This window comes from Phoenix dactylifera, unplaced genomic scaffold (genome assembly GCF_009389715.1).
Source record: "Phoenix dactylifera cultivar Barhee BC4 unplaced genomic scaffold, palm_55x_up_171113_PBpolish2nd_filt_p 000243F, whole genome shotgun sequence".
NCBI classification, from domain to species: domain Eukaryota; kingdom Viridiplantae; phylum Streptophyta; class Magnoliopsida; order Arecales; family Arecaceae; genus Phoenix; species Phoenix dactylifera.
The window spans coordinates 337,262-460,516 of record NW_024067740.1 but is presented as its reverse complement, the minus strand read 5'-3'; the positions used below and the strand labels follow the sequence as shown (position 1 = coordinate 460,516).

The window sequence follows — 123,255 nt, the reverse complement described above, 5'->3', positions numbered from 1 at the left end:
TATAAATATAAGTATAATACCTATATATTTTAGGTACATAATATTTTTCAAGTATAAATTATATTTATATCAATTATATATCATCGATTCTTAGTATTGATAATTATAAGGTACTCCACTATCTATCATTTATATTCACTTATCATTAAAAAAATAGATAATATATTAGTTTTTTTATAACAAATATTTATTAATGAGAGATCATTTAAACACAATACTTATCTATTTAGATAGAGTAATATTTATTAAATTGATAGAGTAATATCCATTTAGATAAACACAATACTTATCTATTTTAGTTAGATAATATTTAGATGTATAATCGGCTCTTTAAGTTATCTGTCAAATAGTATGATCGGTTCTTTAAGTTAGTATTTAGCTTCTTAGGTAGGCCGTATTCGTAATCGACCTATACTTATGACCTTTTGAAACTTAGCCTTTATCTAGAATAACCATTCGGATGGTTCGACCAAATCTTTTGGGGCATGGCTTGACCTGTCTTCCGTGGCATCTCAAAATAGTTTAACTAGCCTACTATATTTTGACAACCGGATTTGGTTTCATGCCACCATCCTAGCCGATCCTTGTGTTCTTAAAATGCGATGCATACAATCTTATCCAACATACGACACTCGCCTGGTAGTTTTCGTAATTGTCTTATTAGACCAATCTCGAACCTTTGATCACCTTTTTGTTATCGAGGCAAGATTTTCGTTATTACTCAGTTTCTAGTATCACAAGGCCCTCGTTATTACCTTGTTTCTAGTATCGCCATGCGGCCGTCATCCATCCGATCTTTCAGCTTCCATTATGAGTTAGGGTACAGTGTAAACAACTTGCCATAGAAAATAAGGATGATTTGGATATTAAACAATTGACAATGTAGTAGCACAACCATTTCATATTGTACATATTTTGGTATATATGGTAAAGAGAAGAACAATAGTATCGATGCTAAGCAATCAACAATTTAGCAACGATTTTAGCTCTCCATAGGAATAATTTTACATGCTAAGCTAGATCAAGGTCATCTATGACTAAATAATCTCTCAATCAATAACAAGAATTTTAAGGACATGGATGAAAATATATAGTTGTCAATTCTAGCAATTTGCAGCATTTTCATGAGAATAGTGCAATGAAAACTTAATGGAAGCTAATGGAAAGCAAACAACCACCTTTTTTTCTTTTTTCTTTTTGCAACCAAACATATGGGTTCGGATGGGTTACTCCTTACGATAGGAATTTGGAAGAGCGCGCCCAGTCCCAACCCCTCAAGTAGAGAGAGAGAGGGGGCTTCCAGTGGAGCCGAACTGGGGAGGACATAATAATAATAATAATAATAAGAAGAAAAAGTTAGCGAAAGGGCGATGCCGGAGCGAAACCCTCGAAATCCGATGGCAATGGAGATGGAAACGCTCAGATCCTTCAGGATGGATCGCCAGTCCCCCGAGGTCGCCAAGCTCCGCGCGGCCGTCTCCCGGAAGCTCTTCGACTTCCTCGGCAACTACTCCGACGACGTCCTCGCGGTACTAATCTATAATATCCCGACCCCATGCCTCTGCCTTCACATCGTTTCCGATCTTCTTCTCTATCAGATTTATGCGGCTCTTGGCTTTTCTCTTTTTTTCCCTTCTCCCTGCTCGTCCTTTTCTCTTGGCGTGGAACTACTATTAGGGATTGCGTATTTTCTCTTGGGGTTGAGCTATTGTTAGGTGACTGCGTTTTTGCTCTTGGTGTCGAACTACTATCAGGGATTGCGTGCTTACTGATTGATTTGTTTCTGCTCGTTCGTTCGAAATATACGGTAAATCTATCCTTGCGTCTGATACACCGTATGCTCTTGTTCTCGGAACACTGGTTCTGGGGAATGAAATCAGCCGCGCGGAATATATGGTTGCTCATGCGGGAAGTCTATGTTGTCATCTTGGGTGAATTATACTCGAACATTCAATTCGTTACTTTGTTGGGGTTTCTTGCAGCGTCGGCTTTGGGTAGAAGCGATGGCGGAGCCAGGATTTTACCGGAGGGGGACGCGAACAGGGAAATTATTATCAAAGGGTACAAATAAGCTCAAACAATACGTGCGAAAAAAATATAATGCCAAAAATCCTACCATTTGAAAAATATAATTTTGCACAATTTTTTTAGCGTGTTCAGCCAGATCTTTTTATTATCTTTAAACACAAAGGTAGAGGAGAAAACCTCTTTGGCCGGAGTTACGAAATCTGCAATGGTTTATTGACTCTCTGGTATACATTTACAAATGGAGGCTTGACCTTATTGGGAAAGTCTTTCCAATCTGGCAATCTGGTGTCTAGGTGTATTTGGATGTATTTAGTCATCATCTGGGAATTCCAGAGACTGCATAATCTCGGGAGAGATTAAACAACATTATAATTATATAGCATATTGCATGATTGCTGACATATGTTTTTTTTTTCCTTCAAGGAATACGTTGTAGTGCTTGTTTGCAATGGGAAAAATCAGAATCAGGCACGGGATGACCTGGAGGCATTTCTTGGGGATGAGAGTGCAAAATTTGTGGCATGGTATCTTGATTTTTGACCTCCTCATTATCCATTTGTGAATTTATTTCTATGTAAGACGTGCTTATTGTTGCTTAGTCTATGGATTTATGATTTTACTTAGGCTCTGGGATTATCTCTCTGAGGAAATAAGCATTTCAAGATTACCTCTTGACTCTTCAAACCTTAAAGCCGAGGGGACAAGTATGCAAGACAATTTTTTTGACAGGGAGCAGAAACCTAGCAGGCTACTTGATCATCAGATTATTGACATTCAGCTGGTAACAATTTCCTTTCAAATTTCTCTTAGCATACAAATAATGTTTGAGCTGTTTATGATATAGGAGGTTTTAATATATTTTGCAGTCTAAGGATGGCTTGTATGAATCGCCAAACTTCTCTACAAACTCTACAAACACCAATAAAGTTTCAGAGAGCCTCCAACGATGGCATCCAAGTGACGCCCCTTCAATTGAAGTAGATGCTGAGAGATCACTGGCACAGACACATGAAGTTCACCAGAAGTTTATTCCAACTGACACTAACTCCAGTGGATCCATTAAGCATATGTTATCTAGCCTACGATATGAGAGTCAGCATCAGAAGGTTGATAGGCTAAGCCATCTGTCTTAGATTTGATTATCATGCAAATTTCTAAAAAAGGCTGCAGTATCTAACTTCATCATTGCATATGGTAGAACAGATAACCAAAAGTAATTCCAGTGCATTACCTTGTCGACCTTTGCCCATGCCAAAGACAGAAGCAGTTGCAAGGAAGTCACAATCAACTATTATAGGCAAGCATTTCTTTTTCCCAGTGCTAGGATTAACTACTGAAGGCACCTGCATTCTTGCATATTAAATATCATGCTCGTAGGTTCTCCTATAATGGCACTTTAGTTGTGTTTGATCCGCAACTTCAGGGTTGCTGTAGTCCTCATCATCTCTTATTGGCCCTTGTATGATGCTATATTCTTCACAATTACTTTATCATGAATGTCCAAAAGTCCGTGTTCTTCTATTTGAGTGTTACAGAATTGTTTTTTTTTTTCCTTTTTTTTTTACATGCAGAAGATGCTGAATCTAGGCCCCTGTCCATGAAAAATACTTCTGCAAGAAGGCTGCCTTCAAAAGTCATGGAAGTTGAAGAGCATCAAAATACTCAGCCACGTGGTAGTGTCTGGGATAGATTAGGGAAGCCATGTGAAGAAGGTGATCTTTTAAGGGAAAAGACAAACTGTCATGGAGAAGAGCCTCAAAATATTAGAGCAATTGAGCCAGATGCAACATTAAGTTCTGCTCTAACTGGTAGGTTGGCTGCGCTTGATGAAGTTTGTGACAGGACCATCTCCAGCCACCATTCCGACAGGTACGGTAAACAGGAGCGGAATTCCCATACATTGGTCACTCCTGATCATGGGGATAAATCCAAACGCAAAAGACAATATGGTCAGATTGATTCTGGGAACGGTTCTGCATCTTTTTCTGGGTGCAAGGAGAATCATCTCCAGGATAAAGAAGCATTTCCCAAGTTGCAAAGATCATTACCTGTTAAACATAACGGTTTGCAAAGCTTAAATGAATCTACAACTGAAGCTAAAGGTTCAACTATGATGTTTTCTGAGCCAGCATGCCATTCAGCAGAATCTTCAAGGCTGGAGCCTCATCTAGAGTTCAATACAGTGTCTCAATCTCAGTTGGACAAAAGGGCTTTAGTAACCACTCCTATGCAGAATCTGGTTCCAGCTAACAATCCAGCACCAACCCAATCTGAATCCCCCAGCAATGCACATGGAAATGGCAACAGTAGGCCTATGGAAAATGTTAGAAATTCATTGATGTATGCTAGAACTATTCAAATTTTCCAACAAGTACCATTTTGATCTCTTTTAAATCCCTCATGTAGGAAATGTTGAATGTGAAGTTAAAACTGCGCCAAGTTGAGATGGATATGGTTAAGCTCCGTTCGAAGCAGGTGGAGATGAACAATGGAAAACTCAATGCATCATCAGGTTTTGAACTGCAATTTTAAGTATCTTATTTCTTTGAATTATGCATCAGTGTCCTCTGTCCTACTCAAAGATGTTTCTTTCCAATCAGAAGTGTGTATGGTCTGTGTGATTTAATAATAATGGTTGTTTTTCAGTTGAAAATGTTTAAATTTGGATATCATGTACTTCTTGCCAAATTATTGGGAGACAACTTTCATCCGGGGTTACTTGATATTTTTTCATGCACTCAAATCCTTCCCTCAGGTCCAGCCTTTATCTTCACCATGGCCTCTTGTATTTATTGAAGATAAAATTATTGTCTTAATTGATTCTCCACCGTTGTATCAGCTATTATGGTTATTCCTGAGCTTCCTTTGATGTGTTTACATTTATCTTTAACTTCATACTTGTCAATACACCTATTTCAGTTTTCTCATTTCTGCTACACTTGCATGTTATCTACCTCTACCTTCCATTGCCCAAAATACTGTTTGACACAATTTTTCCTGTCTCACTACTGTCCTTCACTTATGACTTTAGATCATTGCATGTAATGCATGTAATTATCACACAGCACTTTAGAAACAATAGTCTACGTCATCCTAGTAATCCATTGTTCTATCAGCATGCACAATGTGTGATACATGTTAGAACAATATTTCTTTGTTAAAGTCCAAAACTTAATCTTCAAAACTAACACATTAACTCTGTGTAGAACTGCATCTTACTTGATGTAGTTGAATTTCATGATTCATATGCATAATTATATCTGCAGACGTATACCCATTTCCTACAAGTTCCTTGCAATTTGGAGAATTTGGCTCCTGTTGCCAGAGTTAATCAAATTACACAATTACCCTGTAAACTAGCAGTCAATCATATGTGGCAGCAGCATTAAATCACAGATGTCTGATTAATTTCTTTTTCCAATGTTACATATTCATGATTGGCCTGATTTTCTTGAGATGTAAAGATGTATAATTTATACGTGAGGAAAATGGCGCGGAAGGTGTTTGCCTTTGCCCTTTGTCAGCTCCTGCTTAATTTACTAGTAATTATCTTATTGTATATAAAATTTTTATTTGGTCTGTTTTGTTTGAGATGGAATTACCTGTAAGGGCTTGTCTGGAAGACTGATAAGTTATTTCTGAAATAGATTCATATATAGTGAAAAGTGAGAAAAGGGGTAATAATTGAAAGAGAAAAATGTTGAGTCCATTGGGAAGTCCCCGTATTGTGCAATCCCCAAAAAATAGGATACTACATTCCTTCTGGAAGGTGAATAGCGTGGTACTAGTTCATGTGAATCAAATTCCCATATTGGTAAAACTCTCTCAATCGTCCTCCCTCCATCCATGACACTCCCCATAATCCCAATTTTTCAGCCGTATATGGACCTATTCCATAGATAAGCTATTCAAGATCCAAATAGGGCCTAACTGCATCCATTCAAATTGTGTATCCAAGCAAGTATTGCTATTTTTGAGAAGTGGATTGGAGTTTGATTTTTTTTCTCAAGGTATATGTATCCTTAGGATTTTATCATGCTTTTCGATTTGATCACAGAGTTTGCTCATGTAATGCTGTGATGTCCTTCATATGTCATTTATTAGATGGGAGTTTTGCCAATTTGTTTTCCCTTTTTTGCAGGTGTTCAAAATAATCCAGAGGAGGATATTGAGTCAAGGACTGTTCTTGTGACAAATGTATGGGCAGCAAGGCAATTAAAATTTTTACTTTGTTTCTCTTTTCTTTAAATATCTACAATTTATTTTTTTCGCATATGCAAAGTTGCAAACATTCTCAATAATACTTTAGCTGATATTCATGGGCTAAGATACAAATAAGTGGTTCATGTTTCTTTAGCCTTGGTACAGAAAGGAAAACCCAATGCTTCATTTGAAAACTTTGAGATAGCAGATTGTTAATGAGGTTTGACTTCTTGGAAAATAGATAATATGCTATAGGTTTTAAGGAATATTAGATTTGCGATTTGGATGGGGTAGCATTCATTTTAATAGGCATTCCATTTTGAGTTCGTACATAGTGATTACCCTTTACAAGGAAGTGAGTAATGAGAATTTTAGGATAAAAGTTAGAAGTTATAAAAAATGGCATGAAGAGATACCTGAATTTATGATTTCATATTGCTTACTATCATGGTCTGTCATACCGCCCCGTACCGTACGGTACCGCCAGAAAACTGGTACGAAACATACCTTTAAGTCGGTACAAGCCCGTACCGAGGTGTACTGACTTATACTGAGTGTATCGAGGTGCGTACCAATCCGTATCGAAGCGTACCGCGATGAAAATTAAAAAAAAATAGTTGGAAAGATTTTTTTAGCATAGAGGTGTACTGTACTGTACCTATCGAACCGATACGGTATCCGATACTAAGATTGCAGACCTTGCTTACTATGATATGTATATTTGATTCAGTCTCAACTGTACTATAGTATATTTGTTGTACTTCCATATGCAGCTGTGACTTCATATTGAATCAGCAATTTTGTGCATTTTAAATAATTTTATGCTATTATAGCATATCCGAAATACTAGAATACATTGGATATGCATTGGCTTGCTCTACATACGAGTGTTTTCAGGGGCGATTATATGGCACAGTTTTTTAAAGAAGCAAAAGGAGGAATTAGGGATCAGAAATAGCATTTTCTAATGTTATTGGAATATGTTAAGAGGTTTAAATGAAACCTTTGTCATGGACGAAAAGCTAATGATTGATGTTTTTAGGCAAGTAGAAGGTATTTGGGTCTGCAATGTGATAAGTAAAAGCAATGGAGATCTAGATGGGTCTCACGTGGGAAATGGTGAAAATAGTTTTTTTTTTTGTAAGGTTCTTCCCTGAAATCATGGATTTGCTAAGGAGGATGAGCTGTTTATTCCATCTTATTTTCCATGAGCTTGAGATATTTGCAAGTCTTATACATTTATGATTGATTGATTGGAACTCGGAAGTAACATTTTCTGAAAAATCGTCCAAACTGCAATCATAATCTTGGCTTACTTCATGTTTCTCTACGAGAGAGTTACTGACACTTGGCATGTATAATGCATGTGAAAGGAAGATGGATGATTATGATCCGATCCAATGGATCTGTCTAGAGATTGATAGTTTGAATCTGATTTCATACCCATCAATGAAAAATGACAAAAATTTCGTAAGACTATGCTATACCTGGCCTTCCCTCCCAGGATCCTTTAATTCTATCAGAAAGTAATTACCATCGTTCAATGTTCTAATTATATGGTATGGTATATGGGTCTTATGTCATGCTTGCACGCCCTTCTACTTTATTTCCATTATTTCTTCATTCATGTTTCTATTAAATTTCAATCAGCCATTTCCTCTCTTTTCAACTTTGGGTGTCGATATTGCATTTTTTATTCTTTATTCTCACTCAGGTTGCAATGATGTTCTGAGACCAACTTTACCTTCTGTCTCGTTGCTGCCACAAGTAAGCTGGAAGTGGATATCTGATGCTGTTGTGACATTGTCTATGTTTCAGGTGCATTTTGCAGCATCAAGAGAAGCATTGTCATCATATTTCACAAAGTGTGGGGCAATTGTCAAAGTTGTCATGCTAACTGACACTATAACTGCTCAACCAAAAGGGTATCTGCCTTGCGGTTATTCTGTTTTTAAATATGTATTTGTGATTAATCTAATTGTATCTCTGCTAAATTGAGTCCCTTACAAAACGTGATTTTTCCTTGGCAGGGCGGCATACATTGTCTTTGCTGGCAAGGATTCAGTGGACAAGGCACTATCTTTGAGTGGGACTTCATTCTTCTCTCGGATACTTACGGTATGGAGAAACTATATAGTCTTTAAGAAGAGTTTCGTTGTCACAGGTCTTGAACTTTTTTGGGTCCTGCTACTTATCACAGAGACAGATGATAACTGCATTTAATTTAGCAGAATAGATTGAAACAAATGCTCAAAAAGTTGAGACTTGAATGTTAATGTCGAAATCTTCTTATTTTGCAGCATCCTGACCTTCAGTTTGGTTAGTTTGTTTGATCCCATCAATATGGGCTATTTATGAGTTCATGGAGTTTGTAAGATCAGCAGAAGCTGCATTACATGGAAAGTGTAGTAATACACCAGAACTAAGAAGCAATACATGGAGAGACTTTCTAGATTGGATATATTCACGATTATCTTTGTTAGGAAGACGTTATCACTGCAGACATGATGATTAATGCTTTATATCTCCCAAAACATGGTGCCTCAGAAAATTTCAAGCTGGCTCTTGGTGTTAAATCACAACTCATTTCTCATGACATCATTTCAATCTTTAAGAATTATCTTGAACAAAAAGGCCAGCACCTAATGGACTTCAATTGCATTATCAATGTGTCTTACAAATTGTTATGATACTAACTAATTTATGACTGGTATTTAAAAGTTTACTGCATCAAGAGCTTACCAATGGTTGTTTCTTATATTTCTGCGCCATTCTTTTCAGGTGATGCGAAAAGCAGACATGCCTCCCGGATTCTTGGTGCCAGCCCAGCCAGCTGGAAAGCATCTTCAACCATGGAACCCTCAGCTGCCCAAGAAGAGTCCCATCCAAAGACATTGTACGAGCTCCAATCTCCAATGGAGACGCGACCAGTCAGCAAGCAGGGAGAACTCCATACTTGCCACTACAATTGGATTGGGATCGTCCAACGTTGGCAAGTAATCCATCATCAGCTTTATCTGGAGCCCTTGCATAAAAAAAACATGTCAGTCCTATAGATTCAAATATGAGTTGACAGAGAGGATATTAGATTCATATAGTACGATTTTATGCAGCTTCAGTACCTCTATGATTGTAACAAATGGTCACAGCATTGCTGACACGAGAGGCATTCCAACACCATCCTATGCTGCCTCAATCCCCACATTATCTGGTTGCAGATCATGATCCCTGATCAGTTTCTTTTTTTCCCCCCTTCTGATCAAGATCGGAATTCTCTTGTGGAGAGTGGTGTAGATCTCTCCAGCCTCCTGATCCTAATTTGAACTCCACTAGACATTTTATTATCTGGATCTTATCTACTTCACTTGAGAATGCGCTGTCACTATATGTGGGGATTAGAGTAGACCGCCCAAATATTTAGGTCCCAGCCACGTCGAACTATGTTTTTTCTTTGCTTGACTGTGACGTAATTCATTTTCATAGTGTCTTGGATAGGTTCATGTAAATGTTCAAATGAACTACTGGAATATTCTCTCAGTTAAAATGAAGATGGCATGTTACTAGTGAAATGATCATTCATGGATGTTCTCATTTGTGGATGCGTAGGTCGTATGTCTTTTCTGTTTGGCAGTCCTATCAAATTACAGAGAACAATTATAGTGTGGGTGGTTTTAGTCATCTATCTGCTCGAAAATTTAATTGAGGAACTGGAGACAAATTTATTGATTTTGGTAAATACCATACAAATGTGTCAGGTTTTATTGACTTTTGTCCCTCCGCTCCTTCCGGTAATAGGAATTAATTAAACCTTTTTTTTTTCACGTCAGGTAGCTCAGTCCTCTCCTACAGATGTCTATTTGCTTCCCTTTTTGTTTGTTAAAATTTTCTCCTGGGCGCACCTGTGATGTTAATTTCCATTATAGGGACTGGTTCAGTGGGTCTGTGTTGGATTTATCGAGTCTGGTAGTCTGGTCTGCATCTGGTGTTCTCGGGGTCGCCCACTTGTGTGCGCTTGTATCATGGACCGGCTGCTACAAGCAAATGCTCCTTGGACCCATCTAATGCCGATTGGGCAATTGTGTTCAACCAGTTTTCAAAGTCATCAGTAATTTAATATTCAACCTGTCCTTGCACCAATCCCTGCCATATGGTAGGAGAAATTTTCTGGCAAGTGCTTCCCTCAGGATTTACTGAGTGACGACTGTTTGCAGAGAGTTCCATAAAAGGTGGGCATACGCATTTGGCTCTCCAAAACAGAGGAAGCTAAGAACCCTGCTTCGGCGCAAGTGTACCCAGGTGTTTTACAACCTCCTGATGACTCGTCTTAGCTTTACCGTCACAAACATTTTCCCACCGAACAAAGGAATGAAGAGATCTATTGGAGGACTGAATTAATCGAAAGACTTCTATGTGAGGACCGAGCATTTTCCTTTCTAGCCAAATTGCCCATGATCCATGTTCTTTGTTGGCCATCATATCAGCTGCTGCCTTAGCTCTAGATGGCCCAGTGAAATTCTAACAATCCAAGATCTCATCTAATAAGGTTAGCTGGAAATATCATTTACGTTCTTTGGTCTCATATAAGTATCCAAGATTTACTTAGTGTATAGCTGATGTGGAACTGAACACACACATGCATGGATCCTCATAGATTATAGGCTTATGGTTTGAATCTAGACCTTTTCTTTCCTTCTTTTTTTTTTTTTTTTTAAATGGCTGGATTATGGACAATCAAAAGAGCCTCCCGACTAGACTGCCAGCAAGAACAAATGTTGGCCATGAAAAAGTTCATTTTAAATGTAAATTTTCTAAAATAGATGCTTATCGTTCATTTGTGGAGGATAATTTTATGATCATTCGAATTTGGCTAGAGAAGACAGAGTTTTAGCTATGTACGTCTTCTTTCAAAAGCTATGTATGTCTTTTTTTTTGTTTTCTTTTTAAGCACGAAGAGTAATGGATCAGATTCGCGAGTATTCTAATGAGAGAAGACTTTTGATGGTCGGACTCATGCCTTATCGGGCATCTAATCCCATTTTTTTATTTTTTTATTCTGCAGTAGCAAGTGTTAGTAATGATATGGGTAAGAATGAAGCCTTATAGCATGAACATGGATATGCTTGATGAGAGTCACGCTATTAGCATTGTACGTGAGAGAAGCTTGCAAGATACAAAGCTGAGCTTGGATGGGGTCAGCAATAGCTTGGTCAAAAGTTATCAAGACACCTCAACGGTAGAGTCGTTTAACCTGTCTGGGTACAAAACTCTTTAACAAAACAACGTCATGAAAATATGGTTGCTGAGCTAAAAGTTTTGGTTGTTGCTTTTTATATCTCGTGAAAACAAATGATGATAAAATTTCCAAGTCAATCAAGCATGAAGCATGCCTTTTGGCACCACGATGCAGTAATTTGATGAAAGAATCCCCAGGCTAGGCATTCCATGAAAGGTGACGAAACGTACCTCTTGTAGAATGAGGTGACATCGGGTGAGATGAGATTTGACTTCATCCTTAGAAAAGCTTTTCATTAGTTGTTCATCCGTACGGTAGGTCCTCCTCCAGTTTCATTTCTGTGGCGATGGGTGTGATGTTTACGACTCGCAATGTATCAGGATTAAATGGGTGGATAGACCTCATTAGAAGAGGACTTTCTGTGCAAGTTATGGGTAACATAACATTATTCGAGGAATGATCTGATTCTTTAGTCTCAGGAATAACAATCCCCTCCAATTGTGTGCACAATTCCTCACCTTTTGCGGAAGAGAATTACATGGTATTTTTTTTTAATTTTTTATTCTTGATCTTTTCCGACAGAAGATGATGCTGTTGCCAAGCGCTGCAATATACTCTGATTTCTGTGGTATTTTAGTTTGCTCTGGAGAGAGAGAGGAAAGGAAAACTTTAAGCGTAATTTATACTAAACGATAGAATTAAGAACTCGACTTTCTTATTACCGGATCTTGGATTTCACCAAAAGAACTGTAGCCTCAGCTGTACTGATATGGAGTTGACCACTTAAATGTGAATTACAGTTGGTGCAACTTCAGCTGCATGCCGTTTCATCTGGAGTGGATCTTGAGCCACGAGAAATCAAGTAATCCAAGTGCCCTCCCAACTCCCGACTCCCAACTCCCAACTCCCAAAGGCTTGTCAGGCTCGGGAAAAATAATAATAATAAAAGAGGAAAAAAAAAGCGGGGGGCAAGATGCTTCCATGTTCGTTGCGCTGGCGAGGAGGATGGTTCCTGCTGTGGGTTCCGCACCAAACATCCCTGACGCCCACAGCTTGCTGGGGCAATCACGCGGTACCCGCGCGAAGTGGGTAGAGGCTTCTGCCCACAGCTAGGGGTGGCAATCGGGTCGGATCAGGCATAAACAGGTCGGGTCAGATACAGGTCGAGTCAAAATATTATAAATCTGAACTCGATCTGTTTATTAAACAGGTCAGGATTTATAACCTGAACCCGACCTGTTTAATAAACAGGTCACCTGACCGACCCGTTTAAGGAAAGGAAAGGATGGGGACCGGCTGCCCGGCTGGATGGGAGGGGAAGAGACGAGAGAAAGAGAGAGAGAGAGAGTCCGAGAGAGGAGGAGAGACCGAGACCGAGAGAGGAGGAGAGATCGAGATCCAGACCGAGAGAGGAGGAGAGACCGAGACCGAGAGAGGAGGAGAGATCGAGATCCAGACCGAGAGAGGAGGAGAGATCGGGATCGAGACCGAGAGGAGGAGAGATCGAGACCGAGAGAGAGAGGAGGGAGAGATCGAGACTGAGAGAGAGAGAGAGGAGAGAGATCGAGAGAGAGAGGCGGGAGGGTAAAGGAGAAAAAAAAATCACTGCTCATCTTCTTCTCCGATCGGCCTCCCTCGCCACGGCCGCGCCCGAGCCGCCTCCCCGCACCGCCCGCGGCCTCCGTCTTGCCGCGTCGCCGCCGGAGCTTCACCGATCGAACTCGAGATCTACCGCGAGGCATGCGACCGCCGCTGTGCTGTCGTTGCAGCGCTGCACCGAGCCGCTGATCGGAACTCGGGATTTCTTTCGTCAAGAGAGGAAGAGCCGGAGAGGTGGGAGGCCAGGAGGTTTCGACGACGAGAGGGAGAGAGCCGGGTCCATCATCCATGGAGGATTGGAGGTTTGGAGGGTTCGACGCGATGGAGGGAGAGATGAGGGACGGAAACGCGACAGAGAGATGGCCAGATGGGTTCGGCCTGACTACCTGTTCCTGACCCCGTGACCCGTCCCATCTCATTAAATCACGCTGGATTGTGGGCTAAGCAACCTGTGGGCTGTGGAGATAGGTAGTTATTGCTTTTCTTTGGGCCAAGACTTGGGCCACCTTGTCTGATCCAATCCGACCCATATATTAAACGGGTTAAACGGTTTAAACGGGTCAGACATCTAAAACCCGTATCCGACCCAATTAATAAACAGGTTAAACGGGTCGACCTGTTTAGGCCAAACCCAAACCTGTTTATGGCGGGTCGAACACGGGTCGGGTTGGCGGGTCGGGTCATATTTTGCCACCCCTACCCACAGCTACCGCTGCTATTTTTTTTTTAGAAAACCTAGAGGTAAGCTATCCACCAACCCAAAAAAAAGTCCAAAATCCAGAGGCCGAGCGGTGTAGAGGCGGACCACCAATGGATAGAGATGGAGGGGACTTCAAAGCCAAACATATATTTAGAAAGGCCAATGAGATTACAAATTAACTAGCCATTTACGCAGCTAGTCATTCTGATGGTACTTTATGGACTAGTAAGGAGGAGCTGTCTAGGACACTCTGTGATATTTTGTTCTCTAACTTCATTAGGTGTGTTCATACTCGTATGGTATGACTTACCCGCTTAAGCAAAAAAAAAAGTCCAAAAAAATTATCTGCTTTTTTTTTCCTCCATAAATAAAATAAAAAAGTTTTACGATGATAGTTTAAGAGAAGAAGCCTTCTCTTCATATGCTATCAAATGGAAGAGGAGACTCGAAGATCCCACAATTATGATTATTGGATATTTGGATAGATCCAAGATCATAGAAATACTTATCGCCGATGCACTTCTTTATGAAACCCGAAGAGCTCAAAAAATATGTGTTTTGTATAATCGGATACATCTATGAAAAATTTAATAGAGCAGCAGATTGGATTGCTTCATATGTTACATAATAATCTAATAAAATTTTATAGATTGATGCATCATTCATCTTATTTTTCACTCAATAATATTTTATTTTTAATATTAATTTTTTTTTTGACGTGCACATTAAATTAGAAAAAATTACTATGCTATCCACCACCACCTAAAAAAAAATAAAAATATAAACGGCTTTTCCTTTCTTTTTATTCCCCTTCTCACCTTCAAAAATCAAAAAGTACCGAATGACTTGATTTAATAATAATAAAAGAAAAGGGATCGATGCTGGCGTGCTTCTCACGCATACCGTCGATAGCTTTCTCGACCCATATCTGTAGTCTTCCCCCGGATGCAATCACCACCGTCGGTTTACGTCGTGGACCACGCCCCTATATCCTATAACACACTCCTTTTGGCCTTCACCGACCAAAACCGTAGAAGAAGACGCGAAAGCCATCGCCGAGGAGGGACCTACTACTCTTCTTCCTCTTGTTCTCCGTTCGCGTGGCGGCCTGCCTTGCGGAGACCTCCCGCTTCCTCTCGGTAGGTACATGCGTCCTCCTCCGCCGCCTCCTCCTTCTTCATTGATTCTGTCTCTCATGGATGCCATTCATTTTTTTTTTTTTGTTTCTTCTTCTTCTTCTTCTTCTTCTCACCTTCGTCTTCCTTTTGTTTCGCTTCTGGCGGGTGGATCTTTCCTTCCCGATCAGGAGACTGAGAGCAGCAGCGCACATATACCAGGCCTTGATCATCTCTTCCTCTCTGGGGAAAGAGAGAGACCTCCCGTGAGTGGTCTTTGGGTTCTCGTGTTCCCCTCTTCTTCTTCTCCTTTTTCCTTTTCCCACTAGCGTCTCGTCTCTTCAGCGCAAAAAAAGTCTTGCTTGGAAACAGCCAAGACTTGCTTGTATTTATTAATCAAAATCGCTATAGAAGTATTGCTATCCATCTCTTTATTCAAGATTTCTTAGGATATGGTGATTCTATTGCTAATATACATCGTGCTTTTCTTGCAATGCCATCCACAACCCTCCCACCCCCATAATTCAATGGTTTTACCTTCCGGGTCTCTTCTCCTGGTGACTCCTAATGTTTCTATTTTCTGACAAAGAAATGCTTTGCTTTTTTACTGATGGTCCAAATGCTATTTCCTCTGGTTCGATAGGAGTGGGCTTGTAGGGTTTTTCTCGGTCCGCTAACGCTTACCATTTTTTTTTAAAATTTTTTTCCCTAAAAGCTTTGGGACAAATTCTGTCGATCTTGCTGGTTGCTTAGCTGATGCCGTCAATCAGGCATATATCTGGTACTGAGCATCATGCGATGTAGCCATTCACAAAATTTGTTGGAGTGGATTAATACAATTATAATGAAAAACCTTGATTTTTACTGTTTTCCGTCAGATTTCAAAATTCTTCTCCTCCATGCAATTCAACTCTTTCCTCGCAGCTGGTTGTTGATGTGATATCAAAACGCTATCCTTCTTTCCATTCGGGATTGGCATCATTGGTTTTTCCATGTAAAGTTTGATAGATTATGGAATTACAGAAGTTTCAGCTGTTTCTAGGTCAGATCTTTATTACCCCTAAAAATTTTTTATAATTGACCGATGATTATGATCTGAGCTTGTAGAATACACACACACACACACACACACACACACAAAAACTATGCAGTGAAAATCTCGGGCAACTACTCTGCTGGTGCCCTAGACTGTTACAAGTGCGATTATATTCAGTTTATGGATATGCATTTGTCCCTTCTAATTCAAACATGTTTCTTTACCTGACCTGACTGTCTATTATTTAAAAAAAAAGTGGTTTTCAATCAATGAAATGCAAAGTTTACCTTCCGAGCTTCCTAAGAATAAATTATACAGAAGGTGTCTTTGCTTGTGGTTGGTCTAAGTTGGCTCCCTGCTACTTACTTAGGTTAGTTCGCTGGCAGTCAGATTAATTGCTGCCTTCCCTTTGCCGCCCACTGTACTTATGTAAGTCCCCCAGTTACATAAACTCTTAGATTACTCTCAAGATTTTCCCCTTCAAATTCATTGTTTTATATGAAAAACTCTTTTTTCAAGGAGAAAAAAAAATCTCGTATTTAGTATTTGATGTACTGAATCCTGAATTTTGTTGAATTTGTATTTCTGCGTGGTTTTAATATTCTCTCTCTTATTTCTATTCCATTGCCAACCTGCCCACAGTATGATTTTTTTCCTGCACTAAATTTGTCCTGCTGCTTAACTATGTATGACTTAAGTGCAAAGGCTATAGTAAAATCAATAAAAACTTGCTTATTTCATAGCTGTAGATGCAAGAGAAAACATTGAGTTTTTTCGATGTAGGGAAACTTGTTAGCGTGAAAGAATGTCTGGAGGCATAGCTCGTGGTCGTCTTGCTGAAGAACGCAAAGCATGGCGTAAGAATCACCCCCATGTGTGTAAACCCTCAGCTTGCCCCCCTACTTCACTCTTCTCTCCCACTCTATGTAACTATTTGACGGGTTAAATTTCTAATGTGCCTCTCCTGGCAGGGTTTTGTGGCAAAGCCGGAAACACTGCCAGATGGTTCTGTAAATCTGATGGTGTGGCATTGTACTATCCCTGGTAAGCTAGGGGTAAGTCTGACCTTTCATTCACCTATCTTTTGTTTACATACTACCTTTTTGCCTGGAAAAACTTTTAACCTGGGTCTTTTCATTCTAATATGCGTGTTTTGAATTTTCATGACCGCATGATGCTTCTTGCTTCCACCAATATTTCAATTTATTAAGCATATTCTCTTCATTTTTTTCTCTCTTTTGCTTATTATATTCTCTTTGCAGTGAATGGGTGCTTGCGTTTTTATCTAGGAACTGTCTGGTATCTTTCAGAATTTTTTTTAGTTTATCTAATGTGTGCTCCTGGTGCCCTTTGTTGTCTAAAGTGTAGGAAGATTCCATGATGACAAGTGCTTAGCATTTTTGTTGATTTATTCAAGTTCCTTTGTCAAGCCATCATCCATCCCTCATCTTAACTTGTTGTGGTGACCATATATATAAGTAACTCTAATTCATATTCATCATTTTTTTCATTTAAGGATGAAATATTAACAACGAACAAAAATTAACATACAAATCCCAAAAAAGAAAAAAAAAAACTATGGGAAATTTAGTGACCTAGGCCATGAAGCTCATAGCATTATTTTTTGATGTTCTATCATAATTAGTTCCTATATTTTGATCGCATGCAAAATAGCTTATGGCCATCGGTACACCCTTTCGAAGATTAGTTGTCTTGATTGTTTCTTTGTTTTGGTTAATTGAGTTAGCATAGTTCATCCTTTGATTGAGATTTTTAAGCATGCTTTGCCTATCTCCTATATTTTGCCTCTCTTGGTGTTTGACCATAGTAAGGTGCCTATAGATGACACATGCTTATATAGGCATGTATATTCCCAGTTTTGCCTCTCTTGTTTTTTGACCATAAGAAGATGCCTAGAGATGACTCATGTCTATAGGCATGTATTCTCCAATATAGCCTCTTTTGATTTTTGACTGTTTATTCCTATTCAGACTCACTTCTTGCCCTACCGATTTTCTGCTCTCTCTCTCTCCCTCTCCCTCCCTTCCTCCTTCTCCCTCCTTTTCAAAAGTATTGGGGTTGGCCACTAGCCATCTTGAAGGCTCATGTGGGAGTTTCATTGAGGGGTTTTGGAGGATAAAAGAAGTGTTATGTCATAGTACACGTTGGAATTATTCTACAAGAAGCGTTGGGTGGCCCAGGTGTGAAAATTTTGAAGTTTTCTTATGACTCTCATGGGTGAGTTGTGGTGAAAGTTCAGGTTGAGAGAGTTAATATTCACTAGCATTAGCCATGAATCTACTACTATTAGACACAAAGTTTAAGGTCTCATTTTAGTTGTTGGAAGTGTTTAAGAGAACAAGGCCATCGGACCTAGAATCAGGTTTGAGGAGGCAGATGGTAATGTATCTATTACATATGTGCTGCATGGCATGTGTCTGTATCTTTAAAAGTATGCTTCCTACCTATACAAGTATAGGAAAGGAATATTGTGATTATAAGGAGGGGGATCTGGAAGCATTTTGTGTTCGGAGGTAGAGAAGCTAGTGATACATTTCATTGTTGTGAATTACTTATATTTTGACTTCTCAAGAGGGGTGAGTGGGTGTAGTAGCAAGGATGGTTGGGGTTGTTTCAAACTTTTGATGGGAGCCTCTCTACTAAGTCTTGCTGAGGGTGAGCCTTGGCACAACGGTAAGGTTGCTTTATTTTAACTTGAGTGTCATTGGTTCAAAACATGGAAATAGCCTCTTCATATGTGGGGGTAAGGCTGATTACGTTTGATCCTCCCTAGATCCCATAGTGACGGGAGCCTTGTGCACTAAGTCTTCCTTCTTTGTTCTCAGTTAAGTCATGTTGTAAGTTGATCAATTTGCCCTCTGCTGTCTTGTTCTTGTTTTGATTCAATGTTGGGCTTTCTGCAAACAATTAAAATATTTAATTGTCAATCAGTTAGTCACCCACAGTAAGTTGCTTATAGATGAACATCATGAAATTGGGACAACATTTTTCGATTTGTTTTCATGTATTCCATCAGGCATGAATATCTCTATGTGACATCCTTTACATTCTTCTGTCATCTCATAATTTTCTAGGCTATCTGGTTGAAAAGAATGCCGATATTTATCAATTATCAGGTATCTCAAGAGGTCAGGCTGGCCTGCTTGGCTTGATGACCTGGTCTAAAAAAATCCTTTTGTGGGCTGATAATTCAGGCCATGGGCCAAGCTCAAGTCTTAGGATTTGAAGTCTGAAAGAGTTTAGGCCAGGTTTGGTTTTGGAATTTAACAATATTTTAGCTAGGCCAAATTCTGACACAACCCAATCCGACCGAGCCAACTCAGCCTAGTTTCAAGCTGATCTTGGGCCTGAGTATAGTGTTTTCAAAGTCAGACTAACTTTGAGCAGATCTTGTTCCTGGCTTTGCCTTGCTTGTTTGACATGCTTGTTGATTATAATAAGCTTCTTCGAATGTTTTCATTTGACACAAACAAAAGAATAAACAGACAGGCTCCGAAGGTTGAATTAATTGATGACGTATAAGGGGAAGGAGATCTGCTTATAGGGATATTGGTGCTAGGTGTTAGTGGGTCTGGTATTTGGTTGGCCTGTCCTATGCTACATATTGTTGTGAAAACATTGCTACTATTGCTTATTGGAGACTATGGATTTTTTTTTTTGTTTCTGCCCTCTAACGATATGTTTTTTTTTGTTGTTGTTGCTATGGATGTTTTTGGTTATGGTTTATCTCCTTCTGGTTAGATTTCTTGGGCTTCTTTGGGGCTATTCCCTTTTGGCCACCGTCTGTGACCTTGTATCTACCTCTCTTTCCCTTTGGAACTTTGGTTATGAATGGGTGCATTGACAGGAGGAAAAAATAATGAAACACCAGAATGATATCTAAGGAGGGGAATTGACAATTATTAATTGAACCAAATTGGATGCCAGATTAGATGTCAAGTTGTATTGAGAAAGCTGTAAGAGAATTTATTGAAGGATTTGTGTGTCTGTATGTTTTGCTAGAAAACTGAAGAAGAGAAAATAATTAAAGAAAGGAAAGAAAACAGAAAATTTCATTTTCTGTTCTAATGAGTCATTAGGATACCGATGGCCTTATCCACTTGTCTTTTCTTATTTTTACTTTGACTTGCTTCCTAGGTCAAGAATTCTTTTGCCTCTTGCTTTTGTTTGCATCCATATGGTTCCATCACTTCTTCACCTAATGAAGAAAACCAGTCTTCTTCTTGTTCTACTTCTTTTCCATCTTTTTTTGCATCTAATGTGATCATAGGATGCCTTTTCTTCCCTTTAATTGTCTTATGGATTTGAAGTAGTTCGTTACCTATCTTGGGCACTAAATCAGAAGCCTTTTCGTCTTTTCTTTGTTAGCGACTTGAATTTTAGTGGCATCAATTTGCTACTGTAACCAAGGATTCCTTGGAGAGTAAGAAGATGACGGCCCTGTTTGGTTGGCCGATTAATTTATCTGGTGATAAATGGCCACCGTGATAGAGGGAAGAGGAGAAGCAATTATAAAACAGGAATGTCTGTTGGATCAGGAGAAACCACTGCTCGCATAATCCCTGAATTTTCAGGATAACGTGTTTGCTTCAGAGGTGATTTATGCTGGCCCTAAAATTTAGGGATATGGAGAGCAAAGGGTTCCCTTGATCAACGAAGTTCTGTTTACTGCAGATTTTTTTCCTCATATTTTCCCACGGCGCACAAGTTATCACACTGATAACAGATGCATGCATCCAAACAGGGCCAACGTGCATATTTTGTACCTGACATTATAATTGCACATGAAAGAAAGATGCCTCCTGATGTTTTAAAGAATGTGGCAAATGCAAGGAACAAATGACTTTTTTAATAGAAAGGTTCCTGAAAGTTTTGATGTGTGCAGTAGAATACTTGGTTTTGAAGGTTGAAAACTTTACTCAGGATGCCTTGAATTATACCATCATCACATTAAGCTGGCATGCTAAAAGCTTTGGTGCTTGAGGGTTTGAAAGCATCGACATGGACAACTTAACCGTGCCCTAGTGTTATTGCCACTTCTGTTTTTCCCTTGGACGACAAAAACAGAATTTATTATTGGATATGAAAACTATAATCATAAACAAATGCCAAAATGCAATATTGACAAAAACAGAATTTATTATTGGATATGAAACCTATAATCATAAAAAATGCCAAAATGCAATATTTGCAGACTGACTGGGAGGGTGGCTACTTCCCTCTCACGCTCCACTTCAGCGAGGACTATCCGAGCAAACCTCCTAAGTGCAAGTTCCCCCAGGGCTTCTTCCACCCAAATGTGTACCCTTCAGGAACAGTCTGCCTATCAATCCTCAATGAGGACAGTGTGAGTATCCTGCCGTCAACTCCACCTACGGGTCATTATCGGTGTAAATCTTGAGCTCATATGAACATATTTGTCTTATATGCAGGGGTGGAGACCAGCTATCACTGTGAAACAGATTCTTGTCGGAATACAAGACTTGTTAGACCTGCCTAATCCAGCTGATCCTGCACAGACGGATGGCTATCACCTCTTCATTCAGGTTTGCTTCACTTTTGAAAACTCAGCTGCTCATTTTCAAGCATCTGGAGTCATTGGTTGCCATCTCTGCTGAAAATACCCACCAAGTTTATGAATTTGCAGGATCCTGCGGAGTACAAAAGACGGGTTCGTCAGCAGGCCAAGCAGTACCCACCTCTTGTGTAGCCTCACCAATTTGCTTGATGAATTCTCTTCACCTTCATCTGAATATTTCAACAAATGGACCCTTTTTATTGGTGTTGTTTAGTAGAATGTGAACTCTCGCTCTATATATAGGGCAATACCTATGTGGAAATGAACTATAAAATTGCATCTCTGCATTCACTGCTGATGATATCCATTTTTTTGTGGTTGTCGGGTTCTGGTATCACATTAAGTCGTTGCAAGCGGTCCGGCCGGTGCCTGCGTGATTAATTTGGTGTCTGAAGTGTGATAGAATTGGTTATGAAGGATGCATATTATTTTTTAAGTGAAACAAAAATGGCCTTGCATATTATTTTTACCAGCTAGTGCATGATCACTTGATCATAGGGGTCTGGAGTGCGAACACTTAAATTCTGTGAAGTGCTTTTCTCCGGCTCAGCTGTTAGAGACGGCTCTTCCAATTATCTGTGAGATTAATTGGTGTCTGAAACATGATAAGAGCTGTTTAGGAAGGAGATATATATTATTTTCAAGTGAAACAGAAATGGTCTTGTGAATACTAGCCATGACATGATTACTTGCCGGTCCCGATCTCCTGGGTCTGGAGCGATGGGACTTATTTTGTGGCTCTTAAAAAGTTTCCAGGGACAGCTGCTGGTTGAACCAATCCCCCTCCTGCCGCGCGGCAGTGGAAGTTTTCGTCTGCAGGAAATGGAAGAAGCCCCACGGCATTCGTTGCTCCTTTGTGGCTGGCTGGAATTGAGGGCAAAAGTTTCAGCGGGCCATTGGTGTGTAATATATTCACTATGGAGTGAGACCATCTGCTAATTCAACTATCCAGCAAGCATGCTTCATAAATAATTTTAGTCGAGTCTCTTCTGCCTGTCAAAATTTTCATTTATTTCTCCCCAGGATGGATCTTTAGAGTGCTGCAGCAGTTCATGGATCCCTGTTCTAGTTCTATATGCTTGAGGGTTATGCTTTTCACCCGTCTCAGATGATTCGCTCTCTAAACCTGGGAGGATGGTTCAGCAATCAGCATATAGGCCATTAAGCGGACGAGGATATGGTCGTACGAAACAGATCCTGTTCAAGTGCGCCATCAAGCATAGCAAAGGAAACAAGGGGAAAAAAATAGGGCATAAAAATTATGAATGAGGGCAATTTTATCCAACCAACCTGAGCAAGTTTTATATCGAAGATAGAAAACTTGAGCAGGTGTCGCATAACGAGCTATTCTTCTCTTTTTTTTTTTTGGGGGGGGGGGGGGGGGGGGGGGATAATATATTTCGAAGTACTCTCGGCAGCTCTCTTTCTTTTACTCGCATGTGTACCCCCTGCTTTGCCGACTCCCAACTCCCTCTGCACCACAAAATATTGAACCCAAGCAGAGGGCTGGAACCACCAGGGACCTCCACTTCACATTGTTTCTGTTTAACTACTTTTTCTGTCCAACATTTAGGCTTAAATCACAGCTTCTCATTCTCATAAATAGTTTCCTGCACACCTTTAACAGCAAATGGTTCGATTTTGACTATATATTTTTTTGATGCCTTATTTCAAGAACCATTTGGCGGACAAAACAGGACAGAAGCCTCCTAGTTTTTCATCCACTACGCTTTTTAAGCTAGCACAACACCCTAAGAATTTATTCTGACAAGAAAGGTTTTGCTCCATAATGCATTAAGAATTTGACACAATCTCTTTCTATGTCAAGTGCTTCTTGCATTCGATGCAATGCGACGGGCCACTGGCAATGTCATGATACCGAGTCAGGCAGACAACAAATCTGACAAACCAATACTTTAATGTATGCCTGTACAAAGAAAAATTATGGTTCACGTTTGGATGTAGATGGAATAAGCTATGGAACTTAATACAATACTAATACTCAACAAGGATGTTCAGACTATAACCCTTCTGAAAGAGCAAGCACCAAAAACCCATGACACAACAAATTTCTGTAATCCATCTACACTCAGAGCACCGTCGATGCAGGAGGTTTCATTTGTCAATTTCCAATCCTTAGTCTGTAGTCATCGGTTGAGATAAGCAACACCTGAAGCGTGCTTTTCGAACAGTCATCATGATCTCTGACCGTGCACTCTCGAGCATCCTAACGACCTCAGCAAAGGGCGGACGTTCATCAGGGTCGGCATCCCAGCAGCGGGTCATGATCTCACTAAGTGCAGGGTGGCAATCATGCGGTATGATTGGTCGTACACCTCTGTTGACAACAGCAAATGCTGCCTGCACAGCAGTCATATTCGGGAAGGGAAGCATGCCTGTTATAAGCTCCCAGAGCACAATGCCAAAGCTATAAACATCAACTTTCTGATTGTAAGGTCTGTGCTGGATCATCTCTCTGCAATCAAGAGGCAGGTGTGCTCAAACAGAGCAATTCAGCAGCAAATGTTGATGTAGAAACATTAAAAAAGAAAATAAAGAATGAAGACAAAATTGCAATAAAATTATAATTCAAAAACAAAAACCAACATTCGCCATGACTGCAACATATCTTAATTATCTCACATACAATTTTTGTCTCATACTTACTTGGCATTTTTTGAGTGAAATATTTACATAATAATTTAATTTAACAAAAAGACTATTTTGCATATTGCCCAATTATAATTGGATATATGTGCAACAAGCCTTCATAACATCGAAGTTAACAAAAATGCCTTTACATTATTTCAAACTACGAACATCGACATCAAATATAAGACCTGAATGCAATTTGATGTGGTTGCTACTGCTATTCCATAAATCAACTCGAGTATCCATGCAAGAAGACTTTGCAAGATCAAAAGTTACAGGAAAGGCAATCATATTCTTAATAAGACAACTTTTGAATTCAAATATATGATGGACATGCAATTTTGGCTAGGCCAGTACATCAATGGTCTATTACTAAGCAAATCACATAATAGAAGCACTAAACCGAGGTTCTATCAATCGGGACAGACTAGCGCCTCTAAAACATGTCCCAACCAGAAATAATGACAGGCTTAAGCCAGCACACTCTTAAGTTTAGTAAAATTTGTGATCTTTTTTATTTTTATTTTGCTATATTGTTGTTAACTTGTGGTTTGAAGATTTACATACCTCGTAAAGTGTCTCTTCTAGGATAAGTTACAAACGAAAACAACTGATACTTGGAAGAATCAAGAATGCGTCATGCAGTTAACCGATGTCAAGGTTTGTAAGAGGTATGCTTATTACTCTTAATCATTCATAAATATACTAGATACAGAATAAAGAAAAAGTTTCCTGGCATATGTTTTGGAAATCCATTATGTGCATGCTCAGAATACCAATTTGTATAATTCCATATACTAGCTTATAAAATTGATACACTAGAATATAGAGCAAGATAGCTAACTAGCATGACAGTCACTTATATAGCTCAGATATGATTAAGAACTAAATACTGCTAAATTATATTTTTTAAAAGAACCAGCAAGAAGAATTGCATTTTTGTGAAGACTGGAACTTGGGACATTTGTGGATCTGACATAACATGACAAGACATTCCATTTCAATGCATGCTAAGATGGAACAACGAATGGAAAGGATGACTATCAACAGTTGAACCACAGCAAAGGTTTGTGGACCTAGAACTTCAGATTTATATGCATCTGTTATAAACGAATGTCATCAGACACAAATATAACTATATTTGCAACATGCACAGTGATCAAGAAGTCTATTGCTGTCTATGCCCATGGAATGTCCTTGCAGGAATTTCTATTGTTGAAAAATCAGACACAGAAGAGACACAAGTAGAGGAAAAAGATATCCAGGTCAGGTTAAACTTAAGAACCTATATACTAGCAAACAAAATAACCATAAGTCTGAAAGTGGCAAGCATCTTCTTTCAAGAAATTGCAGAACAATCAAACAAAGGGTTATCCACAAACATCTCTAGTCAAGACGATTACTCTGCATACACAAACATAAAAGGGGCAACATGTATAAAGTTAGAAACCAGAAATTTAAATTACCCAATTTAAAAATGTATTCTGTAAAAAAACAAAGAAAAACAATGTAAACACTACTCTAAAGCATGGATGAACAAACAGTAATAAACCCAAGCTAATGCTAGGGATTCTGTGAACCTCGAAACCTCAATTCATGCCCGCTAAATAGCCAGGTGATAAATGTACGCTCGATTTGTTAGGTACCAAGTCAACACATTTATCCATATCTGTCAACTCATTAACATATGGATCGTTTATATAAAGCAGTTTACTTCCAGACCTAGATGATCCAATTATGGATGTCCAATATAGTAAGGCCACAGCCAACCAGAGCACGTGCATGTGGTTGTACAATTTTTACCTATTAGTATCCTAATTGTTTGAGTTTAGAATTTTGACCTCACCTACCACTCTACATGATACATAGCACTTGACTTACATGGTTAATGTTATTTTTTTTTTTTTACATAAACTTGCATAGCAACACCTATCATGATTCATAGTCCAAGATGCTCTCATAGAGCATGCTGAAGCATTATGAATGTACATGATAGCAGCATGTAAAGTGACATCACCACATCCCATCCATACATCAAAGTAGTAAGTCTTACTAAACTTATGATCAAGAGAGTTGTTGCATGCACAACCAAGCAGCTAGAGAACTTAAAAGAGAAGACAGCAAATCTTTTACAAAAGCAACGATCTAAAATGGATGACCTACTTGAAGAGATAATGCTGAAATCAGTACGATTCCTTTTATAAAACAAAATGTTATCTAATCACACTTACTACAGTTGCATAGTTGTCATTAATTAGCATAAATGAACAACAAACTCATTCATGTCCAACCAGGTGTCCAGTAAAAGATTGTGTGAGCACAAGTTTACAGAAAAATGTTCTAAATTAGTGATGCAACAGCAGTTTAACGAACTACTCAAAGTGATAGATGTAGAACAATGCCTTTGATGTTAGCACCATATAAGGTTCTAAACATCATGAAGATGATACGTAATGTAAGTATACATACGGAGCCATCCAACGATAAGTTCCTGTCTCTGGTGTCATGCCTTCAGTCTGCACCTCAATACGGGCCACTCCAAAGTCAGCAATCTTAATGGATTTATCCGCAAATATGAGAAGATTGTCGGATTTGAGATCCCTGTGAATCAACCCAAAACCATGCACATAGGCCATACCCCTGGCGACATCCAGGGCCTGCTGGACAGCCAACTTCAGAGGCACTGACCTGTTCTGCCTTCTCATCAGAAACTGTCTGACAGAGCCACCCTTTGCATACTCTGTTACAATGCACCAAACCATTGGCTTCCTGCATGCTCCAATAAATCTCACGATATTTGGGTGTTTCAGGGTAGCCAGCATCATAACCTCCTGTGCAAATTGTTGCTCCATTAGTTGTGCTCTCTCCAGGTCATTCTCTGGCCTTTCCAACAACTTAATAGCCACATCTTCTCCATTATAAGTGCCCTTGTAAAGCTTCCCAAACGCCCCCTGAGCAAAGGCCATACCCATATTGAGCTTCCTCAGGTCGATGGTCCACTCATCATAGTTCTTGAGAGATTCTGTTGGGTACTGAGGATCCATCAAGGTTTGAGCCAAGGCATCTTCATTGAGAGCATGAGACACCCTCCGCGGGCGCAGCACGCTGTGGCCCACCGAATAGTTGGCACTGGGCATAGGACGGAGACCAGGGTGGTGAAGGATTCTCGTATGGGAGTCATTTGAACCAACGCTGCTGTTCTCCAAGGACATGGCTACAGAGTCGCCGTCGTTGCTCATCTGAAGGCTCCCAATGCTGTCTATGGACATGTTGGAACCCTCCTCGAGCTTCCGGTAGAAACCCATGTCGCAGAAGCTATTCCCTATCCCATTCCCACCACCACCACCACCACCCCCTATAATTCCAGTAAATTTTGTACCCTCTACCATCTTTTATGCAACCCGGCAAGAGGATCCTCTCAGTTTCCTTCAAAACTCAGCGGCATCTGCTGCCGCCCGCTAAAGTTTAAATATTTCAAAATAAATTTATGATCTGATTACTTGTTCTTCAATCGCTCGAAAAAGTAAAACTTTACACATCCAGGCATCCATCCCCAATCGGAAACACAAAAATAGCAGTAAAGAAAGATAAAGCCCCCAAAAGTAACGCCCTTGATACCTCGTTCAGTGCCTCCTTTCCGAGCTAGACCCGAAACATGATTTAGAAACGCGCGATCGGTCGGAAACCAGCAATCAAATTCCAAGATAACCGTCGGCTACATCTGAGAGCCGAATCCTCCCGAGAAAGAACAGAGATCAAAAGAACTGGAGAAAAAGATCAAACGACGTGGAAGCCTGGAAACCAAGAAAACCCTCGATCTGAGCTCAAAAACCACCGATTTCTTCGATACGTACCTCGATCGAGAAAGGATCTTCCGGCGCGGCGCCGGGAGATGAATCCGGGGAACGGATCGCGAAGGCGGATGTCGGGATGAGCGGCCGAAAGGAGGAGAAATAGATATAAAAGTTTCTCGGTCTCTTCGTAGAGACGGGACAGGAGAGACGACCAGTGGGATGGAGAGTGAAAAAGTCGCCTCTTTACCTTTTTTTTTAGTAGAATTAGGTATTAATTGTCGAACGTAAGGGTTTCTCGGTCTGTGCGTGGCGTCCACGTTAGCTAACTAAACTCGGCAAATCAATGCCTGACTTCAGTTAACCTTAATGGTTCACCCTCGGAATTCCGTTCTCTACTTCTATGGCCTTCGCCTTGGTTGCCCCTTGCGCCTCTTAAAAGCTTTGGCTGCTTCTATTTTCGGATTTGCCTCCCAACTCGATCTAAATCCGAATTGTCCGGCCTCATTTTGGTTTTCAAGTCCAGACTGAGCGCCGAATTTTACCTGATCCAGGAGTGGAGTTGAAGAGATTGCTAGAGAGATCAGTCTTCTTGCTGTTCTGATAAGAGAAGTGGGCAAATGACATGCTAGCTTGAATTATTAAGTATAATCGATCCACTTATTTGAAATGTAGAAGGAACACTATTACTGTATGATAATACTAGAGATGAGAATTTGTACAACCTATCAGATTGTGGGCTACCAGTGTTGTAGCTCACCGTAAAAATTGATAAAAATTATAACAAAAATTAAAAGGTTCTGAAACTCCAAGATTTCGGGTCATCAATGCTATTAAAATTTTCGGCCACCAAACTTTGTTATGTAATCCATACCGATAAACACAGCAGATAAATATCAAGGTTACCAATATTTTCGATAATTATCATATTAGCTGGCCTTTTTGTGGATGGAATCGCTTAATTACAAGAACCATATCCCTGACGGAATCCACAGAGCCACATGACCATTATGATTTTTTTTTTCCTTTTATATTTTAACCTGAATATATATATATATATATATATATATATATATATATTATTATTATTATTATTATTTCCTCCTCTCCCGGGAAGGTATCCACGAGACCGTCTCTTCGTCTCTTCCTCTCAGTTGTTTCACCCCTCTCCTCCCTGTCGTCGCCTCAACACTGTAGGTAGGAAGAAAGAAAGAATTGATGGCTAAAACCCGTCTCTTCTCTCCGAATCCGGGGGGAATATCCCTAGATTCGAAGGATTTCTGGCGGCAAAGCGGTGGCGGAGGGTGGGCGACGGCGATTGTCGTCGTCGTCCTCCTCTCCTGGCAGCTCCTACGCGCCTTCTCGCGGCGTCGCGCGCCCCTCTCTGGAGATCCCAAGTCGATTCCGATCCCGACCCCGACGACGCCATCCTCGACCGGGAATCCTTCTCTAGGGTTCGATACCAAGGGGTATCCTCTAGGGAATCCTTCTTCCTGATCTTTTCATCTCCCTGTAGTCGCCTTGTTTCTTTCTTGTAGCTATCGCCTTCGTTTCGGTTTATTCTTTTTTTTTCTATTGCTTGATTTGTTCTGAATTGGGTATTGATGATTTTTCTAAATTGGATCGGTGCTGCCTGATTTCATCCCTCGGCAACTCAATAACTTGCTGTATACTGACTGCTTAATGAATTAGCTAGGAAAAGAATCAGGACTTGCCTTCATTTTGCTTTCTTTTTCTCGATCTTCTTCTTCTAACTTCTTTTTCTCCATGTTTTTCGAACTTCTATAATTTGGGTTTGTGGATGATGGTGGATCAGCATGGAGTACATTATAGCGTAAATTTTATGTTATCTTTTGTTTTCTAGATTTACCAGGGTTCCTATTCATTGTTGAGATTTGATTAGTACTTGAGATTTGCTAGGTTATTGTAACAGATAGTAATCTCGTCCTGTTCGTTTTACAGCTCTTTAAAAGTACTAGCTGCTTCCTGCTCCTTCAGTCTATATCATCTAGCATTCAACCCTTCCATCTAATCCTGTGCTCTCATGTTCAGGATATCGAATATCATATCTGACGCTGATTTGAAAGACTTGATAACCAGTTTGGAAGGAAAGCTCAAAGAGAAAGAGAGATGGGAAGATGTAATTGATAAAAAGAATAGCTATATATCATACAATGCAAAGTGTTGCAGGCCAAAGGTAATGCTCCTTTAATTGTTTTGGTGCCAACTCTTGGATATGTCGATGTTCTTTGGTTATGCTGCGGAAGCGTAACACAGTTGATTGATCATCTGGTAATCGAGATTTCTGAATCCACAAAGCTAAACATAGAACCCGGATATAAATGAATTCCATCTTTGCAAATCGTTATGCATGGATTAAATCAGGTTTGTAATATATTATATGGTCAAAATTTTATCATTATACTATTTTCTTTTACATCATTTCAGCAAATACGGAAATTATTTTTTCTTCTGTTTCGTGTAAAGCTTGCAGAAATTATGTCTCGCTAATGCCATTAATGAGTTAATGAGCAAAATGGAAAGTCTGTTATGTGTCCGGGAGGCTAAACTTTTTTACTAGATGAACTAGCAAGAACTGTAGCCTGCACTAATAAAGTTGGTACATTTATTACTAGATCATGTCTAATTAATTTCCTCACTAAAAAGATCTCGAAATTGCTAAAACATCTTGATTTTCAAAAGTTGATTGAACTTTTTTTACGTTTTTTTGTTAGGTTATAACATCTTAATTGCCTCATTTGTCTCTGAATGTCCATCATATGTTGCATCAGCTAAAGAGCACTGAATCTATTGCTGCCAAACCTTCCTCCTCAACTTGGATTCCCTAGGTAGAGCTCATTCTAAATAATAATACATTCTTAAATATCTTTCTGAGACACTGAACTTCCTTCTCATGGTTTGACTTAAGAGATGGGATGAAATTGGAGCTTTTTTACAAGGTACTATTGTTTGTCGTGTTTGTTCTTGGATGGCAGAAATCTTTTGCCTATGCTCGAACTCTGCTTGATCATTATCTATAAAATTCTACAATGTTTTTGAGATACCAAAAATCTTTAGTTGTTTTGAAAGACATTATTCTGGTCACTGCTATGCTCCATTCTCCTAAATTTAAGGTTGTCAATATCATGTAACATAAATTAATTGATGCAAGTCAGTTTAGCAATGATGAGGTATGGTTAGAAGCCATAAACTGATTTACATGTCTACCAATGGTTTTCTCAAAAAATATTTATTACTAGACATGTAAATAAGTTTGTGGCTTCTAAACACATCTCATCATGGCTCAACTGGCTTATCTCAGATGAATTCAACTTCATTTGCTAAAATTTGTGATACCTGAATACTTATCATGAGCATGATGGTATCCACTGTATATGGATTTATGCACGGCAAATTGCTGTTATGGCTACACCAGATTTTTAACTTCATTTCTGATGTTTCAGGCATTTCCACAGAATTTGTCTTCATGATATTTTTGCACCTTGATATGTCAGAATTTGTCTTCATTTTTTTTTCTTGGTCGGCAGCAATCCAAACTTTGATCACAAAGTTGCTACCAGATTGAATGTGATTTAAATATTCAGATTTTGAGGTTAACTGAGGCTTTACACGCCTTGCTTATCATCTACTGTAGCAAGCTCTGGAACAATAGTATAAGAAATGCTTCTGACTGACACATTTGCCTGTGTTGTTCAGGGTGGTCCCCTGAAATACCTTAGTGTCACAACGTTTGAGAGATGCTCCACTGAACTATTAAGGGACTTCTACATGGACAATGAGTACAGGAAAGTGTGGGACAAGACTTTGATCAAACATGATCAGCTGCAGGCTGATGAAATGAGTGGGACAGAAATTGGGCGTATGATAAAAAAATTCCCTCTCCTGACACCAAGAGAGTATTTATTGGCATGGCGTGTGTGGGAAGGAACAGATAAAACCTTCTACTGCTATATAAGGGTGAGTTATACTTGCTATCTTCTCAGTCTTATAGTTTTGTAAGTACATTTGCATGCTACACGTGGGGGTAAGGCTACATACATCTGATTCTAAACAAACCCTGCAGTGTTGGGAGTTTCGTGCATTGAGCCACACTTTTTTGATTGCATGCTTCAAGAATGCCTGATATCTTATATTTTTAATGTATGATTCAACTCACCAACAAGTGAAGTATATATTTCACTGCATCCATTTTCTCTGTGATATAGTATAATGGAGTTATATGCTGTATGCAATATAACTGAAATGATCTATGCATTTTTTTAATGAAAGTGAATTCCAAGCTGTGCTGTTTTGGAAACAGCAAGTGATATGCTAGCTGGATTTTAGTGGAAGATCTGTGGGATGTCCGATGCATTTCTTGAATAATCCCTTGTAAAACCAAGTATGCAGTATTTTTCATGAAATCAGGGCAATCTTGATAAGTTGATATCATATTTGAGATGCCTGAAATATCTAATAAAGACCAGGCCACACTTGCAATCACAACACTGAGATTCATTGTCGAATTTTTATAGAGAAAACTCATTTCTCACATTCAAATCTCCTTCAAAGTAGAAGTTCTGAATCCAATCATATTGTGGAAATTATTGAACTTACTAGCCATCTATCCTGTTTGTCAAACTGCCCTTTGCAAGTGTCCCCATAATCCCTCTAGGATTCCATGACAGACCCATCCTTTGCCATAGTTGCCTTGGCCAATAATTTGGCACCAATGAAGTATTTTGATGTCAATTTGCGATGTGGGTTTGAAGAGTTCCGAAAGATTGATGGATTGTACTTTGCTCAAGAAAACCCATCTCATTTAGATGATATTAATTTTTCATATTAAGATGTTGGATGCAATCCTTTCCTCGCGGCTGTTCAGTAGTTATGCTGGGGCTAACATTTGGAACCAATTTCTGAATGAATACTATTGTTGGCACCAAGGTTCGCTGTCTCGGTGCTGAACCCCATATCGATACCATCCTATTATAGTATTGATATACTTGGTACGGAGGTCAATTCGGTGTGCTGAGTATCGGTACACCCCCCATATTGCATACTTGTTTGGTACCGGTACAGTATGGTATGATATGTATGCACCAATACTAGCCGGTATGGCAAACCTTGGTTGGTACCAACATTCTTATCGCTTATATACAATTATTGCTGATGCTGTCACTTGTCACTATTTTTGTTGTATCCAGGTTCTATTCAATAATTTTTGGTGACTTTTTAGTTGCCAGGAACCAATTATTAATCATCAGGAAATGCTTAACACTTGAAAACACGAATAAGATTTCAAATGAATGGTTATAGCTAAGAGGCATGTGGAGTTGGCTGTGAAGCCTCTACAAGGTGGTTTACCATAAATATGTCTTGTAATTGCAATCTTGTAGGTTTATCTCTGATATTATCTTGTCAAGGTCAAAGTGTGTTCTCACCTATTCTTATTATTTCTCTGGTAGGACTGTGAACATCCGCTGGTACCACGACAGAGGAAATATGTTCGAGTTGGTTTTTTCAGATCGGGTTGGCGCATTAGGAAAAGTAAGTTAGCTTGTCATATTGGATCCTATCGTATTTACATCAAGTTGAATGATATGTCTGGTACAAGAGAACTAATCTATCTGTTTTACCCTGTTATATACTACTTGACAGAATGATCTTCGTTAAGTTGACTAAATCTTTACCGACATCTTTCTCTTCACCTGATCTGCATTTCAAGCCCATTCTATAACTCTGAGCTTATAAAACATTATTTTAGCTACTCTGGTTCATCTCATCTCTGGCTTGGGAGTTGGGGCAAGGTCTACAGATTGAACCTGATTTCAGTTGTACAAAACCAATCTATCTATTAATGTTTGAAGAACATCGAAATTTTATTTGGTGAGCTGGATACACTTGAGTCCATTTTTTATGCCTGGAGCTTAGATTGGAGCACTCTGTCTTCAGTTATTAGAATGTTTCACTCTAGTCTACTTGCTTGTCTACTGATGAAGTCTGGTACAAAATAGACCAATGATGATTGATCATGGTTGTATCATTTGCATTAGCATTGAAGAACAGTGAGATTTGATTGATTCACTGTTAAATGTTAAAACATGAGTTCAATATTGTAGACCCCGAGCTGATTTTTGGATGCCTGCTTTCTGCTGTTTCCTTGGTATGATTTTCCTGAGCGCAACGGTTGTAGCTGTGATATATAACTCTTCATTACCTAGTTGTTACCTCTTCACATCTCTTGTTCTGTTTGTACTCTCATTGTTGACGTATGCTGATTCGTTAATAATTGTGAGTGTAGTTCCTGGTAGGGATGCATGTGAGATCACAATGGTGCATCAGGAAGATGCTGGCCTGAATGTGGAGATGGCAAAACTGGCTTTTGCCAAGGGGATATGGAATTATGTGTGCAAGATGAATAATGCACTGCGTGAATATACTCCCCGCATCCGCAGTCGCTCAACCTCTGTTGCAACTCTGCTCAGACTTATCCAAAAGGTCAGTGCTCCTTTATGACACCAGCCTATAAATATGTTCTTTTTATAATAAGGGGAGCAAAAAAAAAAGACCAAAATCCAGCCTATGTTTTTCTTTTATAGTAAAACACCGCACCAAAGTTATAGAAGAGTGGAAGAGATGGATATAATGCTTTCATATATCTTTCTTTGGCTTTTTTTTTTTTTTTGATACTAAGGGAGGCAACAGCCACCCAATCTTTCTTTGGCTTTAACTTTTATAAAAGATGTGCTGGGGACATATCAACTTTTCTACTTATCCTTTCACCAAGTTTTCTTTTGAACCGTAAAATACTGTTGGTGATAGATTGCCAAATGAATTGTTTGATAACCATCGTGTCTGGCAGTTGCTATCCTGAAGTGACCCATTGATTTGATACTCCTTCCATTTGGAGCCAAAAAAAGATGACCACTGAAAAATGGGCGTGGTTGCAGAAACCTTATCCAGCTAGTATCCTTAAAAACTTACACGTATTTTTTGACTTTTTGTCATATTCGTCCTCCCATGTGTTTCAATAAGACCAGCATGACAAATTACAGTTTGGTTCCTCATCCTGCGTTCCAGCTCTCTTCAATTTTCCACACGAAACATGTCGCATCTTGCATGTGGTTATTATCTTTAGTAGGGCTATGTAGTAAGTATGCAGCCAATCTGAGCATTGGTGCCGCTTATACTGAATAGTGTAATGGGCAATTAGGTTGTGGAGATATCTCTGCAACTCCACGTCGGTCTGTCTCCATCAATGGACTCAGATGAGAGTTTGTTTTGTCGCCTAAGAAAGAGCAAGCGGAGTAGGGTTTGTCAAGTTGGAAGTGTAACCATACTGCTTTCTTTCTAGTTTTGATTAATTCGAGTTATCAAAAAGATTATGTTATCAAAGAAGGTGGTTCGTAAACAAAATCAGTTTGTTTTCTTTCTCAGGTTCCACCAATGTTGGAGGCTGATGCTGAGATAAGTCAGCAAGGACTCTCTGAGAGCCCAGGTGGCGGTACCTATGGCAGGCAAGTTGTCAGGAATGCATCAGGGAAGGAACTACCAAGAAGGCCCTCAAAGAAGTGGATAGCAAATGGATTGTTGCTTCTTGGAGGCATTGTCTGTCTGTCTCGAGGTAGCTCCAGGCTTGGCACTCAGCTGGCCATGGCATGCATCCTGAAGAAGCTCATGAAGCACGGACCGGCATCAGGACAAGCCGAGACGAACCGTGTTGCGAAGGCTAGACATGAGCCAAGGAGCCGTGGCTGATCTCAACTTTTGAACCTTCTTCGACCAACTTAAGCTTTAAGCCTTGAAAGACGTCTCAGTGGATTGCAGAATTTCTTCAGTAATCTTACCTTGCATAGAATCTCTCTCTGTGCATGGCTTCCTCTTTTCACTTGTACAAAGACATAGATTGCTTACTAGATACTCCCGGGCATATAATGGTAGAGGATTCAGTCCTAATATATAATCCTGATTGCTGGTTAATTAGCCTCTTGTATATTATTCCTGGGGCCCGTCTCATTCATCAATTAACTACAGTCATAGTGAATTAAGGCTGCGCTGCACGTATTCGACACCCTGTGGGAGGCAGCCCGGTGACGAGCGTTGTAATGATCCCTTGGTCTCCGATGAGATGTGGGAGAGCAGGACCCAGGAACGCAGACCACTAAAATAAATGGACGTCACCTTTCTTCTAACGAGGGATTTGAGCTAGGGTTTATCTATTGTATGAAATTATTTTTTGTTGGCTCCGGCCGAGCACTGAAATGTTAATTAGAAGTGGTGATTCTGTGTTGTCAAATGGTCACTGTAATAGATTAACGGTCGCATGACGTACCAGCCATTGTCCATTATAATACTAATACGATACGAAGGAAGGCCTCTGGCTGCGGCTGCGAATTGCTTCCTTGGCGGTCACGTTTGCTTTGTCGGCACGAGGGTTTCATTTGTCGCCCTCGGGTTTATGCGAACCCGCGCCGCGTGGCGGCTCGTGTCCCCCGCTGCGATTCCTTGGGTTCTCGCACCGAGGGGAACTCTAGAGTCTAAGCGCGGGGGTTCTCGCGCATGGAACTCTGAGCCTCGGGTTCTCGCACATAGAACTCTGAGCCTCGGGTTCTCGCACGAGGATCAACGCCCTCACCTCGCCCAGCAAGCAATATTACACTTTCGGATATATTAGTAAGGAGATTATCTCTGGAGTCTGGACCTTCTATTATTATCGTTCTCTCTCTATATCTCTTTGAAAACTAGGAGGGTTTTTCCGCCATATCTAGGGTTGCCTTGCGGCGTTCTCGGCGTACTGAAACCATGGCGTCCACCGAGCCGGAATCCTCCCAAACGCCTCCTTCCGCCGGCGAGAACGGCTCCGAGCCGGCGAATCTCAGCAAGAAGCAGGCGAAGAAGGAGGCCCAGAAGGCCGAGAGGCTCCGCAAGCAGCAAGAGGCCGCGGCCGCCGCCGCCGCCTCCGTGGAGTCCGCAGAAGCCGACCCCTTCTCCGGGAACTACGGCGACGTCCCGACGGAGGAGATCCAGTCGAAGGCGATCAGCGGTCGCCGGTGGACGGAGATCGGGTCTTTGGACGCCGAGCTGGCTGACCGTACAGTCCTGATCCGGGGCGCCGCCCAGGCAATCAGGCCGGTCAGCAAGAAGATGGTGTTTCTGGTGGTGAGGCACTCCGTGAGCACGGTTCAGTGCGTGCTGGTTGTCAACAAGGAGTGCGTGAGCCCTCAGATGGTCAAGTTCGCCACGGGTCTCAGCAAGGAGTCCATCGTCGACGTCGAAGGGGTCGTCTCCATTCCCAAGGAACCCATCAAGGGCACCACCCAGCAGGTAGACCGTCTTCGTCCCAAATGTCGTAGGCTTTGCTTTAATAATTTACTAATTCTTAGCTGCCATTGAATGGTTTGATGTTAGGCGCTGCCAATTGTAAGTTTGGAATGATCCAAATCGCAACAAGAGGTTTTTTTTTTTTTTTTTAACTTCAATTCTTCTCCGCTTACGGCAGAGGAGGAAGAATCCCAATATTACTCACTCTTCTCTCCGTTGTCAAATAAAATATATTCCTTATTAATTTCCTAGAGAAATTTAGCAGCCTATTTCTCAGTTAATCAAAAAAAAAGCAAAAAAGAAAAATCAGAACTAGATCTTGGCTCAAGGTTTTTTGTTGGGAGACGAGGAAAATCAAGAGGGCCTTACTGAGGTCTGTACTCTCTCTTAATCTTTGTTGAAAGTTTGCTTGAGGCCAGGTTTTGTGAATCGTGGAGTTTCCTGAGTGCTGTTTTTTTTTAAAAAATAATTTTTATAGCTTCCACTGCCGTTGCCATTATCCTTCGCCTGCTGCCCCTCCGTTGTTTTCTTGATGAGGTTTAGTACATGTAATATGCAAAAAAAGTAACTCCGCAAATCCAAGCCTTTATCCCTGTCAGGGCTACTTGTATGAAACAATAGGCTGTCGATCTCTTATTCAAGTGAAGAAAAATGAAACCAGTTACTTCTTTCTTTATTTGGCTCTCATAGGTAATATTTGTCTTTCATGTTACTTTATTGTTGTTAATTTTTAGGTTTCTTGCTTTATCAGTTTTATGCATTGATGGAAAAGCATCCCATTATTTTAGTAAGAAAGTACGAATATATTGGGACCTGCCATTAGCTGAACGCCTGAACTTGATTTTTTATATCTTTCTGTCTCTCTCTCTCTCTCAAAAAAAAAAAAAAAATCTTTTATCCTTTCTATTAGCTTCCTACGAGTGGTTACACTACCTTAATAATTGTATATGCATTTCTCCACAGCTATTAGTGGTCTTTTGCTATGGAATTCCTGTTTGGTTTATCTTTTTCTGAGTAGCGGCAATCTCAGCTACTCATGGTCTTTCTGCAGGTGGAAGTTCAAGTGAGGAAGCTTTTCTGTGTCAATAGAGCTGTGCAGAATTTGCCTATCAATATTGAGGATGCAGCACGAAGTGAGATGGAATTTGAAAAAGCTGAACAGGTAAGTTTGATAACTTAAAAATTTCAAGCAACAGATTGATTTTGCTCGAAAAAGCTTTTCTGGGGCATTTTGCTCGCATGTTGAAGTAACACAATAACAAATTGATTTGATGGAAGCTGTGTTTTCCACGTAACAGTTAATTATGAGTTCTACAATTTGGAGCAACAGATTTATATTCTAGTCACTCATCTTTTTCATTGTAAACTTTGTTTAATGATCAAGTTTCTAATGCAACAATTGGACTGGCACAGACTGGAGAGCAGCTTGTTCGTGTTGGCCAGGACACTCGCTTGAATTATAGAGTTCTCGACGTGCGCACTCCTGCAAACCAAGCAACTTTCCGTATTCAATGTCATGTTGAAGATGTAAGTGCACATCTTCTTAACTGACATCAAACTTTGCATGTGCATGCAGTCTTATGAAAACAAACATCCTTGTAAATTAGAGATAACTAGATATTGTGAGTCCTATTTAAAGGCCCAATTGGTTGTTAGGTTATGCAGAAATCGATTGGGTGCCTAACCTGAATTTTTCTTCTTCCTTTTCTTTTGTGTGTGCATGTGAGTGCATATTGCATGTGCATGCATATGTGTTTTTGTGAGAGAGAGATGGGCAGAGCCTGACCTATTTTCATCAAGATAACAAAAAAGGATTCAACCTCGATTCATGCTTTGTCATCATCTGGTCTTGATTAAACTGACAAACAACAGGAACCGCTTTGAGTTTCTTTTCTAGATGAGCATCTCTTTTTTGCATTGTTGGAAATTTTTTGTTCTACTTATCATATTTTTTCAAGAATATAAAGAAATAATGTCATTATAATCTTAAAAATGGAGTATGGATTCTGAATCAACCAGTGCACTGGTGCAGATGTTTAGACGTTTTCTGCTGTCCGAGGGATTTGTGGGGATCCATACTCCCAAGCTTGTACCTGGATCAAGCGAAGGTGGTGCAGCTGTATTTAAACTGGACTACAAGGGTCAACCTGCCTGCTTGGCACAATCACCTCAGCTTTATAAGCAAATGGCAATATGTGGCGGTTTTGGACGTGTATTCGAAGTTGGTTCTGTATTCAGAGCAGAAGACTCCTTTACGCATAGGCATTTGTGTGAGTTTGTCGGCCTTGATGTTGAAATGGAGATCAAGGAACATTATTTTGAGGTAGAATAAATTGATGTGCATCTTTGAGTTCAGTTCATTTATCAGCTTAACCATGAAAGCTTGTGATTGTTTATGCAGGTTTGTGATATTGTGGACCGTTTGTTTGTTGCAATGTTTGACTATTTGAATGAGAACTGCAAGAAGGAATTGGATGCAATCAACAAACAATATCCCTTTGAACCTTTGAAGGTAAAGGACATTATTTTTATATCCTTTAAAAAGAAAAATTGCTAAACAATTAAATGTCATCCACTGGATAGTCTGTCTGCCCCTGTCAGGACATGTTACACAAAATTATTTTATTTTCCTGACTTTTGCCTGTCTATCTCTGTTTTTGATTGTGCTTAATCTGTATGCATTGTAGTACTTGCGGAAGACCTTGCGACTCACTTTTCTGGAGGGTGTCCAAATGCTTAAGGTGCCTGCCTTCTGCCTGGCCTTTGATTATCATTATTGACATATTCTCTGACTCATTTGTATGCATTTTTGAGTTTCTCCTCTGCCAATAGTCATCTTTGTGTTTTTTCATTTACTCTTGCCATATACTTCCTAGAATCTCACATGCTAGAAGAGGAATTATGAGACTGGTGTTTTATGCTTGGATACGAGAACTAAATACGAAATTGAAGTTACATATAGATTGAAGTAGGACATAAATTTGTTGAGTAATTATCCTTGGGTATTGGCAGCAGGTGTTGGCTGAATATTGAAGATGGTTGCTAAATAAACAAGGATTACTTATTTACTTGAATTGCCCATTACCTTTGAATTAAATGGATTGAATAGCAAATTTCCAGTCTAAGTTCATGGGCATGCAACTACCGAACTTAATTGTGATGATATGCAAGAATTTGTTTTGAATAATGATATTATTTTGAAACTTGATGCCGATAACTTTTTGTAAAAGTTTTAACTTAAGAAATTATCATATCCTGGAGCATTAAATTTATTAGCTCAGCGAAGAGATGTAAAAACCACGAAGTGGATGATTTAGGGAATGGATTTATCTAATTTTGTTATGATTGAAATTGCAAGGAGGCGTGAGTTGAATAAGGCTGCGCATAGCTATGAATTTGTAAGAAGTTATGCTGCGGAAAACAATTGACCTGTAAAGCTATTTTTAACAATAAATTAGCTATGAATTAGTGAACTAGTAGTATGTCCTATCTTATTGGCTATCTAACAATAAAAAATAAAATTGTGGTTGGACTGCTGTGGCTTTTCTTTCAATGACGATCAGTTCGACTCATTTAAACAGGAAGCTGGAATAGAAGTTGATCCTTTTGGGGATTTAAATACAGAGGCGGAGAAAAAATTGGGTCAGCTTGTTCGTGAGAAGTGAGTTTATAATATCACTATTACATTTGTTTATTTTCCTTTCATACAAGAACTGTTGGCTAAGCTCATGATCTTCTTACTTGCCAACACAGATATGACACTGAATTTTATATTCTTTATCGGTATCCTTTGGCTGTGAGACCATTCTACACCATGCCCTGTTATGATGATCTGGCATATAGTAATTCATTTGATGTCTTCATTCGAGGTGAGAAGTAAATTCTATTTGTTGTTTACTGAAAATTCTATTGATGGTGGTTAATTATAGTCTCAGTGATTTTTATGGTGACAAGCTACTGAAAATTGTATACTCATTAACATTTTAAGTTCTATTTGTGACATTTACATAAGATGAATTTCTTCAAGTTACAAAGTCTTCTTTTATGTTACAGGCATGCCTTTTTTCCTTGCCTAAAATGAGGTCAACTGGTTATGTGATTACAAGTATTGTTGTAATTCAATATTTTTATTACATCATATAAAAATCATGCAAATCTTCCATGCTCTGATTCGTATAATGTGAGTCAAAAGCGTTAATTAAATTGCACATGGATTTTGCAGCCCTTAAACTTTGCTGATTAGTGGCTTTTATATTTTGGAGAACAATATATTCAAATGTAGCAAATGCCCCTGGGAGGACTTTCAACACCATTAATTGGTTAATATTTTAAGCCAAGTCAAAAATACCATGTTTACATGGCTTCCTAAACCTCTCTGTTTTTCAGATTAGGTCATATATGATCAAAACAAATAATATCTGAATAAATAATAACACATAAATGTTGTACATCATTAATATCATATTTTTTCTGGAATATACAAGAACACCATGCTCTTCAGTTTCCTACCATCATATCTGGACGATATACGATGATTATAGTATCTGAGAATTTGCTAAAAGAAAATGACATTACCACTTATATTTGAAAAAAATATAATATCCAATAAATGCTGTGCCTAGTATTATAGATGCCTGTCCATGTCTGACTCCTGTTACTTTAGTTGTCATGATTTCGAGTCACATAGGATGGTTTAGAACTTGGATCTGTGTAGAAAGTTGCTTCCAATAGTATTGTAAAATATGCTGGAAATTTAGAATGTTCTGCTGTGCTCTAATCTGTTTTGACATTTCTTCTAGGCGAGGAGATAATTTCAGGGGCTCAGAGAATACACTTACCTGAGTTATTGACGAAACGTGCAGAGGCATGTGGCATTGATGTTAAGACTATATCAACATATATTGACTCTTTCCGGTATGAAGTCACATTTTTTATTTATTTTTTCTTCTATATTTTTTGTGCCTTTTCTTTTCGTGGTTTTCCTTTTAAAAGCAACATAGGTTTTTTGTGAAGATGCATGCATCAATTTTAAAAGCTGAAACCCTGTGTTGTCTGTGGTGCTCGTGTCACAGGAATGGTTTGGTAGCCCAAGCTTCATAACTGTTAACCCATGTCAACTTGCACTGAAATCGGTTGGACATGGGTAAAAATGTTGTTACAGTTGGAATTTTTAATGATTGGCTTCCAGACCAAGTGTTTATAACTTCTCACCTTCACTGTAGAAAACGTAAAAACAGGCTGGCTCTCACCTTTTTCCTTTCTCGTCTCATGCACAAGACCCGAATCAATACCCAGGATGCCAATTTCTCCACCTATTTTACTGTGGAGTTTTCGTCTCTGGTCCACCTGGTCATGTATGACTTTAGCACCTTGGATAGTTTATTTAACTAGCTTATTCATCATATAAATCAGAAAAAACAAAGGAGAAAAAAAGACGAAAGAAAGCAGTTTTACCAGAATAAAGTCTGTTAGTGCATATAAAGGTTGCGTATTTCTGAAGTCGTCAGATGTTGATTAGCAGAGCTTCTCCTTGGTCCTCACACTGTATTGAGAAGAACAGTGTCGTCGACGATCATTTCTATTCTGTGCTTGATTTAGAAATGGATATTAGGTTCTTATGTGAATAATGAATTTTGCTTCATGCCAATCTGCTTCACTTTATTGCAGGTATGGTGCACCTCCACATGGTGGGTTTGGTGTGGGCCTGGAGCGAGTGGTTATGCTTTTCTGTGCTCTCAACAACATACGCAAAACATCACTTTTCCCTCGTGATCCACAGCGGCTTGTTCCGTGACAAAGTTTTGTTCCTCAATGACTCCACTTTAATAAAGTGTTACTATTGGTTATGTGGAGATGATGCGAGATCTCTCAGGCTATTTGACATATCCAACAAATGGAATACATTCTGTTGACATCTATATAAACTGAATTGAAAGGATTACATTTTGGTCAGAAGGTCACCCGGCCTTTATTTCCTTGTGCACCTGTTGAAGGGGATTTTTGCTTTGTTATTGCTTCGGATGGACTTTCTATAGCAACACAAAATTAATCCATGGTGTTCTTTTTTTTTTCCTCTCCTCTTCAACTATGCTGGATCTCATCCTGTGCTGCAGACAATTTAAGAGACACCTGCTTTGCCGAAAGAATTGTCATTATTTCACATGAACTAGTAATTCAGGAAACCATATATCAAGCTGGAAGGAAACCACAAATTAGTAGTCGAGGGTGACAAAAATGCTTCTCTCAACTAATTGAGTTCTGCTTCACAGATCTGCATCTCCTGCATTTTCCGTCAGCGCATTTTCTCATGCTGGTGCTTGCAGCTTGGATTTCTCATGCTGCATCTTCCATCTTTGATATGCCCGAGGCGCTCCATGTAATGGATCTTCTATTGGTTGGTTTTTGTGCAAAACGGTGTTGGGGTTGTGCAGATCTACCATAGTCGATCTACTTTTCTGTTTGAGGTGGAGTACCGAATCCATTGTTTTTCCGGTTCTCTTCGGGTACCTTGTATTCTCAATTGCTCGCGGTACGTCGCTTGCAATTTAAGACATGCATGGTTAAACAAACCAGGTTCGCCGTACTCGTCAATGATATGGAATACTTCTCAGCGGAGGCGTAAGCAACATGCTATTCTACCCTGTTAGAGGAGTTAGATGTTGAATAAAGAAGCTTCAAGAAGTACTAAATTTTGAGACGCCAGAGAGCCAAGGGGAGGACCCGGAAGCATACACTCGTACTCGTGGCTTATCAGGCTGTGGAGAGACGTGAGAGCAGCCAGGCAGTAAACCGGAGAAGAGACATGAAATAGAAGACTGTCAAAACAGAGAAGAGAGGAAAAAATAAATGCGGCATAAACTATTTTCTGAGATACCAAACACGGGGAACTTCGCTTTCTGGAGTTCCAGCGAAGGCCAAACACAGCCGGGTCGTGGGTAGGTTGTAAATATGATTGTAACATAAACACCCAGCGTGGCCAAGAATCCAGGCCATCTGAATGGAATGTCAGATGCCTTGCTTGACGAGTACCAAAATGTGGCTATTGTAAAAGAGTCGCCGGAGAAACTTGAAGGAAGACAGGATGCAACCGATACAAAGTTCCTTGTTAGTAAATTTAATAATTATATGATGGTGGGTGACAGATATATTACCGAATAATTGTATGAGATACAATGTATTTTTAATAGTTCTAAATTGAACAATATGTATATGGATGAAATTATAATTGTGTCCTTTATTTATTATTGATAAATGGACTTCAAAAAAAATTTGAAACATAAGAAAGATGATATTTCTTTTGCAGATTTGACTAACTATTTTAGTATCGAGTAGCAATATCATATGCTAGATGAAAACAAGGAGCAAAATGCTTGTGATACCAAAATCCACATGGTAGGAAAAATCGGTTAAACAAAACCACAAATAAAAGAGCCTATCAATCTGCCACTACTTACAAGAACAAAAAGAAGAACAGTGCACACTTTCATCATAGAAAATGGACATCACAAGGTAGAATGTCATCTTCTCAAAAACAAAAGGGTGCACCAACAGCAGAAAAAAAAACTTTGTTGCAATGATAACAGACATCAATGTTCTTAAAGATGATGGAACTTGGTGGATTCACTCTGGCGCAACCAAACACGTGCAAGGACAAAAATCTATTCAAGAAGTATGACCACTAAAAGATAGAAAGTATTCTCTATATTGGAAAACTCATCCATTACAAAAGTCAATGGAAAAGAAACCATAGAACTTAAATTCACTTTTGAAAAAAAAAAATGCTTGCTCTTAATGATCTATATTATGTACTAAAATTTAGAAAAAAATCTTATGCCTGGTAATCTTCTAGATAACTTTGGCTTCAAATTAGTATTTGAAATAGATAGATTTATTCTATTCAAGGGTGAAATCTCTATGGGCTCGTTTGGTTCGCAGGAAAACGAGGGGGGAAAGTGTGGTCAACGGGAAAGTAATGAAATGCCTCTTGTTTGGTTGGAGTTTTCAAAGGAGAGAGATGGGAAAGTTGTATTCCCATGGGAATATGATTCCCACATTTCATGGGAAAGTCTTTCCCATGAGAAACATGGGAAAGTTACTTTCCCATGAGGTGGGAATCACTCCTTTTTTATTTTTTTCCAAAAAGACCCTTCAGCATTAAAGAAGCATTAAAGAGGCATTAAAGACCTAATTTTTATTAAGGGCATAATAGGAATTATACATAACTTTCCTAGGAAAGTGGATGGTCAACCAAACATAAGCACTTTAGAAATTAGTCACTTTCCCATGGTTAACCAAACATATCAAAAGTACTTTCCTAGGTATCCTCTTCCTAGGAATCTGATTCCCAGGAATCATATTCCTAGGAGGGAAAATACTTCCCGCGAACCAAACGAGCCCTATAGGAAAAGACTATTTAATAATAAAAAAATGCTATTATTCGTTTGCATGTAAATGATATGCTAATTTTTAGTACCGATTTAGAAACTCACCCATGGTTTACAAGCTAGAAACTCACCCATGGTTTACAAGCTGAGCAGGCCCTTGCACACATTTATCAAGATCACTCAAAACTAGGTTTAAATATAGAGCACACTGTTTACATTACTTCCCGTTTTTTAACACACAATTAACAGGTTGAGAAAGCATGGGCAAACTTTCCACTACAAGCATCATATGCATTTATCAGTCAACAAAATATATAAAATAAAGAAAAATAAAAATGTAATATTTGATTGTTCGATGCTGTCGCAATAGGGAGCATAGCTTGGTGCAATAGTAAAATGCTTGGGCAGAAGAGATTAGCATTCAAGTTTTCTTGGTCAGCAGAACACGGCAGCGATATTCCCCAAGAGCCCATATTGGAAATATGTTTCGATACTGTGAATAACTAATCATGCAGTTTTTGTTGAAGACTCCCATAATTTCCTGTAAAAAACAGACACGTAAACAAAGGCAGGCATTAAGGGGAAAAAACCAGACGCGCGTAAACAAATGCAAGCATTAGGAAAAGAAAATACCCAATATTTAGAAATTTTAATGTGCATATCCATATAATACACATAACACAAGACGCACCATCTTGTGCCCCTATTGTTTCCTACTTGGAATTCAGCAAAAGAAATCCTCCTTTCAGCTTACTAGGAGTATTAGAGCAAGTCAGGTCAAGTTACCTTTTTCTATTGAGATCTGTTTTGTTAATTAATTCAACTATGTTGGGGCACCATAAAAGAAAACAAAAATGAAGATTAAAATTTACCGTAGGAAAAATATAATCTGATTTGGCATTGAACTTATCAGTCATTATATGAAGAAAGAGAGAAATCTCTCCTGATTCCTGAAAGCCTTTCAATGGACAAAATAAACTTGCAGATAATAATGGATGATCAATAGTAGATGATATATATTATTTTCTCTTGACAATCCATAACGTTAGAAATAGTCTACATTTTTCAGGTTTTCTTCTAAATTATTTGACATGTGCAAAACTATGAGCTCTTTTTCAAGCTGTAAGTCACGCTTCAACAAATCATGGGTTAGAGTGACATTTCATAGTTTGCTGAAATTAGTTGTGACTTACTTGTTGTGGAAACTCGCCACTCTCCATTTGCATATTAATCAACACCTTCGCTGCTCGGTGCAAGGGTTCTGGGTCTCTCTCAGCCTGTTCCAGATTATAGCACAACAAATCTACACGTTAGAGGCAATTTGACTAGTCATCTCAGAAATAAAATCTTCAACCATCTAGAAATTTTTTAATTAATCTTTGAATGTGCTTATTGATAGCATCTAATATTCATAGCCCATTTTGGAGTTTCTTCTTCTTTTTGTTTCAACAGCTTGACTAGAAGCTTTATCAAATGATTGACATCAACGGCGCCAAAACATGAAGAATCCAACATCAGATTATCATCACCGCCACTGATATGCTCCTACCAAGCATGACATTTAATAAGAATTCTCGTGTTAATCTTTTATAATTATGACTCATTGTGCAATTAAATTGCAAGAATCTTCGCAACAAGTCATGGTTACCTATTTGATCAACTCGCTTCATTCAAGTTTCATTCAAGGATCATAATTCACTCTTTCCAATGAATTCTGTTTGCCAGAGGTTAATTAAGAAACCTCCTTTTATAAATTTGAAATATTCAAATCAAACTAAACTTCAATTCATATAATTGTTAGCTTTGATTCGTTGAGATATAAGAGATTAGTAATACATTAATATCACACTTGGAGAATGATGAAGAGATGTTCCACCCTTGGAGAATGATGAAGAGATGCAATACATATGGTAATTGACTGAAATATCTGCTACAAATATCTTGAAATTGCTTATTTCATATTAGATCATACTTTATTATGAATATTTTGTTGCTTCTTTCATACTAATTTACAATATGATAGCAACTTAGCAAATTAGGTAAAACACAGGTGTGAAGATCATTCAAAGGATATGAATAATCATGTTGGGTGGAAAACATGGCTTAGAAAGTTTTCTTTTTTTATGTTAGTGGTCTGATAGTTCTATCAAAGGACCGTAATAAAAGCACCAATATCAAGATTATTTGATATAAACAACATCTTCATTCCAATAGCCACCATCCCTAGACATAGCCAGGCTAGTAATTGAGCCTCAAGATGTGATTCTATAGAATTTATGTAAATATTCTCAAAAGAGAGTTTTCTTTCTATATATATCAACAGGTTTGTGATGGACAAGTAGTTAAAGAAAATGCCATGTTAAATAGCATTTGGAGCATGGTTGACGGAACTATCCCGAACCGCCCGGTTCGGGGTGTCCCGAGCCATACCAGCGGCGGACCGGAATGGTTCCGGCAACCAAACCGAGACACCGTCGCCGGAGGGGAAGAAGGAGAAGGAAAAAGAGGAAAGAGAGAGAGGGGGAGGGAGGGAGAACAAGAGGAAGGAAGAGAGGCTGGCCCCGGGTTGGCCTACGGAGGCCGGGGAGACGCAGAGGCGAGGCTCCGCCTCTAATCCTTTTTTACTTTTGCAGATTTTAAGTTGAAGTCGGCAAACCCATTGCCGACTTCACGTAATTTTTTTAATAATTTTTTTTAATTTCGTAATATTTAAGTGAAGTCGGCAAACGATTTGCCGACTTCACTCAAAAATCGCAAAAATTTTTAGCGGTCAGACCCCTGTTTCGAACGAAACAGGGATCCGGCGGCAACCTCCGCTTTCTGCCCGGGCGCCGGCCCTCCGCCGGTCTCCTCTCTCCCCATTCTCTCTCTTTCTTTTCCTCTCTCCCGTTTACTCTCCCCTGCCTCCTTTGTTGTGTCGGTACAGGCCCGGCAGGGCACGGCACGGCGTGGGTCTGTACCAACTCTTGTCGCCGGGCAACTGGTACGGTGCTCGGTACCGGCACAACAGATCATGATTTGGAGGTAAATCAGGTAAATAAAATCATACTAATGCTTACAATGCATAACCTCTGGTGATGAATTGTAGTTCTTAGTCTTGCTATATCAACATTTCTCAGATAGACAAAGATAAATGCAACAGAATTAATTACATTGCCCGTTGCTGCCAACAGTATCAGCATTATAAAATGGCCTTGCATTTTCAATATTAAAAAGAGATACGTAGTATACTTCAGATGAGCATGACAAGAAAATTCAACATCTTCCAGAGCAAGATACTCTTCAGAAGTAGAGCATGCATTAAATCAACAATGAAGGCCTGAATAGTTTATAAACCAAAATATCCCTGTGACTGATTGTCAGGTATTAGTATAATTTAGGTTGAACTTGAAGTTGAATGTCATTGATAAACCCATATGAACCCTATTAATATCGCAAAAAATTTGTTGTTTTAAGCTTCATGACATACCTCATCAAGTCACCTTCCACAGTCATCTTCTCCTTATTTTCAGTACATTTTGATGGAAGAACTGATTCCAATATCCATCTCATAGTGGCTAAAAAGTTGAAATCTCTGGGCTTTAGTTTGAAACTTCACTTTATTTAAGGTACCTCAGGTCCTTGTACAACAACATGGCTAATCTCAACATCAATATTTCATTCCATTTGGATGCTTTTTTTATTTCCTCCAGAAATATCTGGAAATATGCGATGACACAACATCGATATAATTGCTGTCTTAAAGATCTCAAAGCATAATTACCAATAAACCAATGTTTTAAAAGCCAATACCGAACTTTGTACCATCTTTCCATTGGAACTGTACGGTACAAATATTGTACCAGTACAGACAGTACATATTGAAACTGATAGTGTCAAAAATAATAACAAAAATTTGGTACACATCAATAAGGTCAGTATAATACCATCAGTATGCAACAATATGGTTGGTACAAAGTACAAACCGGTATACAGGATTTTTGCATCCCGACACCTGTACAAGTACCGATTTCACATTGAAACGGTATGGTATTGATGATACCATCCCGCTGTGGTGGTTTCTGAAGCCGTGAATAAAACTGCTCTATTTGGAAGGTCCTAGTTGTCTAATGAGTTATTGTGAAATCTAATCCTAACAAGTCCATGTTGGGAGTGGACATCACTCAATGGAAATAAGAGATGTTATATGTCTGATATGGCAAGCAGAATATTTAAGATGTTGGTTAAGGAAATTAATATTTTAAAAAAAATGGAAAAACAACATTATAATTAATCATTAACTGCATCAGTATGAACACAGTATATCTTGGTGCATAGCTTAGCATTAGGCAAAAGTAATCTGAGACATAACTGCATCGATATGTATTCTATTATTTTCAGTGCATAGTTTACTATTGGACACTATTAAGCCAAGACATATCAAGGCATATCTCCGTCATACTCATGCCTCTAGTATCTTTTGTCGCATTCAGATATTTAAACAAACATGGCGCATTTTGACATGACTTCAATGCATCATCATGACAAATCAATAATCATGAATATTAATCAGTTCATAAAAAACGGACCTGCCCAGCATCAATTAGAGCTAACATGGCCCATGCAGTGTTCACTGCATGACATCGGTTGCCCTCAAGACTTGAATACACCTGTTTGTGAGAAAAAAGTTAAGTTTCCAAAATGAATGATTCAAGAGAGCCAAATCACAGACTATTATTGACTTTATTTGAAGCAGAAGTAAGTATATACTCTGAGGCTAAATCCAGCCAGATTGGCATTAAAAATTCATGAGATAGCGATTGGCGAACCAACTGTTTGTAGTAGAAAATTTAGTAAAAACGCTATAATTGCATTGTAGGATAATTAAGCTTGCATCATGAAGAGGACTCGATAACTTTATTGCATGCAAAACAGGTAGACATGCATACTCTAACTTTATTGCATTGTAGGTTAATTAAGGTCATAGCAAAATAGTTTAGAAAATTGGAAATATAAACTGAGCTTCAAGCTTTTGACCCACTAAGTTTTATCAAAGAAATGATTGTTTCCTCATAACTGAAGTCTCTTTGAGAAGGCGGTTCCATTGGAAGAGCTTAAGCTTTTCAGCATCCTTTCCAAGATCCCTAGATGATAGGACGTTCTAGATATTTCTTGCAAGAAGACTAGGAAAATTTAAGGGAGAAGATTAGAAGATTGTGCGGAAAGGCCTCCAAGTTTTCCGCACATTGAATACTTGGCACTCAGCTGTAATCCACCACTCTTGTACACAAGGATTGCGGAGGTATCGATATCACTCATAACCCCTTAGTGCAAGAGTTTCCTAGTCACTCAACGCCTATTCTATCTGTACTTTTGTGTATGAGAATGGCTGATGCTAGCATGATAAGAGGGTCATGCAGAAAGTCCTAAACTGTGGGGGAAGGCCAATTCACGAACAAAGGGGTGTAGGCAAGTGCTACAATGACTTTGGTCACGAGGAAAAGCTAAATAAAAGATACCAAGGCCAAAGTCTTAATTGAGACCCATACGTTGACTTGCTTAAATGTGTTTCCCTTATCATGCTTGCTTTGCCATCCTCAGTACATAAAATAAGCTAGTGAGAACACATTTAACAGAAATAGCTCATATAAAGCTGGAAGTCAGATTAGCAAGTTACTCAAAAATAAGAAAAAGAAAGTGACACTACATAGGAATAACATTTTTGGAACTAAAAAGAAAGATAAAGTAGGAGAACAGAACTATCCTTAGGGGCCTTTACAACACCAAAGTTCAATGAGGATTTGCTAATATAACGCTCACTTAAAAGCATAAAATGATATGCAAATTATCAACCTGCATACAAAAGATAGCTAAAGACAAGAAGAGGAAATGGGTGGGTGTTAAGATGATGCCTGTTAGAAAAACAACTTATGAGTTACAAGAGAATGTGAAGAAAAGGAAAAAAAATCTCTGGAAGGAATTATGATGTGCCCAACAAGAATTAACAATGTCTAGTACCATGAGGCTTCTGACATGAAAATCTCTTATAACCTGAACATGCAAACATAGGATATGTCATATGATTATGGAAGAGGAGGAATATCAAAATCCAAATTTTACTTAGCCAGTGTAACATCATCTTGCAGTTTGGATATAGCTCTTCCATGCAGGTGCAGAGGAGAGGTACATTAACTGTAATACCATTGATGCTGCATGATAAGAAGTCTGTCCAAATGTCACTATAACAACACAAATAGAGCATTGGCCTTTCAGTTCACCACAGTTCACCAAGCAGAAAGGCTTTCAAAGCAAAATTGGGAAAGTATATGATGCAGGCATAACATATACAGTTTTCTTGAAGTCAGGCAAACTACCAAGATTATCGGATTCTCCCACCAAAGAACTATAAAATGCCAAATTTATTAGTGAAGTAAAGTTCGACATTTGCAACTCCTCTGTATACATGATGGAGAAAATAAATATAAACTCAGGCATTCGCATTAGACTGTCTTAATTCTGTTCAAAAAATTCAACCAGATAACTTATGTTTCTCTTTTAAAATCAGGAACTTCTCAGCTATAAATTAATGTGGATATAACATATAGAAAAGTTTCATTCAAAAAAGTGGAAGAAGCAATGCCAATATCTGTGTTGATATATTATAATATGGCAGACTCCTGCACAAGAATGAAAATAAAAAATAAAAGAATCTGGAGTACATCTTGTTGGAAATAATTACTTTGTTTTGACATGAAAGATAGCTCTCTCCCCAACCACCTGATGCCAGTTGTTTTGACAACAGAAATTGACATGCTTTACGGATGCAAGGGCTGTTCTGGTAGGTCCTTCCAGCAGCAATTAATCCCCTTACTCCAAACCATGTGCCATGTGTGAAGCAAACAGCCCAAGAGCCATACCTGCAGAAAAATAACGTTAGCGGGCAAACCAACTCAAAAAATTAATGATTTTAAGCTGTTTTTCAACAAAATTGGAAGCATTATTGTGGGCTGTCACAGATGAGGTAGCAAGCAGAAATATGTGCAGGTGATGGTGCCATAAGACAGAATTGTGATGCGAATAGGAGGCACTATGGACAAACCATGATCCATCAGGTCGCTGAATCATTTCAATGAAATTAGATGCTTTTCTAATGCAATTTTCTATATCATCTCTGCGATGTCCAGGGTATAATTTTTTAAATGATGACAGTCCCTGCATTGCAGCTGAAGTACATTCAACATATCTGCACAACAACCATATCTTGTTAAATATTGTCTGAAGAGATAATAATAGAAAAAAAAGACTCTTCTAAAAGAACTTAAGTATTGGAATCTTACGGATAATCGATAACAATGTCCCCAAAAGTTTCAGAAGGATTGATAATCTAATTAGAAAAAAGAAGCATTTCAGTGTACATCTCAAGAATGTTGCAAGAAGAAAAGATGAGCAAATAACAAATTGCTAGAAGCAATAATGTGCTTAGCTAACCTAGAAGGTGTAACTTCAAGGGCCACCCAAGGCTCTCAAGTTAGTTGACAAAAGGATTTTGTGCTCCAGTATCTAGTTCGAATTCTAATAATTCTTTTAAAAGAAACTGAGCTTCACGTTACATGGATACAATCTTCACTATTAGGAATGTAGTTCCTCAAAGTATCCTTCCATATGGGGATATTTTATGAAATCCCTCTATGTGATGTAGAGTATCATGCATGCAACAGTTTTTAGAATAAAAATATTAGTTAATTTAATAGTTGAATTTGTTAATTGGTGCTTTCTTTATGTTCCAGCAGAAAAGTATGGGACAAAAATTCAAACTTCTTTCCTTTATATTCAAGACTTTTAGAACATGGCCAATCTCTTTCCAGGAGAATACATCTCATGAACAAGGAGTGACTTTCCAATTCCAGTTCTATCAAAGATTGACCCTAAGTTCTCAGTCACCCAAGAATGATATTAAGATAAGTGAGTAAGGAGGTGCTTATTAAGATATCATAGAGGAAATTTTGGTGACTGTTAGTGGTCGAAAATTTTAAGGGGTAAGTTTTAATGTATTTTCAAGAGCATGGACATAAATTAGAGGGGCACACATGGTTAGCATTGGGGGTAACCTGATGTGCACATAAAGCCAAACGTACTTGAGTGAAATATGAATAGTAAATTTTTTTTGTAACATAGTTGAGGTATATGCTGGCTGCTTCTTTATTGTTAAGGACATACATGAGGTTAGGTCCACTGCTCAAGAACTATAATGCTCGAGAAACCAAGAGAGTTTAACCAAAATCAGAAAGTGATCGAGAAGAATGAAAATGGGTGGATGATTAAACAGAAGAAGATACCTATTGCTTCCAACAGCTATTATGAAGAATTGCATGGAAATACTAGAAGTAGGTAGGAGGTAATTTGGAATTAAAGATTTGATTGTTTTGGCATACTATGGGATGCAAATGTCTGGCATTGATATCCTAGTCATCAAGGGAGAACCAATTTCCAGAAAAGCATTTTCGTAAGTGAGCAAAAGAGATGTGATTTATACAATTTTAATATTTCAATTGTTAAAGAATTCAAGTATATTCACGAAAAAACAAATCTAATATACATATACTACCATGGAGGCTTTGCCTGTGCATAACTCTCCATTCGCCACATGGACAACCAAATTAATAATGTTATTAATAGATCTCTTTATTTTGGATAATAAGTAGGCTCTTATTTAATACAGTTTTTTATCAAAATATAAAAATATAATATCATTAATAAGAAACTTATGAGCTTATTAAACCGTATTAAATAAAGAACCTTTCATTAGTACCACTAAATTAATGTAGAAATTAATGACATTATTAATAATGATATTTGCGTAATGTATGCTAATATTAATGAAAAACACTTTTTCTTAGTATTGTACCTTGCCCATATCCCGCACGGATCATTATATTAAACTAATATTTTCTTAATTTCTATTATATTTTTATGATTACGATGTTACTTAAAAATAAAAGCAGACTCACCAATGATCCCGCCATATTGCATTTAAATATCCCCTAGATGCAATACTTTTCTATTTCTTATTATATGTAGGTCCAATCATGATCTTATTATTTTATAATAATATATTATTTTACTATATCGACAAATATACACATATTATTAAAATTTTGTATAGTGATAGTATATCATAATATTAATATCAAAAAAAAATTTTAAATAGCATGAAACAAGATCAAAGCTTAGCAACAATATTAATAATATTAATATTAGGATTATTGGTAAGAAATACTCACTAAAATGAAAGAAAAACCATATTAAATTGTCATAGTCCTGTCTATATTATGATATAGATTCTGTGATATGGAAAATAAGATTAATATATACTCAGTATTAGCACAGTGATAATAATCTGTGTTGATACTCAATGAGGCTCAGCTTATAAGTAGGCCTCTTATTTAATATGATTCTTTATTTTTCAAAATAATATGTTTCTCTAACAACTATTACAATGTCGTAATGGCACCATGATGGTTTTGACAAACCTACATCATGTTTTAAATAAAATTTATTACACTTCTATATTGCATTTTAATAACAAATTGAAAAATGATAAAAAAATCTTACCCTAGGCTCTAAATGTTTATCATTCTAGTAGTCAAGCCAATAATAACAGAAAATTGGTGCAGAAAGCACCACGTATGTGTAATCAACAATCTCTACTTTAACTGATAACAAACAACACAGCTTACACAAAAGCAGAATGTCACTTTCATAACAAATTCATGGTTGTCTAAATCACTTTCATAATTCATCTCCATTAAGGGTGCCCGTGCTTTGCACCATCTCACTTGGATAAATATCGTCGGTCTTCTTGTTGGATGTAACGCCACCCTTGGCACCTCTATGCTTTTATAATTAACTATATCATCTATCCTTCAAAAATTTTTGAAGCTCACTTTTTCTGTACTTTTTGCAAGGAGGACTTCATGTGATTTTGTTCAAACCACGAGTTTATGGTTCATAGGGAATTCATGAAATCGCCAGGATAACAAAATTTCAATAGTTCACCTTCAATATCTAGGTAGACAAATAAGCATAATTGAAGACTCAAACATATTCATAGACTGACACCACCAAGAGTGTATTTAAAACAAAACTGATTGACAGCCTCTGCACAAGAAACTGGTCAAAACAACATCGGGAAAATGTTTCTAGACTATTAAATATTAATCAACCTCATACAACAAGTCTGGGTTCAGCAAGAAACTGCATTTGTTATCAATAGAACTGAGCTCAATCTGGAACCACAGTGTAGCTTGAGGATCAATGTGCCTTTTTTTTTGAGACATTGTCAAAGAGATTTTGGATTTGCAGCTGTAGTGGAACAAACTACGAAATTCACAAATTCATTTGATTATCTTAATAAAAACATGAAGCTTTCTAATATTTTCTCTAAAAAGTAACATTCATAAGTATGGTCTGCCTTTATCTGGAGATGCTACCTAGAGTATCAAAAGTACTAGCTTCAAAAAGATACCCTGAAAAAGGAAAAGACCTCACAAACTTGACTATAAAATTAAGGGTGCTTTCTTATTCATCGGTTGCATAGATACAAGAGGAAGCCATGCAAATGCGCAAGGTAAATACTTTTATCTCAATAAATTTCCAAGAAGCTGAAAAGGAATTAGGGGATTATACACAAATACATCTTCTCAGTTCAAAAATAAGTAAAGATAAAAATGCTATGGAGGAACTGTAAACAAGGAAATATACATTTACAAGTACTCACCTCCAACCAAGCATAGGATCTTGTAGGCTCAAAAGTTGCAAAACCACCATTTTTGTTCTACAAAGAGACCAACAAAGGATAACACAAAAAACCAGGGATTTGTTGCATATAGCAAGAGGCTAGCAGATATGCACAAATATTAACGAAAGCCTCGAGTAGAAAATACTAGTAAAAAGAACAATGCTTATGAGAACAACCATTGACAGGCTCAGAACGGCCTCAGAGAAGGCATGCCTTGGCTCATTCCCAGATTAGGGCCTAAAAGGCATGCCCAATAAGGCGGTCACAGTTCATATACTATTGAGTTTGATGGTGCTTCAGCACAAGAGGTTCCCAAGTCTTATGCAGGCCAGGATTTGGCCTAACCCAACTTGCATGCATCACAAGCAACACAAATGCACAGGCATGCATGGATATGCAGAAACACATGTTTAAGATAACTTTTGAAGATGCTGAGTCTATAAATGTACACACATTTCCAAGACAAACTCAGAATCCGTCTTGAATATAGTTCAGGCCAAGTTGATTAATTCAAGCTGTGTCAACAGGCCTAACTTCTCAGCCCAAGCCTATACATTTCACGCTTGGAATTTCATGCCAATTTGTAGGCACAATGCACTCATATTCTATGAGTATGAGTTAGTAAATTATATAGGTTTGGTCTTAATAATTAGGCACATATATAAGACAATGACCCCATATTCAGCAAAACTATTATTTAAATGCTCTTTGAATTATGTTACAGACAGATTACAACTAAAGCTAATATTAAAATAAAATTCTTATTTACATGGTTTTGACTTTTTGCATTATACATATAACTTTGAAGATTGTTTAATTTTATGAATATGTCAAGGTCTGGAGGGGGGAAATCTTGCACAGTTTGGTGCGCCATCGACACATATATACATTACAATTCTTGAACAATGCTTCTGCAGGTGGAAATGCAACATACTACAGTATATTTATATCCAAGTCATGGCCAAGTTACCATAAGGGAAAGAATGACATTAACAGCATCATAAATCCGCCCTGCACATAATGGTTCACCAACGATTTCTGGAGAGATCTTCGACAACAATAGTGAAGCCTGCACAAGAAGGAAAGGTATAAGCAAGAATAGCATCAACAGAAGCAATACATGTCAGATGTACCATCAATCCTTCTGATGTGCAATCTGATACGGGCCATCCATGATCTGCTGTAGAAAAGGTCCATCCACCTTTAGAGATGTGGCGATGCCAGAAACTAAGATCACCAGGGGCGTCTTCCAGAACCTTCAAAAATGTGGAATAATACAAATACAAAATTATTGGTGAAAGTGTAACAGGCACAACAAAAAGAGGCATTCTGCTAAAGAGTATAAACCTGTGAGTCTTTTATGAAGTCATGTGCCCGCCTAAGAGTAGGGCCATATTCTTCAGAAAGGTCAGTTGAGATAATTGCTTGAACTGAGAGACCCATATCCCACATTTGGCTGCCATTATAGCCCTGCATTTTGTAAATGAGATTTAACAAATATTGACTACTTAGACAATGCTCTTGGAGATGCAATGTACAGTCAAATCTTGCAGACACCAAGAAGGATGCCAAGGAGCACAAATAGAAGGAGAATGCACTTGATAGTATCTTAAAACCTTCATTTTCATGCCATCTTCTGCAATCCACAAAAAATCATAGATTCTTGGAAGGTGCAACTTGAATGCTTCTGAATATGGATCTTCAATCCAGCAGGAAAGCATATTTAGTACCTGCATATATTAAAGTTCAGGCAACGAGTGCTTGGTGCTACAATAACTACATGATATAGATAAAAGAAAACACAACATGAAAAACACTAAATAGATTGTGATTTCCCACTGATATAGCTAATGATTTATATTAAACACAGAGTCTTTAGCAAACTCAGGAACAATTCTAGGATGCCACATGATCAAAAGCCTGATAATGAAGCATCAACATACAACTGATAACTGTTTCTAGGATGTGAGGCACACAGCTCCAAGATTCTTGGAGCAAATAATAACTTACTAGGATGTAAGTCAAAACTTCACAGTTTAACCACATGTCAAGTCAAAAACAAGCCTGACTCAGGCATGCCCAAGTTATTTGCATCTATAGGAATTAAATTAACTCTTTGTCATGATGCATTAGCTGGCATCTACTCCATGACCATGAGGTTGCAGGTAACCCTGTAACTCAACTATGCTATGGGCTGTGAATTCAACTCAAATGCCATGAGTTGATTATGAAATTTACTATCAAAAGCCAAAAAAGCATAAAAATTATACAATCATATTTCAGATTTTTCCTTCCATAAAATTTTAGATCAGATTGATGAATGTACTTGCATAAGAGCACTAAGAGAAGTTGGAGGCAGGTGCAACTCCTTTGATAGTGTTTGTGAAGTTGAAGATGGTTTTGAAATTTTAGAATGCCAATACAAAAAGACACAAGATGGGCAAGACAGCACGGGATCGTTGTGCGATGCACGTGGGATGGTCTCAGATGACAATGGGGCAAAATATTGGCGCAAGATAGGCATAGAATGATAGCAAAGGATGGCATGATGAAGCATGAGAAGTTGGTGGTGCCACAATTTCATGGTCAGACATATCATCGGCTGATAGAGCGTCAAGTGCTGGTTAGACTTGTATTGTCCGGATAACATGGCATGGTCTAGTGGACGGTCAATTTATGCATTTGATGGATGGAGTAATGGCCTGAAGGCCTCATATCTAGACCTATTTGGGCTCAACTACCAAAAAAAGGAATGAATAATGAATATTCTGAGAGTATAGAAAATGTAAAGTTCACAAGAGAACATCTAAGATCCAAGAGAATATTATGAATTTTATGAGTCCCATGGTTACACCAGTTTAAATGAACAAGTATGGAATATAAAATAATTATATGAAAGGGAAAATTTTAGGTAAGGATCCACTATATAATTGAACTAGCAAAGAACGTTATCACAGTGTTCATTATATATTAGCACAGTTGAACGAGTTCTTGTCATTAAGGATGCAAGAGTTGATTGTCTTCCGATACCTCAGTTAATGAGTTGATAATTCAGGAACAAACACCAACACGGAAGAGTTTGACGTCATAGAGCAGTAGAAGAATAAGACTATTCAACTTAAAATCCACAGAAATAGCTGAGTCAAGCCGATGGTACAAAGGTACTCGTAATCAAGGTTCGCTGTACCGGATCGAACCGAACGGTACACCTCATACCGCACCGTACCAGTTTGGTACTGGTACTGATACGAGACGCGTACCGACACTCGATACACCGAAAAGACCCCGCACCGTACTGTGCCGACATGGTGCCGGTGTGGCACCGGTACAGGGTTCGGTACCGAGACGACGAACCTTGCTCATGAGAGAAAGCCCCCTACACTAAGGTGCATAGATATATACCAAGATCTGGTCACGTATGTGTTTGTGTTAAATCCTTAATTTATCGGCATGCATAAAAAAATCATTTCATATACGATGACAAAAATTAGAAAATAATCATTTTCTTGATAACCCGGTAATGAATTTCAAGTCTCATACACTACTACCTATCAACAGAACACATCAATCAACTCTTAAGTCTACAGGTCAAAGATGCAAGTGGAAACTTTCATGCTTACCTTGTTAACAGGACCAATACAAATATATCGAGTACTCTCATCTTCATAATGAATATGTTGCATCGCAGTATGCAAAGCCTTCTTTCTCAACATGCTACCAGGCGAATGCATTAGAATAGGTTCAGCAACTTTATGAAGTGAAGCCCAAATTATATCCTGTATCAGCGGGTGGGGATAGTACAAATCTTCCTGAAATAAGAAAAAAGTAAATACCTCAACAAATAAGCATTAGCCCATGTTTACGAGCTTTCAAAGGTCAAGATATGTTTCATCAACTTTAAGAATTTTGCTAACCAACTCTCAATCTGATGTGAAATCTATGAATTGGTGAAGTGTTTCAGGAAAAGCCTCCATAGTAAAGTGACACAACAAGGCCAAACCGCAAGTGTTATGTAGGCCTATTGATGGCAATACAAATTGCAACATAAAGATAACTGTGTTCTATCTAAACAACATTGATTCAAGGCACACTATTAGTTTTAAACATTAAATCTGAATGACAACATCATGACAAATATGCAACTCCAGGTCCCCAGCCAAGACATTCATCATAGATGGCATTAGAAATTTTCTACCTGGACTACTCATACCAAACGACAGAAAAAAATATGTATATGAAATAGGAGTCTAAAAGTTGTAGACGAGGTTAATTCAAATCCTTCACTGCATCATTCATCCATGTGGATTATTCTCACATATTGCATTTTAATATCCTTAAGTAACAACATGGTTTTTTGAAGCTTTGCTCTAATGAGCTTTTTCTTTCTTGTTTTTTTCTTTGATCCGAAGTCATGCTAATTCATATTAGCTTGTGAGCTAGATTTCATTCAATAGTGCTATGGAAATGTTGAAGACCTTTTATAAGCCACAACTCACACCTTTAGATTAATTTAGGATGCAAGATTATTGGAGGTTGAGATATTAAAAACAAATTGAGTGCTCTTAACTTGTCAATTTCTCATTAAAAATAACTAAAAACAGCTTGCATGCAAATAGATTTGTGAGCCAACATAACATAGCATGTTATTTATATTGAGTATTCGTACGATATGTCAAGCCTGACCTACATGGGCACAATTTTCAACAATCACCTCATCCGGTAGGTGATTGTTAGCAATTATACAGCTACAGAATCTGTCTAAATATGGAATAATATGCACCTAATTGTTAGCAATTAGACAGCTACAGAACCTGTCTAAATATGGAAACCTATACACGATATGTACAGCAGCTATTATAACGTAATATGCGCCTGATTGTTAGCAATCAAACAACTACAGAATCTGTCTAAATATGGAAACCTATACACAATAAGTACAACAGCTATTATAACGTAATACGCGCCTGATTGTTAGCAATCAGACAGCTACAAAATCTGTCTAAATATGGAAATCCAGCCCACACCTATCTGACTGACACAACCTTTTGAAGGGAGATCATTTCTAAGGAAAGATGGGACTCAATTGTATGTTGTACTATTTGGAAGAAACATAATGCATGCAACTTCAATAGTAGCAAATCATCTATTATTGCACTGTTTGGCAAAGTTCTAAACTGTGCCATGTCGGAAGCTTGCGCTGATGACATCATCATGGCAGATACCACCAAGCCTTAGTTTGGGTGGCACAGACCTTGCCACTTGTGCTGCTGAGGAGCAAGGTTCAATTCTGAAGAGCATCAAACTTCAACTACCGTATATTTAAATCCACCATTTAACAAACAGTGGCTCAATCTGCCTAGGGGTTGGGCTCCGACCTAGGTGGGGATGGGGTAGTTATAGGGTACAGGATGGGGAACAACGCCTCCTGCTTCTCAAAAAAGATATTTTAATGGTATATTTCCCCAATAATTTTAGGAGGTGGAAGCCAGATCCACCCACACCCCCGTGATCTTCTATTAGCGGTTACCCTGCTATGAGGGTTATGGACTGCCTTTCAAATTATATTGGGCTAGCAAACAATTCAGTTTTTGTACTTGTCGTGATGTCCATTTTTCACCAGAGTGGTGTCTCCACCAACACTTCCAGTTTGTTATTTCTTTTTTCTTTTTTGCTCATTAAGTTAATCTTGTAAACTTGTGATACTTGAGCAAAATCTTAATTTTCATTAATATTGAAAGAGCATGGACATAGTTATGACTTATGAGCATAAGTTCTTTCTTGAATGCCACTTCAAACTTATCCTAACAAATGAGGACATCAATTGGCTACAACATACATAAAAGTTTGTGGCTAAATAGATGATGAGGAACACGAGAGAGCTCCTATATGTAGGATGGGCACGAAGCTGTTTGAGGCATTACTCAACAACTATATCAAGTTCAAGTATTATGTTGATACTAGGCTGAAGCCGGCAACCCCAGCCGACTTCAGCCCAATGCCTCTTTTGGAAGGAGCCGGAGCAGAGGATCGCAATCGCGATCCTCTCCAGGCGCAATAGGAGCGGAGGCGCCGCGGCTATTCCGCAGCAACCTCGCGACTACACGAGTGGCCGCCGATCACACCCGCCGCAAAAATTGTGGAGGTCTATCGTTCGAATTGGGGCCTATAAAACCACCCATTCTTCCTCCTGAGATCACCAACCGAGCTTTCTTCTCCTCCCTTTCCTCCTCACCTCCGACTACCGCCTTGTGCTTCGCTGAGCTCTCTTTCCCCTTCTCCCTACATTTCTTCCGAATTCTCCTGATTCGAGATCTATTTTGCCGTCAGGAAGTAGCCACCAGACGCCGCCGATTGAGCCGCTCCTCGGCTGAGATCCCTCCTCTTCGCCGCCTCCGCCGCTCGCCGGTGAGTCTTCCTTCTTCTTGCCTTCGTTCCATTGCCAAACAACCTGATTTCTTCCTCTATTTCGGCCCCAAACTAAGACCACTTTCGGTCTCTTCTTCACGTCGATAGCCGCAGCTGCCGCCAGCCGCCACTGTGGTCGGCTGGCCGTCGACTGGACGACGACCTCCGCAACCCAGGCTGGCCAACCCGCCGGCTCCCTCCCTTGTTCCATTCTTCTCCTGTTGGGTTGTGCCCATTGTGGGCCCATATCAGCCATGTTGGGCCCTATTGGAGTTGTACCCATTGTGGGCCAAATATGGGCCCACTTCACCCAATAGGGCCCAACTTTGGCCCACTTCAGCCATGTTGGGCCCTATTGGGCCGTACCCATTGTGGGCCCAAATTAGGCCCAGTTCAGCCATTTTAGGCCAAGTTTGGGGCCCTATTGAGCCGCGTCCATTGCGGGCGGACTTCGGGCCCTATTAGGCCGTGCCCAATGTAGGTTAGTGCGGGCCTATTGGGCTATGTCCAATGTGGGCCAAGCTTGGGCCCTATTGGGCCATGTCCATTGCGGGCTGACTTCGAACCCTATTAGGCCATGTCCAATGTGGGCCAATGCGGGCCTATCGGGCCGTGTTCAATATGGGCCAAGTTTGGGCCCTGTTGGGTCGTGTCTAATAGTGTCTTTAGTTTTGCTTAGCTCTAAAATTAACAAAGAAGTTAATTATATTTAATGATATTTAAATGGGTGAATCTGATCCGCCTATCTGAAATAGGATTTAAAGCGAAAAGAGGTAAGTAACTTAATATTTAAAGTGTATTTTCCAAATTATTAGTAAAATAATTATTAGTTGATTAAATTTTGAAATATAGTTTGTACTTAGTAAAATGGGTCAAGCATGTTAGATATCACTTGAAAATTTTGTTATATGCTATGAAATCTTTAAAATATGACTGGACAACTTATGAAATCAATTTTCATATGTATGTATCCTCGGCATGGCTATAATCTGTTTTGGCTCTGCCAATGAGGATTATTCGTTGGCCCTGTCTATTTATATATGTGAAAAACTAGTTTCGACAACGCGCCACCGGTGATTAGAATAGTGGTTTTTGGATACCGTTGCCACCGGTGGTTAACAATAGTGGTTTTTGGCACTTTGTGCGACCCATGCCACTGGGTTACGTCGTTGTAGCCTATTGATGTTGGAATTCTGATATCAGAGTTTCTATTAAAATGCTTAATAAATTTCAAAAGAAAAATATGCTTATTTGTGATTTAATTTTCAGTCATTATTTTATGTTTTGATTAAATATCTAGTATGCTTTGACCCCACTCTGGGATATTATGTTGCTTACTCGGCTAGTGTAGCTCATTATCATATTTTGTCTATTTTTCAGATTCAGAGGCTTGATCGCACAGGATTAGGGAGTGCACTAGATTTGGAAGATTTTGCTCGATTATTGAAATTTTAGTTATATTAACTAGAACCAAGGTTCACCGTACCCGTACCAGTAGGCGTATCGGTCGCCTACCGGACCGACACGGTTTCGGTTCAGATCAGCTTAAACCGGTACTGAACCGAAATGCTCTTCTCCGCCGGAGCCAGGGAAGAAGAAGAGAACGGGAGAGCAAGCGGAGGAGGGAGGGAGGGAGGAAAGGCCGCCCGCGGAGGGCCGCAGGGAGGTGGTGGAGGCCGAGGGGGCGGCGGAGGCCGAGGGTGCGGCCGCGTCCCCTGTTTCACTCTTCCCCGTCAGAGCCAGGGAAGAAGAGAACAGGAGAGTGGGGGAGAGAGGGAGGGAGGAGAGGAGAGGCCGCAGGGAGGCGGTGGAGGCCGAGGGGGCGGCGGAGCCCATGGGGGTGCGGCGGAGGCAGAGGCTACAGCCGCGTCCCCTGTTTCGTCCCCCCCTGGCGGGCTCCGCTGCCCCCCAGCCTCCACGGGTGGAGCCCGCGGAGGCCTCTCCTCCCTTCCTCTCTTCCCTGCTTTCTCTCTCTCTTTCTCTTCGTTTTCTCCGGCTCCGGCTAGGTTTGGCCCGTACCGGTTTCAACGGCTCTGGCGTACCGGTAACAGGCCGGACCGGTTTGGTACGGCCCAAACCGGCCGGTACGGGCCGGTTCGTCAGACCATGGCTAGAACATTTGATTTATGTTGACATATGCTGTTTTGAAACCTTGTAAGATTGCTTTGAATAAATTAATGTTTAAGCAAATTTTAAGCATTTGTAATTGCTTTGATATGGTCAACTGCCTTGCATGCCTATACGGTTCGTTGTGCAGACGTGCGGCGTCTGTCGTGCTCCGGGCTCGGGGTGTGACAGATTTGGTAGTATTAGAGCCTAGGTTTTAGAATTCCTTTGATTCGTCGGAAAGGTTGAGAGATGGGTAGAAACTAGACAAGGGGAATAATGTAAAATGCTTTTGGCTAATAAACTTTTGTTATTCTGATATTTGCCTATTTTCACTGAATCAGAATGCCGCCTCGTCATGCCCGCAATCTGAATCAGATGGTTGGGGGCTCTCAGGGTAGAGTCCGTACTAACCAAGTAGCCGAGGCATCGCAAAACCTGAGGCCCCAGAACGCGGTCTCTGGAATTCACCAAGAAGGAGCTGTTGGGCATTTAATGGTGAATCAGCCAATCCTCGGTCAATCAACAATGACTCCAGAAATTGTCGCCGAAAATCAAACTAGGTTGTTCGAACTAATTGAAGAGGTTGTTGGGTTAGTACGCCAGTAGAGGCAACAACCCCAGCAATCAATCCAGCAAGATGTTCGTCCTTCTGAGCAAAAGAGTGTAGCATACTTCAAAAAAATGGCTCCTTCGACCTTTAAAGGCACCACTAGTCCTCAAGAGGCCAAAGCTTGGATAGATGAAATGGAGAAAACCTTCAGAGCAATGGAGTGCACTAATGAAAAGAAGGTCAGATTTGCTATCTATATGCTTCAGGACTGAGCTCATCATTGGTGGAAGTTTGTGCAGCGCACATTCGCACACGAGCATGAGCCAGTTACCAGGCAGAGGTTTCGCACAGCCTTCTACTCCAAATATTTTCCTTCTAGCCGTCTAAGGGAGTTAAAGTGGAAATTTCTCAATTTGTCTCAAGAAACTATGACTGTGGATGAGTATGAGGCAGAGTGTGCTGGCTGTCTCAGTTTGCTACCACCTCGTTATGGATGCAGAGTTAAGGATGAGGAGATTCGAAGAAGGGTTGAAGCCTCACTCACGTCGGGGTTTGGCCGCAGTGCACTCAGCAAGTTATGATGATCTGGTTGATAGGGCCAAAAATATGAAAATTGTCTGGAAGGAAACACATGATACGAAAGATAGAAAATAAAAGAAGAGGAACAGAGATTATGATACTCGTAGTGGACAGAATTTTAGCAGGACTGCAAAATCTTGTAATAGATCTTGGAAATCAGAAAAGCAGGGATCTTATGGAAAGACTACTCAACATCAGCAAGAGAAGCCTAAATGTGATGAATGTGGTGGTATGCATAAGACTGAATACAACAGACGATTGTCCGGCGCCTGCTTCAGATGTGGTCATCAAGGTCATAAGATAGCAGATGCCCTCGAAATTAGCAAGCATCTCAATTAGTTCAGAGGCCTTAAGCTACAAGGACCAAGCAAGTGCAAGCTTCTCTTGCTCCGGTTCAGTCGGCTCAGCCTTCTTCTCCCAAGCAGCAGAAAGGAGGGAGACCGTGCACACAGGGCCCTGTTTACGCACTGACTCGGCAGGATGCTCAGGCATCCAATACTGTGGTGTCAGGTACATTACCGATTGTATCTGTTTATAACCATGTGTTGTTTGATTCTGGTGTTGCGTATTCTTTTGTGTCATCTGCATTTGTGCAAAAAAAAGACCTGCCTTGTGTGCCGTTAGAGTATGATTTGCATGTTAGCACCCCTGCCGGGGGTGGGATGATTGCTAATCAGGTCTGCAAGACTTGTCCAAATCAGATAATAAGTAGAGACTTGACTGCTGATTTGATAGTTATAGATATGCATGACTGACATAATTCTGGGTATGGACTGGTTAGCATCACATTTTGCTACCATTAACTGCCATAAAAAATGGGTTAACTTCCAGATCCCTGGAGATACTAAATTTAGCTTCATGGGGAGTAGTGCTTATACTTCCCTTCGAGTTGTCTTTGCTATGCAAATAAAGCGGCTACTCAGGAAGGGAAGTATGGTGTATATTGCCAGTAGTTGATATCAAACAATCAGATCAAAGATTGGAAGATATTCCAGTAGTGAATGAATACCCTGATTTCTTTTCGGAAGACCTCCCTAGCTTGCCACCAGATAAAGAAATTGTATTTGCAATTGATTTGATTTTCGGTACCACACTAAACTCTAAAACCCGCTATAGAATGGCTCCAGCTGAAATGAAAGAATTAAAGAAGCAGTTGCAAGATCTTCTTGATAAAGGCTTCATCAGACCTAGTGTGTCACCTTGGGGAGCTCCAGTATTGTTTGTAAAGAAAACGGATGGTAGTATGAGATTATGTATTGATTATCGGGAGACAAATAAATAAACAGTAAAGAATAAGTATCCTCTGCCAAGAATTGATGACCTATTGATCAGTTAAAGGATGCTTACGTATTCTCCAAAATTGATCTTCCTTCTGTGTACCATCAATTAAAGATGAGGGTTGAAGATGTGCGTAAGACTACTTTTTGCACTCGTTACGAGCACTATGAATTTTTGGTTATGCCCTTCGGGCTGATATATGCTCCTGCAACTTTTATGGATCTGATGAATAGAGTGTTCAGACCCTTTTTAGACAAATTTGTGGTGGTCTTTATTGATGTTATCTTAATTTATTCTAGAAGTCACGCTGAGCATGAGCAGCATTTGAGAATAGTACCAGAAATCCTAAAACAGGAGCAGTTGTATGGTAAATTGAAGAAAAGTGAATTTTAGCTGGACAGTGTAATGTTCCTAGGACACATGCTATCTAAAGAGGGAATCTATATGGATCCAAAGAAAGTAGAAGCAGTGGTCAACTGAAGCAAGCTGAACAGTATTTCTGAGATTCGCAATTTCTTAGGCCTAGCTGGATATTACAGACGATTTGTTGAGTGTTTTTCCTCCATTGCTGCACCTTTAACTTGACTAACTCATAAAGAAATTAAGTTTGAGGGGTCAAATAAATGTGAACAGAGCTTCCAGGAGCTTAAGCAACGTTTGGTGTCAGCCCCCATCCTTACCATTCCTTTTAGTGGTGAAGGTTATATCATCTACAACGATGCTTCAAAGAGAGGATTGGATTGTGTGCTGATGCAGAATGATAAGGTGATCGCTTATACTTTCCGACAGTTAAAGTCATATGAGGAAAACTACCCCATTCATGATCTTGAACTTGCTGTTGTTGTGTTTGCATTGAAAATTTGGAGCATTACTTATATGGTGAATCTTGTAAGGTGTACACTGATCACAAAAGTCTAAAATACCTCTTTACCTAGAAGGAACTCAATATGAGATAGAGAAGATGGTTAGAGTTGCTAAAAGATTATGATTTGTCTATACATTACCAGCCAGAAAAAGCTAATGTGGTGGCTAATGCACTAAGCAAAAAATCTACGGATAATATTGCTGCTTTACTCACCTCTTAGAGGGGCATTCTGGAAGATCTGAGGAGAGCAAAAATCAAGGTATATTGGAATGATTCTGATACACATTTAGCAAATTTGTGTGTCCAACCTACCTTGATAGAGAGGTCAAGATTGCTCAAGCAGATGACCCTCAGTTGCAAAATATTAGAAATGATATTGAGTCAGGTTCTCAGGCAGAGTTCAGAATTCATGAGAATAGATCATTGAGATTAGGAACAGAATTTGTATTCCAAATGACTCTGATTTGAAGAGAGAAATTATGGGAGAAAATCATAATACTGGATATACGTGCATCTTGGGGGTACTAAGATGGATAAGGATTTGAAAAATATGTTTTGGTGGAATAACATGAAGAGAGAAATTGCATAGTTCGTAGCTTGGTGCTTGACTTGTTAGCAAGTTAAAGCAGAACACCAGAGACCGGCAGGGTTATTACGTCCCCTTTCAATTTCTGAATGGAAGTGGGAACACATCACAATGGACTTCGTCTTTGGATTGCCTTGTACTCCTAAGGGTTATGATGTTATATGGGTGATTGTGGACAGCTTGACAAAGTCAGCTTACTTTTTGGCATTCAAAGTGGGAATGACATTGGAAAAGTTTGCGGAGCTCTATATTGAGCAGATAGTGAGGTTGCATGGAGTACCCGTATCCATTGTTTCCGATAGGGACTCACGATTTGTATCTCACTTTTGGGATAGTCTGCATAAAGCTTTGGGGACCACTCTCAGCTTCAGCACAACTTTCTACCTCAGATCAATGGCCAGTCGGAAAGGACAATTCAACTATTGGAAGATATGCTGAGAGCTTGTGTGATTGATATGAGGGGTTCTTGGGACCGTCACTTGCCTTTGGTTGAGTTCGCATATAATAATAGTTACCAGGCAAGTATTCGGATGGCACCTTATGAGGCTTTGCATGGAAGGAAGTGCAGATCTCTTATATGTTATGATGATGTAGGTGAAAGAAAACTTATGGGTCTCGAGATTGTTCAACAAATAGTAGAAAAGATTCAGCTAATCAGAGAATGCCTTCGGATAGCTCAGAGTAGACAAAAAACTTATGTAGATAATAGAAGGCAAGAATTGAAATTTCAGGTCGGACATCATGCGTTTTTGAAAGTGTCTCCTACTAAAGGGGTAATGCAATTTGGAATACGTAGGAAACTCAGTCCATGTTATGTGGGACCCTTTGAGATTCTGGAAAGAGTTGGAGCTGTTGCATACAGATTGACACTTCCACCATCACTATCTGTGGTTCATAATGTGTTCCATGTTTCCATGTTAAGAAAGTATGTTCCAGATACGGGCCATGTGGTAGAAGTAGCTCCCTTGCAGCTTAGAGAGGACTTGACATGTGGTTGATAGAAAGGAACAAGTATTAAGAAGACGCACAATTCCTTATATCAAGATCCAGTGGAGCAATCACTTAGAACATGAGGCTACATGGGAATTGGAGGATGAGATGAAGGAAAAATATCCGGATCTTGTTCCAAGCTAAGGTATGTTCAATTTCAAGGATGAAATTTTTATAAGGAGTGAGAATGTGAGATAATGGGTTGAAGCAGGCAACCCCAGCCGACTTCAGCCCAATGCCTCTTTTGGAAGGAGCTGGAGCAGAGGATCGCAATCGCGATCCTCTCCGACTTCTCCAGGCACAATGGGAGCGGAGGTGCTGCAAACATTCCGTGGCCGCCCTACGGCCGTTTCACGGCAGCATGAGCGGCGGCTGATCACGCCCGCCACAGAAATTGCAGTGGTCTACCGTTCGAATTAGGGCCTATAAAACCCCCCATTCCTCCTCCTGAGATCACCAATCGAGTCTCTCCCTTTCCTCTTTCCTCACCTTCGGCCATCGCCTTGAGCTCTGCCGAGCTCTCTTTCCCCTTCTCCCTCTGTTTCTTCCGAATTTTCCTGATTCGAGATCTATTTTGCTGTCGAAAAGTAGCCACCAGACGCCGCCGATTGAGCCGCTCCTCAACTGAGATCCCTCCTCTCTACCGCCTCTGTCACTCGCCGGTGAATCGTCCTTCCCCTTGCCTTCGTTCCGTTGCCAAACAACCTGATTTCTTCCTCTATTTTGGCTCCAAACTGAGACCACTTTCGGTCTCTTCTTCACGCCGGTCGCCGCAGCAGTTGCCAGCCGCCACTGTAGTCGGCTGGTTGTCGACCGGACGACGGCCTCCGCCACCCAGGCTGGCCACCCCCGCCGGCTCCCTCCTTTCTTGTTCCCTTCTTCCCCTGTTCTTGGATGAATCGGAAAGAACAGAGGCCATTTGTGGGCCATGATGGGTCATGAGCAGCACTTTGGGCCCTGTTGAGCCGTGCCCATTGTGGGCCCAACTTAGGCCCACATCAGCCATATTGGGGCTCTATTGGAGTCGTACCTATTGTGGGCTAAATACGGACCCACATCACCCATTTTAGGCCCCATTGAGTCATTATGGGCCCAACTTGGGCCTAGTTCAGCCATGTTGGGCCCTATTGGGCCGAGCCCATTGTGGGCACAACTTGGGCCCAGTTCGGCCACTTTGGGCCCTATTGGGCCATGCCCTTTTGTGGGCCAAGTTTGGGGCCCTATTGGGCCGAATCCATTGCGGGCCGACTCGGGCCCTATTGGCTATGTCCAATGTGGGTCTATGCCAGCCTATTGGGCCATGTCCAATGTAGGTCAAGCTTGGGCCCTATTGGGCTGTGTCCATTGCGGGCCGACTTCGAACCCCATTGGGCCGTACCCAATGCGGGCCAATGCGGGCCTATTGGGTCGTGTCCAATATGGGCCAAGTTTGGGCCTATTGGGTCGTACTTATTATGGGCCAACTTTGGGCCCTGTTGGGACGTGCCCAATAGTATTTTTGATTTTGCTTAGCTCTAAAATTAACAAAAAAGTTAATTATATTTAATGATATTTAAACAGGTAAACCTGATCCGCCTACCTGAAGTAGGGTTTAAAGCGAGAAGAGGTAAGTAACTTAATGCTTCAAAGTGTATTTTCTAAATTATTGGTAAAATAATTATTAGTTGATTAAATTTTGAAATATATTTTGTACTTAGTAAAATGGGTCAAGCATGTTAGATATTATTTGAAAATTTTGTTATATGCTATAAAATATGTAAAATATGACTGGACAACTTATGAAATATGTTTTTATATGTATATATCCTCAGCATGGCTATGATCTGTTCTAGCCCTGCCAATGGAGATTATTCGTTGGCCCTATCGACTTATATTTATGAGAAACTAGTTTCGACACCGCACCACCAGTGATTAGAATAGTGGTTTTTGGACACCGTTGCTACCGGTGGTTAACAATAGTGGTTTTTGGCACTTTGTGCGACCCATGCCACTAGGTTACGTGGTCGTAGCCTATTGATGTTGGGATTCTGATATCATAGTTTTTATTAAAATACTTAATAAATTTAAAAAAATGCTTATTTGTGATTTAATTTTCAGTCATTATTTTGTGTTTTGATTAAATATCTAATACGCTTTGACCCCACTCTAAGGTATTATGTTGCTTACTGGGCTAGTGTAGCTCATTATCATATTTTGTCTGTTTTTCAGAACTAGAGGCTTGATCGCACAGAATTGAGGAGTGCGTTAGATTTGAAAGATTTTGCTCGATTATTGAAATTTTAGTTAGATTATCTAGAATATTTGATTTATGTTGACATATGCTATTTTGAAACTTTGTAAGATTGTTTTGAATAAATTAATGTTTAAGCAAATTTTAAGCATTTGTAATTGCTTTGATACGGTCAGCTGCCTTGCATTCCTATATGGTCTGCTGTGCAGGCGTGTGGCGTCTGTTGCGCTTCGGGCTCGGAGCGCGACAATTATGTTGTAAAAGAAATTGTGTCTGATCTCCATACATCTATCACATTTATTGAGTAATATATATAAAAGGGACAGGTTCATTTATCCTATTATGACAAGCTAAGCAAAGGTAATTGAGTAATATATACCCATACAGAAAAGGAAAAAAAGATCATTGCAGCATGCATGTTTCCAAATCTTAACACAGCTCTTCTTGATTTTTTTCAAAATTTCCTTATATCCCCTTATCTTTTTTCAAGTAGACTGTCTAAAAGTTTCACAATTTTCTTAATTTTCCATTAGAACATCTGCCAAATTCTTCAAAATTTTACCTTCACATATACAACTAAATTACTTGAGTATATTCAGAATTCTACAAGGCACAGCCTACACAAAAGAAATCTAACTTCACAAGGAAAACATGTTATTAAACACAAATCCTACCAACCTTTGCACACTCATTTCGAGCCCGATTCCAATCTATTTGCTGATAGGGACAAGCAAATAGCTCCTTCCTCAGTGATAAAACTGTAGGTGTAATTGGACCCACAAACCTCTTTCCATATATATAGGACATGGGCAAATAAACCATCCGGCAGTGACACCACATTCGTCCTGTGAAGCAAGAGAAGTTAACATGGCAAACCTTGAAGCATTCAAAAATTAAACAAGTCAGCATTTAATATTGCACTAAGGAATGGTCCCCATGCATGGCTAACAGTAAAATCCTTGGACAGATATAACAAGAGGCATGCCTTCCATTATGAATACTCTTGCCTGCATTATCTAAGGTAGCAGACCTCATTTTTTGTATCAACTAGGGAAGACAACACTATGAATGCAAACTCAACTCAACTCAACCAAGCCTTAACCCCAAACTAGTTGGGATCGGCTACATGAATCTTTATCCTCCGTTCGGTTCTTTTTGGGGCCACACTTTTTGAAAGATATAGGGATATCAAGTCAGCATTCTTTACTATGAATGCAAAGAAAAGGAAAACAAATTTACTAATTTTTTGTTTAAAAAAAAGGAGAATGTGTCTATCAATTTCTTCAAGTACAGATATTAAATGTTATATATTGGATCAAAGAAGAGTTTCGAAGAATGGAAAATTCATTGAAGGTCCATAAAATTATAGAATAATTGTGATATATCTTTATATATCAAAATTAATTAATCTTCCTGGTTTCTATATTTACTCAAGTGAATTCTTTTTAATTTACTTGATCTTTTGAACAAGATATCAGCTATCACACCAACCACTTTGTTAGATCTATGGCCAGTGGCCTATGGAACATACTTAAGAAAAACTTCGTTTGGATCTATAAGCTATCAGAACAAACAGAAGATATAAGTAGACAAAAGAGCAAAGGAACATGTTGTAAATATCAACACCTTTGGTCCTCGATTTGTATGAAGGAATATTTGTAAATTTGATAATTAATAAGCTGCCTCACAAACATTGAAACAAAATGCATGATCTTAAGATTGTCGGCTGTAAAAGATGAGATAGTATCATAGCAACCTTCATTGTACATAAAGGAAATAAACTTGTGAATCTAATTACACTTCACCGAGACAGTGAACACTTGAAGAGGTGCCCATTCTCTCTGGGAGTGCATCAGAACTCTTAAAATATTACTACGTTGGTGAGCAATGGCTTCAACACCCATAGCCACTAAAAGAGATATTGTGCCTACAAATTCTTCTGAAATTTGGCTTCTCTTGTTGATAAAAAGAAGCCAAGATGTACTACTTATTTTGCATTCCTATACATATAATACTAATCTAATACTAATCCAAAACTGTCACCAATAACCCCTTCCGGGAGAAATGAAAAAGACAAAAAAAAACTACTAACAACAGATGGGGGGGAAATTAGAGAGAGAGAGAGAGAGAGAGAGAGAGAGTACCCGGATGAACAGGCAGAAAATATGGGAGTAACCACATCTCTTGGGGTAGTGGGTTGTTGCCAGACCATTCAAACACTCCAAGCACCTGCAATTATTTCAGCACAAGGACATCAAAAATTGCTCCTTACAATTGTCAACCACAAGCTTTGTCATTTAGATGGATGAAAGGATCAAATTTATTACAGAAAGCAAAAATTTTCCCCATGATGTTACGGCCGTCGCACCACCATGGTCTAGAATCCAAGTTCGTGCTTTTTGCATTGCCCCGTCTCCATCATCGGGTCCTTCACCCAGCAACCTCAATGAAACATATGACAAGGCTGAACCAAACATGGTGCTGTGGCCTTCTATATGCAAACCCCAGCCACCATCTTTGTTCTGCAATATAATTCATTAAGTCTTCAATATATTGAAGCTTCAGAACCTCTATGTAACAAAGAACTGCTATACGAAACTGAGGAGGTTTTTAATTGTGGATGCCTGATGATTGTAGAGGTAACGGCGAATCTCCCGCTGGTGCTCTGGTGATAAGACAGCATTTAATGCCCCAGTAACAGATAAAACTATAATCTGCACCACAATAAATCAAACACATAAAACAATTGTTATCATACAACAAAAAAGTAGGAATATGATGCCTTTATGCCCCACCAACTAATTCAGCAAGATGAATGAAATGCATATTCTCATATTTCTTTTTCCTAATACAAGTTGACAGAAGGGCATCAGCCTGCAACTTAGGTATAATGCAGAAACAGCATGTTCAAGTTAGAGACAGAAATGATCCAAAAATCTTCATTCTGCAGTATTAACTATCAATGCTGCCTATCAACAAAAACCAACTGTACAATATTATGATTGAATATGTTCCAGATGGGAGTAAATACCAAGCCAGGCATAAGGAACAATGGGCCGCCATAGTCCCCAGGCCAGTGTCCATCATGTGCTTGGAGAGTAGAATAACAGCTAATAGCCCTTCTTAAAGAGGTCAATACAACTTCTTCTGTAACATCTTCATGGTCTTCTAGCTCGATGTTGGGGAGGTTTATTTCAAGTGGATTCTCCTTTGCAAACTGCATTAAGAAAGTTAAAAAAGAACAATATCACTACCTTCAAATAAAGGAGATGATCGGAAGAGAGGTGAGGGGCATTTTCCATCAGAACACACTTTGCCGTCCAAACTCTGGAGTTCCAGAGTCATTCTTATCTATTCAATAGCTGGCAAACTTATATGCTAATGCAGTATCATTTGGCATTTTTAATTATGGAAGACATCCTAGCAGTTAGAGAGTTTTAGCTGCAGAACTAGCATATATAGATGACTTGAAGCGAGTATTAGCAAATTCTACTATCATAACGAGTTTGTGTAATCATCAGAGCAATATTGCGTATCATCAATCCTTAGGTCCCAAAGCTATCTCTGACATAATTATTTCAACATCAGTTAAGTATCATAATAGGGAAACACCTATAAATCTCAAAATAATTTCTAAAGTTTCAGAAACAACTTGAATCCCAAAATAACTGTACTGGGCATCCTAGATGCTTTCCTCGCAATGATTTTTAATGGCCTAGACATAAATTATGCAAGATGACCAAATCCAGTCATGTAATTACAAGCGTCAGCTTACATGACCAAATAATTTTCAACCTTCAAACGTATATGTAGGTCTCCTCGTTCCATTATTTCTTAGTCTTGCATATTCTTCCATGAATTATAACGAGCTTGTGAGGGATATTCTCAAGCCAATCATTGATGAATTCTAAATTCACAAATATTGAATAAGAATAACAGCATATTTGGATCTCTTAACTACTTCTGTCAACAATCATAGACAACTAGCACATATTTCTACCTGCCCCAGTAAGATAAACATTAAAAAAAAAAAAAAAGAAAAAAGTAATAGTAAGAAACGGGGCTTCTTTCTGTTTATATACCTGCAATCGCATGAGGAGATCAGCACTGTGCTTCATCTCAAAACGATGCTCCCGAAACAGCTCACGGGCCTTCTCGACTGCAGCAATCTCTTCAGCCGTGCCCATATTCGGATCAAATTCCCACACCTGCCTCCCTACATTGTTGTTTGTCGTCTTCAGCCACGGGCTGCCGCCCTGCGCAATCTTAAGCCTCCACATTGCCGGATCAGGAGGAAGAACTGCGGGAATCCATCCATTAAAGCAATCAAAACAAAATCCAACGAGGGAAAAAGGTTCAAGATTAGTGCAAAAACCATATATAAATCCATCGCACTGCATGGAGAAAGAAAACGAATGCATGCAAGCATATAAAACGCTTAAAATCCTTTCAAGAAACAAGTAAAATCAAGAAATAGAGAGAGCGGGGACCGAGTAAAAATTTCCAGTTCGAATTCAAGGGGAAAATCAAGGAGAAGATATGCGCGAGCACAGTACCACCTTCAAGATCGAGATACTTTGATGGTGATGAGATGGAAAGATTGGAAAATTGCAGACTAGGGGTCTTCCGTTCTTGAATTTATCTTGGAAGCTCCCTCTGGCCCACGGAGGTGGCGGCGTAGTAGGAGCTTCCATCAGTCTTTCTCCTGCCATCTCTGTCACCGCCGCTCGCTCACAGAGAAGGGCATTTAGTTCTAACCTAAAGGGCTGACTGAAAAAGGAAGGGCATTTAGTTCGCTCGCTCCCATCTCTGCTGCCGTTGGTGTGGCCCCTCCCAAAGCAACGCCTCGTGTTCAACCCCTGGGCTGGGCGCCGTGGGAGCTCCAAACCGATGGGGTCGGCTCGACCGCCCGCAGGAGGGAAGGGAAAAAAAAAAAGAGGGTGGCATCCGGACCCGGGCAGCGGACGTGATCGCAGGGCGGCGTTCGCGGTGGCAGACGGAGCAAGGAAGAGCGAGGGTCGACCCGCTTCCGAAGGAGTGAGAGAAGCGGAGTCATCATCCAAGGCCCAAGGGGAGAGCGAAGTCGGGTGGGAGGAAACATCGGCCTGAGCCCAGGATTTTTTTATCTCGCATCCGGGCGGTCCAACTGAAATCGGGCGGTTTGAGGGACATACCCGGTCATCTGAGCGAAAATAAATGAAGTGTATCGAATAAATTGATAGACGTCATATTACATCCAACAAAAGCTAAGGAGCCCAAATCGTACTTTATCGACTAAATAAATGAAGTGTATCGAATAAATGAAGTGTATCGAATAAATTGATAGGCGCACTAAAAATCGTACTTTTTTTATTATGAAAACCGTACTTATTACATCGTTGAAAGCTGCCAAGTCGGCCAGTTAGCTCCATCATCTTTAAATAAAAAATCATACCTACTACGTCTTACTTGGTTAATGGGCACCAACAACCTATTAAATACTCCGGATAGCACGAGCACAATTTCTTTTAATTAATTTTACAGCACGAGCACCCGCTACCTATTTAATCGTACCTTATATTAATAGGACGAATCTCCTTATTTATTTCTCCTAGACGAATATATCTCGTCTCTATTTTTCTAATTAAATTTAAAAAATTTAATTTCAAAATATGTGTATATAAATTATTCTTATTTTTAGTTATTTTTTTTTTTTCTCATTGGTGATGACTAAAGTAGGATGCCGCTTTATTGATATATGCTGTCTAATTCGTACGATACTCTCTATTTTTAAATTTACAAAATATCATCCAAATTATGCACCTTTTTGATCTATTTATTCTTTCCATTGATGCATCGTTAGGTACTGCATTATTTTATTTTTTGATTTGGTGCATGATTTTTTTTTTCTTACTAAGACGGATGGATTGTACTTGACGAGTACAGATGCATCTAATAAAATCAAAAAATAGAATACCTCGGAGTGCCAGGAGCAGTTCCCCATCACCAGCTCACAAGGCGCTACCGGAGTGATTGGCTGCATAAGCAATCACCCAATCCACAGCCCCATTGGCTTCATGGAAAACATACTTGGCCTGAAAGGCTCTGCCGTCCCTCATCATTGTCCAGATAATCATTGCTAGTTTTGCCATGTTAAGATTCATTTTGTGGTTTAAGAATTGTAATATATAAATATATACTTTAGCCAGTTTTCAATAATTTCAACTTTCTATTGCATAAAAAATAATTCTATGTTAAGATTTGATCGACGATGAATAATTATAAATATATAGAATGGCCTAGTTAATGGGCACCAACGACCTATTAAATAAAAAAATCGTATCTACTACGTCTTACCCAGTTAATGGGCACCAACGACCTATTAAATACTCAGGATAGCACAAGCACAATTTCTTTTAATTAATTTTATGCTTGGATACGAGAACTAAATGCGAAATTGAAGTTAGACATAGATTGAAATAGGACATAAATTTGTTTCCTTGGGTATTGGCAGCAGTTGTTGGCTGAAGATTGAAGATGGTTGCTAAATAAACAAGGATTGATTATTTACATGAATTGCCCATTACCTTTGAATTAAATGGATTGAATAGCAAATTTCCAGTCCAAGTTCATGGGCATGCAACTACTGAACTTAATTGTGATGATATGCAAGAATTTTTTTTTTTTTTTTTGAGTAATGATATTATTTTGAAACTTGATGCAGATAACTTTTTGTAAAAGTTTTAACTTAAGAAATTATCATATCCTGGAGCATTAAAGTTTTGTTCCTCAATGACTCCACTTTAATAAAAGTGAGTGTTAGGATTGGTTATGTGGAGATGTTGCGAGATCACTCGGGCTATTCAACATATCCAACAAATGGAATACATTCTGCTGGCATCTATATAAATTGAATTGAAAGGGTTACATTTTGGTCAGAAAGTTTCCCGGCCTTTATTTCCTTGTGCACCTGTTGAAGGGGATTTTTGCTTTGTTATTGCTTCGGATGGACTTTCTATAACAACAAATTCTTTCATGAACTTTTACAGGAAATTATGGGAGTCTTCAACAGAAACTGCATGATTAGTTCTTCACAGTATCGAAACATATTTCCAACATGGGCTCTTGGGGAAATGCTTGGGCTGACAGGCACAATCATATAGATTTGAGTCCTTTATCAGTCACTTTGTGCAAAAAAAGCCGAAGATTAGTCTAACAGCCATACAGGACATTCTCCATGACATGTCAAGCAGTAAGATCTGCATTTCTGAATACTTTGTTTGAGGGGAAAAACATCAACATTCTGACCAAGGATTACAATATGGCAGAAGAGATTAGCATTCAGTTTTTCTTGGTCAGCAGGACTCGGCAGCGATATTCCCCAAGAGTCCATATTGGAAATATGTTTCGATACTGTGAATAACTAATCATGCATTTTCTGTTGAAGACTCCCATAATTTCCTGTAAAAAACAGACACGTAAACAAAGGCAAGCATTAAGGGGAAAAAACATTAGGAAAAGAAAGTACCCAATATTTAGAAATTTTAATGTGCATATCCATATAATACACATAACACAAGATGCACCATGTTGTGCCCCTATTGTTTCCTACTTGGAGTTCAGCAAAAGGTTTAAGAACTGTAATATATAACTATATACTTTAGCCAGTTTTCAATAATTCCATCTTTCTATTACATAAAAAATAATTCTATGTTAAGGTGAGATCGACGATGAATAATTATAAGTATATAGAACGGGCCTAGTTAATGAGCACCAAGGACCTATTAATGGGCACCAACGACCTATTAAATAAAAAATTTGTATCTACTACGTCTTACCTAGTTAATGGGCACCAACGACCTATTAAATACTCAGGATAGCACGAGCACAATTTCTTTTAATTAATTTTATGCTTGGATACGAGAACTAAATGCGAAATTGAAGTTAGATATAGATTGAAATAGGACAAAAAGTTTGTTGAGTAATTATCCTTGGGTATTGGCAGCAGTTGTTGGCTGGAGATTGAAGATGGTTGCTAAATAAACAAGGATTGCTTATTTACATGAATTGCCCATTACCTTTGAATTAAATGGATTGAATAGCAAATTTCCAGTCTAAGTTCCTGGGCATGCAAGTACTGAACTTAATTGTGATGATATGCAAGATTTTTTTTTTGAGTAATGATATTATTTTGAAACTAGATGCAGATAACTTTTTGTAAAAGTTTTGACTTAAGAAATTATCATATCCTGGAGCATTAAATTCATTAGCTCAGCAAAGAGATGTAAAAACCACGAAGTGGATGATTTAGGGACTGGATTTATCTAATTTTGTTATGATTGAAATTGCAAGGAGGAGTGAGTTGAATAAGGCTGCGCATAGCTATGAATTTGTAAGAAGTTATGCTGCAGAAAACAATTGACCTGTAAAGCTATTTTTAAGTTCTTAGTCAACTAGTAGTATGTCCTATCTTATTGGCTATCTTACAATAAAAAATAAAATTGTGGTTGGACTGCTGTGGCTTTTCTTTCAAGGACAAGATCAGCTCGACTCATTTAAACAGGAAGCTGGAATAGAAGTTGATCCTTTTGGGGACTTAAATACGGAGGCGGAGAACAGTTTTCGATGATAATTCTTATGTTTGTTACTTTAGTTGTCATGATTTCGAGTCACATAGGATGGTTTAGAACTTGGATCTGTGTAGAAAGTTGCTTCCAATGGTATTGTAAAATATGCTGGAAATTTACAATGTTCTACTGTGCTCTAATCTGTTTTGACATTTCTTCTAGGCGAGGAGATAATTTCAGGGGCTCAGAGAATACACTTACCTGAGTTATTGACAAAACGTGCAGAGGCATGTGGCATTGATGTTAAGACTATATCAACATATATTGACTCTTTCCGGTATGAAGTCACATTTTTTATTTATTTTTTCTTCTATATTTTTTGTGCCTTTTCTTTTCGTGGTTTTCCTTTTAAAAGCAACATAGGTTTTTTGTGAAGATGCATGCATCAATCTTAAAAGCTGAAACCCTGTGTTGTTTGTGGTGCTCGTGTCACAGGAATGGTTTGGTATACCTCGTGTCCGAAGCTTCATAACTGTTAACCCATGTAAACTTGCACTGAAATCGGTTGGACATGGGTAAAAATGTTGTTACAGTTGGAATTTTAAATGATTGGCTTCCAGACCAAGTGTTTGTAACTTCTCACCTTCACTGTAGAAAACGTAAAAACAGGCTGGCTCTCACCTTTTTCCTTTCTCGTCTCATGCACTTTTTGGTTGCCTAAACCCAGTGGATAGTCGAATAGATTTCCTTGCATGCTCCTTTACTGACAACTACATCCCAACAGACTAGTATGGTCTGTTTGTTTCAATTGCATGCATGTAGGATCTTTCCTAGTCATCAGCACAAGACCCAAACCAATACTCAGGATGCCAATTTCTCCACCTATTCTTCTGTGGAGTTTTCGTCTCTGGTCCACCTGGTCATGTATGACTTTAGCACCTTTTTTTTATAGCTTATTCATTGTATAGTTTATTTAACTAGCTTATTTCCTTGTGCACCTGTTGAAGGGGATTTTTGCTTTGTTATTGCTTCGGATGGACTTTCTAAAGCAAAACAAAATTAATCCATGGTGTTTTTTTTTTCCTCTCCTCTTCAACTATGCTGGATCTCATCCTGTGCTGCAGACAATTTAAGAGACACCTGCTTTGCGGAAAGAATTGTCATTATTTCATGAACTAGTAATTCAGGAAACCATATATCAAGCTGGAAGGAAACCACAAATTAGTAGTCGAGGGTGACAAAAATGCTTCTCTCAACTAATTGAGTTCTGCTTCACAGATCTGCATCTCCTACATTTTCCGTCAGCGCTTGTATCAGGGGTTTGTGTTTCGTACATATTCTGCTGGTGCCTGCTCCTTGGATCTCTCATGCTGCATTTTCTATCTTTGATATGCCTGAGGTGCTCCTCGTAATGCATCTTCTATTGGTTGGTTTTTGTGCAAAACGGTGTTGGGGTTGTGCAGATCTACCATAGTCGATCTACTTTTCTGTTTGAGGTGGAGTACCGAATCCATTGTTTTTCCGGTTCTCTTCGGGCAAAGAAAAGGAAATCATCGTTCTTCAGTTTGTATCTCGTATTCTCCATTGCTCGCGGTACGTCGCTTGCAATTTAAGATATGCATGGTTAAACAAGCCAGGTTCGCCGTACTCGTCAGTGATATGGAATACTTTTCAGCGGAGGCGTAAGCAACATGGTATGCTACCCTCCGGGGGTCCCGGGTTGCTCTGGCGCGCCCCACCCTGTAAGTCCTGTGTTGTACTTTACTTGACTCTCCCCCGCTTGCTGCTTGCTGATCGCTGTGTTCAAAAATGACACGAGGATATGAGTAGATGTTGTTGGTCTTGAGCAGCATAGGGTGTACCTCTTCTTGTGCCTTTGAATCCAGAAGTACCCGTGGAGGCCCAAGAAACCACCCGACCTCGTACATCTGTAACAGTTACAATGGTATTGTTGAAACTCGCCACTACAAGAATAATGGTCATTAGCGACGCATTTTTTGGCCTTTAACGACGCTTTTAAGCGTCGCTAAAAACCATTCCGACGCTTTCCTAAGCGTCGGCAAAGCGTCGCCTATGCTACAGTGGAGAAAATGTTTTCCAACGCGTTGAAAAGCGTCGAAAATTAGCAACGCTTTACCGACGCTTTTTGGCGTCGGCAATTGCAAACGTAGTGACGCTTTAAAGCGTCGCTAATTGCAATTTAACGACGCTATAAAGTATCGGTAAATGTTCAATTTACCGATGCTTTAAAGCGTCGTTAATTCAAACTTACCGACGCTTTAAAGCGTCGTTAATTGATTTCTGGTCGAAATTTTAACGACACTTTAAAGCATCGTTAGAATATTTATTTTTTTAAAAAAAATTTAAAAAATTTTTAAACCCTGTTTACAAAATCAAAGCCACACACACTAAGCGAGATATACACAAAATCAAACATATTTATCTAAACATTCATATTGTCAAATTACATTCATACTATCAATTTACGTTTACAATTTACTTCAAAAAGCATAAAAAAAATACATATAAAACTCCAAAATAAATGCTTCAGGGGTCGCTAGCATCACCATCTCTACGTGCAGATGAAGTATCAGGAACATGTAATAAAAAAACTTAAGCAGTTAAGAATACGAAAATTATTAAGCTTTTTAAGAAAAATATGATACTTATGCAAAATGTTCAAGTAGATGTAGTAATTTACCTGAGGAGGGACAAACTGATGCAACAAAGATGTAATCTGATTAATCTGAGCCCTCAAAGATTGCATCTCTGTCTGGTGGCTCTGCTTCAACTCTTTTATCTCTGCCTTCAGATCATTAACCTCTGCAGTGCTACTACTCTGTCTAACATCTTGAGTATATCTACCCACTGGAGACAACTGAGTGGGGGTAACTCCAACGCCATAACCCCTCACTCGACCATAACGCTTCGAGCCCATCAATTCGGTAAACACCTGAGCTTCGACACCTCTGGTGTTGCCGATTGAAGATGACTCTCCGATACGCTCTGAAATAAGGGATGTAGCTCTGTCCTATATCTCTCAAAAACAATCAAATTAATTTTTGAAAAATTAAAATATATAAAAAAATCATTGCAGAAATTATTAATAAATACATACAACTATATCTCTCGACTCCTCTAGGACAAAGCTGCCATCTCGGTGGGTGTGAGTCATCTTATAGAACTCCACCTCACCAGGTTTCCTCCCATGGTCTTCCATCTACAACAAAAAGTATATTGGAAGAGTTTCATCTTATAGAACTATATCATGATGCATGCTATATGATACAAGAGTTTCAAAAAGTTTCAAAAAAACTTACGAATTCAGCTCTGAGACTCGCATAACTCTTCGAGCCTGAAGTGTGAGGAATTGTCTGAGATGCTCGTGCGGCTCGACCAATGTCAGAATATGTCTACCACGAAAAAAGTAAACATTGTAATATATTAAATATATTAAACATTATATAAGGTATTGAGAGAGAATACATAACCTGTCCTCTCTCGGAAAACCAATAGTGAACAAGCTCCCTCCACTGATGATGGTATACATCAGGAGGACAAACACGAGCAACCTCCTCCTCTGTCATACCCTCGCGCTTCTAGTCGGCCTTCAACTTCGACTTATATTCTTTCCATTTGCGGTTGAGGGACTTTAGCACCCAATCATGGCTCTCTAAAGGGAGCACAAACTTTTTCTACACCAAAATAAAGAATGTTATAATAATATTAAATCGAAAAATTAAATTTATAATAGTAAGCAAATTAACATACAGTAGCTATCAAATTAATAATATTAAATTCAATTCTTTACCTGTACAAATTTAAGAAGCTCAACTTTATAAGAAGGAAGCATATCATTCCACTTATGATAGTTGAGCGGACACAACTGACCCCTACGCGCAACTGATCCTAAGAAACTTGATAAAAGGCTTCCAGCCCTCTTGATGGGCTGCCCTAGTTCGTTGCATTCGACGACCATCTTCTCATCCTCACGAAGCTGCCACACTTCCCGTGCTCGAGAGGAACCCCGTGTCAACCTCACTCTCCCTTGTTCATCTATAAAAAATAATAATTAAAACATTGGAGGCAAATTAATTAAAATAATTAGATTATAAATGAACTTAAAATTAAATATGAGTTAAAAGAAGATATCCATTAAAAACAATAAGTTCATACAGCTCCAAGAATATAAAATCAAAAATATAAAATTCTTAGCCCTTTGTTAGGGTTGCATCCAGCCCTAGTGAAGAGATTAGCCTTTCATGAAGAGTTGAACAGCTGCACTGCAGGGGGACTTCATGATGATTGGCTCCTTCCTCCCGTCGGCTCCCTCTCAACAAATCATCATCTCTTCCTTTGGAAAATCATTCCTAAAGTACCCAAACTCTTCTCCCTCCTCTGTTTCCGTGGGGCTTCCCGAAGAACTAGGGCCTTGTTTGTGAAAGATTGAATGGTGAGAAAGAATGGGATGGAAGAATGCCTCCTCCCCTTCACATCTTGACTCCTTTTATAGGCTGCCCCCCACCCCTCTCTCCTCCTCTGTAGCTGATCCGAATGGGAAGATAGGGCTGTGGAGGCTTCATCCCTTCCGCGGATGATGGGAGATCTTGCCATATCTAATCCGGACGTTGAGAAGAGGATACGCTGGAGCTGGCTGATACACTTCTTCAACGCGGAGGGACTTGGATTCGGTTTGTGCAGTTGGCTGGGATCAATCCGAGATGCACAGACGCGGAAGGGGCTGAGACTTATCCATGGGAATAATCGGAAGAAGTTGGTGCTGATGAAGACGAGCTGGACGCGTGGAAGGAGCGGAAGAAGGTAATGATCCGTGGATGAAACGAGCTGGGCGATGGAGTTGGATCCATGCGGACAGCAGATGGATGCTGCTGGTTTGAGCCGTGATAAGATGATATGAGCTGGGAGCAGGGGATTTTGTTTGGATAAGGATGGAAGAGAGAGCTAGAATCGGCTGGGAGTTGATCTTGCGAACGGAGAGAAAGTTGGGACTCTGCTAGCAGCTGGATAAGGATGATCCGGAACAGGGGATGCGGAAGAAACTGGTGACGTTAAGAATGGATGGATTCTGAACGGGATCTGGGACGGCTGGGAGGAAATCCGGAAATGCTTCGATTTGAATCCGCGAGGGGGAGCAGCTGGTGGTTGCTGGTTCTCATCCGGAAGGGGAGTTGGCTTGGTTCGGAAGAAGGATACGGTTGGGAACAGAGGATCTTTGGACATGGGAGGAAGATGGAGTTGATCCGGATGTTGGGACTCTATTCCGAAATAAGAGAAGGCTGTGAGCTCATCCGTGGATAGGGGGCGGGATGATGTGGAAGCCAATCTTGGACGGGAGGAAAGATACGCTCTGTTTTAAGGCAGGGGAAAACGTGTGGATTTGGAAGTTGAGGATGCTGCCGTTGGCTGGCTGTAGCTTTTGCATGCATCACGGGAGGACTGGGCATGGCGGATGGCTGGGAGGAGATCTTTGGAAGAATCCTTCGGCTGGGAACAGGGATGATGTTTACGGCTGGGAGGAATTCGTGGATGAGAGCTGGATGCAGGGATTCCGAGATTTGATGGGAGATGTTAGGATGTTGTCCACGGTTGAGATGAAGACTGGATCAATGTGGAGGACGTGATCCGGAGGGATAATGGTTGCTCGATCCGAACTGGAGAAGAGAAGATCACGAACGGGATGTGGGCTGCAGAGGACGTGGACCATGCACGCGTGAGCTTCTTCCGTGATGCTCGGCATGGCTGGAAAACAGGGGATGATCCACGGGTGCTTCGGCAGCTCGGGTGTTAGATGAACATCAGGGAATGAAGGTGCCGTCGGCGTTTGAGAAGATCTCGGAGGAAGAGGATGAGGATGCTGGGACTTGTTCCGAAGAAGGGATAAGATGCAAGCGGTTGGATGGGTATGCGGAGGGAGAAGCTTGGACGCGAACAATGGCTGGGACGTTGGGAGATTAAGCCGGAAGAAAAGAAGATTGGATTGAGCCAGGGGGACGACTTGTATGATGCTGGTGTTCGGAGGAGGAAAGAGAAGGCTTGAACTCGTTTTGTTAAGCTGGGAGGCTTACACGGGGGAAGAAGCTTCTGTTCTTTTATGTCTGTGATGAAGAGGTTCTTTTGGCTGGTCCGTTGACGTGGATGCAGAGGAGCTAATGTCTGAGAGGAATTTTAGGAAGGTTGGACATGTAGAAAGACTTGTTTATAATGGGTGAACGTGTGAAGAAATTGAATGCACGTGACTGAGATGTGATGCAGAGGAGTTAGGATGAATGGCTGAATCAGAATCTTAGAGAATCTGATTCACAGGGTGCATATGATTTGGGTTCAGGGATCATCTCAAATACGTTCAACTCGACCAAAATTAATCAAGCTTAAATCACTTTTAATAATTTATTAAAATGCAATGATGTAGGGAAACACATTTTCTTATGTTTAAATTTAAAATATGTGCATAAAAATAATAATAAGTGCTATGAGTAAGAAGTTAATTTATGCATTATTTAGCACTTATCACGTCCCCTCTTCCGGATTCGAAATTGCAGTGTCCCAGCCGTGAAGCATCCCGTTCCTAGCTCCATTCTGGATTAGTTTCCTTCATCCAGCCATTCCGAAAGTCCTCCACCTCTTCTTTCGCCAGCATCGCGTCTATTACCTCGTCCGTCCGTGATACCATGCTGTGATCAAGCCGCCCGTTTCAGCCTCCCAGCACTCCCACCCTTCCGTGGTCCAACGAAGGGAGTCCACGAAGCTTCCGTGCGTGATCCCAGCAGCCTACAAGGAGCCTGTGATCCAGCGATCCCGTGTTCTTCCTCGCAGTCACCGTGATCCACCTCCCAAATTCCAGCATCGCATGCGATCAGCTCCTCTCCGCATCCCGTGAAGGAAATCCACGGATCACGCCATCATCCCGGGCGATCCCCTCCTCCGCCCTCTCCTTCCTTCCGTGATCCCAGCCTCCTTCGCGTCCGAGCTCCACGGATCATGCTGCAGTCAAGCCTTCGAGTCCACCTCTTCTTTGATCAAGCATCCAAACACGCGTCCGATTTCTTCCTTTCGTGATCCCAAGCATCCTCCCCCTCCTTCCAGGTGGTTGATCTATAAAGGGAGAAGGCATCGGCCGTGGAAGGGGGAGAGGTGTGGAGTGCTCGGCTGGTCCAAAGAGGGGAGCTCACATCCAAAAGAAAACAGAGCATGCTCTATTTTGGGGAAGAAAAGAAAAAAAAAGAGAGAAAAAGAGTGCTCCACTGGGCAAGGAAAGAGAGTTTCTTGTTTTCTTGTTTTTCTTTTATTTGCAGAAGAAAAAAAGCATTAGGCTTCCAATCTTCCTTTTTATTTTAGTAATCAATTATTTTATGCAATCTATTAATTTTTCTTTTATGCAATCCGTGTCTAAGTTTTAATTTAATATTCTGCAATTTATTTTATGTGTTTTGAAAATTCTTAGTTTTAAGATAACTCTAAAAATTTTTCTTTGTTGTTCGAATTGCGGTTTTTATTTATATTCTGTCTTTAGAAATCAACCCCTACTCTGCATCAGATTTCAATTGCAAAATTTTTTTTTCTTCCTTTTGTTTATTTTTGAATAGAAAACTAGCTCTAGTTGGTTAGAGATTAATCAAATATCCTCAAGAAATTATTTTCAAAAGAAAAAAGAAAAAAATATATTGCCATAAATCTTAATGGAGTTTCTATTCTTTTGTGTGCTCCAATCGCCTCCCTGTGGATCGACCTCCTACAACTACTATTCATCGAATAGAGGATGGTACGAGTAATGAACATAAATATTTTTGCTTGTTGGTTGAAATTTTGACAACGACATCCTTTTTAAGTCATCCTCAGCTTTTTACAAGAAAGTCGACAACAAATAACGTCCTCTGACAAGCACATCGAATGGGCCACACATGTCAGTGTGTACTATGGTGAGTATTTCAGTGGTCTTCTCCCCATGTCCTACAAAGGGCAATCTAGCCATTTTGTTCATTCTGTCCTTTCCAATATGGCCAAGCCTGAGGTGCCATAAATACTTATAATTTATCTCATCTCTAGATCTCTTAGATCCTTTGGCACTCACTTCTTGCTTAGACACATTCACAGATACATCCATATGCAAATGATAGAGACTGTCAATCATAAAACCACGTGCAACTAATTTATTTCTGAAATAAATAGAACAGCAGTCTTTGTCAAATGTAAAAACATGACCATCCTGTGTTAAACACGAAACAGAAATCAAATTTCTGCTAGCAGCAGGTACATAATAACAGTCTCTAAGCAATAAACTAAAACTAGACGGTAGTCGCAGAGGATAGGTGCCCACAGCCACAGCAGCAACTTTTGCCTCGTTGTCAACCCAAAGGGTTACCGCACCTTCCGCCAGCCTTCTACTTTCTTTAGACCCTGCATAGTAGTGCACAAATGAGCACTTAAACCAGAATCTATAACCCAACTAGAAGTAGAAGAAACCGTAAGCTTAGTTTCAATTACGAGCAAGTCTAACATACCTTCTGAAGGTGTGTCTGCCCTTTTGTTCTTCAGGCTCTCAAGATACGAAGGGCAGTTCCACTTTCAGTGGCCGTCGATATTGCAGTGGAAATATTTTTCTTTGTCATTAGCATTTTTCTTTTGAACTTCTTTCTTTGGCTTCTTGTCTTTCTTCTGCTTTTTCGCTGTCTTCTTTTTCTTCCAAGTAGACTTTCTCTTGGAACCAGAAGTCAACTCAGCAGCAAAGACAGTGCCCCTTGAACCTTTCAAGGCTCCCTCAGCAGTTACCAATATATTTAACAGTTCAGTTTTAGTGCATTCAATCTTATTCATGTGGTAGTTTACTATAAACTGCCCAAATGAATCAGGAAGGGATTGCAGGATCAGATCTATTTGCAATTCCTTGTGCATATTCATACCGAGCTTCTCAAGCTCCTCTAGGTCCTTGATCATAGTCAGACCGTGATCATGGATAGACTGCCCCTCGCACATCTTCGTTTTGAAGAGCCTCTTGGATACTTCAAAACGAGCTGTGCAACTCTGCTCACCATACAACTCTTGCAGGTGTGCCAATATCTCCTTAGCAGTCTTCATATTCTCATGCTGGCATTGGAGTTCATTGGACATGGATGCCATGATGTAGCACTTGACCCTAACGTCACATCCGTCCACTTTTAATGCGTCTCACGCTGATCATCAGTAGGACGTGTTGGTAGTCTGGGGATATCTCTTTCGAGTATATAGCCTAGTTTCTCATAGTTCAGAACGATTTTGAGGTTCCTGAGCCAGTCCTTGTAATTTGGTCCGGTCAGTCGGTTGGTCTCCAGGATATGGGTCAAAGGGTTAGAAGCTGACATTATGATATGTAGAGAGTAAAGATTCTAATTAGACTTTGTACTTGATCTTAGTTTGTTCTAGGATCTTTTAGAACAAATACACCTCCTACTATTTTCTCGAATCCCTTACACTCCCCTGGTAGAAAAACAGAAATACTACGCGACTAGGGTTTATAGTGGGTACTGCGGTCCCACCGATTTACATGACACCTCACCTAACAATTATTGGTGACACATAAATGGATGAGTGTACAACTCTTATACAATGCTTCTCAAGCATGTTGCAGTGCTACTTGGTCTCTAAGTCATGAAAACCTCACCTAACAGTTATTGGTCCCATTTCTTAGTTAAGTCAGACCTACCGTATAACCGTAGAAATAAAGTCGTCATTGGGTCCTCACCTAACAGTTATTGGTGCCCAACCCCAGCTTTACCCTACAACATCTCATGTCTATAGAGAGGTCCAGTCCCCCGATGCAACTTGCCCACTGTGTCCAGCCGAGACAAGTCAACACTAGAAAGATTTTAGCAGCTTTACTACAGTGGAAGACCTATAGACTTAATATTGTGTAATAATGTCTTAGTGTTTGCAACCTTGAGCTCTTCATAAGAGGTAATCGAACAATTGGCCAGTTAAGCAGGTGGGAGGCTCTCCTTACTCAGAGAGTAAGGTCCTAATTAAGTAACCACCTTTCATGCTTTCCTAGAAACCAATTAGATCAATTAATCTAATATGACTCGCTCATGTTGGTTCACTCTCGACTGATTGAGGAGGTTTTAGTTTAGGTCCTTTTCGATTGATTATTTACATCTCATGCACATATCTATCTACCCGTTATGCATAGGCATAAACATAAACATCTAGGCATATATAACAAATTAAAAGTAACTGGTGATGATCATGGATCCAGAATGGGGTCATAGTACAAGCACATGCACATCAATTGATTAGATTGTCTTCAACTTTTGACTCGATCTTGATCCCCTAGGTCCAATTGTGATCAACTTCTTGATCCATCTTCAATCAACCTTTGATCTCGATCCGCGCAAGGCTTGCTTGTAGAGACATGCATCGATCAACCATCGACGTGCATCACACATCACAGATTACATCCTAGATAAAATTCAAAAATAAAAGAATAATTACAACCCTTTGTCATGAGACACGCAGGTCTCTAATACATGAATTTAAGATGCACGCAGGCATCTGAAAAACTGAATTACATGTCATCACATAATATCACAGAACATCGCAGAACATTTCAGTACATTCACAAAGGGTCATCTATGATCATCACCATTCGCATCACATGCAAAAATATAATTTACATATCTGAAACTTAATTGATTACATCATCTCATGAGTCGCTGATCATGCAATATATGATTCTAAATATTTGTAATCATATTATCAAAGCAATAGAATCATTAATCTATGCATTCAAAAATCAGCATGCAAAAATCAGCAACGTGAAATTCTGCATGCAGAAATTTCAGCAAGCTTAATCCTTTAAATTTTAGATCTAATATGCCTTTATTGATTAATCCTAATCATAATCTACGAAGCCTAGGCTCTGATACCACTGTTGGGAACCCGCCCATACTGCAGAAAATAAAAAAAAATTTCAGATTGCAGCGGAAGGGGCATGCGCGGGATCGACGTTCATCTCATGAACGTATTTCAAAAACCGTTCGTAGACAGATTAGGATTAAAATCTTTTTAAAACATTAGGAAGATCAGATCTTCACCTTGTGCGGGTAGATGATCACCGCAAACTGATGTTCGTGGTTCTGGATGAAGGTTCGCTTGAAGCCGCACACGCGTCCGGCCTCTACGGGTATCCACACGAAGCAGAGGACCGATCCAAACGCTCGAATCTCCCCGGGGTGCTAGCTCCCTTGCAGAGATTTGTTTTGATGGTTGATCACCTCCTTTTCAATCAACTCCTGAATGCCAGGGGGAGGAGGAAGAAGAAGGAGGCTCTAGGGAGAAGAACCAAAAGGCTAGTTGCTGCCTTTTTCTTTCCCCTGCGTTGGAAGAAGGAAAGGAGGAGGGAGGAGGCCGCCAACACCTTTTTTTCTCTCCTTGCTGATGGCGGCTGAAGACCAAAGGGATTAGGGGCGTACGACACAAGGGAGAGGAGTTTTCCAATGCCCTAGGTGCTTCCCCTTGATTCCCTTAAATAGCTTGTGGAGCTCCTAACTTTTAGGAGCTCCTGACTAATTTCCAAGAGGGGCGCCGGCCCCTCTTTGCTTTGCCGCACCAAGGAGAAAAAGAGGAGGGGGCGTACGCCCCTCCTCTTGGTTAGCCCTAGTCCTCCTCTAAGGAGGATTAGGAGGCCCCTTTTTGGTTTAGTCCTAATCTAATTAGGCTTTAACCAAATCATGAACCAATTTGGATTTAATCAATGCTAGTCTTAATCCAATTAGAACTTAAATAAATTATGACTCAATTGAACTCTTCAATCCTAATTCAATTAGGAGTCATGTTAATTCATTAAATTAATAATTAATTAGAACTTAAGAAATCCTAATCCAATTAGGACTTGCTCAATTTTAGTCCTAATCCAATTAGGACTTTAATTTGAATCCAAAGTCCTAATCAAATTAGGACTCTAGGAATCCTATTCTAAGTAGGACTCTGATTCGAATTTAAAATCCTAATTCAATTAGGACTTTAGGAATCCTACTCTAAGTAGGACTCCCGGTCCTAATCCAATTAGGACTCTAGGAATCCTACTCCAAGTAGGATTCGTGTTTAAGTCCAATTAATCAAATCCCATTATTCCTTCTTCAACTCTTTATCAATCAAATTGATTATTCGTGATTCATAATCACAATTCAACCATCGGATCGGTCAATACCTCTAGTGTGTGTGACCCCATAGGTTCTATTCTATCTGGTAGTGAGATATATTGCGATCTCTATCACAATATCATTGAAAACTCCTTTCAATGGGTTGGAACAATTCCAATTCAACTCATCAGGGATCATCGACCATCGAGATAATCCCTGTGAGTCTCACCATCCACCAGTGACACCTAGCAGCATGTAGTAGCTACCCAGCAGAATGGAATGATGAACCTCTAGATGCAGTTATCGTATGATATAGTCCTTATATCATGGATCCCTACAGGACGGAGGTAATGGACAACTCGTCAAACCCCATCGTCTGTCATATATCAAGATTTATTCGACTTAAGTTCGAGAGTGGAAAACTTTTTCTCCACTGTATATGCTGCCCCGGCCGAGGTTTTAGGAACTCAGTCTTATAAATCACATAGGATCACTTCTTATCTATCAAGATCGATGATTCCATGTAGGTGCATACCCTACTCCTACAGTGAACCTACTGCAGCCAATCTACACTACAAGGATCCGTATATTTAGAGACTATGTATACATGCTGTCAAACTACAATAACCTCACTATGAGTAGCCGAAGCACTGCAGGTCAAAGAACCAGTCACACTACTGCAACATCAAGCAAGTCACTGACAAGTGGATAGACATCCAAGTGACTTCTTGTCTTGGTCACGCTCAGTACCCTTGTTCTTTAACAAGCACCTGCACTATCACTTCATTGTCCCCACACTGTGGATTCAAGTCTCGTCCGTCCATAAAGAAATTAATGTGTGCACTGATCTCATCGGATCGATCACCGTTCTCGTGATGATCCATCGATCAGGAGCATTTAGAAATTAATCACCAATGATACATGACTCAAATTCTCAACTCTTAAGAATATGTATCATCATCTTATTAATTTCTTGGACGATTCATAGGCACATAAACAATATGAATGAAAAAGATGCCTTTTATTATTCAATAATAATAAAGTCAAGTCAAAACTATGTTCCAGAATTAATAATGTATCAGCCATATTGGCTTCTAGGGCATATATCTAACACTGCGGCGTCAACGAGGAGCCGAAGAAGAGCACCCCCCTCTGCAGGAGTCTATAAGTAAGCCCTTGATCTGAGTGGGGGGCATCTACAAAGTCATCCCTTGAGCTCGGCTCGAGATGCTCTGTGGCGTCAATGGAGAGCCGAGGAAGAGCACCCCCTCCGTAGGAGTTTACAAGTAAGCCCCTGATCTGAGTGGGGGGCATCTACAAAGTCATCCCTTGAGCTCGGCTCGGGATGCTCTGCGGCGTCAACGGAGAGTCGAGGAAGAGCACCGCTCTCTGCAGGAGTCTACAAGTAAGCCCCTGATCTGAGTGGGGGGCATATACAAAGTCATCCCTTAAGCTCGGCTCGGGATGCTCTGCAGCGTCAACGGAGAGCCGAGAAAGAGCACCCCCCTCCACAGGAGTCTACAAGTAAGCCTCTCATCTAAGTGGGGGGCATCTACAAAGTCATCCCTTGAGCTCGGCTTGAGATGCCCTGCGACGTCAATGGGAAGCCAAGGAAGAGCACCCCCCCCCCCTCCGCAGGAGTCTATAAGTAAGCCTCTGATCTGAGTAGGGGCCAACTACAAAGTCATCCCTTGAGCTCGGCTCGGGATGCTCTGCGGTGTCAACGAGGAGCCGAGGAAGAGCACCCCCCTTCGCAGGAGTCTATAAGTAAGCCCTTGATCTGAGTAGGGGGCATCTACAAAGTCATTCCTTGAGCTTGGCTCGGAATGCTCTGCGGCGTCAACGGGGAGCCGAGGAAGAGCACCCCCCTCTGCAGGAGTTTACAAGTAAGCTCCTGATCTGAGTGGGGGGCATCTACAAAGTCATCCTTTGAGCTCGGCTCGGGATGCCCTGCGGCGTCAACGGGAGCTAAGGAAAGGGGCCCCTATCCACAGGTTTTTGATAAATTACCCTAACCTGAGCGGGGGGTGGAAAGTTTGAATGCGGTGTGACTTGATTTCGAGCGCCCCTTTTAAACTTACGGAACTTCCCAAGGTAGGAAATCATCAAAGCTCGCGCAGTCATCTATGTTGAAAGTGCCCTAAGCTACAATATGAAAGCTAAAATGGGGCTAAAACTCGATCCAAGCGCCTACCGCCAGCGGAGAGCTCGGGAATAACGGGTTACAAAATCAAAAACAAATGTCGAACACAAAAACTTCGATGAATATTCTACACGGTTCCCGCTGCATAAACCAGGCACGAACCTAAGCAGTGCGATTCCGTTTTTAATAACCGAGCCTGAGACGAAACAAACTTGAATACGCTGCTAAGATTTTAAAGGCAAAGCAACGTGAGCTCAAAAACTTGACAAAAGACATGAGAAATTGAAGAAGGAAAAGCTTACTTCATTAATATCAAAAGGCCTAGGGCCAAGTACAAGGAGAGCCGACCTCAAAGTCGGACAAAATACAAAGGGCCCCCAGATGGCTGACTTTACAAAGAAGAAAGTGACAAGCCAAGGGCTTAACCGGCCTACTTCGCCTCGGGCTCAACTTTGGAGACGACCTTCATTTTTGGCCTCAACAACAGCCGTCGCCTTGGCCTCTGAAGCGACTTCGGCGAGGTCCGCCTCGACAGCAAACTCAAGAGTTCCCACTGACTCGCCCACCTCAGCTCCGACTACAACCTCTGCCTCAGCATCGCCATCCAAGCATGGGCATAAGCCGCTGAGGTCAACTTCAAGACATAATTTCTGAGCCCGTTCCCAACAATTGTCGAAACCCCGGACCATGGCGTCCGCCGCCGCCTCCGCCAACTCGTCCAGATACTCTCCGGACTTGCGGAAGTTCTAAACGGCCTTCGAGACTTGCTCCTTTGCGAGTCAGCTGAGCTCCTCAGCCTTCAGCTCCAGGGCTTCGACTTTGTGCCCCTGGTCGGCTAGCGCGGACTCCAGCTCCGAGATACAACCTGTCGGGTTACTCCTGCACGCGTTGCGACGATCGCAGCGGAAAGACACGTGCCGGATCGTTCATCTCATGAACGTTCTAGAAAACGTAGATTTTAAAAATTTTCTAGAGTTCTCTAACTCAGATTTATGAAATCTAAAAGGGATATTAAAATTAAAAGACTAGATTAATTTCAGATCTACTATAATTCTCAATTGTATAGAATTTATAAAGATCTAATATTTACCTTAGAGCGGGTAGAATTTCACCGCTTTCTGATGATCGTAGAATTTTTGGTTCGCTTGAAGCCGCACAAGCGTCCGACCTCTACAGGTATCCACACGAGGTACAGATCGCTCTGAGATCTCATCAGGGTGCTAGCTTCCTTGCAGAGATCACTTTTGATGGTTGAATTACTCTTCTTTTAATCAACTCCTTGATTACTTTGAGAGGAAGAAGAAGGAGGACGACGAAGGTCGAAGAGGAGGAGGAAGAAGAAGAAGACGCTTCTTCTTTCTTTGCTCACTCCAAGGAGGGAGAAGGGAAGAGGGTGGGCGGCTGCGAGGAGGCTTCAATGCTACTATGCCTCACGCCTGATCCCTTTAAATAGGCATCTCATGCCCACACAAACAAGGAATAATTTCAATAATTAATCACTCCTTGATTCATCCCTCTAAAATCAGCCACACTCCTTAATTCTGTCACAACCCTTAATTAAAAAAGTTTGGAGAGAATCCAAGGGACGTGCTCGTGCCATGTGGCAATCCGCGTGAACAAGGAGGAGGGGCATCCACCCCTCCACATGGCGTGGGGATCATGAAAGGAAAGGAGGGGCGGACGCCCCTCCTTTCTTTGTGCGTGTGAGAAGGAGGAGGGGCGAACGCCCCTCTTTCTTTCCTTCTTTGCTTTCTTTGCTCCACATGCATGAAGGAAGGATTCTCTTCCTTCCTTCCATACGTGGGTTACCTAATTCAATTAGAATTTACATGGTCCCACCTGATCAATTAAATTCTAATCCAATTAGACCCCAATGTGTCCTTCAAATTGATTTATGTGAATCCTAATCCAATTAGGACTCGAATTGAACTTCATAAATTAAGTTCCTTATCTAATAAGGAGTTCTAATTAATTAGGCCTTCCCATCATTATCCAATAAGGTTAAGCTTAATTTAATTAGGTCCAATTACATCAATTAAATTACAATCCAATTGCAAATCCTTCTTCTTTAACTCACTAACTCTTAACGGGTTAATCTAATTGTCAATCAAAATGACAATCAATTTTAATTGCGATTCCAAATCACACTCCAACCGTCGAAACGATCAAAACCTCAAATGTGTGTAACCCCGTAGGTTCTATTCTGACTGGTAGTGAGATATATTATGATCTCTATCATAATATCATCGAAACTCCTTTCAATGGGTTGAAATGATTTCAACTCTACTCTTAGGGTTCACTGATCACCAAGTGATAGTCAACCTTAAAGACCACACAATAGCATGTATCTTGTAGGATAGTGATTACGGGTATCGATCCACAGAGATTGGGGTACAGTTGTTTTCTTAAAAATATTTAAAAAAGAAAATTTGTGAAGACTATTAAACTAAACAATTTAATAAGAAATGCAATTAAAATGATATCAGTTTGAGGGAACCTAGGACAAGAAATTCACCACTAACAAAGCAATGAGGATTAATTGTATTTTAATTTATTCTTGGATTAACATGTAAATTGGCTACAAGCCTAATAAGCATTCAAATAAAATCTCACAAAAGTAATTTAGGAATATCCATCTTTGGTTGGCATGAAATGTCTACCCTAAACTAATGTGGCAGGACACTGCATCTTCCCTAAGCATGGGTGATCTTTTATTAACTTAGTGATCATGAAGAACAGTTGTATAAACGTCATACTTAAAATCACCGAAATTAAATATGAGATGAAATAAAATATTCATTAAGAACAAAATAAAGTTTATACAACTCAAAGAATAGAAATCAAAGATACAAAACCCTTGTCCCTTTGTTAGGGCTGCATCCAGCCCTAGAGAAGAGCTCAGGCTTCCATGGAGAATTGAACAGCAGCAGCAGTGGAGAAGGCTTCCATCGCAACTAGCTCTTCTTCCTTTCTTCCTCTGGCGACTCTCCTGAGAACGGCTCCCTCTCAGCACTTCATTATTTCTTCCTGGAAAGTCATTCCCGAAATACCCAAAGTATTCTCTCCCTCCTGAACTCTGTGGGAACTTGGCCTGTGAACCCGAGCTTCTTCAACGCATGGGAGAAGATCCTGGACGCGGCTGGGGCGTGGAGCAGAGGATTTGAGCTTATCCTGTGGGAGAATCAACATGGAGAGGATCTCGGACGGTTGCTGGCTTCCAGACGCTATGAAGATGAGTTGGGACCTTGTTCCGAAATAAGGGAGGATGGAGTTCCTTGCGAACGGTGGGGTGCTGACCTGCAACTGGCCGTGAGCTCGCTGGGAAGGAGTTTGGATGGATTCGGAAGAGGAAATCTAGGATACGTGCTGATCCGAAACAAACTAACGCGAAGGAAATGCGGAGGAACTTGGATATGGCTCGGTTCTTGGGATACTTGTAGTTTGGTTGGTAGCTGGATAAGAATCATGCTGAGATGCACGAATGCGGAAGGTGCTGGGAATCCTGTTTGATGTGGGACAAAGATAGATCACGAACGGAGGATCATGTGGACGTTGGATTCATGCAGATGGAAGGAAGAAAACAGATTGAAGGAGCTGGGATTTGATTTTATCCGTGGATCATGCGGCTCCATTCCGAAACAGGGGATAAAGATGCAAGCTGGGAAGATATGCGGAGGAGAAGACATGGCTTTATTCATGGACGTGGAAGGAATCCGAAGGAGGTTGGATCACAGCTGAATGCTGGGATTTGAGCTTGAACGCGTTGGATCCATCGCGGATAGAGAGCATGGGACACTGGAATCGAATGGATGCTGAGTTCGGTGGGCGATGAAGACGGGATGCTAGGAGATACGCGTAACAGGGGAGCTGGAACGGATGTGGAGGGAACGCGGAGAGGAGGCATGAACTCGTCCGTGGATAGATCTGGGAAGAATCCAGAAGAAAATCTTGGACGTTGGGAGGAGCTGAGCTGGGAACCGATCGCGTTGAAGAAGTTGGCTTCGGCTTTGGATGCAGGGGATGGTGTGGGTGCTGGAATGTTGCTCACGGCTGAGAGGAATCCGTTGATTAGGGGAGTTTGGATTCGGATGATGGCTGGGAAGCTTGGGAATCTAGTTGGGATAAAGATTGGTCGGTTTGGGAGGAAGGATTTTTAGTAAGAGATGAAGGATTGATCTGTTGGGGTGAAGGGATTTGAGTTTATCTTGTGGACGAAGAGGAGGATCACATATGGCTTGTTCCTAAACGGGGAAAAAAATGACATGGAGGGAAGCGGAGAAAGATCATTGGATGCGCGAACATGGACGACTGGGAGGAAAATTCTGTTTTGAGGCTAAAATAGAGGAAGTTTGGACACGTGGGGGAATGAAATTCTGATGGGTAAACGTGTGAAGAGAATGAAAGGAATTGATGGGATGCAGTGTGGGTTTAGGCATCGTCCAATTGAGTTTTGACTCGACCTGCATACATTAGGCTCATTCAATAATTAAATCAAACTCGAATTACCTCTAATAATTTATTAAAATGCAATGATGATGGTAACACATCTTTTATGGTTAAATTTACAAAATATGTGTATTAAAATAATGATAAGTGCTAAGAGAAAGAGGTTAATTTATGTATTATTTAGCACTTATCACACCCCCCAACCTATATTTTGCTAGTTCTCGAGCAAAATAAAAACTAACTCACTTTCGCAGGAATCGCGATTGCATTTACCGTATGCAATAAGGCTTTAACCCCTAGGTGGCCCTAGTAGACGAGTTTTGTCCCGTGAGGATTTCCAGCGCAGCTACCCACAAACTGCTGTCGAAAGAATTTATTTTATTATTTTATAAAATCTAATTTCAAATGCCTTAATGTCAAGAATTTCAAAAGCACATAAAGTTTTAATTACTAAGTCAGCCCAAATCCTAGGTCAGTATGCAACTTAAGTTGAAGTCATTAAGTTTCAGTTAGAGAGTTGTAAGGCGTATTTATACTTGGGTGCTCGGTGAAATCTGGACCATACACGAGCTAAGGCTTTCGGTTCCCCAAAATACTGCTAAAGCTAGTAGTTTCCAAGAATTGGTCAGATAAGACCTATTCACTGATTCAAAATCAACCTATCTTGCAGGATTTCGAGAGTTGTGGATATTTACTTTAATACCTCATGGGCTTTATCTGTAATATTCCAGTTTACTCGAATTTTTACAACAACGGCTTTCACACTATCATCTTTTTCAAGGTCAATGTTATTTTTTCTTTCTCTTTTTTTCTTCTTCTTTTTTTTTATTTATTTTTTTATTTATAAATAAATTATGCACTTTTACTCTTGTGATGATTCCTCCATGTATCGAGCATTCAGTCAACAACTCCCACACCAGATGGCATAAGGTGTTGGGCATCAAGACTCCCCTACGGACCTATGCTCGGGTTCATCATCGTAAGCCTGTTGACCTTTGATGATAGGTAGCCCTTTTCGATGTACCTGACTAAATTCACTTTTTTTTTTAAATAAATATGGGATAATAATGAATTAGATAGGTATGATTCATCAGGATTCAAGGTTGCTACCAGACTTAACAACATAATATTGAACCTAACCTTTAGAAGTGCAGGCCATGTGTGTTGTGCAATTCCAAAGTAAAAATTATCTTACAACTCGCTAAAAGAACTTTTAATAAAAAAACTCAAATTGTCTTATTTCTGACTAGTCATTGGGCTTGTTAGATTTTATATACTTTGTGCAGTTATCATTTCAGCACTAATGCATAGAAATTAGATTCTCTTAATTTTTTTTTAAAAAATCAAAAATTCGAAAAACTTATTCACAAATCAAAAATTCAAAAAATCTCTTCAAAAATTCCAATCCTATACCCGCAACCTAGATCAGACATTGTCCTCAATATTTTTTTGAATATTATATTATTATTTTATTTTATTTTATTTTGGATGAAAATATGATGCATATGGAGGATAGAAGCATTTTACCGTAGTTGCATCAGTAATATGAGGACTCCTGTTAAAAAAATGCGACAAGAAAATATGCAAAAATAACCTATGAGAATTGGGTTGCTTCCCAACAAGCGCTAAGTTTAATGTCTTCAGCCAGACGCAACACATCCTTAATTATCCCGATAAATAGGATCCATCAAATCAAGGAATTCAATCAACTGTCCGTCTGCAACACAGTCCACATAAGGTTTTAACCTTTGGCCATTGACTTTGAAAACATGTCCGCCATTGAGGTGTTGGATCTCTACTGCACCATAAGGAGAAACCTTTTTCACTATGAATGGTCCATCCTACCTAGAGCGAAGTTTACCCGAAAAAAGTTGCAACTTGGAATTGAATAGCCAAACCTTTTGACCAAGTTCGAAGGACTTGCGGTTAATGGTTTTATCATGAAAAGCCTTAGTCCTTGCTTTATAAATTTTAGCATTTTCATAGGCCTCATTGCGCAACTCTTCAAGTTCACTTAGTTGGAGTTTTCGGTTAGGACCAGCTGCTGCTATGTCTAAGTTAAACTTTTTGATAGCCCAGAAAGCTCTATGTTCAAGTTCTACCAGTAAGTAACAAGCTTTTCCAAAAACTAATCGGTAGGGAGACATGCCAATAGGAGTTTTGTAGGCAGTACGGTAGGCCCAGAGAGAATCGTTTAACCTCTGAGACCAATCTTTCCTATCGGGGCGTATTGTTTTTTCTAAGATGTGTTTTATCTCCCTATTGGAAACTTCAACTTGCCCGCTTGTTTGGAGATGGTACGGGGTGGCAACTTTGTGGGTGATTGAATACTTGCGAACCAAAGCTTCAAAAGATCAGTTGCAGAAATGTATTCCTCCATCACTAATGATAGCTCGGGGTGTGCCAAAGCGACTAAATATATTGGTTTGTAAGAACTTAACCACAACCTTATGATCGTTAGTCCTAGTGGCAATTGCTTCGACCCACTTCGAGACATAGTCAACCCTGACAAGAATGTACTCAAAACCAAAAGAACGCGGGAAAGGACCCATGAAGTCAATACCCCAGACATCAAAAATTTCTATAATTAAAATGGGGTTAAGTGGCATCATATCTCTACGGGTGATTGTACCCATTCGCTGGCATCGCTCACAAGTCTAGCAAAAATTGTGAGCATCTTTGAACAATGAGGGCCAATAAAATTTACTTTGTAAGACTTTAGCTGCAGTTTTTCTACCCCCGAAATGCCCCCCGCAGGCTTGGGTATGACAAAAATTAAGAATACTCTGAAATTCACATTCCGGCACACATCGATGGATTACTTGATCTGGACAGTACTTAAATAGATCGGGGTCATCCCAAAAGTAGAACTTAACTTGCGAAAAGAATTGATCCTTGTCCTGCTTGGACCAATGATCGGGAATTTGTCCTATAGTAAGATAGTTCACTATGTTGGCAAACCAAGGTGTTTTCACTTGTTGTACCTCAAATAAATGTTCATCTGGAAAGGAGTCATGAAGTGGTGAAATGTTATGAGGAGGCTCGAGAAGGATTCTAGACAAATGGTCTGCTACAGAATTTATGGTACCTTTCTTATCACGAATTTTTAGATTAAATTACTGTAACAACAAGATCCATCGAATTAGGCGAGGCTTGGTGTCCTTCTTTGAAAGGAGGTACCGGAGAGCAGAATTATCAGTGAACACAATAACCTTGGATCCTAAGAGATAGGATCAAAACTTGTCCAAAGCAAATACTACAGCTAGTAATTCTTTCTCAGTAGTGGTGTAGTTCAATTGCGCATCTGAGAGTGTCTTATTAGCGTAGTAGATGACATGAGGTAACTTATCTAGTCGTTGCTCTAAAACCGCCCCAATGGCATAGTCAGAAGCATTACACATGAGTTCAAATGGAAGGGTCCAATTGGGAGGTTGTATGACAGGTGCTGTAGACAACTTAGATCGAAATTTTTCAAAGGCCTCTTTACATGCTTCATCAAAGACAAAGGGTGTATCCTTGGCAATGAGATTGCACAAGGGCCTAGAGATTTTGCTGAAGTCTTTAATGAAGCAACGGTAAAAACCAGCATAGCCAAGAAAAGAACGGATTTGTTTTACAGATTTGGGTGGAGGAAGATTAGAAATAAGATCAACTTTTGCTTTATCTACCTCAATACCCCTTTTGGACACAATGTGTCCCAAGACTATACCCTCTTGAACCATGAAATGGCTCTTTTCCCAACTTAGCACTAGATTGGTCTCCTTACATTTTTTTAGAACCAGGGCTAAATTATTGAGACAATCATCGAATGAGGGGCCAAAAACTGAAAAATCGTCCATGAATACCTCCAGAAATTTTTCTACCATGTCAGAAAAAATTGCCATCATGCATCGTTGAAATGTCGCGGATGCATTGCATAGTCCAAATGGCATTCTCCTATACGCAAATGTCCCAAATGGACATGTGAAAGTGGTTTTCTCTTGATCATCGGGATACATGGCCACTTGGTTATACCCAGAATAACCATCTAAGAAACAGTAGAAACTCTGACCGGATAGTCTTTCCAATATTTGGTCAATGAAAGGTAGAGGGAAATGGTTCTTCCTAGTCATTGAGTTGAGTTTTCTGTAGTCAATGCACACGCGCCAACCCGTGGTTGTGCGTGTTTGTATCAATTCTCCTTCCGTATTTTCAACCACAGTGATACCTGATTTTTTTGGTACCACTTGCGTCGGACTTACCCACTTACTATCAGAAATTGGGTAAATGATTCCAGCATCTAGTAACTTCACCACTTCTTTCTTGACTACCTCCTTCATGTTAGGATTGAGTCTTCTTTGCATTTCTCGGATGGGCTTTGCATCATCTTCGAGATGAATTCGATGCATGCAAATGGAGGGGTCAACCCCTTTCAAATCGGATACAGACCATCCTATGGCATGTTTATTCTCTTCTAGCACCCTTAAAAGTTTACCCTCCTGTTCAGTAGATAAGTTGGCCGCGATGATTACAGGGAGGATATCTTCTGATCCTAGAAAGGCATACTTAAGAGTTGTCGGAAGTGGCTTTAACTCAAGTTTAGGTGGAGAATCAATGGAAGGACAAAGTGGTGCGCTAGCAATGGGGGGAAGAGGTTCAGGTTGGATCTTCCAAGGAAGGGAACTCATGGGAGATTGATTGTCGAGTAAGATGTTGACTTCTTCTATGGTCTTGTCTATATCAAAGTTGTCAATGTCAAAATGGGCAAGCATGCCTCTAGGGGGTCATCTGCTAAGATATAAGGAAGGGCTTCCTCTACAAGATCATCCATTTCATCAATCAGGCAACGCTCGTCTTCCCTCATATGTTGGTCAGCGGCATGAAACACATTCAACTTAATTTTCATGTTCCCAAATGATATGTCCATTGCCCCGGTTCTACAGTTGATACATGCATTGGCTGTCGCTAAAAAGGGATGACCAAGAATCATAGGGATTTGTATTTTTAGGTTGGGCACATGTTCCATATCAAGGACGATAAAATCTACTGAAAAATAGAATTTGTCTACCTTGACAACAACATCTTCAATCATCCCCCGTGGTATCTTCACAGATCGATCAGCCAATTGTAAGGACACCGAGGTGGGTTTTAATTCACCTAACCCAAATTTCTCATAGACTGAATATGGTAGAAGATTCACACTTGCCCCTAGATCTAAGAGTGCTCGGTTAATGGAGTTATCTCCTATGACACAGAAAATAGTGGGAGAGCCAGGATCTTTGAATTTCGGGGGGGTGTTGTATTGTAGAATGGAATTTACCTGCTTAGTTAGGAGGACCTTTTTAGGCACATGTGTCCTAGATTTTCGCTTTTGGGTGCAAAGGTCTTTGAGAAATTTGGCATAAGAGGAAATTTGTTTGATGGTAACAAGGAGCGGGAGGTTGATTTTGACTTGCTTGAAAACCTCCATCATCTCTTCTAGTGAAGTTCCCTTCTTGCCAAAGGGAGTGGGTGCATTAAGTGCTTCAGGAAATGGGGCCTTTGGAATGTGAGTTGTGGTAGACGGTGGACTAGCTGAAGAGAAAAAGAAAGTTTTGGATTTTCATGTTGTTACGGGGGAACTAAGCCGCCATGCTCCACGTGACCGACACGCGCGCCCATGAAGACTACGGCTGTCCTTTGATCCAGCAATCCGACCCCGAGTCGGACATCTTCGGCTCCACAGCCCGACCTCGAGTCGGCTGCCCTTCGATCCAGCAGTCCGGCCCCGAGTCGGACATCTTCGGCTTCACGGCCCGACCCCGAGTCGGCTGCCCCTTAATCTAGCAATCCGACCCCAAGTCGGATATCCTCAGCACCGCAGCCCGACCCCGGGTCGGCTGCCCCCTGATCCAGCACTCCGACCCCGAGTCGGAGATCTCTTGATAACGACAGGCTGCTTCCCAGAGGCACGCCGAGGCCTCCTGCTCCACTACTCCCTGCAACGGCTGTATCCGATGCTGTTCCACGATCTCCTGTATCAGCCGTACAAAGCGGAACTCCACTACGCCCTGTCATGGCCGTACCCAGCGCTGCTCCACGACGCCCTGTAACGGCCATGTCAGTGGCCACTCCGCCGCGCCCACGATGACAAACCCCCCTCAGAGACCCCCCAGCCAGGTATATATGCGGCTGGGGGGAGAAGGGGGGGGTAAGCAATATCTTCCAGAGCACTCTCTTGCTTGCGATTATCATTTCTCCTCCTCCTCCAATCTCCTCTGACTTGATCGTCGGAGGGCCCCCACTACCCCAGTGGTGGTGCGAGGCTTGCTTGCAGGTTTTTCGGTGGAAGGTGGAGCGTAACCAACACCAACCAAGACAACTCAGACGGAACCCCGTTCACACCGCTGTGTCAATCGTTCTCGGTTTGGACCACCAGCAACAGTTGGCGCTAGAAGGAGGGCCTGATCTCAGAGCGATCGTAATGGCACGGCGAGGTGGTCGTGGAGCTTCCAATGCCTCCGGTCGCGGGGCCTCTCGCACCTCCGGCCGGGAGGCCGCTGCGTCTCCAACACATTCTCAGCAACACTCCACCATTCCACCCCCCATTCAGATGGTCGAAGCCGCTCAGTTCGACCAGTTAGCCCAGCAGGTTCGCACCCTCGCGGAGGTAGTGCAGAACCTGCAGGGTGTGATGTCTCGAGCGCCACAGCGGGCCCAGGAGCCGCTGCCCCCCGAGCGCTCACCTGTCTTCCTCAACCCGCGCTCCTTCCTCTCCCATGGGGAGGAGCGCCGGCGCGAGGAAGGTTCTCGAGCACGGTCCATTCTGCCAGGACCTTCTCATCGAAGCTGCGCGGGGTACGAGAGGCGGACCCGGGCGCGTTCTCCGACCCCCCAGTCCTCGAGGGGCCCGCACTCCAGTCGGTCCCCCTCGCGCCGCTCCTTGTCTCCCACCCACCGGTCGCGCTCCCTGGACCGGCGGGTGGACGATCTCCACAGACAACTCCAGGTCCTGAAGGGCCACTCCAAAGATCTCTTCGCCGACTTGGAGATCTCCTCCCAACCGGCGCTTGCCTCGAGGATCCTGCGGACCCCAAATCCGCCGGGATTCAAAATGCCGGCGATCGAGCCCTATGACGGGGCGGCGGACCCGCGGGACCACGTGGAGAGTTTCAGGACTCTTATGCTCCTCCATGGAGCATCAGATCCCCTCCTCTGCAAGGCCTTCCCGGCGACCCTCCGTGGCCCAGCCAGGGCGTGGTTCGCCGGCCTGGAGGCTGACTCTATCCAGTCCTTTGACCAGTTCACTCGCCTCTTCATCAGCCATTTCGCCGTCAGTAGCCGGCGGCGATTGGTTTCCGACTCCCTCTTTGATGTCCGGCAAAACGAGGGAGAAAGCCTGCGGGATTACCTTACCCGCTTCAACAAGGCTACATTGGAGGTCCGGAACCTGAGCCAGGAGGTGGCTCTCTCAGCCCTGAAGCGTGGCTTCCGGAAGGGCAGACTCACCTTCTCCTTGGACAAACGCCTGCCGCGGAGCTTTCCGGAGCTGTTGTCTCGGGCGAACCAGTATGCAGACGCCGAGGAGGCAGCCGCCCACCGGAACAAGGAGGCCGCCGAGGCCCCTCTAAAGCTCGAGAAGAAAAGGCGAAAAGAGGCACCCCAGAGGAGGAGCCCGACGCCTCAACATCGGCGCAGAAGCCCGTCACCGGCGAGGAACCACGGCGCCCCACGCCCTCGTTCTCCGCACCGACGCTTCAACCGGTACACCCCACTCCTGGCCCCCCGGGCCCAGATCCTTATGGAGGTCAAGGGGCGGGAGAACCTCCCGGTCCCGAGGCAGATGAAGAAAATCCCTGGGAGGAGGCCCTCTCGAGCGTACTGTGAGTACCACCGAGACCACGGCCACGACACCGAAGACTGCTTCCAGCTTCGGGACGAGATCGAGGCTCTCATCCGCCGAGGGCGTCTCGGTCGATATGTAAACGACCGACGTCCCCCCGCAGACCCGCGCCCGGCCGACCCGGCCCCTCAGGAGCCTCGGGAGCAGAATCGACCCGTCGCGGGCGTGATCCACACCATCACTGGGGGCTGCTCTCGGCCCGTGAGGAACGCAGGGGGCTCGGTGGAAGCATCAGGGGTGGCCGACGCGAAGAGGCAGCGGGTCGGAAATGTAATCACTTTTTGTGATGAGGATGTAAAGGGGGTTCAGACCCCCCATGATGATGCCATGGTGATCTCCCTCACTATGGCGAACTATGATGTAAGGCGTGTTCTTGTGGATAGTGAAAGCTCAGCTGATATTTTGTTTTACGAGGCCTTCCAAAAGATGAGCTTGTCCCGACAAGTGTTGCACAAAACATCCACCCCCCTCATAGGATTCACTGGAGACGCTATCTCGGCCGAAGGTGTCGTTGAGCTGCCTGTGACTGCGGGCGTTGCACCCGCAGAAGCCACGGTGCGGCTCGGGTTCTTGGTCGTCCGTGTTCCCTCGGCCTACAACGCTATCCTCGGACGACCCGGACTGAACGCCCTTCGCGCGGTAGTCTCTACATACCATTTGCTAATGCGGTTCCCCACGGCGGCCGGGATTGGAGAGGTCCGAGGTGACCAACCGACCGCACGGCAATGTTTTCTAGCAACTCTCAAAGGGAAGAAGCCCGTGGAGGCCCTAAGCGTCGAGTCCCTTGACGCCAGAGACGAGGTGGCTTTGCGGCACGGGGAGCCGGCCGAGGGTGTGATCGAAGTTCCCCTTGAAGAGGGTCGCCCGGACCGTATGGTCCGGGTCGGTGCCAACCTCGACTCGGAAGCTCGGCTCAGGTTAGTGGAATTCCTCCGAGCCAATGCTGATGTATTTGCCTGGTCGGCGGCCGATGTACCTGGGATCGACCCGGAGGTCATTTCTCACGCCCTCAACGTCGACCCAACCCACCGACCAGTAAAGCAGAAGAAGAGACACTGTGCCCCGGATCGGATCCGAGTGGTCGACCAGGAGGTAGACAAGCTCTTGGAGGCAGGATTCATAAGGGAGGTCAGCTACCCCGAATGGCTGGCAAACGTCGTACTTGTCCGGAAGGCGAGCGGGAAGTGGAGGATGTGCGTCGACTACACCGACCTGAACAAGGCGTGCCCCAAGGATAGCTTTCCGCTTCCACGGATAGACCAACTGGTCGACGCGACTTCCGGATATCAGCTGCTGTCTTTCATGGACGCCTTCTCCGGCTACAACCAAATAATGATGGCTCCACAGGACGAGGAGAAAACTGCCTTTATAACAGACCGGGGGCTGTACTGTTACAAGGTAATGCCCTTTGGTCTGAAGAATGCTGGCGCCACTTACCAGCGCCTCGTCAATAAAATCTTCAAGGAGCAGATTGGCCGGAACATGGAGGTGTACGTGGACGATATGCTGGTGAAGAGTCGCCATGCAGACCAGCACATTGCGGATCTGGAGGAGACTTTCGCCACCTTGCGGAAGTTTCGCGTGAAGCTGAACCCAGCGAAGTGCGCCTTTGGTGCTTCGGCCGGGAGGTTCCTCGGTTTCATTGTCAACCAACGGGGGATCGAGGCCAACCCGGACAAAATCAAGGCCATCCAAGATATGTCCCCTCCGACCAAAGTGAAGGAGGTTCAGGAGCTCGCTGGAAGGGTCGCCGCGCTCGGACGATTTGTGGCAAAATCGGCCGAACGCTGCCAACCGTTCTTCAAGGTGTTGAAGCGTCCGAAAGACTTCCTTTGGACGGCCGAATGTCAAGTGGCATTCGACCAACTCAAGGAGTACTTGGCGTCTCCTCCCCTGCTGTCCAAGCCGCAAGAGGGGGAGATGCTCTACCTCTATCTGGCGGTCTCCCCAACCGCAGTCAGCGCAGTACTGGTTCGGGAAGAGGCAAAGCTCCAGAAGCCTGTGTACTACATCAGCCGGGTCCTACGGGATGCCGAGACGCGGTATGCGAAGGCGGAAAAGATCGCCTTCGCGCTACTCATTGCGGCCAGGAGGCTTCGCCCCTATTTCCAGGCTCATCCTGTCACCCTCTTGACCGATCAACCACTGCGGCAGATCCTCAGCAATCCTGAGAATGCGGGACGGCTGGTGAAGTGGGCAGTAGAACTTGGTGAGTTCGACATCCGCTACCAGCCCCGGCCCGCCATCAAGGCCCAGGTGCTCGCGGACTTCCTCGCTGAGTGCACTGTGCAGGAGGCGGAACCTAGGCCGCCGAAAACACCCAGCCTCGACCTCCCAATCTGGACGCTTCACATTGATGGGTCGTCGAACCCCGAAGGTGGAGGGGCCGGGCTGGTCCTTACCAGTCCCGATGGAGTGATAGCCGAGTATGCCTTGAGGTTCGGATTTCCAGTGACCAACAACGAGGCGGAATACGAGGCCCTAGTCACAGGACTCAAACTCACCAAGGAGCTCGGCATCCGGCGTTTGAAGGTCTTTACCGACTCCTAGCTGGTGGTCGGGCAGGTCCGAGGGGAGTTCGAGGCTCGGAGCCCGACCATGCAGAGCTATGTCTGGAAGGTGCAAGCACTCATTCCCGACCTCGGCAGTGTTGACATTCAGCAGGTCCCAAGAAGCGAAAATGCCAGGGCCGACAGGCTGTCCCGCTTGGTGGGCGCAGACGCGCACAACTTGTCGAGGGCGATCTACCTGGAGACCCTGGATGCCCCGAGCATCGGCGAGGCCGGAGCGGTGATGGCGATTGATCCGGAGCCATCTTGGATGGACCCGCTCGTCGCCTACCTCGCCGAAGGAATCCTCTCAGAGGACGAAGATCAAGCTCGGCGACTCGTCATGAAGTCCGCCCACTACGTACTCTATGAAGGGAGGCTGTATCGGACCTCGTTCACCGCCCCCCTCTTAAGGTGCCTCCGCCCCTCGGAAGCGGCCTACGCCCTTAGCGAAGTCCACGAAGGCATCTGCGGATCGCACCTGGGGGCCAGGTCCTTGGCGCATAAGATCATGAGGCAAGGCTATTATTGGCCTACCTTGTTGGAGGACTCAAAGGATCATGTGCGGAAATGTGACGCCTGCCAGCGCCACGCCAACGTCCAGAGAGTCCCTTCTGTCCCCTTGGCACCAATCACTGCACCCTGGCCCTTCGCCCAGTGGGGAATGGATATCCTCGGACCATTCCCCGTCGCTTCAGCTCAGCGGAAATTTTTGATTGTTGCAATCGACTACTTCACCAAGTGGGTGGAGGCAGAGCCGCTGGCCACTATCACGGAGGTGCAAGTCCGGAAGTTCGTGAAGAAGAACATCATTGTCCGATTTGGGGTACCTCGGGTCCTCATCTCGGACAATGGGCGACAGTTCGACAACAAGCATTTCCGTGACTTCTGCGAGGAGTTCGGGATCGAGCATCGGTTCACATCTGTGTCGCATCCCCAAACCAACGGCGAGGCCGAGGTCACGAATCGGACAATCCTCCAAGGAATCAAAGCGCGAATCGGTCGGACGGGGCAAGCTTGGGTCGAAGAACTCGAGAATGTCCTTTGGGCGTATCGGACCACGCATCGGACCCCTACCGGGGAGACGCCTTTCAGCCTAACCTATGGCACGGAAGCCGTTGTCCCCGTGGAGCTCGGACTCCCCTCACCTCGGGTGGCCGCGCACCGACCCGAGGCCAATTCGGAACAACTCCGAGGGAACCTGGATCTCTTGGAAGAAGCGAGGAAAATGGCGCAGGTTCGGATGGCGATGTATCAGCGGAGGGTGGCCCGATATTACAACTCCAAGGTCCGACCGAAGCTTTTCAGAATCGGAGATCTGGTGCTAAGGCGAGCTAAAGCATCTCGACCTGCGGAAGGTGGAAAGCTAGCGCCAAATTGGGAAGGCCCATATAAGGTTCGCTGGGTAAACCGACCTGGCTCCTACCAGTTGGAGGCCCTAGATGGTCGAGAAATTCTAAGGAGCTGGAATTCCGCTAATCTGCGGATGTATTACCAGTAGAACGACGATGCCAGAAAGACAGTTCAAAAATGTATAACGTTTTGCATTTCAATAATTTCTGGTTACAACGGCGTGCTCGTGTGATTACAAGGAATTCCCAGAGGGGAATTAGGATGTAAAGAAAGTAAAGAAGAGGTGGAGACTCCGAGGAGCTGAAGATCTGGGATCCCGAAACCTCCATCTGAAGCGGCTGCAACCCCGCCGGAAGTGGGTGCTTCCAACCGGAGGCGCCATCGGCGTCTCACGAAAGAGACGAAGAGCCGGCGCGGATGAAGAAGAAGTGGACGAAGGAGAAGTCCACACTGCCTCCAACCGTAGGCGCCATCCACGCCCCACGAAGAGGATGAGGAGCCGCCGCCGACGAAGCTCCCGCTGCCTCCTGAGGAACGCCACCTCCAAGGGATATTCCGGTCCTCCCCAGTGTTAGGGGAGAGAAGGAATACGAGGGGGAAGAGCATATGGAGGCACAGTCCCGGATCAGGCGTCTGGTGCAGAGCTCAATCGGGAGGCTGAACTTCAAGGAGGAGAGATGTGATCCCGGATGAAACGCCTAGAGCGGAGTTCCGCCGGGGAGACCCTCCTTGCTGATCCCAGATGAAACGGCTAGTTGGTTGAAGTCGCGAGGGGCGCGCCTCCCGTTCCTTCGGCAGGAGTCCCTCAGCCATGCGCCAGAGAGAAGGTCCACGATCCATGGCAACTTGAACAGCTCCGGCTTGGCAGGCTCCATCGCACCTGCACCTATATTTATAGCCAAACTGCGGCCCCCCGGTCGTTCCGATACGGGTGGCTCCAATAAATGCGGGCGCATTGAATCCGGAGCCGATCCGGCTCTCAAGGCGTATCTTCCCACGATTTCCTAAGCATCATTCTCCTTAATCGCATTTTTTGTGCAGGACACTCCGGGTGCCCTGTACCCCTAGCTCCACGTATCTCCGCCCGCGCCCAGGCCGCATCCGCCTCGAAGAACGCGCGCATCGCGGCCGCTTAACTGACACTCCTCGCAAGCAGCAACTGGCGATCCGATTTCCCAGGTAACGCATCAATTAGCATTTAATGCCCTTCTGGTGTTCCCCAGGCAACGCTTGGAGAAGAGGAGAAACACGATCGCAGCTGGCCACGGAGAAACCCCGTCGGGCTGCAAGCGACAGGCGCATGGCCAACGAGCGGAATCTCCCGAGGCTCGGCCCTCGGATGCCAGGCTAACCCGATGACCATCCCGGGACCAGACTAGCCTGAAACCCCGACCGGTCGCCTCGGCTTGCGCCAGCCTTGGCCGACCAACGAGCGGAATCTCCCGAGGCTCGGCCCTCGGATGCCAGGCTAACCCGATGACCATCCCGGGACCAGACTAGCCTGAAGCCCCGACCGGTCGCCTCGGCTTGCGCCAGCCTTGGCCGACCGACGAGCGGAATTTCCTGAGGCCTAACCCTCGGATGCCTGGCTTAGTACCGGAAGGATTTCCTGAGGCCTAACCCTCGGATGCCTGGCTTAGTGCCGGAAGAATTTCCTGAGGCCTAACCCTCGGATGCCTGGCTTAGTACCGGAAGAATTTCCTGAGGCCTAACCCTCGGATGCCTGGCTTAGTGCCGGAAGAATTTCCTGAGGCCTAACCCTCGGATGCCTGGCTTAGTACCGGAAGAATTTCCTGAGGCCTAACCCTCGGATGCCTGGCTTAGTACCGGAAGAATTTCCTGAGGCCTAACCCTCGGATGCCTGGCTTAGTACCGGAAGAATTTCCTGAGGCCTAACCCTCGGATGCCTGGCTTAGTGCCGGAAGAATTTCCTGAGGCCTAACCCTCGGATGCCTGGCTTAGCGCCGGAAGAATTTCCTGAGGCCTAACCCTCGGATGCCTGGCTTAGCGCCGGAAGAATTTCCTGAGGCCTAACCCTCGGATGCCTGGCTTAGGGCCGGAAGAACTTCGAGAGTCAGGAGTCGGCAAGACGCCGCCAAGAGTTAAAAAGAAAAAAAGAGGAGGACGAAAGCGAGATGAAGAAACATTCGACTTGTATTAATTTTCATTGTTTCAGGGCCAAGGCCCATACAATTTGGCAAAATGCCGACATACAAAAAAAAAGGACAACGAAAGGTACAAGAGGTCAGCTTGGAGAAACCCCCGGGTCGGGAGCGTCGGGCTCGTCCGCAGGGGGTAGGGAGGCGGTAGGAGAATCAGCAGGCGATGGCGCCGGAGAGGAGTCGAGAAGGGAAATCCCACTCAGGTCAACTTCGGGGTACTTAGCCGACACCCTTGCCAGGCCCTCCTCGAAGCCTAAGATGAAGGATTCGGACCCCGCGTCCGACGCGTCACGGACGAACTCGTCAGACTGACGATAGGCCCGTACCGCCTCCGACATATCACGGGTGAACTCGGCGGACTGACGATAAGCCTGTACCGCCTGGCGCCCGATCTCCGCACTCTTCTCGGCCAGCGCCGCCTCTGCTCGCTCCGTAATCTGAGCCTTAGCCTCCAAGACCTTCGCCACAATCCGGTCTTCAGCCTCGGAGGAGACCCTCAGCAGATTAGCCTGAGCCTCCTTACGCTCCGCCTCGGCAGCAGTGCGAGCGGCCTCAGCTTCCTCCAGGCGCGAACGGAGCTCTTGGTCGTTCGCGCGGGACCTCTCCAAGGCTGACTCCAATTCGCCCAGTTTGGCTTCAAGAGACCGGGTTCGGTTGCGGGCGCTGTCAGCAGACCGCTGAGCCTTCTCCCACCTCTCTCGATAGTCCGTGACCTTCCGGGACTGCTTTTCAGCTCGTTCCTCCGCCTTCTTAACCCTGCTTTCGAGGCCCGAGGCGACTTTGAGTTGCTCCCGAGCTTCCAACAGTTGCTTCTCGAGGGCGGCGAAGCCGAGTGCCCGCTCTTCGGCCTCCCGGAGCCTCGCCTCGAGGTCCCCGGTCGTCCTGCCCGCCACGGCCTGGCCTCCCTCTTCCACTGCTTTCAGTCGGTCCTCGGCTTTCGCCAGAAGCCCCGCCTGTTCCTTGTAGCACTCCTCTAGACGGATCATGTACTGGGCGAGCTAAGAGATAGGAAAAGTGAGGGCGTCAGGCGGAGAACAACAGAGCTAATAAATGGTGAAAAGCGGCCAGAAGAACACTCACCGACATGAGACAGACGCAGCTGGCAGCCCCGACGTCAGAGACCCCCAACTCCCGGACCCGCCGACGGTCCTTCTCCAGCAGCACTGTTTCGATGAGGTTTCGGGCGCCATCGGTAGTGAAGGCCGACCCCGATTTCTCCCCGGAGCCGGATGGCGGTTCTGCAGCCTTACCCTTATCCATCGCCTGGGAAAGAGTCCTGCTGATTGTGCTCGGGGCGGGGGTCACTCCAGGAATTGATAGGGCCCCGCTCGGCCGGGGCCTCGGCGCGTCCCTCCTCGAATCATCAGGAGCCGGCTGAGTCGAAGGCCGGGCCGGGGACCGATCACGTCCGACCCGTCCGTCTCTAGCGGGCTCGGATGATACCTCCGGAATAGCGGCAGTCTCACCACCGGAGGGCTGATACAGCGTCAGCTGCCGGTCCGTGCCCACGGCGTCTCCCTGATCGGTGGGCCCGGACTCGTCGGTCGGCGTCGGAGGCACCTCCTTGCGGGACTTCTTCGCTGGCGGGGCCCCGCTCGGAGGAGCTCGTTTCCTCCTCCGGACCGCTTCCAGTAGGGACGACCTACCAACGGCCGGTCCCTTGTCCGACCGCATGACGTCGTCAATCTCTGCAACAAGAACGAGATGGTCGGGCTGAGAAACCGAAGGAAAGAACGAGACGAAAGAGGAGAAAAGAGTCAAAAAAGAAATGGTGGCGGGCTCACGGTCGGTGGGGACCGAGCTCAGACCGACATTCACCAAGGTATCCTCGGAAATAAGGCGGGCCACCGGGGGGAGCTGGCCCTCGGCAACCAACCCCTTCAAGGCGGCCAAGCCATCGGATTCCTCCCTCGACAGTCTCGATAGGCCGATCGGGGACTTCATCGGCGTCTCCCAGGTCGCCCTGATTTCCCAAGAGGGATCTACATCGATGAAGAAGAAACGCTCCTTCCAGCCGTGAATGGAGGAAGGAGCCTCTTTGACGAGGCCGCACCCTCGCCGCGCCGCAAAGCACCACCACCCTTTGTCCTGGGGGTGGCCACTCAGGCTGTAGAACTCCCAAAAAACATTCAGAGTGGCGGGAATCTCGTGCATGCGGCAGAGAACCTGGAAGACCGTCAGGGCACGCCACGAGTTCGGCACCAGTTGCGTCGGCGCAACTCTTAAACCCCGGAGTACCTGCACGACTAAGTCCGAAGGGGGAAAGCGGAACCCGGCCTGGAGAATGCCCTCATTGATGGCGATCTTCCCTGGAGGAGGATGGGACATCCTCTCCTCAGGCCCCGGGAGCGTAACGTTGCAGGCCTCGGGAAGGTGGTACCGAGCCACGAGTTTGTCTAAGTCCTCGGCGACCAGCTCCGACTTAATGCGGTCTGCTCTCACTTCGCCCATTCCTAATGGCCAATAAACCTACGGTCAGGACGGGGACAAGAAGGGGGGAAAGACCGGAACGACTGGGGTACACTAGTACAAAAGGAGAAAGTACGAAGAGCCCTAAGTAGAAGAATGGGGTAACTCACCGGAAGAGAAGGAAGAACGGCTCCGAGAGCGTCAAAGGAGAAGCAAGCGAACAGTCCGACGGCAACAACGGCAGCGCAAAGGAGAAACTCGAAAATGTCTGTAAAGAGGAAGACGGACGGGGGAGGGCCCCCGGTTAAATAGGCGGAAAGGCGGGTGATGCCTCGATGACGCCAGAGGACGCCTGGCCGCCGAAGGGTCGCTCGCGCCCCAAAGGCAAATCGACACCATTAAGGAAGGATGTCCGCCGAAATCCTCAGACTGCCAGGTCAGCAACAACCGCCATACGCCATAAAGAAGGCGGGGAGCTCGAAGCGCGCGCGCCTCTCCGAGGGATGGCGGCAATCTTGAAGCATCACTCCCTTCACCCGTTCCCCTTCTGGTTCCAGGCTCGGAAGTGGGGGGCTACTGTTACGGGGGAACTAAGCCGCCATGCTCCACGTGACCGACACGCGCGCCCATGAAGACTACGGCTGTCCTTTGATCCAGCAATCCGACCCCGAGTCGGACATCTTCGGCTCCACAGCCCGACCTCGAGTCGGCTGCCCTTCGATCCAGCAGTCCGGCCCCGAGTCGGACATCTTCGGCTTCACGGCCCGACCCCGAGCCGGCTGCCCCTTAATCTAGCAATCCGACCCCAAGTCGGATATCCTCAGCACCGCAGCCCGACCCCGGGTCGGCTGCCCCCTGATCCAGCACTCCGACCCCGAGTCGGAGATCTCTTGATAACGACAGGCTGCTTCCCAGAGGCACGCCGAGGCCTCCTGCTCCACTACTCCCTGCAACGGCTGTATCCGATGCTGTTCCACGATCTCCTGTATCAGCCGTACAAAGCGGAACTCCACTACGCCCTGTCATGGCCGTACCCAGCGCTGCTCCACGACGCCCTGTAACGGCCATGTCAGTGGCCACTCCGCCGCGCCCACGATGACAAACCCCCCTCAGAGACCCCCCAGCCAGGTATATATGCGGCTGGGGGGAGAAGGGGGGGGTAAGCAATATCTTCCAGAGCACTCTCTTGCTTGCGATTATCATTTCTCCTCCTCCTCCAATCTCCTCTGACTTGATCGTCGGAGGGCCCCCACTACCCCAGTGGTGGTGCGAGGCTTGCTTGCAGGTTTCCCGGTGGAAGGTGGAGCGTAACCAACACCAACCAAGACAACTCAGACGGAACCCCGTTCACACCGCTGTGTCAATCGTTCTCGGTTTGGACCACCAGCAACACATGTGATACATTCCTCTCCTCTTCTTTACCTTCCTTATTGTTACCCTCCCCAACCTTATTATCTATTACACGTCCACTCCTAAGGATAGTCAAAGCATTGGCTTGTTCATGATTTAGTCGAGTTTCTTGAGCCACGTATTGTCCCCTTGGATTACTCATTGGTTGACTTGGAAGCTTGCCTTCCTCTCGCTTGTTTAATGCATTAGCTAGTTGACCCATTTGGGGTTCTAGCTTAGCAATGGATTGCGTGTGAGAGTGTAATAGTTGTGTGTTTGCCTCCAAACCTTGAAGGGCAGTCAACACTTTCTCCTCAAAGGTTGTATTTCTTTGGGGTGGAGGAGGAGGATGTTGAAATTGAGTTGAGGGAGGGTAGAGATCAAAATTCTGAGGATATTGAAAATTTTGGGAGTAGGGTTGGGCAGTATTCGAAGCTTGCTGCTTCCAAGAAAAATTTGGATGATTCCGCCATCCTGGGTTATATGTATTGGAAAATGGGTCATTACTAGGTCTGGGCTATGTTTGAGCAGCATTGATATGTTCTTGCATGAGTTTGGAGAATTGGGATGCTGAGGGGCACTCATGAATAAGATGCGATGGGCTAGAACAGATAGCACACACTTGTGCTTGGGAAGAGCTAACGACATGTCCTCCTATCATCAGTTGGTCAATCTTATGGGACAATGCATCTACCTTGCTAGACAGATCCATAGAATGACTTATTTCACAAATGGTCCCTTTTCTTTGAGAACTCGGGGGTGCTTGACGAGAACAGGAAGCATGGTGGAGGAAGTTTTCATTGAGATTTTCAAATAATTCCCATGCTTCATGCTCATTTTTAAGCATGAAAGTCCCCCCGCATGCGGCATCGATCATCTGACGGTTTCGTTCAGTCAATCCGTCATAGAAACATTGCACTAGCTGCCATTTAGGTATTTGATGATGTGGGCATTTACGGATTAGGTCCCGAAATCTCTCCTAGGTTTCATGAAATTCTTCTCCCTCAGTTTGGGAGAAGCTTGTCATGGCACGTCTAAACTGGTTCGTTCTTCCTATGAGAAAGTATTTTTTAAGAAATTCTTATTGCATTTGATCTCAGGAACGAATCGAGTTGGTTTCTAAGGAATTCAGCCATTGCTTGGCTCTATCTTTAAGGGAGAAGGGGAATAATCTAAGTTTCAGAGCATCATCAGTGAAGTTCTGAATCTTGATAGTGGTGCAAATCTCAAGAAATTCATCTAGGTGTTTATATGGATCTTCGTTGGTGAGCCCATAAAAAGATGGGAGCATTTGGATCACACTAGACTTTATTTCATATTATACAGCTGCTACCTCAGGTAATCGAATGCAAGATGGGGAAGTGTAAATGGTGGGAGTAAAGTACTCCCTCAGGAGTTTGGGTTGTTCTTCAGCCATCTCAGGAGGTGGGGATGATTCTAATGTTTTGATCTTAGCTCGAATATTTCTAAGGGTCCGTTCTATTTCAGGGTCAAAAGGTAATAGGTCACGCACTCTAGAACGACTCCCTTGCATAAACTAGTACTTGATTAGTCAAGCATGCAATAAAAGAAAAACACATCAAATCCTTGTATTTGCCCTAAAATCACTAGACAGCTCCTAACTAGTTTGAAGAGGGCACCTAAGCTTCCAATCCGGTCTAATGAACTGAGTTGACCAGGTAAGCTCCCAGGTAAGTGGAGGGATCACGATGCGTTCGCAAAGGTTCCAGTTAAAAACCACTTGCCTCGAATAGATGAACTATCTCCCTTATAGGGACAAAGCTTACCTAGACATCAACTGAGCCACAGAGCGAAATTGGTGCAACTTTCGGTGATCTTCGTCCTATTGAGCTCGAATGTCTCTAGGGGCCAACGTCTAATTGTTTTTAATTAAAGTGATAGCTATGTGCGAATTGGTTCACCTAATTTGGGCAAGAATCTGGTGATGAAATCCAGTTCTTATCTTGTTGGGGTGATTGCCCTTATTATGTGCGGATTAATTGGTGTATATGTATCAAGCATGCATTCACACTTTTGCTGAAATTAAAATCAAACAATCACCACAAAATTTCAAGCTAATTGGGAATCAATTTAAACAAGAAAGGTTTAGAGGTTACCAAAGGAAATTTCCTCAGCAAATATATATATATATATAAGGCAAACCTCTACAACATTCCTTTTCCAGCAATTTTCTTTTTGATCGTCCCAGATTTCCTCTTCGATTCCTGATCAAATAATACCAAAAGAAAAATCAAAAATTAGTAAGAGAGAAAAAGGAGATAAGGAAAGTAACAAAAATAGAAAATATTTTTTATCTTATTTTAGATATATATTTTTTGAAAGTTTAATTTATGAAAAGAAAAACAACTATGCTAGCAATTTCCGGCAGCGGCGCCAAAATTGATAATCAACTTTAAAGACCACGCAATAGCACGTATCTTGTAGGATAGTGATTACGGGTATCGATCTACAGGAATTGGGGTACAGTTGTTTTCTTAAAAATATTTGAAATAGGAAATTTATGAAGACTATTAAACTAAGCAATTTAATAAGAAATGCAATTAAAATGATATCAGTTTGAGGGAACCTAGGGCAAGAAATTCACCACTAACAAAGCAACGAGGATTAATTGTATTTTAATTTATTCTTGGATTAACATGCAAATTGGCTACAAGCCTAATAAGCATTCAAATAAAATCTCACAAAAGTAATTTAGGAACATCCATCTTTGGTTGGCATGAAATGTCTATCCTAAACTAATGTGGCAGGACACTGCATCTTCCCTAAGCATGGGTGATCTTTTATTAACTTAGTGATCATAAAGAACAATTGTATAAACGTCATACTTAAAATCACAGAAATTAAATATGAGATGAAATAAAATATTCATTAAGAACAAAATAAAGTTTATACAACTCCAAGAATAGAAATCAAAGATACAAAACCCTTGTCCCTTTGTTAGGGCTGCATCCAGCCCTAGAGAAGAGCTCAGGCTTCCATCGAGAGTTGAACAGCAGCAGCAGTGGAGAAGGCTTCCATCGCGACTAGCTCTTCTTCCTTTCTTCCTCTGGCGACTCCCCTGAGAACGGCTCCCTCTCAGCACTTCATTATTTCTTCCTGGAAAGTCATTTCCGAAATACCCAAAGTATTCTCTCCCTCCTGAACTCTGTGGGAACTTGGCCTGTGAACCCGAGCTTCTTCAACGCGTGGGAGAAGATCCTGGACGCGGCTGGGACGTGGAGCAGAGGATTTGAGCTTATCCTGTGGGAGAATCAACGTGGAGGAGGACATGGAGAGGATCTCGGACGGCTGCTGGCTTCCAGACGCTGTGAAGATGAGTTGGGACCCTGTTCCGAAACAGGGGAGGATGGAGTTCCTTGCGAACGGTGGGGTGCTGACCTGCAACTGGCCGTGAGCTCGCTGGGAAGGTGTTTGGATGGATTCGGAAGAGGAAATCTGGGATACGTGCTGATCCGAAACAAACTAATGCGGAGGAAATGTGAAGGAACTTGGATATGGCTCGGTTCTTGGGATACTTGTAGTTTGGTTGGCAGTTGGATAAGGATCATGCTGAGATGCACGGATGCGGAAGGTGCTGGGAATCCTGTTGGATGTGGGACAAAGATAGATCACGAACGGAGGATCATGTGGGACGCTGGATTCATGCAGATGGAAGGAAGAAAACGGATTGAAGGAGCTGGGATTTGATTTTATCCGTGGATCATGCAGCTCCATTCCGAAACAGGGGATAAAGATGCAAGCTGGGAAGATATGCGGAGGAGAAGACATGGCTTTATTCGTGGACGTGGAAGGAATCCGAAGGAGGTTGGATCACGGCTGAATGCTGGGATTTGAGCTTGAACGCGTTGGATCCATCGTGAATAGAGAGCATGGGATGTTGGGATCGAATGGATCCTGAGTTCGGTGGGCGATGAAGACGGGATACTAGGAGATACGCGTAACAGGGGAGCTGGAACGGATGTGGAGGGAATGCGGAGAGGAGGCGTGAACTCGTCTGTGGGAGGAGCTGAGCTGGGAATCGATCGCGTGGAAGAAGTTGGCTTCGGCTTTGGATGCAGGGGATGGTGTGGGTGCTGGAATGTTGCTCACGGCTGAGAGGAATCCGTTTATGAGGGGAGTTTGGATTCGGATGATGGCTGGGAAGCTTGGGAATCTAGTTGGTATAAAGATTGGTCGGTTTGGGAGGAAGGATTTTTAGTAAGAGATGAAGGATTGATCTGTTGGGGTGAAGGGATTTGAGTTTATCTTGTGGACGAAGAGGAGGATCACATATGGCTTGTTCCTAAACAGGGAAAAAAATGACGTGGAGGGAAGCGGAGAAAGATCTTTGGATGCGCGAACATGGACGGCTGGGAGGAAAATTCTTTTTTGAGGCTAAAACAGAGGAAGTTTGGACACGTGGGGGAATGAAATTCTGATGGGTGAACATGTGAAGAGAATGGAATTGATGGGATGCAGTGTGGGTTTAGGCATCGTCCAATTGAGTTTTGACTCGACCTGCATACATTAGGCTTATTCAATAATTAAATCAAACTCGAATTACCTCTAATAATTTATTAAAACGCAATGATGATGGTAACACATCTTTTATGGTTAAATTTACAAAATATGTGTATTAAAATAATGATAAGTGCTAAGAGAAAGAGGTTAATTTATGTATTATTTAGCACTTATCACCAAGTGAATGCCTTCGAGTCTCACAATCCACTAGTGACACCTAGAAGCATATAGTGACAACCCAGCAGAACGGAAGGGATGAACCTCTAGGTGCAGTTAGCGTATGATACAGTACCTCTATCGTGGATCCCGACATGACGGAGGTTATGGATAACTCGTCAAATCCCATCGTATGTTTTATGTCAAATTTATTTGACTCAAGTTCGAGATTGGAAAACTTTTTTTCCAGAACTGCCCTGGCCAAGTTCTTTCGAACTTAGTCTCATAAATTACATAGGATCATTCCTAATTTATCAAGGTCAACAGATCCCATCTAGATGAAATCCTAATCCGACAGTGAACCTACTGCAGCCAATCTGCACCACAAGGATCCTTAGGGTCCATGTTTATGTGCTCGTCAAACTACAGCAACCTCACCGTGATTAGCTGAGGCATCGCAGGTCTAAGTACTAGTCATACAAATGCAGCATCAAGTAAGTCACTGACGAGTGGATAGACATCTAAGTGACTTCTTGCTTTGGTTACGCTTAGTACCCTTGTTCTCTAACAAGCACTTGCATAATCATTTCAGTGTCCCCACACTGTGGACTTAAAACTCGTCCATCAAAGAAAATGATCTATGCACTAATCACATCGGATCGATCACCGTCCTTCGTGATGATCCATCGATCAGGAGCAATTTAGGAATTAACTACCTAATGACGCATATCTTAAATTCTTAACTTTTGAGAATATGTATTATTATCTTATTAATTTCTGTGACAATTCATGGACACATAATAACATGAATGAACAAAATGCCTGATTTTATTAACTAATAAAAAGATCAAGTACAAATTTCATGCCTCCAGAACAATTACAATGCATCTGCCAAATTGGCTTTTAGGGCATACTTCTAACACGACCCTCAGCGGTCGATCGCACTTAGAGAAGCTCAGCCTCCACCTCCTGAACTCGGACGAGCTCGGCCTCAATACGGGCCTCAGCTTGTTGCCGTTCTTGCTCGGTGGCCGCCAACCTTTGCTCCACTTCAATAGCCTGGGCCTCGACTTCTTTTCTCCGCCGTCCCTCGGCGGCCACATCCGATATCAAATCCCAAATCTTTTTCCGAGAGTTGGTCGTGGCGATCCCCATGATATCGACCAAGTGCATCATCTGGCACAAAAATACCAAAGTAAGCCGAGGTCAAGTGCCTATACAAAAATAACACTGCTTACCAAGATTATGGTAGTATACAACTCGTTGGCGACTCCGGGTAATCCAACTTCTACCAGCTAGGCCCGATCACGTGGAAGCGAGGCCCAGCGCACGACCTCACGTGCAACCTCGCTAGATTGTAGCGTTGTGTCGTCCTCGAACAGTTGACAGTCGGGACGAAACGACCTCCTTCCAGACTCGAGGGAGTGGGCTGAACCTCGGGCGAAGCTGTAACCATAGAAGAGGCCCGAGCCTTAGGCTTGTCCCCCAGCACGGAATCCGGCGAAGGCGACTGGACCACTCTTTTGGCGCTACGAGCTATGGCATGTGATATGACC

The 123,255-nt window shown here is 42.0% G+C and overlaps 7 protein-coding genes and 1 long non-coding RNA gene across 16 annotated transcripts; 4 read left to right on the top strand and 4 right to left on the bottom strand.

The window, feature by feature from the left end:
• Nucleotides 1–1,260: 1,260 nt before the first annotated feature.
• LOC103720899 (zinc finger CCCH domain-containing protein 14) lies at nt 1,261–9,806 on the top strand. The gene is made up of 11 exons (XM_008810864.4): nt 1,261–1,529; nt 2,452–2,552; nt 2,653–2,809; nt 2,895–3,134; nt 3,232–3,325; nt 3,600–4,351; nt 4,435–4,540; nt 6,170–6,225; nt 8,050–8,156; nt 8,262–8,349; nt 9,013–9,806. The coding sequence occupies exons 1-11, from the start codon at nt 1,371–1,373 to the stop codon at nt 9,229–9,231; spliced, it is 2,079 nt and encodes a 692-aa protein (XP_008809086.2). The 5' UTR covers nt 1,261–1,370; the 3' UTR covers nt 9,232–9,806.
• A 4,962-nt stretch (nt 9,807–14,768) lies between these two features.
• On the top strand, nt 14,769–21,847 carry LOC103720898 (SUMO-conjugating enzyme SCE1). Of its 4 annotated transcripts, none has more exons than XM_008810859.4 (7): nt 14,782–14,902; nt 16,285–16,343; nt 16,698–16,788; nt 16,886–16,969; nt 21,130–21,282; nt 21,368–21,481; nt 21,583–21,847. In XM_008810859.4, the coding sequence occupies exons 3-7, from the start codon at nt 16,720–16,722 to the stop codon at nt 21,643–21,645; spliced, it is 483 nt and encodes a 160-aa protein (XP_008809081.1). In that variant the 5' UTR covers nt 14,782–14,902; nt 16,285–16,343; nt 16,698–16,719; the 3' UTR covers nt 21,646–21,847. The 4 variants fall into 4 exon arrangements, with proteins under 4 accessions (XP_008809080.1, XP_008809085.1, XP_008809081.1 ...); XM_008810862.4 differs by having other exon boundaries at nt 14,783–14,902; nt 16,290–16,343; XM_008810858.4 differs by lacking the exon at nt 16,285–16,343 and having other exon boundaries at nt 14,769–14,902.
• LOC120105266 lies at nt 21,723–22,852 on the bottom strand. Its single transcript, XR_005507663.1, has 2 exons — nt 22,185–22,852; nt 21,723–22,108 (listed from the first exon to the last, which is right to left on the bottom strand). It is a non-coding gene; the product is annotated as an uncharacterized LOC120105266 (long non-coding RNA).
• A 547-nt stretch (nt 22,853–23,399) lies between these two features.
• On the bottom strand, nt 23,400–28,215 carry LOC103720897 (serine/threonine-protein kinase STY13). Its single transcript, XM_008810857.4, has 3 exons — nt 28,020–28,215; nt 26,635–27,929; nt 23,400–23,989 (listed from the first exon to the last, which is right to left on the bottom strand). Exons 2-3 carry the CDS (start codon nt 27,552–27,554, stop codon nt 23,650–23,652), a joined length of 1,260 nt encoding a protein of 419 aa, XP_008809079.1. The 5' UTR covers nt 27,555–27,929; nt 28,020–28,215; the 3' UTR covers nt 23,400–23,649.
• An 831-nt stretch (nt 28,216–29,046) lies between these two features.
• Nucleotides 29,047–35,942, top strand: LOC103720895. The gene is made up of 6 exons (XM_008810855.4): nt 29,047–29,425; nt 30,009–30,153; nt 31,674–31,934; nt 33,425–33,506; nt 34,261–34,457; nt 35,397–35,942. Exons 1-6 carry the CDS (start codon nt 29,175–29,177, stop codon nt 35,715–35,717), a joined length of 1,257 nt encoding a protein of 418 aa, XP_008809077.1. The 5' UTR covers nt 29,047–29,174; the 3' UTR covers nt 35,718–35,942.
• A 456-nt stretch (nt 35,943–36,398) lies between these two features.
• Nucleotides 36,399–43,352, top strand: LOC103720894 (aspartate--tRNA ligase 2, cytoplasmic). Of its 2 annotated transcripts, XM_008810854.4 has the most exons (11): nt 36,399–36,632; nt 36,728–37,283; nt 38,332–38,442; nt 38,694–38,807; nt 39,313–39,603; nt 39,682–39,792; nt 39,968–40,021; nt 40,862–40,941; nt 41,034–41,149; nt 42,080–42,194; nt 42,948–43,352. In XM_008810854.4, the coding sequence occupies exons 2-11, from the start codon at nt 36,762–36,764 to the stop codon at nt 43,072–43,074; spliced, it is 1,641 nt and encodes a 546-aa protein (XP_008809076.1). In that variant the 5' UTR covers nt 36,399–36,632; nt 36,728–36,761; the 3' UTR covers nt 43,075–43,352. The 2 variants fall into 2 exon arrangements, with proteins under 2 accessions (XP_008809076.1, XP_026665729.1); XM_026809928.2 differs by lacking the exon at nt 36,399–36,632 and having other exon boundaries at nt 36,648–37,283.
• Nucleotides 43,353–45,830: 2,478 nt separating this feature from the next.
• Nucleotides 45,831–77,091, bottom strand: LOC103720893 (cycloartenol synthase). Of its 4 annotated transcripts, none has more exons than XM_039117582.1 (19): nt 76,590–77,087; nt 76,116–76,333; nt 75,065–75,250; nt 74,658–74,747; nt 74,361–74,555; nt 74,178–74,262; nt 72,712–72,878; nt 60,062–60,250; nt 58,058–58,171; nt 57,789–57,911; nt 57,575–57,697; nt 57,412–57,510; nt 56,421–56,477; nt 52,981–53,027; nt 52,743–52,886; nt 52,383–52,560; nt 50,233–50,313; nt 46,858–46,941; nt 45,831–46,205 (listed from the first exon to the last, which is right to left on the bottom strand). In XM_039117582.1, the coding sequence occupies exons 2-19, from the start codon at nt 76,311–76,313 to the stop codon at nt 46,086–46,088; spliced, it is 2,280 nt and encodes a 759-aa protein (XP_038973510.1). In that variant the 5' UTR covers nt 76,314–76,333; nt 76,590–77,087; the 3' UTR covers nt 45,831–46,085. The 4 variants fall into 4 exon arrangements, 3 of the variants coding, with proteins under 3 accessions (XP_038973510.1, XP_038973509.1, XP_038973511.1); XM_039117581.1 differs by having other exon boundaries at nt 76,593–77,086; XM_039117583.1 differs by lacking the exon at nt 76,590–77,087 and adding an exon at nt 76,524–76,546.
• Nucleotides 77,092–81,651: 4,560 nt separating this feature from the next.
• On the bottom strand, nt 81,652–84,252 carry LOC113461224. Of its 2 annotated transcripts, none has more exons than XM_039117579.1 (5): nt 84,071–84,252; nt 83,900–83,992; nt 83,698–83,799; nt 83,281–83,610; nt 81,652–82,507 (listed from the first exon to the last, which is right to left on the bottom strand). In XM_039117579.1, the coding sequence occupies exons 1-5, from the start codon at nt 84,164–84,166 to the stop codon at nt 82,130–82,132; spliced, it is 999 nt and encodes a 332-aa protein (XP_038973507.1). In that variant the 5' UTR covers nt 84,167–84,252; the 3' UTR covers nt 81,652–82,129. The 2 variants fall into 2 exon arrangements, with proteins under 2 accessions (XP_038973507.1, XP_038973508.1); XM_039117580.1 differs by lacking the exon at nt 81,652–82,507 and adding an exon at nt 82,998–83,151 and having other exon boundaries at nt 84,071–84,247.
• Between the last annotated feature and the right edge of the window lie 39,003 nt (nt 84,253–123,255).

Coding starts and splice junctions, on each gene's coding strand:
- LOC103720899 (XM_008810864.4), top strand. CDS start 1,371: ATGCCGGAGCGAAACCCTCGAAATCCGATGGCAATGGAGATGGAAACG. Junction 1,530..2,451: donor ACTCCGACGACGTCCTCGCG/GTACTAATCTAT, acceptor TTTTCCTTCAAG/GAATACGTTGTAGTGCTTGT. Junction 8,157..8,261: donor ATAACTGCTCAACCAAAAGG/GTATCTGCCTTG, acceptor TTTCCTTGGCAG/GGCGGCATACATTGTCTTTG.
- LOC103720898 (XM_008810858.4), top strand. CDS start 16,720: ATGTCTGGAGGCATAGCTCGTGGTCGTCTTGCTGAAGAACGCAAAGCA. Junction 16,970..21,129: donor CTATCCCTGGTAAGCTAGGG/GTAAGTCTGACC, acceptor CAATATTTGCAG/ACTGACTGGGAGGGTGGCTA. Junction 21,482..21,582: donor GCTATCACCTCTTCATTCAG/GTTTGCTTCACT, acceptor ATGAATTTGCAG/GATCCTGCGGAGTACAAAAG.
- LOC103720897 (XM_008810857.4), bottom strand. CDS start 27,554: ATGGTAGAGGGTACAAAATTTACTGGAATTATAGGGGGTGGTGGTGGT. Junction 23,990..26,634: donor ACTTATCGTTGGATGGCTCC/GTATGTATACTT, acceptor TCTTGATTGCAG/AGAGATGATCCAGCACAGAC.
- LOC103720895 (XM_008810855.4), top strand. CDS start 29,175: ATGGCTAAAACCCGTCTCTTCTCTCCGAATCCGGGGGGAATATCCCTA. Junction 29,426..30,008: donor CTAGGGTTCGATACCAAGGG/GTATCCTCTAGG, acceptor TCTCATGTTCAG/GATATCGAATATCATATCTG. Junction 34,458..35,396: donor TGCTCAGACTTATCCAAAAG/GTCAGTGCTCCT, acceptor TTTCTTTCTCAG/GTTCCACCAATGTTGGAGGC.
- LOC103720894 (XM_008810854.4), top strand. CDS start 36,762: ATGGCGTCCACCGAGCCGGAATCCTCCCAAACGCCTCCTTCCGCCGGC. Junction 37,284..38,331: donor TCAAGGGCACCACCCAGCAG/GTAGACCGTCTT, acceptor GTCTTTCTGCAG/GTGGAAGTTCAAGTGAGGAA. Junction 40,942..41,033: donor GGTCAGCTTGTTCGTGAGAA/GTGAGTTTATAA, acceptor TTGCCAACACAG/ATATGACACTGAATTTTATA.
- LOC103720893 (XM_039117582.1), bottom strand. CDS start 76,313: ATGTGGAGGCTTAAGATTGCGCAGGGCGGCAGCCCGTGGCTGAAGACG. Junction 56,478..57,411: donor ATGTCATTCTTTCCCTTATG/GTAACTTGGCCA, acceptor GTCTCTTTGTAG/AACAAAAATGGTGGTTTTGC. Junction 46,206..46,857: donor GTGGCGAGTTTCCACAACAA/GTAAGTCACAAC, acceptor TGTTTTTTACAG/GAAATTATGGGAGTCTTCAA.
- LOC113461224 (XM_039117579.1), bottom strand. CDS start 84,166: ATGACAGAGGAGGAGGTTGCTCGTGTTTGTCCTCCTGATGTATACCAT. Junction 83,993..84,070: donor GGTTTTCCGAGAGAGGACAG/GTTATGTATTCT, acceptor TTTTCGTGGTAG/ACATATTCTGACATTGGTCG. Junction 83,611..83,697: donor AGGAGTCGAGAGATATAGTT/GTATGTATTTAT, acceptor TGAGAGATATAG/GACAGAGCTACATCCCTTAT.